We start from the raw sequence: 141,172 nt of genomic DNA, 5'->3' as shown, positions 1-141,172 counted from the left end.
CTTGCTGCTCCAGTGAGATGAAATGAGATAGTTCTTGTCATTTTCTGGTAAGTATGATAAACAGAATGCAAAGATGGACGCCAAGATTCCAACCCCTGGTGTACATACCCTGTGTAACCCCCTCTTCTTGAGTGTGGGTGACCACCTGTGAATATAATGGTATTTTACTCCTATGCATAGGTTAATAATCAGTTGACTATGAGTTAATTGAAAGGGAGATTATCCTGGGTGGACTTGGCCTAATCAAGTGAACTCTTAAAAGAGGAACTGGGGCCTTCCTGAAGGGAGATATGAAGCCTGAGATACCCTGTGGCCCTGAAGAAGCAAGCAGCCTTGCTGTGAACTGCCTGTGAGGGACGGACCTGTGGATATGGCAAGAACTTGAGTGTGGCATCTAGGAGCTGAGAATGGTCCCCAGCTGACAGTTGGCAAGAAATCAGGGACCTCAGACACACAGCTGCAAATGAATGAATTGTCTCCACCTGAGGGAGCTAGGAGACAGATTCTTCTCCAGTTGACCCTCCAGATAAGAATGCAGCCTAGCTGACACCTTGATTACAGCCTTATGAGACCCTGAATGGAAAGCCCAGCTGAGGCTATGCCAGAATTCCTGGCCCACAGAAACTGTGAGATAATCAATTTGTGTCAGTTTACACTGCTAAGTCTGTGGTAATTTACTGTGCAGCAATAAAAACTAACATACCCAGTACCGAACGCCAAGAGGTGAGGGGTGAAGGAAGTGGGTATTGTCTTTTCTTACCCCCCTAACAGCTAAGGCACAGGCTTGGCCAATCAGACGTGCCCACCTGGAACTTTGAATCTGGAGGACAGGATACAAAGACTCAGGTGCTGTAAGAGGTCAGCCCCAGAGAATGGCAGCAGTGGTGGCAGAGTCTGGCGCAGCTTTCAGACCAGAAGTGACTGTGGCATGACTTCGGTTGTACCACAAAGTCCCTTAAGTTCCGGACTGTTCTCCATGCTTTGGTGTTTATGTAAATTCTGTGAACTAGTCTTTATCCTTCTAATACATTTATTTCCACTGCAATAGCCAGAAATAGCTTCTGTTACTTGCCACCAAGTATGTGGATTATTATACATCATATATGTAAAAGTGCTTTGTAAACTTTGACAAATAATATAAGCATAACTACCATTTTAATTATTTCTCTGCTTTCACTTTCCTTCAGGCTTATATGTTTGACTTTTGCCTCTCTTTGAGCTATTATAATTCTTGGTGTCAATCTGCATGCTGATATTCCAATAAATAAATGTGCCTTTACTCCAAAAAAAATGGAAGTAATATGTAAGTCTGTGTGAAAATGAGACTATTAGCAAAAAAAAAAGAAAAAGAGTCAACATTTAGGAGCTCATAAGAGGGCCTGTTTTCTGGGAATTTGTAGGGCTTATTTCAGCTTAAGGACATGCTTCCAGTCACACTCAAGGGTCAGACGGAGCAATCTCTGCCTGCCTTAAACCATTTAGAAATCATGTGTCTGCTACTGTGAGGATCTCCAGGCAAGATGCTTCTTCCTTGACCGTTCTTCTGAATGGGTTTGAGTCTTGGAAGCATATGTTGCAATTGATTCAGATTCACATCTTCACCTGCAGTGAACCACAAATCTGTACATATCTTCACAGAGTTCCTATATCCCTGCCACTGAAAGGTGCAGATTGGGGAATAAATGCAATGGAAAAAATCATCTGTGAAAATAAATGATTGAAAAGCATGGCTTTAAAAAAACATTGCATTTATCAGAGCCACCTCAGGGGATAGGAGTTTGGGCAGCTAATTACATGCAATCCTTGCAGCTATGCTCTTAGATTTACACGTTAGGGTTTTGAGGCTATGAAAGTTTGAAAGCACCTGATGGCTGATCTATTTGTTTTGACTGTCTAAACCCAGGACCATTGGGTTAGTTCACATATGGCCACTGGGGCCCCAGGAACCCTTTATGCAAAAAGGCAGCCCTGTATTTTAAGGGAAAAGACTATAACCCTAACTTTCTCCACTTAAGACATTTGCATTTAGTCTCCAGCAAGGGGAAATGAGGTTTTTGCCTCTGAGCTGTGGTCAGAGAGCTCTGGTGAAGTACAAGGCCAGCTTGGGGTTGGAGGCAGTCAGAGAACAAGAGTTCTCTTTCGAGCACAGAGAACGTGGTAGGAGGAAGAGGAGTTGGGCTGTCGCGTGGAGCTTTGCTGAATAGCTTCCCCTGTAAAACAAGCAGAGGACTTCATTGAAGTTCCTAAATAGAGAAAAAGCTACCAACATGGCCTCAATAGAGAACGCTGGAAAAGTGAATAAACATAGCAACCTCGGGTAGCAGTTTACCTGTAGCACTTAGAACAGAAATGATGATTGTATCAGAAAGCCAGCAACCAAGTGATAATCAGTGGGGGGACCGAGTGCATTGGTGGTAAAAGCAGCAGCTGCAGGAAAAGCAAAGCAAGGGCAGGAGGCCTGCCCTCTGATGTTACTGGCATCAGACCCAAACTGAGGTGGGTGACAGGTTTAGAGGAGCAGTCTAGAGGTGGTCCCAGGCCTGGCCGTATCTGTCCTGGAGGAACCTGTTACCCTGAGGTGCCTTATGTTGACTCAACATTAATGGTACATCCCCCAGCATGGGAGAAGACGGGGGGTGGCCAGGGGACTTGGCAGTGTTTAGAGTCCCATGGCATCTGTGTGGTCGCTTTATTTTGCAGGCGTAGGCTTGGCTGCAAATCATGGTTGTGTGCCAATTGAGGCAGCGGAATCAACCTGGCAGTCCACCCCTCTGGTTGATATGAGGTCACAGGAGCTCTCTGCCTCTGTCCCTTTGGTTTGTGTTTATGAACATGGCCTGTGCTTTAGTGAGACCTCGTAGCTTTTAAATTTCCTATGAAAATGATGCTTCCAGTTAGGGATAATATAATTTCAGTATTTCAAGGCTCAGAAGTTAACAAACAGCTAAACAAAGTTTAAATTATATTCCTTGGTTTATATAAAAATGAATGTGTCTATATGTGAGGCACTTTATGTTTAGAAAAACTGATCACTGATTTATACACAGAGTTCACTTTATTCACATTAGTGGAAGATCAGAACTGCAGTCTTTAAATTAAAGGTCGTGAGAGAACAAAGGACACTGATGTTTGCGAATACTTGGATTATTGCTGGAACCTGATGTGATTGATAACAGGCACTTTTCTAACGGGTATTCTGATTGGTTGCTTTGGTCAAAGCTTTAGTATGGCTGAGAGAGGGAGAATCATGGAGCCTGATTAGGAGCCCTCCTACCTACCAGGGAGTGACGAGTTGGCCAGGAATGAAATTATGGACAAGAACCATGGTGTGAACAAGCCAAGGGGGGTCAGCAGCAACAGCTTTGTATTGAGCAGTTATTCAGTGCCAGCTACCGCACTGTGCTTCATGTATGTTACATCTTCTAATCATCATGATACGATGTAGGTATTATTATCCCCTTTTTGTAAGTTAACAGTAACATACCTAAGGACACGCAGTTGGTAAGTGGTCAAAAGATGATGATGACGACGACGACAACAATGAAGATGAGAATTTATCTGTTTATCATGCCTTTCTGTTTAGAGAATGAATTACTACTACTAAATAAATGACCTCATTGGATCCCTGTAGTACATAGGTGATGCAGTTTTATTATTATCATTTCAATTTTTGTGTAGAAAAACTTGGACTGAAACTGTTTTCAAAAGTAATACTTACTAACATAATAAGACAAAACTACTTCATATTCACTGCAGATCCACCAATTTTTAGCTGTGTGACGTTAAGCAAGTTACTTAACTTCTGTAAGCCTTGGTTCCTTGTACCTACTTTTTGGAGCACAAGGAATGAATGTGATGATTATTGTAAATTGTTTAGTATTGTTAGGGGTCAGTAAATATTAGTCTTTTAAAAATAGGTATCACTACAAGCTCAAAATTCCTTGGGCCTTTTTCATGGGATTTATTTTACAAAATTGTGAAAAGGAATTTTTTTTCTTTTTCCTTAATTTATTTTATTGAAGTATAGTTGATTTACAATGTTGTGTTAATTTCTACTGTGCAGCAAAGTGATACAGTTACAATAAGGTGTTCATATCCTTGAAACAGTACCGTGGTGTAACCAAGACAAGCTGGATTGAAGATATATTGTCTGCTTATTTTTTTGTGTGTTTTTAAATACTTTTTCCTCAATATGTTGACTCAAGAACTACATGGTTAATGCCTCTTGTGTGCCCTTTACCATGCAAGACATTGGAGATAAGCCAATGCACCAAACCTGGTCCTACTTTCAAAGAACTTACAGTTCAGTGGGGCAGCCATTTATGTGGATAATTACAATACGGTGTGGTGAGTGCATTTTGACCCAGAAGTTGCACTTCTAAGTATTTCCCTAAGAGAAAAGAGAACATATGTCCATAAGAGTACTGGTACGGGACTGTTCATAGCAAATTTATAATGGCTCAAACTGAAGTTCACCCAAATGTCTACAGTAGGAAAATGGATAAACAGATTATGATATATGCATACATACTAAAGGCAATAAAAAGAATGAAACACGGATGCAGAGACATGGATAACCTCAAAAACATCATGCCCATGCTGAGGGAAAGAAGCCAGATACAAAAGAATACATACTATCTGATATAATTTCTATGAAATTCTGTAGTAGACAAACACTATGGTGAAAGGAGTCAGAAACGTGGTTGCCTGGAGTTGGAGGTGGAGCACAGGTTGACTGGGAGGGGCACGAGGGAGCTTTCTGCAGTGAGGAAGATGTTTTGTATCTTGATTGGGGACAGGAGTTGTGGGATAACATTTGCAGGTGTATGCATTTGTCAGAAATCATCAAACTGAACACTTAAATGCATTTCACTGTATATAAATACTACCTTAATTAAAAAAAATTCTAAATACTTTGTTTTTTACTACTGTAAATAATATTTTTGAACATTTTATTTCTGAATTTTGCTATTATTAAATAGCAAGATAATTTATCAATATTTCTAATATTGATAAATTCATTAATTTGTTCTGGTAGTGGGTTTTTTATATAATTTTCTCTGGGTTCTACATATGGTAGATCTCCTTTAATCTTCCATTTCCCTTAACTACTGCCTTGTGTTTTCCAATTTTGTCTCTCCATGCTACAGTTGGGATAATTTCTTTTGATCTGTAGTCTGTTTCTCTCTAGCTTTGTCGATTCTGCTCTCAAACCCATCAATTGAGTTTTTAATTTATGTTTTTTTTTTTTTTTTTTTTTTTGCGGTATGCGGGCCTCTCACTGTTGTGGCCTCTCCCGTTGCGGAGCACAGGCTCCGGATGCGCAGGCTCAGCGGCCATGGCTCACGGGCCCAGCCGCTCCGCGGCATATGGGATCCTCCCGGACCGGGGCACGAACCCGTATCCCCTGCATCGGCAGGCGGACTCTCAACCACTGCGCCACCAGGGAGGCCCCTAATTTATGTTTTTGTATTTTGCATTTCTAGATGTTCTACTTGGTTCTTTTTCAAATCTGTTAGGTCATTTTTTCAAGTTCCTATTTACTGCAGATTTTACGTTTTTATTTTTTAAATATAGATATTTTATAACTTGCCTCTGATTATTCCAGGATCTGAAGTCTTTCAGGGTCTGTTTATACAGTTTTGTATTTTTCTTTTGCTGCTGTTTCTTTCTCATCATAACTTTTTTCCTTGTGACTTGGTTGCCATTGACTTCTCACTGCTCACTGTCCATGAGACATCGTTTTTGGTGATTCGTGTGACTTGGGTGAGGAGCCCTTCTCCAGACAGTCTTGCATTTGCCTCTCCAGACATTTAGGGGCACTACCTCTCTGTAACCAATTCAAACTAAAGCAATGGCATGAAGTTTTCTGAACCACTCCTGGGTTTTGAATTTATGCTATAAATTCTCAGAGGGCTCGTCACTGCGTAGAACTACACAAGGACAGATTTTGTGTGCGTGTGTGTGTGTGTGTGTGTGTGTGTGTGTGTGTCCCTTCTTTGCTCTATTAAGACATCTCTGTCTTTGGACTGTTGGGATTTTTTGGGAAATGGGGAGTGAGGGGTAGGTAGTTTTACTTCTGGTTTACCTTTCTCCTGTAGGTTATCCCTTTGGGATTCTAGGTTAACATAAGAGGTGGTGGCTAATATTAACTTTTCACCCTGGGTGGACCCTGAGCTTTGACTTGTCTCTCTTACTCTGTGAGCTCTTCAAAACAGTAACACAATTCCCCCAGCATATGTCCCCAGGGCAAAAGGTTTTGGTTGCTTTTCTTGCCTTTCTGGGTTCTTGGAGTCTCTTAGAACTTGGTCTGGTAATTCCTCATTATCTTGTCCTTCCTTTGATGCTTTTAAGGAGATTGGAAAATTATTTTATAAATTTTTAGGAAGGGCTTCCCTGGTGGCGCAGTGGTTGGGAGTCCACCTGCTGATGCAGGGGACACGGGTTCGTGCCCCGGTCCGGGAAGATCCCACATGCCGCGGAGCAGCTGGGCCCGTGAGCCATGGCCGTTGAGCCTGCACGTCCAAACGGGAGAGGCCGCAACAGTGAGAGGCCCGCGTACCACCAAAAAAAAAAAAAAAAAAAAAAAATTTTAGGAAAATTATCTGACACATTTTTAGCAGGAGGGTTGGTGCAAATGGCCCAGCTCTTTATTATTGGAAAAGGGGGAAAATGAAATTTGGAACGTTTTTTAATGGTCTCTTTTTCACCGTTTCTGAGTATAAAAGTATTCCCCTAAATTGGTAAATTTCATTATGTTTACATATGTCTACATAGTGAATTTTTAAAATTCTGCATGGCAAGAAAGAAAAGAAATAAAAAATAAATCACAAAGAAGACCAGTAATAAACATTCAACAAATGGAGAGACACATTTGAAACTCATATAAATAAGCTCAAACTCAAAGGAAAGAAAGGACTGGTTTTTAGAAATATATTTAGAGCTCTACATTATTATTGATTAAAGTATAATAAATTACTTCAAAACTTAACAGCTTAGAACAACAAACATTTATTATCTCTCAGTTCCTGAGGATCAGTGCTTCTCATGATGGGATTGCAGTCAAGCAAGCTATTGGCTGGGGCTACGGTCTCATCGAAAAGCTCAGCTTGGGCTAGAGGACCCACTTCTAAGGTCATTCATGTGACTCTTGGCAGGAAACCTCAGTTCCTTGCTGGCCACTTGCTGGAGGCCTAGGTTCCTCAGCACTGGCCTTCTCCATCAGCAGCTAGCTGAGATGGCAGCTTGTTTCCTTCAGAGTGAGGAACTCAAAAGAGGCACACCTCCAAGAGAGAAGTACAACATCTTTTACAAGCGAATCTTGAAAATGACATACCATCACTTCTGCCATATTGGTATTGGTTCACTCAGACCAACCCTGGTACAGCCTGAGCGGGGACTGCACAAGGATGTGAATATCAGGAGGTGGGGGTCATCTGGGGCTATCTTGGAGGCTGCCTGCTACAAGTGCCTACAGTTCAATAAGGGAAAAAAAACCCTCGAAACAGAAAAATGGAAAAGAGATATAAAGGTCTGTTCATAGAAATATATATAAATTATACATACTAAAATATCTTAAACATAAAAAGATGCTCATCCTCACTCAAAATAAGAATAATGTAAATTAAAACTATATTGAGATACTGTTTCTACCCATGAGATTGTATAACCCACTGTATTGTTGAGGATTTGGGGAAACAGGGTCTCATATCTTGTCAGTGAGTGTAGATATTGGTAAAACCTCTATGAAGAGTGATTTGGCAATAACTACCAATAGTAAAAAAAAAAAAAAAACACATTTCCTTTGATCCAACAATTCCACTTCCAGGAATTTATCCTAAATATATGCTGGCACATATGCAAAATGGTGTCTGTATGAAGATCTTTATTGCAGCATCCACTTATAATAGCAGAAGATTGGAAAACATCTGAATTTCCATCAATAGGGAACTGATTACATAAATTATGGTAGTATACATATAATAGAATTCTTTTAATCTGTTAAAAAAGAATGAGGCAGCCCTCTTTACACACATTTATGATCTTCTCCAACATGAACTGAAAGATGTGAAAACAAGGTGCAGAACAGGATGTCACTACTGTGAAAAATATATATATATGCTTGTACATGAATATAGTATCTCCAGAAGCATACACAAGAGATTGGAATTGTCGTTTGCTTTTGTAGAGGGGACCTGGGTGGCTAGGGAATTAAGGGTGTGAGAGAGACTTACTTTCTATGCATTCCTGTTGTACTTTTTGAATTTTATAATATGTGCATGCATTAACCACTCAAAAATCATTAAAATATTTTTTAAAGTATATTGTGATAACCTGAAATGATGGTGCCCTAAGCTAAACTGGTGTCAGTAGAAACAGAGAGAAGTAGAATTGGCAGGACATGGTGAGTAATTGGAGTGGTGAGTAGGAGGAGGAAGTGTCCAGAACGGTGCTCAGATTCCTGCTGCAGGCGCCCAAGAGGATAGAAAGGTAGAGAACCTCAGGGTATAACTCTTAGAAGAAAATGTATATATTTTATAAGACAATTAAGTTTTATAGAAAAGCCGCATTTTAAAAAACTAAAGCCTCTTGTCTTCTGTACTGTTCAATAAGCTTCTTGTAATTCGAGATTATATTTTAAATTTCCTTGTATCTCTTACAGTCCATAGTATGGTCTCTGACTTGTTATAGATGCCCAATAGATATTTGTTAGATAAATGTCTGAAAATTAATTTTTAAAAGTGTGTTTTATCTTTTCAGAAGGATTTATCTGCCCAGATATTTGCAGAGTGTGAGCCTCAAATAAATTGAAAATAAAATATCTCATCATCTCTTTATCCGAGGGTGAGGGATCACAGGTGGAGAAAAGGTGAAGTTCGTGCAGCAAGTTGCTCATGAGAACAATGCATAGGGCTTTCAAAACATAAGATAATTTGTTTTAATAGCTCTAAGAAAAGGGAAGAGTAAATTTAGCCAGCAGAGGGCTCTCATCACTCCATTTAATTGTAGGCCTAGAACTATTCATGAGATAGAGAAAAGTGCAGTTGAAGACCAGAAGAGGGTATATATCCTTTCCCACTCTATTAACTTTATACTACCATTGTAAGGACATCCTGCCAAGTCATCTTATTACAAGATGAGAGAATTGAAACTAGCAAACTTGCTTTAAATACTCTGTCTCCAAATGGCAAGGAGGGGCTCCTTGTCTTGTGTTAATTGAAAAATGAATTTCTCTCTAATGCCCTATAATAAGGCAAGGACCGCGTGGGAGGTATTCCCATATGTCGGGCAGAAAGAAGTGGGTAGTTAGCAGTGAGGCCTAATGTAAGCTACCTGAAGTGGTGATGTTTGCTGAAATTTTAGTGCTTTATGAAGACTTAGAGGGTTCTAAAACCTAGGATTGCTGGAGTCTATGGCATTTACAATTTTTCATTGCCTACTCTCATTTTTATATTGTTGGGTCACTTGTAATGGTCTCCTGTTTGTATTTTAAGTTAGGGAATGATTGGGCCCCTTCCGTGGATTTTGTGAAATCATGCAGACAATAAGTTAGATTTCCCATTAAAATCTTCTGACACCTGGTGCCCCCATTGGCTGCTTTGTGCTCTGTGATTTCACACTGAATCCACCAAGGTCACAAGTGACAACCTATAAATATATCCCTCCTTGGATTAATAGAGCCTTTGAGTTAAGAGAGCAGAGAAGGAAATGGATGTTTATTGAGTGCCACCCACTGGGCTGTGTTCTAGGTTCATTATTATAGTCCATCCCTAAAGTAACTCTAACACAAGGCAAGTATTGCTCCCCCAATTTATATAGGAGGAAACCCAGACCCGAAAGGTGGAATGAGTCAGCCAAGATGGTAAATGTTGAGGGCGAACTGAATTTTGCCTACCCGTGAAGCTCATCTTCTTTCTGACATTGCAGTAGCCCTCATAATATGAGCTTATACCTTGGGTTTTCTTTATCCTCTGGCTACCCAAGGATTCCTCTCCCCAGGCCATTCAGGGGTCTTTGGAAGGGTAGCTCATTGGTTGAGCAGTGTGTTCCATAGCGTCTGCAGTGTGTGCCGAGAGTGTGGTTTAATGGTGATTGCAGCAACATGACAAGGCCCCTCCACACAGGTGATAGGAAAGGGAGGGGTAGTGTCCCCCAGCCCTCCATCATCCGGAGTGCAGGGGGCAGTGATGAGACCCTTGCAGGTCTCTTGCAGTAACCGCCATGGTTTGGCCACGGCTATTCTTCTCATCCCAGGCACTAACGTTCTCTGACCATGGGATGGTCTGCAGGTAAACACAGGCAGGGTGGATGAGCCAACAGAATGATTGTACATATTGATCATTTGTGTTGAGCTTGTGTAAGAATGGGCTTTGCCCCCAGGAGGAAGGCAAGAGGACATATGTGTATGGATTTGTCCTGACCCCTTTACACCTTCTCACCCAGTTCACCTGATAAATAGTGTCCCATGAGCAGGATGGTAGTGTGAGGTTGGTTATAAAATCTGTAGCCATGGAGGGCAGTGGCCTTTAGCACCTCAGTCCAGAAGCCACACCCAAGACCGTGGCCTCGTGAGCATCGTTAGCACATGTGAAGATGTGCCAAAGACAAATCTCTGCAGTGCAGACCCAGCCTCTGGCAGCCTGGCCCCTAAAGCAGAGAATTTGGAAACACCAAGTCCCCTTATGGTCATGTGTGGAACAGTCTCAGAGTTTAATTTTCAAAGCAAAACTCATACTATTAGATTTTTTTCAGAAATCTGTTCCACTGAATGGGCTCATCTGAGGGAGGACAGGCTGTTGTTTCCTTGATGGGATGATGGATTTGGGGAGACTCTTGAATGAAGAGAGAGAGAGTTTGTCACACAGAAGCTGAGGGCTTGTTACAGGCCTGTGAGTCCCAGGGGCTGCAGGCAGGTGATGGGGAGAGGGGTGAGTGAGTGCGGGGCTGGCCGTGGAGCGGGGCCTGGGAAGGGTGGGGTGCAGACGGCGGGGGAGGAAGCGAGGCCAGGGCAGAGGAAAGGCAGAGGAGTGGATGAGGCTGGCCAGGATTCTCCAGAGAAGCAGAACCAAGAGGGCTGTGTGTGTGTGGAGGGAAGGAGGGAGGGAGAGCGAGAGGGAGAGGTTTCAGGGAGGTTGGTTCACGCTGTTGCGGAGGTTGGCGAGACCTAAATCTGCAGGGAGGGCCGGCGGGCTGGAGACCCAGGAGAGCCCGGGCGGCAGTCAAGCCCAAAGGCCGACTGCTGACAGAGTTCCCCACAGGAGCCGCGGCTGCGGCTGCGTTCTGCCCATCTGGAATTTGTCACCGCTAGGGAGCTGCGCTGAGATCGACGGATAGACGTGAGAAAGCCCAACCAGGACGCTCCGGAGAGGACTGTGAAGCATCCTCAGAGCCTGGCCCCTCACTCCACCTCAGGGTCACCTCTGATACCGCGTGCGAAGCGAGCAGACAGTCAATTATGCCACCAGGTCTGCCTAGCGCTAGGGTGGCGGGGTTTCAGAAGGCAGCTAAGGTAGAAGGCGGTGGCTCTCCCAGGCGACGTTTAAAGCAACTGCAACTTCTTATATTCAGTCAGACCTCAGCTGCTGCCATTTCCAAATAATATTTGATCACAATTCCCATATATCAGTGCTTCCAACTTTGGCTGCACATTGGAATGACCTAGAAGTGTTTTTAAAACTCCCAATGCCTAATCCATAGCCTAGAACAATTCAGAATTTCTCAAGGAGGGATCTGGGCATAAGTACTTTTATAAGCTCCCCGGGTGACTCCAGATATACAGGCAAGGCTGAATAGCTCTGCCATATACAGCTCCAGCAGCTTTGTTCTGCGGTTGACCCTGAGTAACACAGATTTGAACTGCACGGGTCCGTGTTTATACGGATGTTTTTCTGTAGTAAATACTACAGTACGACATGATCTGCTGTTAGCTGAATCTGTGGTTGTGGAATAGTGAATACAGAGGAACCTCGGATACAGAGTGCTGACTATAAGTGATATACAGATTTTCCACTGTGTGGAGTCGACGCCTCTAATCCCTGCATTGTTCAAGGGTCAGCTGCATTTCCTTCCCCACCTCCCCTATGTGAGGCTCCCCCAATGTCCATTTAACCCGTTTCCATGGCCATTCGAGCTGCTAGGGCTCTGGAAAGGGAGTTTTCCACAATAATGTGATTTTCTTGGGGCCTGCACTTTCTCACATTGTATCAGAGGGTTTAAAATGAAAATGTTGAACGTTTTGACCTTGAGGAGCCAGCAGGAAGGGTTGATCTTCTAGACATGATGAAGGAAACAGAAGCAAGATTTGGTAGAAGTTACATGGTATAAAGAAAAGAGGGCATCTGAACTGACCAGACTGGGCTTGGGCTCCATTTGTCTGGGGTAATTCTTCCTTGGGCACATTCATCAGCCTCACTGAGCCTGTTTCTTTATCCTTAACATTGGGATAATAATGTCTGCTTCTCAGATAAGGAGGGACTAGAGATAATGAATAAGTAAATGGCTATCCTGTAGTGGGGGTTCAATAGATGGTATAAACTGCTGGTGACTGCTTGACGTAAGACAGACAAGACAGAGGAATTAAAAGCCAAAATTTGATGTCCAGTGACCTCTGACCCTCAGTTCTCTCGTTTGTAAAATAGGGATAATGTGTTGGGTTGGATAGCATCCCCCCAGTATTAATGTCCACTTGGAACCTCAGGATGTGACCTTATTAGGAAATGGGGTCTTTGCAGGTGTGATCAGTGAAGGATCTCGAAATGGAATCATCCTAGATTTAGGATGGACCCTAAAACCAATAACTCATGTCTTTATACGAGAAAGGAGAGGGGAATTTGGACACAGATTCCAGATTTCCTCTAAGGTAAGAGACACAAAGACATACAAAGTAGAATGCCATATGAAGATGGAAGCAGGGGAGTGATGTGGCCACAGGTGAAGGATTATCAGAAGCCACCAGAAGGAAGGATTCTTCCCTGGAGCTTTCAGAGGGCACGTGGTGCTGCTGACACCTTCACTTAGGCTGTTAGCCTCTGGAACTGTGAGAGGATAAACTTCTGGGGTTTTCAATCCACCTGGTTTGTGGTCCTTTGTTATGGTAGCTCTAGGAAACCAATTCAGGTAGTAATATAGTACTTCTGGGTTATTGCAACTATAAATGAATTTATATTGTAAATATAATTAAATTTAGAAATGGTAAAATTTTAGCTAACTGTTCATTAGGATTATTTAGATATTGGATAAACAGCCTAGTGTGATGATATCTGTGCTAGGAGCCAAGGCCGCTGACACTTGGAGGGTCTTTCAAGGGTGACCGTTTGAGAGATGGAGTGAAATAACAAGTGTTGCACGTAGCAGGGGCCACGTGAGAGGCAGTAAGGCAATAAGTAAAAGTCAGATTGCCGCCTGCCCTGGGCTCGTCCACCCACCAATCAGGGGAAAAGGGCTCCCTGCCCTTTGATCTCAGGTGCACCAGCACAACCCCTTGTGACGCACACAAACACACGCACACTCAACTAGTTTAGACTTTGCTGGCTCTCATCCTTGGACACCCGCTCCTGGAGTTGTGATTTCAATCTCTGTCCCAATAAGCAGCCACAGAACAGAGATTCATGTGCACATGACATTTTCGTTAAACCCACTAGAATGTACGGCCAAGTCTCCCTTTATCATTGTTGATACAGTCACACAAGTAACCCCTGCAAATACTCCATGCCTAGGGTCTAATGTGGCTCCCAGGTGGGCCCGGGAGAGGTTCATCCATATGTTGGAAGAATATTTTGCAACAGGTCTTTTCTTTCTCTTGACGTGAAGCTTACCCAGAAATCCACTTCGCTGGGCGGGGAAGACTGACTGAATTGGCTGCAGATCTCTTGGCCTCTTCCTCTGAGTTGGGTGATATAAGGGCACTAAAAGGTCACGATGGCAGGAAGTCTAGCAGAGGAAAATATAGGCAGTGCCGATGCAATTTATTTTACAGTAAAAAGAATTTTATTTAACCCCATGACTTTAATAATTGGCAAAGTTGAGTCAATGCATGTACATAAAATGTCAACACGAGTGCATTTTAGAATTTAGTTAGAAAATTTTTCAAATGGAATAAAACGTGCCTAGATTGAGAGTTTTCAGAACCCTGTACCAGATTCCTGGCAAAGTAGAAGTCGTATAGCATTTGTTTTCCTAACTCTGCGTCATCTAACTTCATAATTTGAATCTTAATAAAATTAAGTGTTGAGTGAAAACAAATCCCAAAAGTATAACCAAATATATTGGCTCAGGCCAGACTTAAGCCTCAGCGGAAGGTTTTGTAAGCTCTTGTAGTGGAAGTGTTTTTTCTCTTCTTCCTGTCAGCATCTCAGAGGAGCTGAGTCTGGCAGAGCAGCTGCTAACAGAATGAGCTGGAAAAACAAGCCTTGGTTCTGCATTCCCAAAGGTGCTGCAGGATGAAAGGATACAAATCCCAAACCCTAATGCAAGTGGCCTGGGTGATGGCCACCATGTTCCTGTCCTCAGGCCATGACGTGCATATGGCCAGGGCCATACACGTAGTAGGCACTTTACCATTACTTGTTCAGTGAGTGAATGAATGCTACAGTACGGTGGAGTGCAGCGTTGATCAGCTTATTGGTTGCAACCCTATTGTTGTATTAAGAAATCAGTTTAAAGGACTTCCCTGGTGGCGCAGTGGTTAAGAATCCGCCTGCCAGCGCAGGGGACACGGGTTCGAGCCCTGGTCCGGGAAGATCCCACATGCCATGGAGCAGCTAAGCCCGTGCGCCACAACTACTGAAGCCCGTGCGCCTAGAGCCCACGCTCCGCAACAGAGAAGCCACCGCAACGGGAAGCCTGCGCACTGCAACGAAGAGTAGCCCCCGCTCACCGCAACTAGAGAAAGCCCGCATGCAGCCAAAAATAAATAAATAAAAATTAAAAAAAAGAAAGATATTGTGACCATTAAATTGATTTTCTTTTTTTGGCTGTGTTGGGTCTTCCTTGCTGCATGCGGGCTTTCTCTAGTTGCGGTGAGCGGGGGCTACTCTTCGTTGCAGTGCGCAGGCTTCCCGTTGCGGTGGCTTCTCTGTTGCGGAGCGTGGGCTCTAGGCGCACGGGCTTCAGTAGTTGTGGCGCACGGGCTCAGTAGGTACGGCTTGCAGGCTCTAGAGCGCAGGCTCAGTAGTTGTGGCGCACGGGCTTCGTTGCTCCACGGCATCTGGGATCTTCCCAGACTAGGGTTCGAACCCATATCCCCTGCGTTGGCAGGCAGATTCTTAACCACTGCGCCACCAGAGAAGTCCCACAATATCTTTCAAACAATAGGATAGAAAATAATAGGATAGAAAATAAAGTGGTCTATCACACGTGTTAAAAGTGTGTGTGTGTGTGTGTTTGTGTGTGTGTGTGTATGTATGTTTCTACTGAGCCATGATGTAAAATAAAATGTATTTCTGAAGGCATCAGAAGCTCTTCAGGACCAATGGAATCTATTTTTCTCTTTGCTGTCTCCTCCCTTCTTAGGTATGGTGACAACCCAACAGTAACTTCTCTCCCCAGCCATAAAGCAGGTTTAAATTCTTGTAGTGCCAGCTAGTTAGTCAAGACTGGAATCATAAAGTGTGGCATGTCACAGCTGCACCTCCTCTTTCCACTCCTTCAAAGGGATGCAGAATTTTGCTGACCCACCAGTGGCTAAGATCACTGTCTCTTCTATATTGCGGTACTCTAACCATAGATTAGCTCTCTTAGGGAGGGGTGAGAGTCAAGACACACATACCTAGCCATTTCTTGGCAGCCACGTGGTAAAACACTGTGAACTCGGTAAGGTTTGTCCTCCAAGTCTGCAGCTGACCCTTTCTATACTGTTCCTTTTCTCACAATATCCCCATTTTTATTCTTCCAAGCATGCTTCCTCCCATATTAAAACTTGCTTTTAAATAATCAAATAACAGGTATCATCTGTGAGGAAGGGGTTAGCAGGCACCTAAAGGAAAATAAATTCAGATCTAAACGAGATTTTAAAGATCAGTCTCCCTGATTTGGACCCTAGTGGCCTATAGGCTCTCCTTGGGGTAATCAGGGTCATTCTAATAGTCCAATCTGGAGTGTCACCTGCATGCAATCTTTATTCTGCAGGCTGTCCCTCATCTTTTTTTCTTTATCAAAATTTATTTGTCCTGTGTCCCATTCTATCAGTATGCTTTCCACTGCTGGATCACATGAAACTATAATTTGATTATCATTGTCAATAGGATCCTGGGATTTAAGATGGAGAGAGTATCTTAAATGAAACAGTGAGTCTCGTGCTGGGAATCTCAGCTTCTGGGAAAGGAGGAAGCTATTTGGTGATTACGCCTGTAAAATCAATAAGTTGTTAGTAATTCTCAAGTCAGTCTGTATGTATTTTCATTGCTTCCTAATGGTATGGAGTTAGGCCTTATTGGGGATGCAGACAACTACCTGGCCTCAAGGAGTTTGCAGTTAAGCGAGTGGAATGGGGAATCTTGGATGCCAAGCACTTGCATCCATCACTTTAAATAATATTATTTAATCGCAGTAGGGATTATCTTATGACCTTAAGGAACCAAGGCTGAGAAAAGTAAACTGTTTTCCCCAGGTTCTATATAATTAGTGAGTGGTGGAGTCAGGATTTAAATTCAGGTCTGGTCTGGTTCTGATGCCTATATTCTTTTCAGCATTCCACATTGTTATGGACACAGAAGCCAAGAGGGAGAGGTGAAGAGAGCAATAGAAGGCTGTGGGGGGCGGATGTGGCCTGTTATGGGAGTTGAGAGGAGGAAGAGCCCAATGCCCTGGACCAGTAAGAGAAAACTTCTTAGGAGAACTGGGAAGTGGCACTCAGATAGGGCCAGAAGCCATGCAGGACAACTTATTTGATAGTAGCTGGAAGAAGAGAGGTCTTTCCAGGTAGGATGACCAATAAAGGAAAGGCTTGGGAGTAGGAATAAGAATGTGCTGAAGGACAAAAGCGGGGGGAGGTCTGATTAAGGGAATGAAAATTATTCTTGTGGGCTGCCTTCTCTTTTACTGTATCTTAATTCAGTTGAGGGAGGGGGAGTCATCGCAGGAGATGGTTTCCCTCTAAGGGACAGGAGCTCAGGAAGCTCAGCCTTCCACACAGTCTTACCTGGAACCACTGCCTCTGAGAAGGATGTTCAGGGTCCCCAAGGAGAGGGGCCTTTCTCAAAAGTCCCTGATGATGCAAGTGGTGAGCTTCCAGGGAGCCAGGGCAAGGGAGCCAGGTGTTTCTTCCTTCCCTTTTCGGAATCCAGGCCAGTTTCAGTTTACATTACACAGCTTAATCCACAGAAACAGGAGCCAGAGGCTGGTTCTTTCTCTCTCTCTCTCTCTCTTTTTTTTTTTTTTTTTCTCTCCAAGACACAGAAACCTTTATTTTCTCCCTACACCACAAACCAGTGCTGTTAAATAATATTGGATAATTGCACCTGTCGTACTCCCCATATTGTGCTGAAGAAAAATAATTGCTGGTTTTCTGCTTTTCAGTTTAGCTGTGACTCCATCATTTGACTTGGAGCATGTCATTTTCTCCCATTTTAGACTGTGTACAGTCAAACTGTGTGAAAGGACTCATAGATAGCGGCCCTGGGTGTGTGAGTGGGCGCGGGCCTCATTCAGCAATGATTTCTAATTTATACAGCATTGAAAATCCACAGCTATAAATAAACAGTTCTGACTGGCTTTGCTGCCTACTCAAATGCTTTATTAAAAAAAAAATAAGGAACCACCAACTGCATGAGAATGAAAAATAATATCTGGATATGGATTCTGGTTGCTGACACTTGTGCCCTCGCAGGGGGTATGCCCAGACTTGGGATGGGTTCAGTGCTCATCCAGCAGCCTTCTGGGAGGCCCAGCCTCCCCACTCTTTCCTCACCCTGCCTCACACTCCCCATGTGCAGGCGCAGCGTGTTTGGGGATTACGATATACGAAACTGACTTCCTGTTATGACAAGTATTGCAAGCGAGTAGGTGCAGAGGGCCCAAAAATAGCTGGAGAAATGTATGGCCCATTTGCAGGGAGCATGGGGCTACTGTATTGTTTAGGCAAACAAGGTAAGTCTTCTCCCCAAACTCAACATTGGTGTCCCATGTGAAATAGCACAGACTATAAGCACAGGTATGGACCAGTCCATGAAGCAGTAGTGTAGCTCCTCCCCCTGCCTGTATGGGTGAGAGTTTCCACCAAGTTGGGGTCCCTAACCCCTTCTTTTGTGTAACCTTGCAGATGTACATACATTTTTGCTTTTAAAAATAAAGGCTTCCAGATGCTCAGTTCCTGCTTTGTTCTGTAATAAAGAGGAAGGAAGGTGGGCTTGGGAATCAACCATCTGTGTGACCTGGGATCGGTTTTTTCCCTTTCTCTGAACCCAGTGGTGTGCTGGAGAGAGTTTGTACAGGCTCACAAGGATTCAGTGGTTCTGCGTCTCTCTTCCCAGCTCTGCATTCAGTGACATGTTGGTAGCTTGAAAAAGGTCATGTTGGAGTGTTTACACCATGGCAATGGGCAAACTATACATCAGGGCCTTAAAGTTTTCTTTTTTCCAGAGAGTTGGATTTTAAATATTTACAGCACACCAACATCAGAAACTCAGTTTGCTCGTTTGTAAAATGAGGACATAATACATTTTCTACTTTTAAGACTTTTGTGAAGGTAAAACGAGGTCATGGAGGTGAGAGTGGCTCTAAATTACATGACACTGTACAAGTATTACTGCTGGTTTTCTCATCATTTGGTTTGTATTGTTGTTTTCTAACCACTAAGGGCCAAACACAACCTTATGTAGGCAGCTAATACTGTCTCCCTTTTAATGAATGTTTAGTCAGTGTTCATTATAGGTGTTTTGTTGCTTCTCCTTTCTTAAGCTACACCAGCACCAAGGAAGCACTGTGTGCTTACGTATACACTCAATGGGGAATGGTTCTGAGGTATTTCTGGTGTTGGAATAGGTATTGCACAGTGGCCAGTCATGCAGCAATCACAGTTTAATTTGGTCCTGGGGACAGTGAAACCACAGATAGAAATCTGCAGGCTCATCGCAGCCAAGAGCTTACTATGACTCCGAGAAGTATACCGGCCAAGTCATCTTTGGGGTGTGGAAAATTTGGGTGATCCCCTGCGGGCTTCACATTTGGAGAATTTCCACTGTGACAACTGCTTCTGGGCTCCTGCTGAGACAGGTGCTAGGAGCAGTCAAGAAGCAGCAGGTGTGGGAAAAGAGGTGGTGTTCCCAGCTTAATCCAAAAAGACTTGAGGCTCATATTTGTATAACTGTAGAGGAGTAGGTTTCAAGCAGTTTTCTTGGTGCCTGTCCTAGTCTTCCCATGGACTACCTGCCCTGTTGGGATAGTCTGCTCTCTTCTCTAAGCCTATCAGACTGCCCTTGGTGTCCATTTCAACCAGATTTCTCCTCTATAATGTTAGGTTGGGAAGCCCAAGTACAATTTACTCTGGTGCCCACACCCAACCCACATGGGCCTGTTGACCCATCGATGGACTTGAACATGTTCACCTACCACTAGTCATTTGTGTTCTTTACAAAATGTGTCTGTCAATAAAGACCCAGAAAAATCCTCTAGGAAAATCACAGCAGGGTTCATGAACGTGCCTCTTCATCACCTGACGGTCAGCTTTGTTAAACCGTAAGCTACCGCAACAAAGTGCTTTGTACTGAAAGCTGTCTCAGCGGTCCTCATAATCATATCACTTCCCATCCAGATTATTCCCCAAGTAAAATGTACATTTATTTGACAAATTAATCAATATACCAATGGAAGAGGTTTTGACAATATCACTGTGTTCAATGTTTACCTGCCCCAAATGCTTGCTCACAAGAGGGACAGATTTACCAATAGTTTTTATAACTTATTTTCTCATTACCCCAGTTAATTTCCTATTATACTAGGTAGACAGACAACTTCAGAAGCAGCCATCTCCCTACATTTCCATTTAGACTGAGAAAAAAATAGATGAGGAATCCATGAAAATAACTAGCTTATGAAAGTGCCTCTTTTTAGGAAAATTGGGATTATTAAAAAATGGCCCAGGACTTGGAGTTAGAAGATATGGGAGACAAAAGCTTTTATTTTGGTTCTGAGGCTAATTCTTTGGCCTCATGCAGGTAACTTCTCATCTAGGTCCTCAGCATCCTCCTCTGTAAAGTGAATAGTTTGGGTGATCCTAAGTTCCTTTCTCTCTCTAAACATTCTCTAACACCACATTTACATGAGTCTCTTTGGCTTTTGGCCAGATGTTGACCACAGACCATCCTCCACAGAGGTCAGACGGATGTAACAAATTCTGTGACAGCAGGAATTGTTTTGGGTGTGTCCAGTAAAAGTTTTAAAAAGACAAGAGTCCTCAAATTCAGCTACCGTCATAACTCTCTTATGAAATTTAAATATCATTCCCTGTCCTTTTTACCTTCCTATGTTGCTCCACCACCTCCCTGCACCAGGAAGAAAAAAAGATGAAAAAAACTCTCCTGTTTTCTTCTTCCTTAGTTCTTGGAAAATGGAGTCTAATCACTTCCTCTTCTTCCTTGGCTGCGTCGTGTCACCTGCACAAACAAGAACAGAAAGAGACCTTAGCCTTCAGGGTTTCCCTAATGGGTATTCTTCTGTGGGTGGACATTCACCCTGACTTGGGACAGTGGAAAGTTGAGGAAGCTTTTCCGAAGGCAAGCTGATGTATTTTAAAGAGTTCTGGAAAACAACCAGCACTGCCGCAAGGGCAAGAAGGGACATCTTGCTGTCCTACTTGGTGCCTGGCTCACAGCCACCCAGCTGACCAGCGGTGCAGTTCATATCGCGTGGCTCTGAATATGTCCTGTGAACCACTGATGGCTGTTGCTTTTGGCCATGTGTTTGTAGGCTGCACACAGTTCATCAACAAACTTTGAGACTTTGCAGATGGAGATGAAGAAACCGCATCAAATGAGAGAGGAAAGAGAAGAATGGATATTCACCTAACTAGGGGCCATTCTGTGACCTCTCACCAAATCAGTTTATTGACCTGGGTAGAAAAGTACTGGCATATTGATTTAGTTTTTAGTAAGTTTATTACTAATTGTAATAAGTAATAAGCTTATTACTAATTAGGAATTACTAATTACCAATCTAATTGTAACATTAGATTTCTAGAGTGACTTCCATTTGGCCAATGACGGGTACCTCCACAGTTAATGATCACAAATCTTTACATAAACTTTGAAGCTTTGAAAACTTCATTAACTCATTGTCCTTCCTGTCTGTTGCCAAATGCAGTCTTTTTTCAGCTCAGCCTCTTCTCATCCATTCTGGAAGTTACAGCCCTATTACTTCTGGCTCGGTATTACCATAGCAATCTCAGCTCCCAATGCCATGCTTTATGCTTCAGACCCTGCCCCCTCCATCAGTTATATCTTTAATAGTAAATTTTAAATATCTTATCATTTTATTTTCTGGAACTCCCTTTCTCAGAGGCTTTAGTGACTGATGACTTGAAGTCCTCCTGTGGCCCCCTCATCACACTGATTTTCTAGGGCAGACAGCTCCTAATCACACAGTCCTCATGGCCACACTTGAATTCATGTCTCTCAACATTTTCAGGCACAGTCTTCTCCTTTCTTCTACTCCTCATCAATCCATACTATATCCAGTCACTCCAGTGAAGCCTAGCTGATTTATCCAGCTTTACATGCTTCGTGTTCTTTTCATTTATGCTTCCACTTGTTTTTCATTTTTCCCCAGTTAGGTCTTCTCTACATTAGGTCTATAAGGACAAACACAGTATCTTCTCTTTTCTGAAGTATACACTTAGGGCCTTTAATGAATCCGTTTTCAGATAAATAACACATTAATTCTCCTGTGTTCAAGAGCTTGGTCAGTATAAACTTCTCAAAGTTGTTCCCTCTGTGGTCACTCTGAGGGCACCTAAAACTTTGTTTATCCATGTTGTTACCAACCCTCAACACTTCGAATCTAACTGTAATCAGAACCTCACTTCTTCAACCCAGGGTTCCAAGGATTGGAGATTCCTTCTCCAGTTAAGAAACACACCAGAACATGATGGCTTAGAAACAGCAGAAGCGGGAGCAGAAGTGGTGGTGGGAAGTTCCCCTGGGGGAGGAGAGCAGATGGCTTCTTCCAGTGAATCTGGGTCTCCCCTGTCCAACACCATGAAGCTAGATAGAGTGCCAAGAAAGTCCCACATGCGCCCCCGTGTGCTAGAGAAGGCACCATCCCCAGATGTGTCTCTGTGTGGAGCTCTAACGGTCATTTCATTCTGTAGAGACTTACACAGTGTGACTATCACAGAAATCACATTTTTCTTTTTGTTTCTAGCAGGTGGGGATGGTTCCTTAGTCCTAAATTCCTATGAGGCTGAGCAGTCTCTAGACTTCTTTGAGTCTTCAGAATTTATCTCTGACCGTGTTTCCACAGTGCATGGCTGGAGATAAGGGAAGTGTTGACTTCGTAATAGAGCGTATTATCTTACCCAGAGTTCACAAAATGGATTTCAAACTGGTTGAGAAATAATGTTCCTGTTACCACTCTTCTCCTCATTGAAGGGAGTCTTTCCCAGTGGAACACCTCCTAGTTGGTGGTTAGGGGGTTAGGTCCACCCTGGTTTCGTTTGTTTTAGTTTTTGTTTTACTGAAGTATATTTGATTTACAATGTTATATTAGTTTTAGGTATGCAACATAGTGATTTGGTATTTTTATAGATTATACTTCATTCAAAATTACTATGAAATATTGGTTATATTTCCTGTGCTGTACACTACATCCTTGTATCTTATTTATTTTATACATAGTAGTTTGTACCTCTTGATCTCCTTCCCCTATCTTTCTCCTCCCCCACCCCTTTCCCCACTGGTAACCACTAGTTTGTTTTGTGTATCTATGAGTCTTTTTCTGTTTTATTATATTCATCGATTTTATTTTTCAGATTCCACATATAAGTAAAAACATACAGTATTTGTCTTTCTTTGTCTGACTTACTTCACTAAGTGTAATACCCTCCAGGTCCATCCATGTTGCTGTAAATGGCAAAATTTCATTATTTTCTCTGGCTGAGTAATAGTCATATGTTGTCTTCTTTATCCATTCATCTGATGATGGACACTTAGGTTGCTTCCATATCTTGGGTATTGTAAATAGTGTTTCTATAAATTTGGGGGTGCATATATCTTTTCAAATTAGTGTTTTCCTTTTCTTTGGATGTATACCTAGGAGTGGAATTGCTGGGTCATATGGTAGTTCTATTTTTAATTTTTGAGGAACCAATTTACATTCCCACCAGTGTGTACTAGGGTTGCCTTTTCTCTCCATCCTTGCCAGCATTTATCATTATTTGTCTTTTTGACAATAATAGCTGTTCTAACAGGCGTGAGGTGATATCTCACTATGGTTTTGATTAGCATTTCCCTGATGATTAGTGATGCTGAGCATCTTTTCACGTGCTGGTTGGCCATCTGTATGACTTCTTTGGAAAAAAGTCTATTCAAGTCTTCTGCCCATATTTTAATTGGATTGTTTGTTTTCTTGATATTGAGTCGTATGAGCGCTTTAATATTTTGGATATTAACCTGTTATCAGACAGATCATTTGCAAATATCTTCTCTCATTCAGTAGGTTGTCCTTTCACGTTGTTGTTGGTTTCCTTCACTGTGCAAAAGCTTTCAAGTTTAATTTGATGTAGTCTTATTTATTTATTTTTGCTTTCGTTTCTCTTGCCTAAGGAGACAGATCCAAAAAAAATATTGCTAAGATTTATGTCAGGGAATGTACTGCCTGTGTTTTCTTCTAGGAATTTTATGGTTTCCGGTCTTACATTTAGGTCTTTAATCCATTTTGAATTTATTTTTCTGTATGGTGTGAGAAAATGTTCTAATTTCATTCTTTCACATATACCTGTCTAGTTTTCCCACCACCACTTACTGAAGAGACTGTCTTTTTACCGCTTTATATTTTTGCCTCCTTTGTTGTAGATTAATTGGCCATATGTGCATGGGCTTATTTCTAGGCTCTTTATTCTGTTCCATTGATCTGTGTGTCTGTTTTTGTGCCAGTATCATACTGTTGTGATGACTGAGCTTTGTAGTATAGTCTGAAGTCTGGGAACATGATGCGTCCAGATTTGTTCTTTTCTCTCAGCGAATACTTTGGCTCTTCAGGGACTTTTGTTCTTCCATACAAATTTTGGGAATTTTTGTTCTAGTTCTGTGAAAATGTCATGTGAGTGTTTCGATAGGGATTGTATTGAATCTGTAGATTGCTTTGGGCAGTATGGACATTTTAACAATATTAATCCATGAACACAGAATCTTTCCATTTAATAGTATCATCTCCAGTTTCTTTTATCAGTGCCTTATGTTTTTAGGGTATAAGTCTTTCACTTCACTGGGTGAGTTTATTCCTAGATATTTTATTGTTTCTGATGTGATTGTAAATGGGATGATTTCTTACTTTCTCTGTCCGATAGTTCATTATTAGTGTATAGAAAAGCAACAGATTTCGGTATTAATCTTGTATCCTGAAACTTTAGTGAATTCATTTATTTGTTCTAATAGGTTTTTTTGGTGGAGACTGTAGTGTTTTCTATATATAGTATCATGTCATCTGCAAATAGTAACAGTTTGACTTCTTCCATTCCAATTTGAATGCCTTTATGTTTTTATTTATTTATTTTTTTTTGCGGTACGCGGGCCTCTCACTGTTGTGGCCTCTCCCATTGCGGAGCACAGGCTCCGGACGCGCAGGATCGGCGGCCATGGCTCACGGGCCCAGCCGCTCCGTGGCATGTGGGATCTTCCCAGACTGGGGCATGAACCCGTGTCCCCTGCATCAGCAGGCGGACTCCCAACCACTGCGCCACCAGGGAAGCCCTGAATGCCTTTTAATTCTTTTTCTTGTCTGAGTGCTGTGGCTAGGACTTCCAATACTAGTTTAAATAGAAATGGTGAGAGTGGGCATCCTTGTCTTGATCCTGATTGTAGAGGAAAAACTTTGCTTTTCACTGTTGTATATGATGTTAGCTGTGGGCCTTTATTATGTTGAGGTATGTTCCCTCTGTACCAACTTTGAGAGTTTTCATTGTGAATGAGTATTGAATTTTGTCAGATGCTTTTTTTGCATCTATTGAGGTTATCATGTGATTTTTATCCTTCATTTTGTTAATGTGGTATATCACATTGATTGATTTGCAGATATTGAATCATTCTTGTGTCCCTGGAATAAATCCCACTTGATTATGGTGTATGATCCTTTGTATATGTTATTGAATTCAGTTTGCTAATATTTTGTTGAGAGTTTTTATGTCTATATTTATCAGGAATATTGGCCTGTAATTTTCTTTTTGTGTAGTGTCTTCGTCTAGTTTTGGTATCAGAGTAATGGTGGCCTCATAGAATGAATTTGGGAATGTTCCCTCCTCTTCAATTTTCTGGAATAGTTTGAGAAGGATAGGTATTAACTCTTGTTTATATGTTTGGTAGAATTCCCCTGTGAAGTTGTCCAGTCCTGGACTTCTGTTTGTTTTGGGAGTATTTTGACTACTGATTCAATTACAATACTAGTAATCGGTCTGTTCAGATGATCTATTTCCTCCTGATTTTGTCTTGGAAGGTTGTATGTTTCTAGGAATTTATCCATTTCTTCTACATTGTCCAGTTTGTTGGCATACAACTGTTTGTAGTGATTTCTTCTGGTTTTTTGTATCTCTGTGATATAGTTTGTTATTTCTCCTCTTTCGTTTCTTATTTTATTTGGGTCCTTTCTTTTTTTCTTGATGAGCCTTAGCTAAAAGCTTATAAATTTTGTTTGTCTTTTCAAAAAACCATCTTTTGCTTTTATCGATCTTTTCTATTTTTTAATCTCTATTTTATTTTCTCTCTGATCTTTATTATTTCCTTCCTTCTGCTGATTTTGGGCTTTTTGTTCTTTGTCTGATCCCTTCAGATGGTAGATTAGGTTGTTTGAGTTTTTTGTTTGTTTCTTTCTTGAGGTATGCCTGTATCACTGTTAACTTTCCTCTTAGGACTGCTTTTGCTGTGTCCCATAGATTTTGGAAAGTTGTGTTTTTATTTTCATTTGTCTCGAGGCATCTTCTGATTTCCTCTTCAATTTTTTTGTTGACCCCTTGGTTTTTCAGCAGCATGTTGTTTAGCCTCCATGTGTTTGTGTTTTTCTAAGTTCTTCCTATAATTGGTTTCTAGTTTCATACTGCTGTGGTCAGGAAGGATGCTTGATACAATTTCTATCCTCTTAAATTTTTTTGAGACTTGTTTTGTGACCTGGAATGTGATCTATCCTGGAGTATACTCTATGTGCACTTAAAAGGAATGTGTATTCTGCTTTTTTGGATGGAATGTCCTGTAGTTATAAGTCCAACTACTCTAGTGTGTCACTTAAGTCTACTGTTTCCTCATTGATTTGCTTTCTGGATGATCTGTCCATTGATGTATGTGGGGTGTTGAAGTCCCCTATTATTGTATTATTGTCAATTTCTCTTTTTATGTCTGTTAATGTTTGCTTTATAAATTTAGGTACTCCTATACTAGATGCATATATGTTTATGAACATTATAGCTTCTTCTTGTATTGATCCCTTTATCATTATGTAATGCTCTTCTTTGTCTTTTATTACAGACTTTGTTTTAAAGTCTACTTTGTCTGATATGAGCATTGCTACCCCAGCTTTCTGTTCATTTCCATTTGCATGCAATATCTTTTTCCATCCCCTAACTTACAGTCTGTGTGTCCTTAGCTCTGAAGGGAGTCTCCTGTAGGCAGCATGTTTTTTTATTCAGTCAGCCACCCTATGTCTTTTGATTGGAGCATTTAGTACATTTTTATTTAAAGTGATTGTTAATAGGTATGTACTTAATGTCATTTTGTTATTTGTTTTCTGATTGTTTTTGTAGTTCTTTTCTATCTCTTCTTCTTCTTATGGTCTCTTCCCTTGTGATTTGATGATTTTCTTTAATGTTACGTTTATGTTCCTTTCTAGTTTTTGTATATATATTGTAGTTGTTTGACTTGTGGTTATCATGCAGTTCATATATATGGCTCTATAACTATATTTATTTTTAACTGGTAGTCCTTTAAGTTCAAACACATTCTAAAAGGTCTACATTTCCCCCCCACCATGTTTTGTATTTTTGATGTAATATTTTACATCTTCATATCTGTCCCTTACCTGTTTATTGTAGTTACAGTTGATTTTACATTTTTGTCTTTTAACCTTCATATGAGCTTATTTCAGTGGTTGATCCACAGTCTTTACTAGTAGGATTTTTGTCTAGTCTTTACTATAGGATATTTGTCTTTACTAGTGGGATTTTCCCCTTCCTATAATTTATCTCTTGATATAGCCTTTTCATTTTCATTTAAAGACTCCTTAACACTTCCTGTAAGATTGGTTTAGTATTGATGAATGTTAGTTTTTGCTTGTCTGAGAAACTCTTTATCTCTCCTTCAGTTCTGAATGATAACCTTGCTGGGAGGAGTATCCCAGGTTGTAAATTTTTTCCTTTCAGCACTTTATCTATATCATGCCACTCCCTTCTAGCCTGCAAAGTTTCTGCTGCAAAATCAGTTGATAGCCTTATGGGGGTTCCCTTGTATGTGACTCTTTGTTTTTCTCTTGCCGCCTTTAGAATTCTCTTTTTATCTTTAACTTTTGCCATTTTAATTATGATTATGTCTTGGTGTGGGTCTCTTTGAGTTCATCTTGTTTGGAACTCTCTGTGCTTCTTGTACCTGGGTATCTGTTTCCTTCTTCAGGTTTGGGAAGTTTTGAGTCACAGTTTTATCAAATACATTTTCTACCCTTTTTTCTCTCTCTTCTCCTTTTGGGAACCCTATAAGTCAAATGTTAGTACGACTGATGTTGTCCCAGAGGTCCCTTAGGCCATTCTTATATTTTAAAATTTGTTTTCCTTTTTGCTGTTCTGATTGGTGACTTCCATTATTCTGTCTTTCAGATTGCTTATGCATTGTTCTATATCACCTCATCTCCTGTTCATGCCATCTAGTGTATTTTTAATTTCAGTTATTGTATTCTTCAACTCTGACTGATTCTTTCCTGTATTTTTTTTTTTTAATTTTTTTTTTTGCGGTAAGCGGGCCTCTCACTGTTGTGGCCTCTCCCGTTGCGGAGCACAGGCTCCGGATGCGCAGGCTCAGCAGCCATGGCTCATGGGCCCAGCCGCTCCGCGGCATATGGGATCCTCCCGGACCGGGGCACGAACCCGTATCCCCTGCATCGGCAGGCGGACTCCCAACCACTGCGCCACCAGGGAGGCCCATTTCCTGTATTTTCTAGTTCTCTGTTAAATTCTCATCGTGTTCATCTATTCTTTTCCCCAGTTCAGTTAATATTTTCATTACTATTTCTTTGTACTCTTTTTTTTTAAGATGTTGGGGGTAGGAGTTTATTAATTAATTTATTTATTTTTGCTGTGTTGGGTCTTCGTTTCTGTGCGAGGGCTTTCTCTAGTTGTGGCAAGTGGGGGCCACTCTTCATCACGGTGCGCGGGCCTCTCACTATTGTGACCGATCTTGTTGTGGAGCACAGGCTCCAGATGCGCAGGCTCAGTAGTTGTGGCTCATGGGCCTAGTTGCTCTGTGGCATGTGGGATCCTCCCAGACCAGGGCTCGAACCCGTGTCCCCTGCATTAGCAGGCAGATTCTCAACCACTGCGCCACCAGGGAAGCCCCCTTTGTACTCTTTGTCAGGCAAATCATTTATCTCTGTTTCATTAGCATTTTTTCAGGTATTTTTTTCTTGTTTCATTTTGTCTTCCCATTTTGTTTAACTTTCTTCGTCTGTGTGAAATCAGGTGAAAAAGTTGCCTGTCCTAGTCTTGATGTCATGTCCTCGTGTGGGACCATTCCTGTGCAGTCTGCGTGAGCCCAGTGGCTTTGGTGGGAGAGCTGGATTTGAGGTGAGCATGATCTGCATCTTCCCCCAGGGTGTGCTGGTAGCCACTGCCTTGGTGGGAGGTAGGCCTGGAGTTGGAGGGGGCTAGAGCCAGAGCCGGGTACAAGCCAGGGCTGCTGCTGTGCTTGATGACTGTCACTGCTCTGTTGGGGGTGGGGGTGAGGGCAGAGTGGCTGGAGCCGGAGCCCTGAGGGAGCTGGGTTTCTCTTGGGTATGATGGCAGTCTCCATCTTGGTTTGGGACAAGGTCAGGGCCTAAGGTCTTGGGGCCGCACTCCTGTGCTGGTTTTACTTTTTCCCCAGTGTGTGCCCTCAGTTAGAGGCTGGGTCAGGGCTGCAGGGGTTAGTGCCATGCCACTGAGCTGACCCCACCCCTCCTCCCCCAAGTGTGCACAGAGATCTGTGTTCCAGCGATGGCAGTCTCCATCCGGAGTGTGGGCAGATATTCGTGAGCTGGTAATGGTTGCCTCTACCCTGGTCAGAGGCAGGGTCAGGGTCCAAGCCAGCTCTGTTGCCTCCAAGTGTGCACATTCTCGTGGGCAGTGACAGCCTCTGCCTTAGCGGAGAGCAGTGCTGGAGCAAGAGGGGCTGCAGCAGGGGCCTGGTGCAGGCTGGGGGCACACTGGGACGGTCCCTAGGCATTTTTCAGTCAGTTGCCTCTTTGCTATCATCTGGAGTAAGCAGATCTGTGCGTGTGCTCTTCAAGAGTGGAGTCTCAGTTTCTTACAGCCCTTATTAGTAAATCCCACTGGTTTTCAAGCCAGCCAAGGGGGCTCGTCTTCCCCATGTCAGACCCAAGGGCTGAGGTGCCTAATACATGGCTCGCACCCCTCGTTCCCCAGGGAGGATCCCTTAACTTGTGATAGCCCCCTCCTCCTCTGTGTCCCCCACCAGTGGTGCGGGTGCTGACCAGATCGCTTCTTCTCCCTTCCTACTCAACTCCGTGTGGATCTTTCTTCACAGCCTTGGTTGTAGAATAGCTGTTCTGGTAGTCCCCAGGTCAATTTCAGCGAGAGAAGCTCTATACGCAGTTGTAGTTTTGATGTGTTCATGAGGGAAGGTGAGCCCAGTGTCGTCCTACTATGCCATTTTGATCTCCTCCCACCCTGGATTATTTTAGTCCTTTCTTTATCCTATGTTAGTACCAAGGAGTAGAGGTATTTTAGGCCAAACATTTCATGTTCGTCTCATGAAAGATTCAAACATTTTCTGCTGGCGTGGTAAGGGAAACCATTCCTGTAGTCAACATCACTATGGATACATATGTAATTATATACCTTATTATTCCAATAGTTGGAACACAGGATAAGTAAAAGCATACTATTAAAAAAAAAGATTTACACCTATGTATCTACCATCACAAAAGCTACTGCTAGACTTCGAACTGAAAATTTGAAGAACATTTGCCTGGTTTTAGAGGCTTGGCTTGGAAAAGGGTGAGAAGGCAGATTGTGGGGGGGACATGAGGTGTTAGAAGAATGAGATTTGAACATAGTGAGTACAAGTGAGTACAAGATTTGCATGTGGTTGAGTACAAGAGCATGAGTACGCGTCACAGTGCAGAAGTAGTAGGAGGAGCTGGAGTTGAGAGCTGGCTGGAGAAACCCTAGTGGGGAAAGAGGCTGAGGAAGAGGGAGAAGTGATAATCCCTCGTGGACTCTTTTGGAGCTTAGGGAGATGAAGTTAGGGCAAGAATGCAAAAAGGAGATGTATTTTTCTAATGGACTAAATGGTGCCCAGTGAGGCCATGCCTTATAAATACATGTGGAGTCAACTCACGATAAGATTTTTTTTAATGAAATTATTAGGGACAACATGCAAGATAGACAGACCTTATAATAAATTTCTTCATGGGTAAAACTAAGGAGGTAAACTAGATGCCCTCTGAGCAGCTTTCAACAATAAAATCTCCTTTAAATAAATCTAATCTGTAGGAAATAGTATTAAAGGAAGTTTTTTGTTTTATGTTTTTTTTTTTTTTTTTTTTTTTTTTTTTTGCAGTACACGGACCTCTCACTGTTGTGGCCTCTCCCATTGTGGGGCACAGGCTCTGGATGCGCAGGCTCTGTGGCCATGGCTCACAGGCCCAGCCGCTCCGCCGCATGTGGGATCTTCCCGGACCGGGGCACGAACCTGCGTCCCCTGAATCGGCAGGCGGACTCTCAACAACTGCGCCGCCAGGGAAGCCCTAAAGGAAGGTTTTAATATCATTCTGTCCAAGGCACTGTCACATGGTCACTTGGCCAGATTGGAATTTTCAGCTTATAAACCATCCTGGGTGAAAAGGATCTGTGGTCTTGGGCCCTGACAAAGGATACCCCTGGCATATATCCCTCAGTGAATGTAAGGAGAGGGGCCATGGGCCACAGGTAAGCTGACTGCCCCTCCAGCTACACCTACATATAAGAGGCCCTCCATTTTGTCCTGGAGGCACTTAGCCCCTTTCAGTGCCTGGTAGATCTTGTAGATTGGGTTTCTCTTCCTGATGGACTTGTGTCCTGGTGTTGGCATCCTTATGTCTTATCAAGAAGGAAAAAAAGAGAAAATTAAGTAGTTAAGTGGCAGAGAAGGAGGCCTATACTGGGACCCCCTGACAGCCCCTTTCCCCCATTCAGAGTGGAAATAATCTGTCTGGAGTATCCCTAGATGCTCAGACATGGTGAGACAAGTTTTCAGTGATCTACCAAAGACTGCTTCCCCCTGCCAGCTTCCATCATTGTTTGAAATCAGTGTTTCACCTAGCTCTGCCTGAAAAGTAGAAATTGACTCTTTCCTGGTGGGTATCTGGTCCCAGTAATTGACTCAGTGCTTGTCCACCCTTCTGTTCCATGACACGGAAAAGCTAGCACAGGTCAGGAAATGAGATGGTGACAAGTCAAGCAGGGTGGCCCTCTGGAACCTCTTGAGAGCTTATTGAAGGCCAGCAGGACCTTCCTGAGGGCTTGACAACAGTTGTCTCTCTGGCGCACAGGGTCAGCTCTCTGCATCCGTATACCCCTGGAGAATGTCACACACTTTACAAGTTTACATTTGATTCCTGGTGTCACTCCTTATTATTGCCCTTCTCAACCTCTTCTTCATTTTCACCCACTGACATGACACACAAGGAGGTAGAAAGTGGGTAGATGTGACCATCATTTCCAACACCCTTCTCAGCCAAGCAGCTGACTTGGGAGAACACCACATCAGACAAGGATGCTTGTAGACATAACTATTTAAACTGAAAGGAGTTCAGGGTCCTGTGGCACATAAGGGCCTTCCTCTCAGACCAGCAGTGTCCGTCTGTCTGGGGCACATGTTGGAAGGGCAGAATCCCAAGCTGTCCTCCAGATCTACTGAATGAGAATCTGCATTTTAACAAGATCCTAATTTTAACAAGATTTGCGGGCACATACAAGTTTGAGAAGTGCTGTTCTGTGACAGTGGTTCTTGACCCTGACTGCAAATTAAAATAACTGGGAAGCTTTTAAAAATACCAGTGCTGAGTCCCCATCTCCATAGATAGATTTAATTGGTCTGGGGTGGACCTGGGAGTTAGTATTCTTAAAGTTCCCCTAGTGATTTTGTAATGTGCAGTCAAGATCGAGCATTACTGCTAGAGAGATACTTGCTTATTACCTGGGTCTTGACTGATACTTCTTGATCACTTGGTTAGTTGGCTGGTGACTCCCAACCAGGCCACACTGTGGCTCAGAAATTTCAGAAGCAGAGATTCTAATCAGTTCTAATCTCAATCAGCCTAACCTATTTCACTCTGTAAGTTCTTCAGGAACTACACCATCTCTGTCAGTTTGCATTCAGTTAGGTGGTTGTTACTTTTAATCACCTTCGGCTGGGGAAACTGGTAATTTATGCGTGAAATTGAAGGGGATGATTGGAATATCCACAGAGAAAAGAAGGTTACTGATTTTTCCTTGGAAAGAATGTAATTAACAGCAGTAGTGACTAACCCTGTGTGCCAGACCCTATACTTGGCAGTTGACACTTCCCAAGTCATTTATGATCCTCCAGAATCCCACGAGGAGGGTACTAATATTGTCTCCATGCTGACCCTATACTTGGCAGTTGACACTTCCCAAGTCATTTATGATCCTCCAGAATCCCACGAGGAGGGTACTAATATTGTCTCCATGCTGTGCAAGAGAAAACTAGAACACGAAGACATTGAGTGCCTTGCCCAGTGAAACAGGTCTATAAGTGGTAAGCCCAAGGTAGGAACCCAGGCAATCAGGCACAGAACTTTTCTCCAAACCACGGCCGCCCACTGCATCACTAAAGCACTCCTTTGAATTTCTGCTCTCATCCAAGGAAGCTCAGGCTGTGGGAAAAGGTGAGAAAGTAGAATTAGCCCTGAATTTGGACAGAGTAGGTGGCCACTTACATGTTTCCATAGATCCAGAACAGAGGGTTTAGAGAGGGACTCAGAGATAGAGGGACCATACAATGTGTTGTCCAAGCCTAGACAATGTAAAATTCTATTCACACTGGCACAGCAGGCATTAACCAGGACTGTCCTAGGCAAACTGAGATGTGCAGTTGCCTTTCTTATAGGTCGTCTCATCCGCGAGGAGTTGAAATGCATTAATACAGGATACATGGTTGGTTTGTGGCCAGGTGAAGGACATATCCTAGTTTTCTTGATTCCTTTTCCGATGCTCTTCTCCTGTTTTGTATTGCCTGCCCTAATTTTCATCTCTTTTTCAACAACTCTCTAACCAGTGTACCATATCATACCCTCCTATGCTCCTAAACTCCCTGTCCAACACTTTAATCTCCAACCAGTAGAGTCACTCCTTGACCACTGTCTCCAGAACAACTGCGCAAAGTCCCATTTAATGCCTAGAGAGAAGAGACCTTGAATATTCTCTATTTGTGTTGATTGATCCATTTAATATTGGGGAAGCTAATGGAAATGGGATTCAAAGATGGATAAGACATACTTCTACCCCTTAAGAAACTCAGGGTCTAGTGTAAAAACAAATCTTGGGGCAGACCAGGGGAGGCTTCCTAGAAGAGGTGAGTTGAAATGAATGAGTGGGTGTGAGACAGGCAAAGACTGGGGGAAGTGAGAGAGCCCATGGAGGTGAGAAACATCAATGTGTAGGGAAAACAAATGGTTCCGTGCTGCTGGGGAACAAGTTTAGAAGAAGGAGGGTTAAGAGTCAAGGCAGGGACTGGGTCACAGTGTGCCATGCCAAGGGCTTGGATTTTCATCTGATGAGGGAAGACTTACAGTGCTTTCAGCGGAATAGGACACGGGAAAATGTGTTCACATATGTAGCTGTGTTTGGTTTTAGGTGATTTAAGTGTTCACTGCCACTGGAATTTTAAATGATCTAATTTCTCTTTATAATTTCTTAGTTAACCATCTATAATTAAGATCAGTTCAGAATTTAACACACTTATGATCCTATTCTGATGCTATATAGAACTTTTTACCCATTCTATTCTTAAGGAGTTAAAAATCTAGAGAGAAGAGAGAGACACATAGCCACTGACGCTAGTGTCCGTCGTTCACATGAACATTCACATATGCATGATGCAAATGAGGGTCCACATGTTGATGCCAGCCTGTTTGCTCATTGGGATTCAACTGTAGTGGAAAATTGGATATAGCACTTAAACAATGAAGCTTATTAAAAAGAGCTTTGTGTTGAAAATAGTATTGATTTAAAAAGTTATTGTTCTCTAAGCACTGAGTAATCACTTTTTTTCTCTGCACATTTTCTGCCAAAAAAATGGATTAGTGTCTTGCTTTATTTCTTTTTTTTTTTTTTAATATAGACTTGGGGACGGCATCAACAATTTACCCAGAACTTCAAGGAGCCAAAACTAGTTAGAATTAGATGTCAGCACATCTGAAATGTCAACACATTTTTTTCTGGATAATTTCCTGTGATTTGAAATCCTGATTTTTTGAGTCATTTTTAGTATTACATTTTTTAAGTGTTTGCTTTCAAGGAGGATATTGCCTCTGAGGCTTTCTCAACCAGTTAAATTCTCCAAGAGCAGAAAATATGTGAAAAAGCCAAGTTGCATGCTTATTTCTCCAGGGTCTCAGTCTCCTCTCAGAAATACAGACTCTTGTACTGAACCTTCTGAAACTGTCATTTTTTTTGCATACACAGGCTTATGTTTTCACACCAGTTCATAGATTGGGCGGAAGATGCCACTTCTATTTTAATAGAACAGAATGGCATGTGGGTGTGTGATGTGGGGGACTGTGTGTGACTCTTGCCTTCCTTATATACAAAATCAGAGTGGAGTTCCTGCACTCCTCCTTGGATAGGTAAAAAAATCCTGGCTATTTTTCAACCTGACTTTTTGGTGGTTACTTTTCCGACAGAAAATATTCTGGGGGTAAGGGCAGTAGGGGAAGCAGGGAGAGAATAAAATCTTCCTCTTTGAAATCAACTAAGTTAAGATTGCTTTTTTTCTTTGAAGAAGCAACGTGGTTCTGCCTACCTATAATTAGAAAGCTTAGCTTACTGGCATATTCACATTGCCTGAAACCCCAAGTGAGAATTTCAGTCTCAAGTACAGGGTGTGATTCTACCTGGTGAACACTTTACTAAAGGTTGAGAAGCAACCTCATGAGAGAGGGATGGGAACACATCAGGGAAGGCACTGCTGAGGGTGGAAGAGCTGAGAGGGTCATCTGGATCCATTTCTTTCAAAGAGGAATTCTTGGCATTTAATAACTTGTGAACCTCAAGTCCTCACTTAAGGGAGGGAGAGAACTTGAGCCCATTTTTTCATGCAGGGGTTGGTGATACCCATGCTCTCTGGGTCCTAAGCTCTCTAAACAAGATGATTTTTAGCCTTAAAGCTAAATGAGGTGTTGTTTGGAGGAGGAGGGGAGATAATTTGATGGGGTCCTTTGAGAAAGTACGAACTTCCCCCAGGCTTTTCCTTTGCCCGCTTTGGACAAAGGCATCAAACATCACTGCCTTCTGCTTTACTGGTTTCTCCTTCTGTTTCCAGGAGGAGTCCAGAGAGCATAACGAAGAAGTGTTTCTGTAGGTAAGAGAGAAATGAACTGACCCCATTTCCAGTGGTTGAGCTTCTCTCCAAATAGGTAGATGCCGACGCTAAAGATGTAGCTGAGAGAGAAGAAGGCTGCTAGACCCGCTGGGCTGAGTTTGGCAAACACGGGATACACCCATGTACCCGTCTCAGAGTAGATCCATAGTACCCTGCAGAAAATGACAAATCACAATGATTAGGACAGCAGGGGAAAAAAGCCATAGTCTCTTCAAGATCACTGGGGTTCTGGAGTCCAGGCAGAGGAAAAGAAGCCACAGGGGACATTTAACAGCCGAGGTGTTTCCCGAACCTGCAGAAGTGAGTATTTTCTGGATAAATAGACTGATTCATTGAGACATTCTGTTTCAGGCGCTGGGCTTGGCTATTTTACCTAATCCATTAAAATTCAATGATGGTAAAAGAATATGGGAAAACACTGAACACATCATTAACCAAACAAAATGTATAAGAACATGAATTATTTCTTTCCCTGAAAGATATGACCTGCTGAGACATTGAACTTGCTAAGATGGTGCCCATTTGCTCACTCTCAGCCAGACAAGTGGGGTTTGCTTTTCTGTGCCTAAGAGTTAAGTATAGCTTTCCATTAGCTCTCCAAGCCTGTTGGGGTAGGAGAGGCAGAGATTGAGCATTATTACTATAATAGAGTAGACCTGGGGTTTAATTGTAGGCCTAGATTTCAGCTCGTGGAAATAGCCACGGATAGAGTATTAAGTAGGAATAGATGGATCTACAGGAGGCTCAGATCTTGCTCATGTGAGGGTAGAATATAAATCATTTCTGTCAGCCAAGAGAAGGAAAAGAAATGCTAGGAGAGGAGCCACGATGTCTAAGTGAAGCCTAAAAATGCAGTTTGCTGGAAACAAACTGCACCGGAAGATGCCAAAGTCTGAAATAACTTTTAAAATTAAATATGGGGAAGATGATGTATCAGCTACAGTTTATAATCAGTTAAGAGTACGGAATATGGAACCAGGCTTCTGTGATTCGAATCCTAGGTGTGCTACCTCCTAGGTGTGTTACCTTCACTAACTTATTCAACTCTTCTCTCCCCCTACCCTCATGTATAAAGTAGGGGTACAAACAGCATATAGCTTATAAGGCTATTGTAAAGATTAAGGGAGTTAATTTAGCACATGTAAATTACATAGAACAGTGCCTGGCAGATTGTAATCATTTTATAAGAGTTTAAAAGCTTCTATCCTCTGAGGGAATACACAGTGGGTGTCGCCTCAGCAATCTTTCTTTGAGGCTATTCATCTCTTGTAAAAATTAGGATAGCCTAGGTTATGCTTCAGAAACAACGTTCATATTTGGATATCCCAGGTTGTCAAAGGAGTTCAGATGGAAGAATGAAATTCTGTGCTTAATTAAACTTTCAGAACCCAAGTGCAATCTTGGTTGTTTCAAATACTTTAAGTTTGTCAAATGCTTTGTTGGAAGAGAGGGGCTAACATCAGGGCCAGGACTAGGGTGAGGCAAGGGAGGCACCTATGGCATAAAATTTAAGAAGTCATCTCTATGCATCAAAGGACACAGTCAACAGAATAAAAAGGCAACTTATAGAATGGGAAAAATATTTTCAAATCATGCATCTGATATGGGATTATTATCCAGAATATATATAGAACTCCTAGAACTCAACAACAAAAAATAAACAATCCAATTAAAAATGGACACAGGACTTGAAGAGACATTTCTATGAAGAAGATATACAAATGGCCAACAAACACATGAAAAGATACTCAGTGTCACTAATCATTAGGGAAATGTGAATCAAAACTATAAAGAGATACCACTTCACACCTATTAGGGTATCTTCTATCAAAAAACCCCCAGAGAATATAAAGTGTTGAAGAGTGTGTGGAGAAATTGGAACCCCTGTGCACTGTTGGTAGGAATGTAAGATGGTGTCACTGCTGTGTAAAATAGTATAGCAGTTCCTCAAAAAATTAAACCTAGAATTACCATATGATCCAGCAATTCCATTTCTGGGTACATACTTCAGAGAATTAAAAGCAAAGACTCAAAGAGATATTTGTACTCTCATGTTCATAGCAGCATTATTCACAGTAGTTAAAATATGGGAGCAACCCAAGTGTCCATTTAAGGACAAACAGATAAATAAAATGTAGTACAGTTATATACACACAATGGAATATTATGCAACCTTTAAAAGGAAGGAAATCCTGGGACTTCCCTGGTGGCACAGTGGTTAAGAATCGCCTGCCAATGCAGGGGACATGGGTTCGAGCCCTGGTCCAGGAAGATCCCACATGTCACGGAGCAACTAAGCCCATGCACCACAACTACTGAGCCTGTGCTCTAGGACCTGCGTGCTACAACTCCTGAGCCCACATGCTGCAACTACTGAAGCCTGTGCACCTAGAGTCCGTGCTCAGCAGAAAAGAAGCCAGCACACCTCAATGAAGAGTAGCCCCCGCTCGCCGCACCTAGAGAAAGCCCATGCACAGCAACGAAGACCCAACGCAGCCAAAAATAAATTTGAAAAAAAAAAAAAAAAAAAAGGAAGGAAATCCTGACATATGCTATAACTTGAATGAAACTTGAGGATATTATGTTAGGTAAAATAAGCCAGTCACAAAAGGACAAATACTGTATGATTTCACTTATATAAAGTACTTAGAGTCATCAGATTCATAGAGACAAAGTAGAATGGAGCTGGGGGGAAGGGGGAAATGGGGAGTTTGGGAAGAAAAACATTCTGGAGGAGGATAGTGGTGATGGCTGCAAGCAATGTTAATGTCCTTAATGCCACTAAACTGTATACTTAAAACTTGTAAATTGTGTGTTATGTGTTTTTTTTTTTTTTTTTTTTTTTTTTTTTTTTTTTTTTCTTTTTGCGGTATGCGGGCCTCTCACTGTTGTGGCCTCTCCCGTTGCGGAGCACAGGCTCCGGATGCGCAGGCCCAGCGGCCATGGCTCACGGGCCCAGCCGCTCCGCGGCATATGGGATCCTCCCAGACCGGGGCACGAACCCGTATCCCCTGCATCGGCAGGCGGACTCTCAACCACTGCGCCACCAGGGAGGCCCTGTTATGTGTATTTTACCACAATAAAAAAGAAAATTTAAGGAGGCATCAGTCTCAGGGTTCTGCATGTGTAGTATTGTCCCTTGGGCCCTAGGCCTGGCCCTGCTGGCGTCACTCTGCTGCCCCAGGCTTGTCTAGATGCTACTCTCATGTACTCAAAACTGCACTGGATTGAAAACAAGTAATAATTGCTCTCATTGTTACTAATATTAGAATTCTGTGAGATGTGCATCCATGGATGCATTTTAGAAGGATATCCACAGCACTTCTTTCCTGCATGGCTGTCTCTCATGACAGGCCGGAGGAAGTATAAGGGACAGAAAGTAAATATCCTCAAGTAGCTAAGGCCAGGAGTTTTGGGTCAGCGAGGAGATCTAAATACACTCCAAACGGGTTGCATTAATTGGTTCACTTTGTTTTCTCTATATATTTGAAATTAGGGCTTCCTAGTTTCCATGCACATTTACATAAGATAGTCTACAAATAAGGACACTCCTCTAGAAGCCTGGGAAGTTTCTGTTTATTTACTTCATTTTTGTTCCCTCCAGCGTAAGGTGTGTAAAGGAAAGTTCCTGAAGTAAGCTAATGAAGTCTGCACTTTCACAGAGAAGGTGCAAAGAAAGTTCTAGGTGTGTTCCTGACAGTGGGAAAATTAATGCAAATACGATTAGAGCGTGAGGCATGATTGCCGTCATTTAATGAAGGGTAGTCAGCAGAGAGGCCGAGTGCGAGTGCGGAGATAGCCATGGTCAGGTGTTATCACCTCTTTATGGCTTCTGGAATATATGTTAAAAGGGGAGAGAGAGGGAGAGGGAAGGGGAGAAGGGGGGGGGGAGGGAGAGAGGCAAAGGCACTCAGCACGTGTGCAGCCGAATTGTCCTTGTCCTCCATCTCAGCCAATGTCAGCTCTTCCCTAGCTGCCACATATGACCCCATGGAATCATATTTAAACATTTCTGCCGTGCACTCATTTCATGATCTCAGTCCAGGCTCCTTCATGTCCTATAGGTTTCTATAGTTGTCTGCTCACTGGGCTTTCTTGCTCACATCAACCCACTTTGCACAATGCAGTAACCCAATAATCTCTCTAAAAGAAAAACATCGTTCATGGTGCGGGATCCCCTGCTTCCAGTGGATCCACGTTGCTTTAGGAAAATACCCAAGCTCCTTCCCCTGGCCTACCTGGCCCTGCCCTGCCCACCCATCCACCCATCCACCCTCAGATCTGCAGTCCAACCCTTTCTGTTTCTTGAGTGAGCCCAGCTCTACAGCTTCTGGTCTTCACCCATGCAACTGTCTCTACTTGGAACACCTCTGCCTTTACCCTTCCTAGGACACACTTCCTGCTCTGTCCCTTGCTGAATCTTACTCATGCTTTGAATTTCAGCTTACAAGTTAATTTCTCCAGAAAACAATTCCTGACCATTCTTCCCACAACCCACATTTGGTTAGGTTGTTATGTGCTTCCCCTACCATGAGTTTACCCTTGTTGCATATTTGACTGTCTTTCTCCAGAACTCCTGGAAGCTCTGTAAGGACTGGGATTTTATCTATTATGTGCATCTGTTTCCTAAGTGCTAGAAACATGGCAGGTTCTTTAGTTTTAAATAAATGGCTCTTTGGGTGGCACTGCCAGCACCTATGGTTCCTTTTAAGTGCCGTTAGCTGTGGCTTCTATAGACAGGTCTCAGCTGCCTGACCTGCCAAGAACACTGCAGCCTCTGAAAGCTGGAACGTGTAACCAGTAGCCTTCCAAATTGTAGTTAATTGGATGCTCACATTAATGGAATCACCATCTTCCCAATCCACCAGCTGAAAATTCTGAGAATTTTCCTTGATGTTCCCTTTTCGTTTGCCCACTACACACCAATGAATCCATCAAACCTATTCTGTTACACCAACAATGCGTCTCAGGTATGTCCCTCATTCCTAATTGTACAGCTATATCCCTCTCCAGGTTCTTCTTGTTTCTAACTTGTGTAACAGGCATTTTGGGTAGCTGAGATTTGGGCAGGAAGGATGAAGAGTGTAGATAAGCATTTCCATTCTTAGCTCTCCACCTCCACCCCTCTTCAGTTTGCATGCTGGCTGGCCTGGACCCCAGATGCTGATTGTAGGGGAAGTTGTGTGACATCTTCCTATTTATTTTCATATATTAATTTACAGGAGGGCTAGGGAGTCCTTCTGTGGAAAATGAGGCTGGGATTCTGATCCCCACTAAGATTTTTAGGTTGTAAAACAATGGTACCATCTAGATGGTCCCAGACTAAGGTCATATTTCAGGAAAGAGTAACAGTGGATCTGGGAGTGAATTCACATAGTGCGCTAGCAGTAGTAGGAGAGGATTGTTGGTACCGCGTATAACAAGGTGGCTGGTCCTGGAACTCAGCTTAGTCTGCCCCTCTGGCAGTTTCTAATGGCTTCTGGGCGTAAGCTGTCTATATGTGTAAGTGTGCATGTGTAAATGGGTGCACGAATTTAGAGGGTTATTACACTTGGGGTGTCCAGGCAGCTTTGCTCTGGGGCCTCACCTGAGCGAGCATAGAGTAGAAGAAAGGAATCATCTCTCTTGCCCCATAGGAACTGCTATTGAGAGGTGACTTTAAACCTATCTTTTCCCAGGCTGGGTTACAGCTGTATATCTGTATGATGCTTGCACTTGGCATGCAATACCTTACACACTAGCAGAGACAAATACAGCATCAGCTGATTTCTGGTCTACCAAAGAGCAAGGCGGTGGTGCACTGCAGGCCAGCTGGGGCTGTTGCAATAGCCAGTAGCATTGTTCTACTTGCACCAACATAGGAGACCGATGGGCAGTGGCATTGTTGGCAGTGACAGCAGTGGGGGAGGCGTGCTGACCTTAAAGCAAGCCCCGTGGAGGTGCTGGACCCAGGAGGCTGGGTGTTGTGGCTTTACAGTCTGTGTGGGAGAGTGAGTCTCAGAACTGTGTACTACATGGGCATGTGTGAGCACTCACGGGATTATTAGACTATTTTAGAGACGGAGGTCATGGAGGACTGGACCACCTGCAGAAGGGTGTTCCAAGCATCCAGACATGGGATGACACTGGAACTGTGAAATATCCGTGGATGAAGAATAAACCATTGTGATTGAACTAGATGACTTAAGAGTATTCCGGCTAACCTTTATTCGTATATTGCTTTATTCTGTTTTGCTTCCCATGTCTTGCCACTTCAATCCATTTTAAGCACTATTGTCAAGATAGTCATTTTAAAGCATAATTCTCTGGCCATGTTACTAAGAATTCTTCTCACTCCTCCCTCCATGGCAAACAAACAACAGCAACAAACACATCTCACATTGTCTGTACCATGTCCAGCCTCCTCCAGCCTGCCGCCTGCAAGACTCCGTGAGTGGGCAGTTTCAGGGTGATTTCCTGTTAGTCTCTTTCACTAGTAGGTCCAGCTAAAGTGAATTGCTAGCCATGGCTTTAATGTGATGTGTGCCCTCTTGGCTTTGCGATTGTGCAGTGTTCGCTTTCTCCCAGTTTTTTCTGCTCCAATGCAGCCAGTCCTTCAGGGCCCAGATCCAATGACATCTTCCATGAAGTCCTTCCCACGCTGCCCAGTCAGATGTAACTGCTTCCTCCTTGTGTTCCCTTTAGCACCTCATATTTGTTATGACATTTTATCACTTTCCATCTTGTGTTCTTATAATTTGTGTGCATGGCTCATCTCCACTTAGGAGGTACAAACCCCCTAGGGGCTGGGGCTTGGCCTTATATAACTTTGCTTTTCCCAGCAGGACCAGCCCTGTGTTAGGGGAAATATTTGTTCAATAAAAGATGAGTAAGAGCCAGCAGTAGGAACGTTTCTATTTTCCTGCTCCTTAGGAAGAGCTAGGTGATGTGTTTTGGGGTGAGAGAGAAGGGGGGAGTAAGTGAGCTGCCATATATATAGATGACTAATGCTTTCCAAAGGAAATGAAAGATTTACAGTTATTACTACTTTGCAAAGCTTTACTTTCCCACTTAGGGGCCAGCCCTCCAATTTTGCAATCTGAAAAATAACAAAAAGCAAGTGCCACATATGAGGCAGTCCCCATGGTCTTGGTGGATATTTTTAGGTCATTGTAACATGGTTTCAGCAGTGAAATACTTCTCCAGCTCAGGGTTATTGCCATTTTTTGGACTCATGTTTGTTTCTCACGCTCCCTCTGGCCCGGGACCGTATTCTTTACCTCATTCCTGCTATGCTGTTCCCCTATTTGAGCATCCAAACTGGCACGCCTAACAGCTGACCTATAGCCGCTTCCCTAAAATATCTCCATGGACATCCACAGTTTGTGGAACTTGTTGCTGACCATCCGTGGCCATGAAGGTGCATGTGCCCCCAGAGTATTGTGTAAGGGTGGAGGCAGCTGGCAGCAAGGAGTCTGAGCTCCCCTAATTAGGCAACGGACAGGGAGCAAAGCTCCAATCAATAGGGCAGCATAAAATGCCTGCGTACAGGTGTTATTTGCTTCACTCCAGCAAAAATGAGGCCTACTGGACAGAATGCTGATTCTGTACTTCATTCATGTTAAGAAAGTCCACATCCCAAACCACTTCAGCTCCCTGCCAGGGTCTATCCAGTCACATTCCTGCTAGTGATAGGTCTCCAGCCCTTCCCTTCATTTGCCCCATTACATCACTTTAACATACAATCAGCACGGAGCTGGAAGGAGCAACATCGTGAAAGCTTTTAGACTGTAGAGATGATGGTAAGCTTTTGCGTTCTCACCCCTTCAGCATTTAGCAGAGTGTGTTTTACACAAACAGGGAGCTGAACAAATACCTGACCATCTGAATACACTGAAAAGAGAACTGGATTTGGAAACAGAAGTCCTTGATTTAAGTCTCAGCTTTCATTTTCCCCAGCCACACGACCTTGGACATGTCACTTAGCCCACTGGGGCTTCAGGTCTCCAAAGCTGGATGATCTCTGAGTCGCCTTCCACCACCCACCCTCTCTGATTCTCTTTGCAGATTGATTGATATTGTCGTCTGTGGGCCAGCATCAACTCTCTTGAGTTACCACAAATGCCACCAACTGATCTCCCTGTCTGATTCCCCTTTAATTTCCATACTTCAGCCAGCATCATCTTCCTAATCATCTTTCTTACATAAGCCATGTTATTTCACTTCTCTGCTTATAACTTTTGCATAGAAAAGCCCTCTTTTTTTTTTTTTTTTTTTTTTTTTGCGGTACACGGGCCTCTCGCTGTGGTGGCCTCTCCCATTGCGGAGCACAGGCTCCGTACGCGCAGGCTCAGCGGCCATGGCTCACGGGCCCAGCCGCTCCGCGGCATGTGGGATCTTCCCAGACCGGGGCACGAACCCGTATCCCCTGCATCCGCAGGCGGACTCTCAACCACTGCGCCACCAGGGAAGCCCAAGCCCTCATTTTAAAAGTCCAGATTCACTAACTTCTCCCTGTCCTACAGTTCAGCCATGCCCTCAGCTCCTCCAGCCTTTCACAGATGCTATTCCCTCTGCCTGAAGGTCTTTTCCATATCTCTTTTGACTTATTTCTACTTATTCTCTGCATTTCAGCTCAGACACCACTTCCTTTAAGAAGCCAGTCCTCCGCATCCCCCAGCACCCTGTGCTTATCCCTGTTAGAGTCTCACCACCCTGTCTTCCCACTGTTTCTGTACTGTCCTTTTTCCCAGGCAGTCCCCAAAGGCAGCACCGTGTCTTGTACATCTCTGTATCCTCATACCTTAGCACAGTGCCTGGCACTGAGGAATAATTGACTGGACGCGTGATGTGTTCACTCCTGACCGTCTTGCTGCACCTCCTTTCTCCAGCACCCCAGTTCCCTGCATTGTCAGAGCTCATGCCCAGGCACCAATGAGCCAGACCCTCTCGACCACTACTTTTCGTCCTTATGGGCACCACAATTTTCCCCAAATACCAGTCACCTTAGGTGCTCTATTACCTTCTTGGTTTCTGAGGAGGAAAAGAGCAAGGGTAGATATGAGGATTGATGATCAACTCCAAGTCCTTAGGTAGAAGAAAATTAATAGACCGAAAGTGCTATCTCATATATGAACTCTGAAAGTTATATTTGGCAAGAAAGAATAAATCAGATTAAAGTCCACCAAAAAAACAGAGTATGGAAATGCATGCGCATAATCAACCAGCTACCACCCTGCTTCTCCTCAACACATACAAGAGAAAAAAATATATCTTTGTGTATATCTTACCTGACCCCAGGTCCTAGATATTCTGTCTTTAGGGATTTATTCCTTTGGGTTAAGCCAGACTTGGAATATACATGGCGCATGTCCCACCACAATCCATTCACATGCTATAGGCAGATATTGCTAAATGATAGCACAACTCTTTTGGTAGGGCCTTAGAATCCTTCTCAACACAGTGCTCCAGACCTCAGCTACCAGTAGGTCCCCAATTTATGCCTTATTCTCTAAAAGTGTCCTTTGTTAAAATGCAAAGGCCCCAGGCTAGTGAACAGTGTAAATCAATTGAGTCTTGGGGTGGATTTACTGAACAAGTGCTTTCTTTTAAGACAGGTGAAACATGAAAGACTGTAGGCACTCGGGGAAACAAGGGTGCAGAAGGGTGGGAGGAACATACCTTGCGAAAGGGAAGGAAAGGCTAGGGAGGAACCATCACCTGAGTTCTGGGCACAAAGGTCACTGGCTCTAAGACAAAGGCTGCTGAAGCACATGAAGCAGGCACTGCTGGAGGCCAGTCCTTTGGAATGTGTTCTTTTCCTGGCTTCTGTCTCCGACAGAGCACTGCCCTGAGTGAAACCACCCCTCACGTAGGGATTGGGGGATTATCCGGATTGGCAGATGTGCAAAGCTTATGTGAGGCTAGGCTAGAGTAGGAACATCAGGATTCGCTTCCAATCTGCAGGTATTATGCTTGGCATGCCCCTCCCAGTAGAGCAAGAGCATGGCTGTGGGTGAGAAGGCTGTAGGATAGAAAGGGGGGCTTTCCAGTTGCTAGGTGGAAGGCCAAGCACTTTCCCTTGATTACAGACATTGGGCAGAATTTCTGAGAATTAGTGTCACCAGGTGGTTGAATGATGAAATCCAGGCCAGCTACTTAAGTTATCTCTCATGCCTCCAGTTAGTCTGTTCTGCAGGCCCCTGGGCAATTGCCCAAATGCCCTTTCAGTGCTCCAGTGCCAGATGTTGATGCAGCTAAGCCCATAATAATACAGGCAACAGGAATGGACCAAACCTTGCCTGCTCAACCTGTCAAGCGCCCTTTTAGATGGAATATATTTAGATGCCTTAGATCATTCAGCCATTCAAACATTTTAATTACAAATGAAACCAAAGATTAATGTTTTCCTAGGGAAAGTAACATGTGTAGCTTTACAACGATTAATTCTTCATGAGAGGGAGGGGGAACTCATGACTTGCTGTGTGTGCACACATACCTGTGTATTCTTGGGCATTTGATGTTTCCATGAGTATCAAAAGGAAACACTAAGATTCCTTTTTTCCTGAAATTTAAAGATGGTAAAACCCCTGTTAACCCAAGATAAAGGCACTCTATATTATAGAGCAGTGCACTTCTTCTGGAATATTCCTCAGACTCTGGAATGACAAGTCTAAGTTGATTTTCTCTCTGCAACTCTTACCTGCTGACATAAGCAAGGCTAGCAGCAGCCAACAAGGCGAGTCCTTTCTTCTTCGGTGGATAGCAGTGTGGCCTGAGGATGACTTCAGCCAGAGAGAAGGGCAATATGGACGTGTGCTGCAGGAGAAAAGACGACAAATCATCCACCCAAGGTGCCCCGGCTGTCTCCAGCACCCCTAATTCTCTCTTCCCCTCCAGTCTACCTTCTTACACAAATACCAGATGAAACTTTCCAGAACTTGGCTTGGATCGTGCTCCTTGGATGCCAAGGACCTATAGCATGTCCCTACTGCCTACCATACTGATCCAGACTCCTTTGTCTGGCTACCAAGGCTCTTTATAATATGCTCTCACGCCCTTCTAACACACACACACACACACACACACACGCACACGCACGCACACACTCCTTCACAGAACAAGGCTGTCTCCTTCGTTCTTTGCACTTGGCGTGTTTGCTCCCCCTTCACACTTCTGTTCCTGCTTCAGCTGTGTGGAGTGTGTCTTTTCTCCCTGTATTCATACCGTCCATGGTGTTCACAGCCAGAACCATCTTCCATGATACTGTCTCTGTATTTTCCTCTTGCTAATTCCTCTCACTCAGTTCTGCTGCATTTATATCCTGTGCCATGTAGTCTAACACTTACGGTGCGTATTGGGAAGCTCGGTGCGGGGAGAGGCCGAGAACACATTTAGCAGTGCACTTGGCACCGTGGAGCTGTCCTGTCGACAGGTGGTGGTGCTGTAGGGGGTGGGAGAGTCTCCCTCTGAAACCTCTGTGTTCTCCCCGCCTCCTTCCCTGCTTCACCTCCTTCTTTATAACCATCTGTTTTCTCACGTCTTTCAAACTCTTAACACTAGATTTTTTCAAATGACATAATCAAGGAATAGTGGTGTTTTCGGGTGCGAAGACTACTGAGTCCCACTCCTCTCTTGGTTATGGGAACTGATCCGGGAGAGGTGACTTGAGTCTCTTTGCAAATGTCCTTTCGTTTCTTAAACACATTTATTAAGTTCCTCTGCCGCACTCTGTGCTTGTGGGTAACATGTCACAGTGTTAGTATTTTATACTATCTACATTTACATCTTTCCTCTTTCATCCCTGCTCCCCAGTTTCCTCAGCTCTTGGAAGTCTCTTGCATCCATAGCTTCTACTTTCAAGCTCCCTCCCAGGCCCATTCTTGAGCCCCAAGACAGCACCTCAATTACAATAGGGGCTGGGGCTTAGGAATGTCACAGTGCCCATGTCACCATGCTCCCATGCCCAGCTGTGCTGCTGGAACCCTGGGTACTGACTCTGGCTGGCCTTTGCTGTCAGTCCTACCAGTCTTGCGCTCAGAGGCACCCACAGGAGGTGGTAGCTTCTTCTTGCTCTACCTGTGCTAGCTGGGGTCCAGTCAGGAGATCAGAACCCTCTGATGACAAGAAATGTGACAGGTTTTAATGGAGCAGGGGTGGGATGAGGAAGCACAGGTCTTAAATATAGGGCAGTCCTGGGCAGAGGGAGCCTGCAGTTCAGTGGCACAGAGCAGTCAGGCTACTTGAAGGCCCTGGGCGCCCACATTTTAGTAGCAAAGCTTGGAGGAAGAGCATGGTGGACAAACCACAGCTTTTTTTTTTTTTGCGGTACGCGGGCCTCTCACTGTCGTGGCCTCTCCCGTTGCGGAGCACAGGCTCCGGACGCGCAGGCTCAGCGGCCGTGGCTCACGGGCCCAGCCGCTCCGCGGCGTGTCGGATCTTCCCGGACCGGGGCCCGAACCCGTGTCCCCTGCATTGGCAGGTGGACTCTCAAGCACTGCGCCACCAGGGAAGCCCCAAACCACAGCTTTTATAGACTTTCTACAAGGTTGGTCCTGCGTACACTGACTGGTTGGCCACACAGTAGGAAGACTTCCAGGCCCACTGTCATATCCTGCATCTTTCTTTGGTCTAATTTTAGGGACCGAAATCTACAGTTTCTCTGCCTCTCCCTCCAGTAATGGAGCATGGTGTTTAAGGGCACGTTCTTTCGAATCTGACCCCGGACTAGTGACTCAATCTGTCTGAACTTCAGCTTCCTCGGTTATAAAACGTGACAGTAAATAGTACGCATGTCCTAGAGGTACTGCTCTGAGGCCTGGGATTAGTGCACGTCAAGGGCTTAGTGCTTAGCCCAGGAGAGCGTCCAGTGAGCATTAGCTGTGATGATCACTATTATCCTTGTGACTGTCACCCTTCCTCTCATTGGTGGCCCAGTGTGGAGCGGGGTGAGGCAAGCATCTGGGGTGTCCACAGCACCAGGTGAGTGGATGCACCCTTGCCTGTGGCCTGCAAGCGGCTGGAGTGTGGTTACAGGGCCATCCCCGTGGCCGTCCCGTGGGTCCCTCTCCAGCCCACAGCTGGTGCCTGCGCTCCCAGTGATGGCCACCTCAGCCCTAGCAGTACTCTGTGATGGACACTGATGCTCCTTTAATCCAGAGGCCACTTCAGGAGGCCAGAGATGGGGCTGTCTGCCCAGTACAGTTGCCCGCCTTTCTGCCCACCGTCGCTCTATCAGGAAGGTCCGACTTGTGTCAGGAACCACCAACAGTCCCATTATACTGGCCATTGACCTGACAGACTCTATTATCCCTGCTCACAGCAGCTTCCATTCTCTACATTAATGATCATTTGGAACAGAATTCCTGTGGAATAGTGTAGCGTGTTTGCATTAGGAGCAAATGAGTTCACAGTGATTAATGCTTTTATAACAAATAACTCAGGAATGCATGACTGGTCACCTCTTCTAGGAGCCTGCCCTTTGCAAGTGACATTCAGTTGGATTTCCAAATGAATTCTCCCTGATGGCTTCTGGGAAGTTTCCTTCAGTGATGTCATCCGTGATGGGCCATATACTATGGCTTAATACCAGCTAAAAGGTCTCGAAAAGAATCACATTGTTTTGGCCAGGGCTGGGGGTATGAATGGGGAAAGGAGGAAGATTGTATTCTGTGAGCTTTCTAAATATTGAGCTACTGTGAAGAGCCAAGCATGACACAGTAAACCTCCTGGTATTTCGAACCTACTGGTATTTCACCTCACGTGGATATAAATTATATAACCTTTGTCAGGCAGCACATATTTTTCAAAAGAGGAGAAAAAATTTAGTAAGAGAAAAATCAAATATGCTTCCTGCTTCCAAAAAATCTAATAATTAGGCTGGGATTGACACAAATTAGAATGCTGCCAAAAATTACTGAAAACAGTGACTCATTCTGTATTTCAGTTAACAGTTTTTCAGTTTCCCTTATAAACAGTGAAGCTGACAAAAATTAATTATCTCAGAGGGGGTAAAATATTTCCTTCCAAAGTAAACAAAACATCATGGGCTGAAACAATAGTATGTGTAAACAGAGGGGATGGAAGGAAGCTATCTTTCCTTGTTAACTGAGCCATCATTTTGGTAGATTTTTCTTTAAATACCTCATTCCAAACGCATTGGTTAAAAGGAAGAGTGGTGTCCTTTTTTCATCCTTTTCTACTAAATTACACCTTCCCTCCTGTCCTTTGTGTGATGCCTACTTGCATCGGAATATCTTGGAGACAGAACTATAAGCATGAAAGATTGATCTAAGTGTTAGTATCATAGTTGCCCTGTAGATTCCTTGGTTGCAAAACAGCCTTGTAGATAAGTACTACCACTTACCAGCCCGTAGAGAATTCCTATAAGGTTATATGAGTGGCGACATGGAAAGTAATGAGCACTTATTTTTACTAGCCTCATACCAGTAGATAAGTAGCTGCTCTAAAACAGCTTCCCTGTGTCTGAGGCTCAGATTAAAATGAGATGCATTTGCCTGACTCTTGAGAAAGAGGCAAGCCTCAATCACTCAGATAACCCATGGAGCCGGCAGTCTTCCATCCTTGTTGTGCAGCCTCCAGAGACTGACTCCAGAAGGCGAGGACGGCCACACTCTTATCTCTAAGATTCTTGGAGGTCCAAGAGCACTTAATAGTCTTCAGTGAAAGAAATTCAGAGAGCCTACACATTGTAAAAATCAGACGATAACACTTTAAAATAAGTTCTCTGCCTCTCTCCTCAGTTTCATTTCCTTATTGCACCAGCTCTTATGTTGAGTGGACCAACATAAATACGTCAGCTTTTGCCTTCTCAGGCTGGTCATTGAAAGGCTTTCTTCTTCATGTGCTGTTCCTAATCATGAGCTTATGTAGTGTTGCCCACTTCACATCTGCTTCAGTCTTCTCCTTCCTTCCTCTGTTCAGGCAACGCTTGGACCTGAGAATTCATTCCTTACACTGGCTCTTCCCAAACTGAGTTTCTTTCTCTCAAGTCTCTAAGATAATGTCTTTGGTTCGTTTATGGTGCTACTGGATAGATATTTTAAAATGAAGTTTTAGTGCACGGACAAGATTTTACTTCTGGGTACATTAAGGAGGATATTTTTGCTTACTGTATATTAAATATATCATTTTTAAAATTTATTTAAAAACGAAAGCCTTCACAAAACCTCCTTGGGGCAAACACATGGTCAAAACATCAATTAAAACTTAAACATAGGGCCTCCCTGGTGGCGCAGTGGTTGAGAGTCCGCCTGCCGATGCAGGGGATACGGGTTCGTGCCCCGGTCTGGGAGGATCCCATATGCCACGGAGCGGCTGGGCCCGTGAGCCGTGGCCGCTGGGCCTGCGCATCCGGAGCCTGTGCTCCGCAACGGGAGAGGCCACAACAGTGAGAGGCCCACATACCGCAAAAAAAAAAGAAAAAAAAAAAAAACTTAAACATAAATACACAACAGACATGAAAATGGAGGCAAAACAAACCTTAATAGAACACCATTGTACCCAGGCTTGTTATTACAATGGAGGATCATGTTCCTTAAGCTTGAAAACTACACACAGTAAAAACATGCAGTAATAGCTGTTCTGTAAATCCTAGTGAGGCAATCTCTGGTTTTGATAATATCCATTTACCAGCTAAAAAACTTTACCTCACTCCTCACCAACATCCCCCACTGCAGTTTCTGCCTCTAACTCTTATAGTTTGGGACAGTGGTGATGGTCTTTCTGGGAATATTTTGTATCCAAAAGCAGAGACCATCTGTATTCTCTATGGCCCCCACTATGTTACTAAAGGTGCAGTTTTGCTTTAAGTCAATCCAATATATAGTAATCTGGATATGTAGACACAGGTTGTATTGCTTACATATCTAGGGGACTTTTTTTTTCACTCTTCCACCTGCACTACCTGCAGGAATCTTTTCCACCTCAGATACTGGAGTTTAGAAGATAACTGTAAAACGTGTAAAAACTTCCTTTTCTACTTTCTAGGAACTTAAGTGCACAGACTAAGCATCACTGTAATTAAAGAGTCAGCGCCTGGGGATGAGGGATTGGGAGGATAAGCCACCCAGAGAAAGAGCTGAAGGCTTCTCTTTGATCTCCAGTCTACCTAGGTGGGCTGACACAGCCCAGTCAGGTAAAAATTCAGAGAACAGAAGTTAAAAACCAATAGTTTTATTTATTGCAGAAGAGTAGTAATGTTTGCAACTTACTCTCATATGCACCACAAAGAAGATGAGTTGTTGGATGGATAGATGCGTAGATTTGTGATAAAGCAAATACAGTGAACTATTAATAGCAGAACCTAAGTGGCGGGTAATACAGGTGTTCACTGTAAACTTCTTTGAACTGTGCCTTATGTTTGAAAATGTTCATAATAAAATGTTGGGAGAAATATGAATAGTCTTACTGACCCGGAAAGAGAAACGAATGCTCCACTGGGCTGAGGAAGAAAAGCATGCCATTATTTATGAACTTGTATGTGAAATGAACAGGTGGTTAGATGATAACTTTCTGAATCTCTGAACTTTCTATGTGATTTTTTTTTTACTTGCTACACTGTTTTCCTTTGGGTTAATATGTAGGTTAGCCAACATTTCAAAGCAGCATTCTTCTAGGAAGCTAGTCGGCTTTGACAGTGTCCAGCCTGGTGAAGAAGTGATTTAGGTTCTATTCAGTTAAGGGTAAGACAAAAGAAAGATCTGGGCTCTTGAGAGCCTGCAGTCAGGATATATCTGCCTCTTCCCATCCTCCTCTGTGTCCCTGCCTCTGCAAAGCACCAAACCCCTTCCTCTAATTTAACTCTGTCCAGCAATAATAACACCCTAGACACCAGCTGTAATCAGTGACTCATTTCTTTCCTTCTCGATCCAAACTTGATTCACTTTTCTCCTCAGATGCCTCCCACAGGTGTCTATTCTTTTATCTTCCCCAGCATCACCTCCCTAGCTTTCTTCTCTTTTGGTCCATACTCAACATTGCAATTAGACCAACCTTCTTCAAACAAGTTTCATGTTACTACTCCCCCCAAAACCTTCTGTGGCTCCGTGTTGCCTCAGTCCGCTGTCTACTCCTCTAATCTTAGCTCTCTCCCGTTTTCCACAGTATCTCCACAGGCTCCATCCCTTCCACTCAATCCAGTCTCCTCACTATTCCTGTCTTTCATTCTGTTTCCTTCCCTAGGATTCCTCCCTCTTTTCATACACCTAACTCTTTTCTTTAGTTCTTCTCTCCCAGTCAGACCCACACACTTTTGAGATGCCTTCCAACCAAAAGCACACACATTAACGTGAGGAGATGTAAAAGAACATCAGGACCCAGGAGAACACTGAAACAGAAACATGCCAACCAGAGGCTTGCTGGGTTGCTGCTGTCGAGATTTAAATTTAGCAATTTCTTTCCAGACAGCCAAAGTGAAAAGAGAGAGAAGGAATGTATACAGTTCCTGTTTTTTTTTTAAGAGGAAATTAAATGTTTCCACTAGTAAGTAGGCCTCAAAGAAATTTTCACTGTTGCATCTCAGGGAAACTCAGGGAACACTCAGTAATAGTAGGCAGTGCTCTCACCAGTGTCCCCATAGCAAAACATTTCAGACATCTAAGTTCCATAAAATGATAATATCTGATAAAATTTGAAGGCAAAATAATAAAACATATTTTGAAGGGGATTCTGCCAGTAAGGAGATAACATTGTATGATTATGTCAGCTTCTGATGATCAGAGCAGTAGGGGGACTCCAGAAATAACATTTCCCCCCACGAGAGTTTTTGTTTGTTTTTACTCTAATTGTGCATCATAAAACAGCCAGTATTTTATTCTGTGTTTAGAGCCTAGAGTGTAGGTATTATACACTGTTGGTGACACGGAGGTATAAAAGCTTGCAGGAATTCAGAGAGTCAGTGGCAGTGTTGACACCCTTTCACTGCAGATCAGAAGCCTCACCAAGAAAACCATCCAGCCTCTAGGAACTGAGCACCCAGCACTTTCTGCCACCTCTGGGGCCCGTGTCACATGCATGTCACACCCGTGTCACATCCTGCCTTTGCATTAGATGCTGACTCTCCCCTGTCCTTCCTGCAGCTCTTTTGGTTTGCATTAGACTCTTCTGTGCTTAATTACATTCAGTTTTCACTTTTACACTGTCAATTTCGTGTACTTTTTCTTCTGTTCTCCATTAGATTATAAACAATTTGAGGTCAAAGCTTTCACCTCCTATTTTTTCAGGACTCCCCTCCACCCTCTGATTAATAAGTACTTTTCCACCGATCTTCTTCATTCAAACCTATGTGTTACAAAGTATTGTAGAATTAAGCCCTTAATATGGCCTGCAAAGCCCCTGGTGATCTGGTTCCCTGTCCCATCTTCATTTCCATGCCCCGCTCCGCATCCTGTGGCCTTCACCCAGCCCTCACCCCCTGATTACACTGCCTCCACCCACAGTTCCCTTTCTCACCACTGGTACATTACACACGCTTATGTCTCCCCTTCCTCAGCCCCCTCCACCTTCTTCTCACCTTACAGGGCTCAAGGTAGATATCCCCGCCTCCAGGGCAGAATCTGGATCTCCGGCAGGCGGCCTTCCTTGGCACGGCTGGATCTCCCTGTGCTCATCCCCATCCCAGCATCACATTATTGTGTTCACCCAGCACCAGCCGAACCTTCCAGAGATGGAAGCAGCTCGAGGCTATAGGGCTGTCACCATTTCATCTCCAGTGCAGAACGGTGCTTCACCTCTCTGGCCACTTCCTGTCTGTGGCATTAATGAATGAATCAGTGAAACAGTGGAGTGGGGCAAAAGAGGAAGAAGAGTTCCTCTGCATAGCCTGGGAAGATAATCAGTGTCCCAGAGTGAGAAGACGACAGCTGCAGGCCAGACTCACCTGGCTTGGCAGCCACATGTCGAGCTGTGCCCGTGGTTAGCAGGGCCACAGAGTCAATCCCACTTCAGGCTAGTCACCTATACCCTTTGTCATGGCTGTAGATGGCACCCCAAATCCTGAAAATGGGTGTTGTGGGTCACGGGGAAACCTGTGAGGAAATGTGACTCCTGGGAACAATCTCTGGGTGCCAACATCACAGAAACTAAACTATAGACTCAATAAAGGGGTGTCACCATCCCTGCAGCCCTGCAGGAGTTGGCAGCCCTGGAAGAAGTCAGGAAATTTTTATCCAGCAAAGGCTGTTCTTTGGGACCCACTGGCCTGTGGCCCTCCATCCTGAGATTGGGCCAGGTGTAAACAAACTCCCCAGGTTTTGTTCGGCATCTCCTTTGTACCCCCTCCTCTATATCAATCTGTAATCCACGCTTCCTCCGTGCTTCTGTGCCTGGCTCCACAGAGCACACATGGAGACTTGTTTTTAAGACATAGACAGATGGGCAGATCTCTAGAAAGCTGCTCCGAGTTGGAGAAAGGAGACTGTTCTTTTCAAGAAAGAGAAAGTTTCAGAAGCACAGGAATCTGCTCTTGCTTTAGAGCCACCACCTCTCAGGGCACCTTCCGCTCCTCTCAGCTATCTCGTCTCCATGCCAGTAAAGGACTCAATTGGTTTCCCTGGGAGATAAAACAGTGAATCAGGAAAATACCCTGTAAGCACAAGCACCAGGGCAGAGTTCCAGATTCTCCATGTGACGGATCCCATGATGGACCAGTTTTCCACACTTTCTCCTTCCTGCCTCTGGCTTTCCCTTGCTGACCCATCAGGGTATTCCTAGAAGGACTCACCAGCTGTTCTGCAAGAATGGCAGTTGCTCACTGGTGATTTTCCCAGATGTGTGTACTTGGTTGATGTAGGGTTTGTCTGCATGAGGGGCACATGAGCTCACTGTGGGGTTTCGGTGGGGGGGGGGTCTTCCCAGTAGAGGAAGGAGATGGATGGGAGTGGCACCTTGAGGTAAAAGAAGAGTTTGCTTGACAAATGCCCTCATTTGCTATCCATCAAATATCTCATGAAAAGCAGTTATGTTTCAGCACTCCAGGCAATTAAAAGGTCCATAAGATATGGTCTTGGAACTCAAAAAAATATTAATGAATTTCAACTTACATTTACTGTAACCCTACAGGTTTCACACTATGCCTGGACTAGTTCTAAAGCATTATGTAGTGGAGGCTCTGAAAGTGTTAGACAGCAGTAGGCAGCTCTGGGTTGAGCCCTTGAAGTCCACAACCAAAGAGAACAAGTTCTCATTTACTGCAAAGACCTGCTTCTCCTTCACGCACTTCGTAAAAATCCCTCACACCTAAGAGACTCAAGGGTTTCTCCTCCTCAGCTTTTGTGGCATCCCAAACTGTGTCTTAATATCTCCTAGGCAGTCACTAAGCTGTGTTTTGTTCTTTCAAAATAAAAGTCGATTTTAATTCTCTTTTATTAAAAGCAGGTAGCTATCATCACAGACTACTTGTTCAATTATGAACAATTATTTTTCTTGCTGAGAATCAAAAAGCAAAACAAAATGAAAACAACAGGGGCATCTGTAGGATATCAAAGAAGAAGTCCTGTAAGGTAGTAGATATACAAGTTTGGTGCTCAGAAGAGAAATCTAGCTGGAGAGAGAGAGGTGGGAGCAGAGTGTAGAATTTATTTTCATGTTAGTAGATGAGATGGCCCAAAGGGAGTGTGTGAGTGAGCAGAATAATAAAGGATCTAGAAGTAAACACTGTGAAAGGCAGGGTTTCTCAGTCTCTGAACGATTGATGTTGAAGAATAGATCATTCTTTGTTGTGGAGGGCTGCCTCTGCCTTGTAGGACGTGTGGCATCATCCTTGGCTTCTACTCACTAGAAGCCAGGAGCACCTACCCACCCACAGTTGTGACAATCAAAACTGTCTCCAGATATTGCCATGCGTTCCCTGGAGAGCAAAAGCAATCCCGGTTGAAAATCCCTGATTTAAGTGATGGACAAAAAAAGAACATCTTGCAAAGGTAGTTGACAAGGAGTGTCAGAGAGTCTGGAGGAAAAGGAAGAGAATATTTTGAGAAAAAGATGTGGTGAATTTGTGTCAAAGATCAAGGAAAGGTATTAAGACATGAGCACCAGCACCCCTGGTTTTAGGGACGAGAATGTGTGGTGAGCAGAGAGGAGCTTGCTCCTCGTGTCCCCGATTGCTCCTTCTTCCTTCTAGGCTGACTCCCATCTTCCTTGTCCAGTCTCCTGCATCTTTGGGTTTCAACCTCCTGTTCATAGTATTTTTAGACCTGGACCTTGGAGCCCCTGGGCTCTGGGAGGAGGTTAATACAGAGATGTCTCCAGGGCTGCCATTGCCTTCCATTCTGCAAACCCCAAGAGTGGATGGACATCTAGACAAGTTTTTAAGTGTAAAATTTGGGAACTACATGTGGCACAAGTTGATTACAAGTCCACTTGCTCAGAGCCCTCTACATTCCTGGGAATGCAAGCCTGTGGCATTGAAATTCTCCCATTGCCAGGAAATTTGGCTTACTTCCTTATTGTGGTCCTCTTAGGAAAAATAAAACAGAATTTCTCAAAAGGTCACAAAATTCCGTCTCACCAGAGAATAGTAAAAATGTGGCTTTTATGAGTTCCTAGATGTGTTTGGAGAGAGATGTCAAAAACACACGAGCTTTTATTCCCAAGCAGTTTGTACTAGGAGAGCTCTCCAGAATACCCCTCTGAAATGATCGTGCATTTTTTGGTTTCCAAACTCAGGGGGGAAAAGCACAAAGGTTTTTGTTTTGTTTTAGTTTGGTTTTTATAACTTTCAGATCTGAATTTTCACTGGTAAAATCTGTTCTGATTAAGGGAAGTGAAATGCTGAAATCTCCCCTGGCTTTATGAGGGGTTTTTTTTGTTTTTTTGTTTGTTTGTTTGTTTTCCAATTCTGCCCTCAACATAAGACTCCTGATTACTACTGAACTCTTAAAACATTAGGTTCTGGCTTTGTGGAAGAGGGGCTACAAGAAGTTGCTTCTGCAGGTGGCCCGGCTTTAGGAAGACCAGTGTAAATGCCACGAAGCCACACATTCTTGACTGCTTTTTACTACTGAAATCCATGGATCTACATTAGTTCCTGGTTCATAATTTTCAGAAGGACTGGAGAGGAGCAGAGATTAGAATGACTCTCAATTATAGCAGCTTGGAAATCCTGAACAGAAGCCAGTCTAACAAGGTAGAAAGGTTTGCTTTTACCAGTTGTCCTAGGGTTCTGACTGTTGGGGTTTTTTGTTGTTGTTGTTTGTTTGTTTGTTTTCTTTCTATGAGTGTGTGTATGTATGTTTCTTTGTGTGGTTTTTTTTCTGTTTAGTTTCGCTTTTACCATTTGGCTCGGGGTTCTATCTGTTCATTTTCTTTTTTACTTCCTTTTTTTCCTTCCTTTTCTTCCAAGCCTTGTGACTGGCAGGGTCTTGGTGCTCTGGCCAGCTGTCAGGCCTGAGCCTCCGAGGTGGGAGAGCTGAGTCCAGGACACTGTACCACCAGAGACCTTCTGGCCCCATGTAATATCAGTCGGTGAGAGCTTGCTCAGAGATCTCTGTCTCAGTGCTAAGACTCAGCTCCACCCAATGGCCAGCAAGCTCCAGCACTGGACACCCCATGCCAAACAACTAGCAAGACAGGAACACAGCCCCACCTACTAGCAGAGAGGCTGCCTAAAGTCATACTAAGTTCACAGACACCCCAAAACACACCACTGGATGTGGTCCAGGCCCATCAGAAGGACAAGATCCAGCCCCACCCACCAGAACACAGACACAAGTCCACTCCACCAGGAAAGCCTACACAGCCACTGAACCAACCTAACCCACTGGAGGCAAACACCAAAAACAACAGGAACTACAAACCTGCAGCCTGTGAAAAGGAGACCCCAAATACAGTAAGTTAAGCAAAATGAGAAGACAGAGAAATACACAGCAGATGAAGGAGCAAGGTAAAAATCCACCAGACCAAACAAATTAAGAGGAAATAGGCAGTCTACCTGAAAAAGAATTCAGAGTAATGATAGTAAAGATGATCCAAAATCTTGGAAATAGAACGGAGAAAATGCAAGAAACGTTTAACAAGGACCTAGAAGAACTAAAGAGCAAACAAACAGTGACGAACAACACAATAAATGAAATTAAAAATTCTCTAGAAGGAATCAATAGCAGAATAACTGAGGCAGAAGAATGGATAAGTGACCTGGAAGATAAAATAGTGGAAATAACTGCCGTAGAGCAGAATAAAGGAAAAAGAATGAAAAGAATTGAAGACAGTCTCAGAGACCTCTGGGACAACATTAAATGCACCAACATTCAAATAATAGGGGTCCCAGAAGAAGAAGAGAAAAAGAAAGGGACTGAGAAAATATTTGAAGAGATAATAGTTGAAAACTTCCCTAACACGGGAAAGGAAATAGTCAAGTCCAGGAAGCACAGAGAGTCCCATACAGGATAAATCCAAGGAGAAACACATGAAGACACATATTAATCAAACTATCAAAAATTAAATACAAAGAAAAAATATTAAGAGCAGTAAGGGAAAAGCAACAAATAACATGCAAGGGAATGCCCATAAGGTTAATAGCTGATCTTTCAGCAAAAACTCTGCAAGCCAGAAGGGAGTGGCAGGACATATCTTTCAGAGCCACTGCTAGCCCACCAACAAAAATGGGGGAAATTGGCCTTCCACACACTTTCACAGAGATAAAAAGAGGCTGTTTTTGCAACCAATTCTTCTCCTCTTTCTTCTGACCACTTTTCTTTCATCTGGTTTTTTCTGTGGTCGTGTCTTCATTCCTTTTCTTAAATTCAGCCTCTGCCACCCTTCTTCCTTGATTTGATGGTTTTTTGAACTCTCTTTGGCTACATGAATACTCAGTTCCCTAATTAACATCTGAGAATGGTGGTAACAGAGGAAAGCGTAAGCCTGGAAATGGTTTTTCCAGAACCACTTTTGAGCCACAGTCCAGTCCAAATCAGAATAGACATCATCCCTCCTTTAACAAAATATATGTAATTACTGTGACTCTGTGCATCTCTTTGAACATAAATCAGTCACTAATATAGCATATGTCTCAATACAACAACGAAAAGCCCCATAGATATTTCAAGGTACCAATAATCTCTCTAGAATTTTCCTCACTTGTAACTTCCTGTACAAAAGAACACCTCGAAGTTTCAAACGTATCATGTCATCCACAGATTGTAAAGGCAGGGCTGCTAAAGCCTTTCTCTCTGCCTCCAATGCCCTTTGGTCCCAGCACACCTCACGCTAGCCCTGAGGAGGAACTCTGGGGCCAGTCTAGGGTACAGAGAAGCTAGCAGAGCAAGAGGAAAAGACTTCATTCTTCCGTGCAGCCATCTTCATTAGGTGCCTACCCCATGCCAGGTGCTGTGTGAGGCGCTGGGGATTAAACAGTAAACAAATATGGGCCCTGCCCTTGTGGACCTTACAGTCTAATCAGCAAGATTTTCTATAAACAAGTAAACAGCCACATAGATACCAGTCACAATATGGGCTATAAAGGAAACAAACAGGAATCTACTCATTGGAAGGAAAGTGGAGGCACATACTTTACATAAGGCAGTCAGGGAAGGTCATTCTGAGGAGCTCATTTTTAAGCTGGGACCTAAATGTAAGAGCAACGCCAGGGAAGAGCAAATGGAGAACCTTCCAGGCAAAGGGGACAGCATATGCAGAGGTCCTGGTGTGGGAAGGAGCTCTCATAGTTACAGAAACAAAGCAGAGGCCAGAAGAGCTGTAACATAGCGTAATGGGGAGACAGGCTCCACCGGAGTCTGGAGCATTAAGCAGGGGCCAGGTTCATCAGGCCTGTAGGCCGTGGGAAGGGGTTCCCTAAGTGTAGTTTCCACTACACTTATTCTAAGTGGAGTGGAAAGCCACTGCAGAGCATTAGGAAGGGGGACACTGTGTCCTGTGAATCGTGCTGCTGTATGGAAAAGGTTGAGAATGGAAGCAGGGAGACCAGTTTGGAGGTGTTGTACGGTTTAGATGAGAAGTGAAGGTGGACACCAGGGCGCTGGCAGTGAACAGAAAGCGAACAGATTTGCTACATATTTTGGAGGTAGTATCGACGACATCAGTTCATAGATGGGATATGAGGGTGGTGGGGTGGAGGGAGGTGGGAAGGTCAGTGCTGGTTTCTGTCTTGAGCAGTTGGGAGGATGGTGGCTCCATTTTCTGAGATGGAGGTGCCCAGGACAGGTTTGGCAGTGAGTATAACAGGTCCACTTCTGGACACGTTGATTCAGAGACGTCTGTGGCACGCCTGTAGGTGTGCCTGTAACAGCGATGTCAGGTAGGCAGTTGAGAAACAAATCTGGAACTCAAAGGCTATCTGAGCTATAGACTCAGCACATGGATAGAATTAAACCCATGGGGATGGATGTGAGTAGTTACTGGGAAAAGAGTACTGGCAAAGAGAGTCCAGGACAAGCCTTAAAGAGGGCATCACTTAGAGGGCAGGTAGAGGACACAGCCAGAGACTGAGGTAGGAGGAAAACTAGTCAGTCTGCTCTCAATAGAACCAAAAAAGCACAGTTTCAGGGAGCGAGAAGTGTAGTGTGCTGAATGCTGCTGAGAGTAAGATGGGGGCGGAAACAGGAGCCCTGGGTTTGGCAGTTTGGGATAGTTGGTGGCTAGAATAAGAGGAGTGAGCAGAATGTATAGATAATTCCGTATGGGTCTGGGGCAGTGCTCTTGGACTTTGTTCTGTTGGGAAAGGCATACCTGCTTGTTTTGCGTGTGGCTCAAATAGCACTATCTGCCCTGAAGGAAACTCCTAATCAGCCAACCCCACAACCACCAGAATAGAATAGAACAGAAGAACAGAAGGGTTTGGGAAATTGGGGAAAAGAAAAGCAGTGCCTGTGTTGGCAAAGTCTCCATTTCAGGGCATTGCTGAGCTGGGGAGAGCTGAGAACTTGGTTTCCACTTAGATCTCTCAGTGGGGAAAATCCCGGGTAACAAATAGAGCTTGCATTTCACCCCTCCCCTCACTAGTAGGTCCAGGTTGTTCTGTAGATTTGTGTGCAGAACTCCCATGTTGACATTAACAGGAAAGTACATCAGGCAATCCTGAGACATTAAAACCCAACCCTGAAACTTTAATTATATACAAACGAATACACAGCATGCACCACAGTATAAAAAATATACAAACCTTGTGCTTAATTTTTACATTGCCTAGCATGGAAGGCAGGCAATTTGATCACCTCCAGAGATCACTTTATGATCAAGAGCCTTTTCTTTTTTTTTTTTTTTTTGCGGTACGCGGCCTCTCACTGTTGGGGCCTCTCCTGTTGCAGAGCACAGGCTCCGGATGCACAGGCTCAGCGGCCATGGCTCACGGGCCCAGCCGCTCCGCGGCATGTGGGATCTTCCCGGACCAGGGCACGAACCCGTGTCCCCTGCATCGGCAGGTGGACTCTCAACCACTGCGCCACCAGGGAAGCCCAAGAGCCTTTTCTTAATTGCCAGAGAACTCTACGGGCCTTCTGTCCAGGGACAGCTGCCGGGATTAGATAGGAGAACACTCCACCAAATTCATCTATAATCACAATTTAGTATTTTTAAATAGTGGCCTGTGGAATAAGCCTTCGGGAACAGGGCTCTTGTCCCTACTAAAGGGATGAACAAAAAGGAAGATTTAATTATTAATTCCCTTTTCTTTTGCCTCCCCCTTTAAAGTGAGTACTTCAGAAGCTTAGCATTTTACTCTCAAATATGTTCTGACCATTCCCATCCTGCACCCCAACCCCCATATCACCTACATTATTAACTGGAACAGCTCAATTAGGGGTTGGTTGCATAATTTAGAAATCTGTGCCTGCAGGAACAGTAGAAATGATTCTCGGGGGAAGGTAACTTAATCCTGCAGGAAAGGCCTTTCTCCACAACCTTAGAACAGTCTCTGACCATGGATTCGAACTCTCATCAGTTTATTTTTTTTTCTGTTCATTTTTTCCTTTTCTACTGATACGTAAGTCATACACTCCATTTGTACGTGGCTATTCTAGACATTAAAACGTGTATTTAATGTGGTAACGGCTAATATAAGTCATTATTTCTAGCCCCTCCCCACCAGCAATCCAGGGGGGCTTAGCATGCCTTAATTCTAATCAGCCCTCTCTCAACTTACATTCTGTTTGCATCCAGGATTTTAATTCATTCGTTTTTAAAGTCACCATAAATTGAACACATTGCTTGCCATTGTTGTTGGTATCTCGTACCTCCCTTCTGAGATCATTTTCCTTCTTCCTGAAGTATGACCTTTAGCATTTTCCATTACTGAGGGTCTGTGGGTGATAACATCTGTTTTAGTGTGTCTGAAAATGTCTTTACTTTGTCCCTGTTTCAGAAGATACTTTCGGAGAGTAAATAGGTTGGCTCTTTTTTTCTTCAATACTTTGAAGCTGTTATTCCACTTCTTCTGGCTTCTTTGGTGGTATTGAGAAATCAGCTATCAGTGTAATAGTGGTTACTTTTTGGGAAATCCATTTTATTAATCTGGCTGGTTCTAGGATCTTTTTGTCTAAGGTGTCTGTGATGTCATACAAGTGACTAGATGTCTGCCCTGTGTCCTGTGTGTCTTTTTTTTTTTTTTGGCACTTCTTGACTCTGAGGATTAATTTTTCATAAATTCCAAGAAATAATCAGTGATTCTCTCTTCAGATATTGCCTGCATCTCACTCTCTTTCTTAGCTCCTCTTCTGTTTTATTTTAACTTTGGGGAATTTCCATTATTTTCTTGTCCGCAAGTCAAATGTTTACAAATATTTTAAAAATATTTTTTTCAGCATTTGAGGTGTCTTGTGATGTTTGTATGTTTGTTTGTTTCAGGCTACTGTTGCTCTCTATGGCCAGAAATGGACGGCACTTGGGACCTTGTTTCCTTTGGATGGATAACTCTCCTCCTGTTAAGGGTTGTGGGCATGATTTGGAAGGATGCAGGAATTTATGGTCATTATCAGTCAGGATCCCATCAGGAACAGGGAAGCCCATTGAGGGATTCCAGGGATGAAGGTTTTAGAGGCTTAGGCAGTTATTGGAAAGGTCAAAGCAGTAAAAGGGGAACTTCTACTACAAGGGGATGGTTTGAGGGCGCTGGCTCAGAAGCTGTGGTACATCTCAGAAGTCTCTGGGAACTGCCCCCTCGCTGCCTGTAGTATAAAGCCTGTGATTCCTGGGTGCTTGTCCAGCAGTTGATGCTAACCTCGTGTCTGCACATCTGTTCTCAACTGCCACTAGAGAAAAAGGCGTCCTCACTTTCACGTCTCATGAGAGTGCCTGTCACTGGCTGACTCTCACCTGGAACCATATGGAGAAAGGGATTCTAGGACCTTGTGTGTGATTCCAGGCTTATCCCTTGCTATGCAGAGGAGAATGGAGAAGGGGTGACGGTGATTCCAAGTTGACAACAATTTGACATAGGTTGTTTTGGATCACGGATAGCACTTTATGTTGCACACATATTATTTTATTTGCTCCTAATAGCATCACTGAGAAATAAGAACAGTAAACACACCTATTTCAAGGAACCAATACCCAGTGTAGGTCTCTTAGCTTTTCCAAAAATCACACAGCAAGAGAATGGCAGAAATGGGACCAGAGTTGAGGTTTTCTGGTACTTGTCAATTCTTTTCATGAAATCAAAAATTAACTTGTAGAAAACATCTGAGATCAATTATTTTTGCAACTGAGACACAGGGCTAAGACATTTTGCTTCCACTCATCCCAAACTAACTCTTAGGGATCAAGCTGCAGCACTTTTCTTCCTAATAATTTATCCCTTCCAACTTTTTAGTGCGAGAAGAACCTTAACAGATATGAAAGGACTTTTGTGAAGATAGAATATGATTCACCAGATGGTCCATTTCCTGATGACCTGTACCTGGAGATGTCTTGGACTGTCTGCACCATGCTCTAAAAGTCACCACCTCAAAAGATACCACTAAGATTGTGTCATTCCCTTTGGCTATGCAGCTTAATATTCCAGTTGTCAAATATCATTCAGCAAATATTTCTTAAGCACCTTTTTTGCTAGGCTTACAATTTCTGTGATCATCATGATATTTTAATGCCACTAATTCTGACATTATTAGGTTAGCAGAGTATTTTAAAATATGTCAGGAAAAGCATGCATATTAATTAAAATGTTCCCACATGTAAGCCTTACACTAAAGTCCCTGGGTTGATTGGAGACAAAAGACTTTTATTAAATACTATTTGATAGGTTAAGTATTTTAGTGTCTCTGCCAATCATTGCTACAAAAGAATATTTATCGTCAAGCATGAATTGGGTAAAAAGGGAAATATCACTATATTATTGTCTGTTAGTCATATGTACTAAGACAATAGCAAGAACAGCATTTTCAAGCAATGGCCGTGCCCTCTTGCCCCTGATCAGCAAGTTTGTTTCTAACATCAGGTTTTTATTGTTTCTCAGCATTCAGAATGAGATAGCTGATTCTTTGAGTGAATACATGGAGTGTGCACCAACATGCCTATAGATTTTTGTATTAATGGAGATGCTCTTTAAATGGCATCTGGGCCCTTTTATCAGACCACTGTTAAAAGACTGCAAGTATACACTCAGTGTAAAATCACTGAGCATAAAAGCAGGATCTCCACTCTGAGCAAACCTTTTGCTCACACTCTCAGAGACTCTGGCAGTTGCCCCTGTCTCACATGGCTCAACATGCATGAACTCCCTAGAGAAAGAGCTCATTCTTGTTCCCATGTTCTCACTCTTCTTTAGCTTTGCTCTAATTATAAACTTTTAGAGAAAATAAATGAGTCTAGTGAATACATGGCGGTGATAGAAAAAGGATGAAGCTGATAAGTAAGTAAGGCTGGTGGTAGGTTGGAAGAGTTGTTGAGATTTAGGAAGCCGTTGGGAACGCAGGTACCTGTATATGAATGAATGTGCCCATTGGATTGAGAGGAATAAAGGGCAGGGCTGAGAATCCAAAACTCAGGACATAAGCATGTGAGAGCTAGGAATCCACGTGGTGAGTGTGTAACATGTGGGCAAGTGGAATAAAGCAGACTAGATAACGCCCTGCAGAAACCATCTACTGGCTGATAATCCAAGGACCTGGAGGTGAGAGTAAGATTAGAGGACTTGGAAAAGCTCAATTCCCAATTAGGCACAAGTGGTTGCTCTGTAGGCAGAGAAGATAAAGAGACCAGGGAAAAAGATGTGGAGGCTGGTTGAGAGCCTGTCAGCAGCTCCCTGTTCAAGGATGGGACTCTGCAGCTGTCAGAGTGTCTGCCTGTGGGGTTATGAAGTAACTAGAAGCATGAAGGGGCTTTTCTGTGCTGGCTCCCTGGTCAGGAAGGGGATGTCCATTCAAATCTGTGGAGAAGGCACTCACACCCTCCACCAGGCTGCTCGTAGGCATTTTCACTTCTGCTCTGAGATCATGGGACTTTTGCCCTCTCCTACCCACTTAGATTTTCTTTCTTTTGGTATTTCAGAGAGGTTTAGGATCTTCTGTTGTGAATCTCTCCACCTTGGTTATTCTCCAGCATAAAGTCATTCTTCCTGTTGGTAGTATTACCTGTGGTTGCCATGGAAGTGGGGACTAATTACATCACACAGGAGGGGAGACCTGCTAGCGAACCCTCAAGGACACCAAATGATTTCAGTTATTCAGATTCCCAGTAACTTCTTAGAAGGCATGTATAGGTTTTGATCATTAAAAACCTTTGACTTTGATTTTGAAATTGGGATGTATTTTCTACTGGTATTCTTTTATTTCAAAAGCAGCCCATTGATAGAGCATCACTGGATAATGGAATTGTAAAAGCAAGCTACTTTTCAGCACACACTGGAAATTCTCAGAACTGGGATTTTTTTAAAAAAAGATACACTTCCACCATTCTGGTTTCTGCTCTCAAGAGATGAAGAAAGCAGGCACTGTGATTGCTTGGTTCTAGTTATATAAGACCTTAAGTGGACTAGTAATCCTTCGGCAGTTCATTATCAGAATCTCCTGTGTTTACCTTAAGACTTCCTGAGGGGCAAGATGGCTTTATTGTCCTTACCCAGCTAACTCTGCTTCCTAATCCCAGCTTAGCTTCTGATTTCACTGCTGAGCTTTAAGCATTCATTTAACCCAGTGCCACTGGACAGTCTAACCTACCTTAGATTAGGAAGCGAATGGAATGAATAAAGTGTTTTAAAACAAGAGGGCAACTTTTTATAACACTGTAGTGATTAAACCTGAAAAAAAATCCAAGTAAATATCAGGGTTTGATAAATGATTCTATCTTCATTCTTGCTCAGAGATTTAGAACAATGCTCTGAGGAAGGACCTTTCCTGTGGTACGCCATCGGCTTACCTAGTGCAGCTCTTCCCTCTCTAGAGTCACGTGACAAGTTATTTCCCAGCACCATTTTCTGCTCATTGTTGGCAGTCATAGTTTCTCTTTCTAATGTGGACTTGGTCTAGCGTAGAAAATGGCCAGAGAAGATTTTAGAATGTAATGGTACAACAGATTTGAAGGAGGAAGAGACCGTGAATCAAAGAAGGCAGACAGACTGTAGATGGAAGAGGGAAGGAAACGGATTCTCCTCTAGAGCTTCCAGAAGGAATGCTGCTCTGCTGACACCTTGATTTTATCCCGTAAGACCCATTTTGAACTTCTGACGTCTACAACTGTAAGATAATTTGTATTGCTTTAAGCCATTTAAGTTTGCGTTAATTTGTCACAGTAGCAGCAGGAAACTAATACATACAGCACTACCAAGGCTCTCCCCTCTCCCCAATCAAACTGCTCTTGTTGGGCTTCCCTGGTGGCGCAGTGGTTGAGAGTCCACCTGCCGATGCAGGGGGACACGGGTTTGTGCCCCGGTCTGGGAGGATCCCACATGCCGCGGAGCGGCTGGGCCTGTGAGCCATGGCCGCTGGGCCTGCGCGTCCGGAGCCTGTGCTCCGCGGCGGGAGAGGCCACAGCAGTGAGAGGCCCGCGTACAGCAAAACAAACAAACAAACAAAAAAAACTGCTCTTGTACAAGTCACCAGAGAGTTCATTACTGCAAATCCAGTGATCATCTTACAGTGTTGTTCTTACTTGACCTCTCAGCAGCTTTTGACGTAGAAGACTTCCTCTTGAAACATTTTTATACTTGACTTCCAGGGGACTAAACTGCACTGGATTTCCTCCTAACTCACTGGCATCTCCTTTTCAGTCTCCTTTGTTGAATTCTCCTGTTTTTCCTCCCAAGTACTGAAAGTTGGAATGTTCTAAGGCTTAGCTCTGGGATATCTTCTCTAACCATACTTACTCCCTAGGTGATCTTATTTAACTTTAAAAACAATCTTTATAACGAAGACAGCCAAATTTACGTCACCAGTCCAGAAATCTCCCCTAGGCTTACACGTCCAGCTGCCTATTCTGCATCTAAAAGTTTGTTGTCTTAATTGGCATCTCAAACATGTCCAGACAAAACAATTTCCTTCTCCACAATCCTTGCACCTCCCCTACCATCTCTATCCATACCTCCCCTGTGTCTTAAGCTAATAATCTTATCTCCCCTTTTTTTCTTGCCAGATATTCAGTAAATCCTGATGGCTCTACATTCCAGATCTATACTGAGCACAAGCCCAGCGTGTCTGCGGACTTAGACCAAGCCTCCAAAGGATCTCACTTACCACCCTGTGAGTAACATGGGCCGGGACGCTGCTGTATCAGCAGAACATACTCTGGCTGTTGTCTTATATGGGAACAGAAGTAGATGGGAGGTGGAGTTCCCATAGGAACCCTGACCAGCACCCTCTTCCTCTTCAGACATGGACTTTCTGGGGAATAATACTGGAGGGGCGGGGGGCTGTTTTTAACTGTGGCAAATGTTCTGCCAGAGTTCCTTCAGAACACAGCCTCTACTTACAGCAAGTTAAAAGGCTGGGTGGGAGTATGTATATAGATAAAACTATAATTTAAGCTTCTTGAGGTTAGGAATCATATCTCAAATTTCTCTTGTCACCCCATGAATAATTCTTGATTTTGTATTTTTTATTTGAACTCAGCATTAGAACTCATCCGGGGGCCCAGTTTTCAAGTATATGTTCAGTTATGTCAGGAGATTTTAACCTGCAGTCCATAAATGGAATTTTGAGGATCTATGAACCTTCTAAGATTGTACACAAAATTTTATGGTTATTTGTGCTTTCCTTGGGAGAGTGTTCGTAGATTTCCTCAGATTCACAAAGCGTTCTGTTTCCTAAAGGCTGAAAACCACTGAGCTATCCAGAGATATCTAGACTGTGGGTCCTCTCTGCCCAGAAGCAATGGGGTAAAGAACCAAGGAGGCATGGGCGAGGGGTTTGTAATGTTGAGGACAAAGGGCGGCCATTTGATGCGGATGTCCCCACAGGTGACCTTCTTTACTCATTAGGACTCACCTACCTCTACCTAGCCGCCCGACAGTTTCACACCAAGCTTACGGATGGGAAAGAAAAATCTGAGACTGGGCCTGAATTTAGTGATGGACAACATCTGGCCTACTGTGAGTGAGGAAGAAACTGGAAGGTTTAGAGTTTCACTCCCTTGACATTTTGACTCCCCAGCAAGCCCCCAGAGATGGCTAAAAGGCCTTCCAGGTTGTCCAGTCATGACCCACATGCCTGTCACAGCCAGGCTGGGACACAAGGGGCACAGCATCCCTCCTGTCTATGTCATTCACTTGGCAATAATAACATACCACTGCATGACACCATCTATGTCAATGGCTTGTATTAGCATTAACTGTTATTTTTATTATTTCAACTTTGTGTGTGTATACTAGGCTCAACCAGATTTAAGGGTGCCAGAAGTCAAAACCCTTGTCAAATATCCATCTTGATGTTACCCTTATAGCTGGTACTTAATAATTATTTTTTTCAAGTGAATAAATGACAACACATTAAATAACTAGGTAGCTGGATTTGGTATTTGCTCCAATTTAAAGAGCCAAGATAAGGCCTGTCTCTTAAGAGCAGATTGTTTTGAAATCTCTATTAATATAAATGAAGCCTTTCCAGTTCTAAAACTCTGTGATCATGGATTGAGTGAGAGTCTTACATGATACTAACTATTTATGCAGTCCTTGGTAGTTTACAAGGTGCTTGTACGCACATGCTCAATAATCGGGTACTGATTTCAAATGTAGAGGGCCTCTGAGGGAGTTCTCTGATCTTTTCCCTCTCCTTTAGGGAAACCTGAATGGTTTAGGTTGATTTCCGGAGAAATAAGTTCCCCAGCTCCCTTCAGGTTAGGATCTGAGCATTTCCTCAGTTACTGAGTCCTCTTCCTGCTGTTTGAATCTATCTGTTCTGGTTCTATCTTTAGTAGTCATTTAGATAATGCCTGAGGAGTTAATGTTTTCCTGGCAAAACCTGGAGGAGTACTTTGCTATTCTTTCCCTTCTTTCTTGAAGACTGGAGAACAGCTTAGCAATAAAACAGTCCGGTTGATCTACTTTAAATAAGGCAGCCTGCCCATGGTTGATGCAAATATTACACTGATGTTACTGTTTGGTTTGAATATATAACAAGGATAGAAAAACGTCCATTAGAGATGATAGTCAGCTTTGAATGATCTACTGCAATGGCAAGTTTAGAATGAGCTAGAAGGGTTGGGTTGGGAGGAGCCCAAAGACTTGATGAATCATGAACGTTTTAGAACTACACTGTGCCAAAGGGGAGAGTGGTATTTCTTAATCTGACAAATTCTACTCATAAAACCCAGGGCAGCAACGCAAATGGCAACAGGGAGCATATTCCAAAGCTAAGGCTGGAATAGTAGACATAAAGACTGTTGTGAAATGAAAGAACCTTCAGGAAAGTACGACCCTGGCTTTGTACAGCAATAGTTCTTATATTGTGGAAGAAAAAAAGGAGCAATACAGGAAATGATTCATTTTAAAATCAGGCCCAGCCCTACATGGAAGCAACTAGTACCAGTGACCTCCCATCCTCACTTGGGCTGCCACAGTGGTGGTTTCTCGGTATCTACTCATTTGAGTTGTCATGGAAGGACACTGTTAAAATGCAGAAAGTGTCAACAAATTAACCCAGTAACAGCCATTTCCATATTCTTGTATACTAGTATTTAAAAAGTTAGCAGAGAGCATTCCTTGAGGTAATAGACGAGGAGTATTTGATAGTGAGGACAGAATATGTCCAGAGTAAGGGACACAGTTTGGGGGAGAGGGATGAGATGCAGCCACGAGCACACTGGCTTTGGAGCAGACACCATAAGGTAGCGTGGACGTTTGGGGATGACCCCATTAGGAGCACCCAGTGCTGGTTTTGCTGATGCCAACATTTTCACTAGAAATGGCTCTGTTGGGAGTTTCTCCAATTAAATGAACAGAATCACAGAAGAGTCTGTGTCTGACCCAAGGCAGGTTGCCTCTTCTTTTCTCTTTTTCACTGTCATTCCACCTTTTTGGACCCTAGCCCCTTCTTTCTAAGGGATTCAGGTTACTTGATTGACCAAAAGGCAAAGAGCAGGGTCAAAAGAAACCCCCAGGTTGTGAAGGCACACGAATATTTTATGTTCTCTGTTGTATATTATCTGCCTTGCCAATTAATTGATGGATATGACATACATTATCAAGCTATCTGCTTCCAAAATTAACAAAAATCCATACGTCTGTTTAGCAAGGTCACAAATGCTGGGCATCAATATCACACCTATTTGGAAGAAATCTAACCTTACTGCCATGTGGAAAATGGTACCCCAAAGAGGTAGGAAGCTTGTAATAGTTGTAGGAAAACTACTAGCTGAGCTAACAAAACCTTGAAAAGGTATTTGATACATGTGTTTGGCTCCAAATAAAAGACACCTTCAATACTCTGCCTTTTTATTTTAGTAACATCCAGGTCAGTCAGTTGTCCCAAATCGCTTCATTTTCTTAAGTAGAGTTTTGGCTTATTAGCGTACAGATGGGGGTTTTGGATTTTTTAAAGTGAGAATTCTCACTTTGCTTTGTTAATCAAGCAAAGTGACATCCTTTTTGATTGCCTGGTGAATTATGAAACTAGACTGAACCACAAGTTTTGCACTTACTATAGTACAAGGCAAGGAAGAGTGAATTATGAGCTCAGTGGCCCCAGGCAAATCACTTAACCTTTCTGAGTTTTTATTTTTTTAATTTGTAAAAATTCAGGATTGTAATTGTTATCTAAAGAAAGTTGTATGAATTAAATGGGCTCCTATTTGAGGAACATACTTAATATAGTCTAAGTGCCATAAAAAGCCACAATATTCCCTGTGTAGGGGTTTCAGATTAATGTTAATGGGAAACTGGGAAGATGAGGAGGTGATCTGACAAAAAGAAGCTGGTAGGACGGGTCTCTGAGCGGCGGGGCTTATTAAATATATAGTTTTTGGTCCTGAACTCTAAATGAGATTGGAACTTGTATACCTTAGTTGATGAATTAGTATCTCACTGAGCACATATTTAAAGTGAAAGTATGTTTTTCTGAGGGGTGGAGGGCAGGGCACATGGTGGACTGAGCTGCTTTTCCAAATTGGTAATCATGTGAGTTTTAAGACAGTGGAAAAGTTGGAGGTAGAAGAAAGTCTGTGAACCTGAGGAGCCTTGATATGCTACTCCCTTGTGACTTCCCCCTGGTTTTTAAATGTCATTTGCTTCACAGACTCTCAGACCTCCTTCTGAACGCCTGACTAATGTGGAAATACATTTGTAAATATTGAGAAACAGAGCAAGTACTTTGAATGATTACTCTGTGCATGTGGTGCCGATGACTCAGAACTCCTCCTTCATCCAAGACCTGGACAGTCCTGCTCCAGCTCTGCTTGTCCAGGCCACTGTTACTGGTATTCAGATACAGTGCCCTGCATAACTCAGAACAGGTTCTGGTTACTCTTCAGCCCCTCAGAAATAAATACATGAACAAAAGCCCAAATGGGAAACAGAAATATGTAAATCATTTGTGATAAATAGTCCTGATCGAGTGTTAGCTAAGAAGCTGCTTCTGAGCCATGAGTTATTCTTTGGACATTTGGGTGGATTTGTTTGAGGTATAATTGACACGTATAGCATATTAGTTTCAGGTGTATAACATAATGATTTGATATGTGTATGTATTGGGAAATGTTCACCACCACAAGTCTAGTTAACATCCAGGGTGGATTATTTTTAAAGCTTGCTTGATTCCATTCCTAGATAGGAATTCATTACATGTTATTTGCTGAAGTTACTTCTCTTTCAGGACTGCAGAATCCAAGAATTTGCTTGCCCTTATGGTTTCATGTCTTTTCAATAACTTCATAAGCAACTTGGCAAAGAGTCTTGCCTGGACATCCCATCTGCTCTCCGTATCTCCAGTTACAGCACCACTTTTTGTTCATTTCGTATTCTCAAAGTGTTCTTTAAATAAATAGTGATGGGATGAAGAGGGAGGAGTGACTGGGATTTTGGGGGTTGAGGAGAAGTTTGGAAACATAAATAAGGCACTTGGAGTTCTCAGAACAGAGGCTATTGCCGTTCTGTAGTCACTAAATTTTCCTTTTACTCACCATTGCATGATTCAGCCACACTGGAAAGATACCATCGAGGGCCTTAGGGTAAACGAGTTCTCGATCGTAGAGAAAGAGGATCCAGAATGACAAAAATACAAACTGGAAAATAGAACACAAAAATAGTATCATTAGGTTTATTTTCAATGAGTGCTTCCTAAGATAACCAAGGAAACATAGCAAAATAAAAATAGATACCAGTTTTAAAGATACATTCCTATATATACATCATGAAATACTAAATGAAGGAAAAAATTATTTATTGTAGAATTACGATACCCAGTCTCTGGGGATTTCAGAGAGTTAGGGATCAATTATTTGTCATTGTGGCAGGCAGAGAGGATGTAGATAAATAGGATCCGCAGACCATTTCATTTTAACCAATGACTTCTCTCTTCTCTGAGCTTTGCCAGGAGTGCTGAGAGCAGCCACATGGAATGGCCTGAGTCTTCCACTTGCTTTGCCCACTCTCTAAATAGGCATGGCAAAGGGAAGCAGGAAGGCTGTGGCGAGGAGAGGTGACAAGCTCCCAGGGTAATTCACAAGCTAGTGAACGGACAGTTGGATCTCTTTATTGCCCAGGACTTTGGATTGATCCCCATCCTCCTGTACCCCTTGGCTATCTTTTCAAAGTGTCTGTCTTCCGTGCTACAAAATCAATGGAGAGATGGAAAAAAATAACTATTAATCTTCCGATGATCTTCTTAAATTCCAAAGGCTCAATTTCTACGACTTAAAAAATGAATAAACTCCATTGATACAAAAAAACTTAGCCTTTAGAAGATTTTTAGGGGTGGAGGAGGAGGTGTCCTGCAAAGTAAAACTGGAATGCCAGTTCTCGCTCCATTATCTGAGAGCTCATTGTTAGTGTTTGGAGAGTTTCATTTTGGATTTAAGTTTGAGGTCTCAATACTGTAGGAAGCGGAATGATGACGGGTAGAAAGAGGTCATCATTTCTAATTATGGGCCCTGCCGGGCATCCCGTGTGCCTGGTCTCAGTTTGTTTCCATTCTAACTAATGAATGAAAACATGAGCAACATTGTAGAAATGTGGACAGTATCAACAACAAGCTGACTGTCCCTTGCATATATATGTCTTGCTTCTTCCCAACGTCCATTCATTCAACAAAATGCATGAGTCACCCAGCATGTGTCCCACACCAGGTATTTCAAACATCCTGTCTCTCTCTCCTCAAAGTGTCAACTTTGAAAGTTTTCATACCTTATTTTTAATGGTTTCCACTTGCAGAAGTAACAAATGCTTATTGCAGTAAGTGAAACAAGATGTATGAAAGGGAAATTAGTCATCTCCCTCCTCAGCACCCTCCATTCCCATCACCCTGATGGAACCAAGGTTATCACAGTTGTATTTTGGTTAAGAAAGGTCCTTCAGACTTCCCTGTTAGACAGTAATAAGGATCTTGTATCAAATGTTCACAAAGGTACAAAAGCTAATGATAAATCTTGTCAGTTAATGTGCCTTATTTCCCGAAGACACTGGGCAGTGCTATGCAGTCCTCAGGCCATTTATGCAAATGCAGTTGCCCTGGATTACAATAATGGGCTCCTTGCTGCCCAGGAGAAGTGTCAGTCCATATGACATGTGTATTATATTACCTGCACATCTTTGTAACTTACTGCAGATATCGGAAAAGCCAGTGTGGTGAAAAGCAGGTCTCTGAAGGCAGTTATGAACTTAATGTCTTTTTTCCCTTTAGCTCTTTTCAGCACATCTTCCAGACAGGCCACCCCGTAGAAAATGGCCTGCAAGAACTAAATTCATTACAACAAATGAGGACCTTTTCATTTCCTTTAATTAATACATTCTTCACTGACATGAAGCGCCATCCCTCTGGGAGCAGTGTTGATTTGAGAAGGAGGGGCTGCTGGCTGTTTTGGTTGGGAGCCAATTCGAAGGTTGGTCTCGCAACTTGCTGGGCCCTGACCTTGATCACTAAAACCGATTGTGTAAAGTTGTTTAGGGGATAATAATGTGTACAGTATTTAGCGTAATGGACTTGAGCTAAAATGGAAACAGAATAGAGTCAGCTTAAAAGGAGAATGTAATGAGGTAGATACCTTGGCTGCACAGAGGTGGGAAAAACCAAATAAACAGCACAAGGGCACAGCACCAGACACAATGGTAGATATACTCTGGCCTCTTCCTAGGAAGAAAAAAATTTTAAATGCCTAGTGTTGCGATCTCATTAGAGAAGCCAGAATCAGGGTCACGAGCACCAGGAAGGAGCTCTGTGCTCTCCTGAGGGAGACCCACAAAATGGCATCTTGCCTTTTTGAGGGAGAAGCCAGAGGAGAAGGCCTCTGAAGACCTTACAGAGACAGTCTGTGTGAGGGAGTGATTTAAATCCACAGGGCTATACAGCAAACCGTGGGCTCGGGTGCATCTCTAGGTACCTGAGGGCCTTGAAGGTAAAAAAGAAGCAGGGCCTTTTTCAAGGACATAAGATCACAATCAGAACAGACTTTGTCCATTCTTACAGTTTTCCACAAACCCACGGCTTCTAATTTAAGGGTCACAATAGTACAGAGTTGGAGTTGGTTTTGAGTTATTGCTTCAGAATCAGTCCTGTTCCTTGAAAGCTCTGATTGGTACAAAAGGAACAGCCTGGACTCTGCTCTGAGTCTGAGTCAGACAAGTTCTGGAACCTGGGCATCTGGACTAATGATCAACCAAGTCGGCTTTTGGAGAACAAGCTCTGAGCTCTGAACCCTAGGAAACCTCTAGCAGAGTTGGCCTCCTGCCACGCCTCAGGCTGAAGGGTGGGTAGGAGAGGACACACAGGTGGATTAGGCCAGCGATGTCCCCACGGGGGTCCTCAAATCAGCAGTACCAGCATCACCCCAAAGCTTGTTAGAAATGCAGGACCTCAGCCCCACCCCAGACTATGGAATCAGAATCTCTGGGAATGGAGCCCAGGAATTTGTTTTTCAATCAACTCCCAGGTGCTCTGTGTATATGCTAAAGTTCTAGAACCACTGGATTAGACATAAATTTATCACTTAAAAATCTTACTACTCAAAACTATAATAGCTGACTTTTTTTTTGTAATAGCTGGCTTTTATTGATTTCTTGTTATGTGCTGGGCACTGATCTAAGTTTTTAATTTCTTATAACAACCTTATGAGGTAAGTCCTATTATTCCTTCCCCGCTTCCCATTTTACAGATGAGGAAACTGAGGCACAGACAGATTAAATAAACTTGTGTAAAGTCTAATGGTTGATAAATATCAAGGCCAGGATTTGAAACCCAAAGCCTGCTTCTTGAGCCAGACTTTTAAAAAACCACACACACACCATGTGATGTGTCAGGTTTCTAAGAATAAGGATAAAGCACTGTGGGAGTTCAGAAAAAGAGACCATTATCTCCAGGTGGGAGAATTAAAAATGACTTCAAAAAATACCGATGCCTGATTCTCACTCCCAAAGATTCTAATTTAATGAGTCTGGGGGTGCAGCCTAGGCTTCAGGATCTTAAAACATTCTACCAGGTGATTGTAATCAGGGCAGCCAAGGTTGAGAACCACTTGCCTAGAGGAACTTCCATTTGGAAATGCAGACCTGCTAGTCTCCAGGGAGGCGGGGCTGCGGAGATGAGCCCGCATGGTGGGATGAGGTTTCTAAAGAGAGGACAAAGGGAAGAGGAGAGAAGTGGGAAGCACATGTCGAGGAAATGCCCTCCTCTAAGAGACAGAAGGGCTAAGGGGGAAGCCAAGTAGCAAAGAGCGATCAGATGGTAGAGAATCAGGAATGTGCAAGAACCCCATGGCCCTGAGGGAGGAGGAAGCTTCAAGCCAGAAGGGGCCATTCCAGGGAGGGGGGGCTACAGTTTTAAATGCCATGAAGAGGCTGCCACCCCAATACTCGTCATTTACTTTAGCCGTTGAGCCCTGAGCGCTGCAGAATGGAGTGCAGTCTTTGCACTGGATGCTAGGAGAAGTCTCCTTCTCTCCCATTCTCCCCCAGCAGCTCCCAGCTCACCCCTGAGGCCATAGCAGGCAGCTGCTGGAGTTAGGAAGGGCAGACGAGGGGCCTGGGCCCCGGTGAGGAGGCCTGCACCATTCTATCAACACGGCAATTAATCCACACGGCAATTAATCTCCCACGGAGCGCTGAATGCCTGCCAGGTTTTCCCTCCTTGGGGAGAGGCCGCCTCCACCCAGCATGTGAAGTCCATGTGACCACTTGCCTTAGCGAGAGCTTCCTAGCATCAGCATGAGTCAAGCTCGTCCTGACTTTCTCTTGCCTTTCCCAGTCGCAGAATGTGGAAATTGGACTGGGGAAAGAACACATTACTCAGAGCCTCCGTGGCTCCTCCTTCACCGATAAAAATGTGCTCCACGCCACAAACCTGCCCATCACTTCTCCCCCTCTACCCTCAGCTCACACGTTATTGCACAGGCATATGTCACTTTGGAGAGGCGCCAGCTGTGTGCGTGAGGCAGCCTTGTCTCCATTGATTCTTAATCCACGTTGACGTGCCATCATCTGTATCAACAAGGAATATTTATGAGCCCCTACATAGGAGCCCGGGGGGGAGGCTCTAGGGTGTTGCCAAAAGAAATAAATAGGCAAGAAGTAGGGCATAGAGGATCCACACAGCCGAGCCGGAGAGCCAGGAGAGGGAGGTGGCATCGGCTGACTCAATGGGGAGGCTTCCTGCAGGGCCTCAAGGACAGGTTTGCATCAGCTCACAGAACCAGACCCTGGTCTGCTCATTCTCTACGGACAGTACACTAGAATGTTTATAAGACATTCACAGAAGGAACAGTCAAGGGGGAAAATGGCAGCTGTTAGGGACTGAGTTGTATCCCCCCCAAAATTCATATTTGAAGTTATAACCCTCAGTACCTCAGGAAATGGCTGTATTTGGAGACAGGATCTTTAAAGAGGGGATTAAGTTAAAATGAGGACAGTAGGGTGGGCCCTGATCCAGTAGGACTGGTGTCCTTATACGAAGAGGAGATTAGGACCCAGACCCACACAGAGGGTAGACCACGTGAAGACACAGGGAGAAGGCAGCCATCCACAAGCCAAGGAGAGAGGCTTGTAGAAACCAACCCTGCCAACAACACCTTGATCTTGGACTGCTGGCCTCTAGAACTCTGAGGAAGTTTCTGTTGTGTAAGGTCCCCAGTCTGTGGTACGTTTTTATGGCAGCCCTCGCAAACTAATACAGTAGCATTCAAAGAAGATAGCAACAACTGGCCTTCTTTTATGACTCTTACAGCAAAATTAGTGTTGTTTACATTTCTCACCTCTTTGGGCTGCTCAGAAAAGCGGAGTTAATGGTATCTTCTTGGTCAGAGTTTACTTCAGAGTTGCCGCTGTCTGATTTAATTTTTTTCTACCAGTTCTTCCTTAATTCCGTTTGTTCTTCTGTGCCTTCTTCTGAAATACTGCTGATCTAAGTTTGTTAGCTGTCTTCCATTTTTGTTGCTAGCTGACAAACTTACCACCTGGGAGAGCTTAATTTACATTTTTGTTATAACTAGTGCAGTTTGAGAAACCATAGCTAAAGGATGTTTCGTTTTTACATTCATATGTCTTCACAAAATTCACAAAAATCTTGAAAACACAGAAGCTTAACCTTTCTAAGTCGTCAAGTTTATTTTCCTTGCTTTAAGCCAGAACCCTCTTAAACTATCCCAGGAAATGAGAATTTCTTCATTTAAAAATAATTCCAGAGAGGGAGATTCCACAAGTTTCCTGAGCAAGACATTACAACTCTGACTGAATGAGTCAAGTAATCCAACACCCAGCTCAGCTCTCTGGGCCTGACTCAGGCCGGGACTTTCTCAGGTCTCGCCTTCAGAATGATGCAACACTTGCAGAGGAGATTAATTCAGAATACAACAGCAAATGGGGACTCATTGTGATGAGCGTTTTGTATAACTGTGGTGGTAAGGGCGGTGGTATTTGCGACAGGTAGAGGAAGTCTTTGTCAAATATATCTGTATTATATGTAATATTCTATTTCAGACATTATTCATGTGCATTGAGCTTATGAAACAGATGAAAGAATGAGATCAAGAACATGGGAGAAGAAATGATATGAAGAACACAAGAAAGAAAAGAGAAGGAACTAAGAACCTTGAGGGACAGGTTGGAAGGAAGATTTGTAAGAATGCTTGGCCAGTGTTATGTAGCTGATAACAGCTGGCTTCAGTGTAGCAGTAGGATGGCCGTGAGGTGGGCTGTCTTACAGGTGGGATGGGGTTCTCTAGAAAGTGGCTCTTACCAGTTAAGAGTTATGTTCTGATCATTTATTGATGCAGCCAACATTCACAGAATGTCTCTTAGGTGCCAGAAGTTAGGCATAATACATACCGGGGCAGGTTCTATGTTAATATGTCTTTGTTAGGTAGAAGAGCAGGCGGCAGAAGAGGAGGAACCTTTTCGGTCCATTTACCATTTTACGTTTTGTAGGCCAGGTTCCTTGGGAAACAGAATCTGAGATGCTGAGATCTGCCTGAAGAGCGTTGGTGGAGGAGTGATCTCAGAACATCCATGAGGGGGAGGGAGGGAGGGAGGGAGAAGGACCGAGCAGCCGGAAAACCGGAAGGACAGTACAGTTGCGTGGAATCAGCTAATCCCTGAAGGAGCACTGGAGTTGAGCTGCCCCTCCAGAGTTGTCCCGGAGCCCAGCCTTTGTAGCCCAGGTCAACCAGTCTCTGCACGCAGCAACCTCAGGGAGGTCTTAAGCCTTGGTCCAGGTAGCTTCCTTCTGCTGAGGACAGTTGTGGGATGAGAGCTCAGCTGTGAGTCATCAGCAGCCAACACCCCTTCTCCCAGGAGCTGGGGAATGAGTACCTTGATGCTGAGGAGGTAGGGGAATCTGTGTGCCACACCACAGATCCACTACATATGAGGCACAGAGAAGTTAGGTAACTCACTCAAGAGCACACAGCAGGTGAGTGGCACCCAGGCAGTCTGGCTCCAGAAGCTAGGCCTTCCATCACTCATCTTTATACTGTGCACAAAGAACCTACCACAATGCTGTCACGGTTACTCAGTAAACCACAGCTGTTTTATTTTGGGTGCCGGTGGTGACTCTTCCCTTCTCTCAGCCCTCATTCTTTCAACTATCTGAGAGGTAAAAGCAGTGATCTTAAGCATTTTTGTGGAATAGACAGTTAAGTGTATTTCTGAGTCTGTTGAACTTAAGAGTTCCACAGATGAGTATATTAACCCGGTGATGGAAATTAAAGGTTGGCCCCAAGTATCGCACTGGGTTCTATATACTATAAATGGATCCCTGTCTTCTCACTGTTCCTGGGCTACCTTGGAGTTTGAACGGTGGAACGTCCCCAAGGATCTCTCAGGGATCTCTCTTCCCCTGGCCCTGCTTTGCCATCCCTGAGGACCTATGTAATGAAGTGGCTCTTGTCATCCTGAGAGCTTGACGATAATGAGGTCAGAGCTGCCTGCGGCTTGGGCAACTTTATACGAAGAAGGGAGGGAAATGTCGTGCCTCTGTTGGTGAAGTGGGGGGAGGGAAACAGGGAGGGGCCCACCCAGAATCTCCCCTGGAGATCCCAGTTATGAGGCACCACCTCTAACCATGTTTCAGAAGGAAGTTTATTTTTAAAAAGAGGAAAACCCAGCAAACTCTTATGAATTCTGCAAGCCAATTTCAACTGTAGCTGAAAAATCCCTCTCTCCCCTCTCCCCAGCTTGCATTCCCTGGGGTCAGGGACAGTCCCTGAGTGGAAGTGGAGTGGATGGAGAGGAGGGAACACAACACTGTGGAAGACCCAGGCACTGGCAGCCTGAGCCAACGTGAGCACCCGGAGGATGTCCACAACACTGCCTTGTCTCCATGCCCAGCTCCTGGGGGCTACCCCATTCAGCAGGATTCGCTGCCCTCTGCCTGAGCTTGCAGACTCTACCTCTGGGGCTTCCCCAGTGCCTGAGGGCATCCACCCAGGCAACTGTTATATAGGGAAAGCATTGACTCCACAGTGGTTGTCCTCTAGCTGGGAAGCTGAAGTACGAAGCCTGTGGAGGGAAGTACTTGAACCGTGAGGCAGTTGGGTGGCCCTTGCCTGAATCCATGACCCACCACCCATGGTGCTCGGTGAGGGGACCGATGTCCCAGAAAATTACCCTCCCCTCTGCACCATCCCTTCTGTACTCAGAGACGAGATGGCTAGAAGCTCACCAGCACTCTCCTGTCTCCTCATTCCGTTGTCCACTGCTTACACCATTCTGAGTGCTTCCCTCATGTCCTTTGTCCCTCTGTGGTTATGCACTATTTGACAGATTTGGAAATAGAAGACAAAGAAATACCCAGACCAGGGTCAGTAGGAGGTGGAACTGAGGAACCGTCCCAGAGAGTTCATGATCCTAGAGCTCCTACTTATAACCACTAAGCTATACTGCCTCCCCTCCCCACAGGGAATTGGCTGCCTCTTCCCTGGGGTCAGTTTACTCCCTCATTAGACAGAGACTCACATCTCTTCTCTTCTTCCTTTGCTCTCCTTAGGCACTAGGCAGGAATTGGTCACCATGCCTCAGTGGCACCCCCCCAACTCACCTCATGCCCCAGGCATCAATCCTTTGAAGCCCCTGGGGTAGCTTCAGGAGGAAATGGGGCCCACTTAGAATGCTGACTTGCATGAAGTTGGACTTTGTTCTTAGGGGCCATGACGGATATTCATTCAGCCAACTAGAAATGAAAGCTGTTTAAAGGGGTGGGATGTAAATTTCCTGGAAAGCAGGATGGGGTACTGACTTCAATATGTTTACATAAAATAAATTTAAGAGTGTTATAGCAAGTTATGAGACCTCTGTGACTTTATAAACGCAACCATTAACTAATTATTCGTTAGTTAACCCTAATTAATCATTAGGAAGCACAACCGTTAATCAGCCCACAAGACCTCAAGAGCTAGAAATTTTAAGGCGCAGTATTTCAGGTGATGTCACATATTTGAAGTCTGACCTTAAATTGATCCTCTAAAACACATTCAACCCATCTTCACCAGTTGGACAACGTTGCATTAAGTCACAATTTCAGGATGACACCTAACAGCAGAAAGGAAACAGCCATAGGGAAGCCCCTCTCTGCCCATTTCAAGGGCCAGAAGATGTCAGAAGAGACTATACTGCTCAGGAATACAGAAAAGTGAGGTCAAGTCCAGACAACATACCAAGTCACCCAGCTTTCGTTATGGGGATAATCTGCGCCAGCCACTGTAGCAAATACAACGTAGAATCATAGAACATTAGGGCTGGCAAAGACTTAGGAGACAAAACTCCTGTTTTGGAGCCATTTACAATTTGATTGAAATGTTGAGAATCACATGTGGGTGGAAATGAGAAAACAATATTATACATAAGTAAGCAAAGACTGAGAAGCTGTAAAAATTCAGGGAAAGGAAAAAACGAATTTGGGCTAGAGTTGGTCAGCAGAGATTTTAAGGAGAATATGGGATTTCAGGTGGTCTGTGAAAGCAGCAAGGTGGTGTAGAAGCAGGTAGGCCTTTCATTCAAGGATAGTGCGAATATGGATAGAACAGTGACAGCAAAAGCCTAGGGACCAACACTGGAGAAGACACAGGCCTTCCTGGAGGAGAGACCAACCTTCCTAGGGAGGCGAGCGCCCGACAGCTAAGTAGGCAGGTGAGCTCTTAAATCAGGAGTTTAGGTTGGTCCTGTATGGTAGGAGGGAGCCCCTGTGGTTTCTTGAGTAGCTGACCACACTTCTCAAGCAGGCTTATGATGTTTGAAGCAAAACAAAACCAAAAACAGTTCTTTGGGAAGTTTAATCTGAAATCTGAGTGATGGATGGACTGATAATGGGAGGACAGTGAAGAGGTGATCTGGTCATCTAGGTACCAATTAATAAACACCTACAATGAGAGGGGCAGTAAGATTGGGGAAGAAGGGATGAACCTATTAAGAGGGAAGACATAGGATTTGGTGGCCGATTAGTCAGGGAATTAACACTAGGAAATAAGTGTCCTGGACAGATGAGTGTCTTTTTCCATTCTTGGAAATATGATGACTCTGGGACATGTAACCGAGCTATAATTAAGAAGCCAGGGAGCTGGGTTTTGGGAGTAGGTGGTGAATCTGCTCTTAGCCATGCTTAGTGTGAGGGAGGACAACCATACTAGAATTTGGATTTGATTAGATCATCAATCCTGGCTGACACTGCTCTCTTTACCTTGACTATTCTTAATGTGAAGCCAATACATACATAAAGCTGAGACTTTCACTGTATTATTCTAATTCCACAAAATCATTTTTTGTTATTGTTTTCTATTTACTTGTTTTCTCATAAAATTCTATGATTGAAACAAGCCGTCACCTTGGTATTTTTCAAGCACAGTAGAACTGTATTCAGGGCTCAAATCTCAAAATCAAAAGCCAGCAAGTTACCAGAGAGGAGGAAGCTGAACTTCCAGGCTTCTTTGATTTGAACCTTCTGAATTTCTTCTCCTTAGCATTACAGAGAGTCATCTTTTTTTTCTTTTTCTTTTCTTTTTTTTTTTTTTTTACCATGCATTACCTCTGCCTAGGATTATGATGCCAAAGAATTGGAATATTTTGTCTAGTTTCTGAAATCAGATGCTTATATGGTATCCTACATTCAGGTTAAAAATCTCAAAACTTTAATTAGCATCCCCAAAGGCTACAGCATGTTTAGCTTTTAACTCTAAAAATAATTTTACATATTTCCAAAACATTTTTTAAAAACCTATTTTTCTCCCATTCATTCACACTTCATCACTTCATTCATCAGATTGTGGTCAGCTGGGCTAGGGAGACAAGAAAGGATCAAGTGATGTGATTGGTTTGTAAATAGTTGAAAATGTGTATTTGCCATTTGGTTGGGTGATTTGTCCTTTAAGTTGGAGCCTGAGCCTATAAAAAATTGAAGTGGGATCTGAACATGGCAAAATGTATTTGCTTTTCTTAGATAAATCTGTTAGTCTGTGTGTGCTGTAAAATGGCATTATCCCTCCACTGGAAATTGCACTTCCCACGCAACATACACCACTCTGCCTTCCCTCACAGACTTCCCCAAGCAAAGTTCAAAATTCCTCCTGCATATGTAGTCAGTCCCATGGTGAAACCATTAGTTTAGTTTCCCATTTGGGCTCATCAGAGAAGAACTTCAAGACAAGATTCTTTTCAAAAGAGCATTTAACAGTTAGCACAAAAGGTAGCTATGGATAACTCCCAAATGGGGTTTCTCAGAGCAAATTGTCAAGTAAAAGAGAATGCCAAAACTCAACAAACAGTGAAGAAGAAAGACAAATATTGGAATTTTGTACTTGATAAAATCAAAAAGTGTTATGTATAGAGGCACTGATATTACAGACAAATAGCTTGCTTCCTGATACAGCCAAATGGACTTACCAGATTAAGGAATGTTAAGTACTTCCATTGTCCACCATTTAGAAAGACTTTGGATTTCTGCCGATCCTCTCCTTGTTGTGAGATATAAAAATTGAGGAAAATATACCAGCTCAAAACAAAAAAGTGGTATATGCACGTAGAAGTCCTCGTCATGGCTAGCTGTGACCAGGGAACTGTAACAGTCTCAAAGTAGCGTCCCTCTGGCGTAATTCCGCAGGTCACAGCGGAAGTCCTATGGCAGGCCAGGCCGTAGAAGGAGAACTGTGTAACACTCCCCTCTGGGATTGAGAGTTCCAACATGGCTGAATTTTGCTTCTCTCATAGGCTCCTTTCCTGATAAACGTGGGAGACAGGATTATTGCTGATTTTCAGATGCCTTCATTTAGATAATAGCAGGCAATCCACATATTTGCATATGTTTCAGTATTTAGGCTTTGAAGAGGGCAGGGAGCAATGTAAGAAGTGCACTTTGCACTATTTGACTGGGTCGGGGCATGATTAAATGACCTTATCATTAAGTACCAGAGAACTCTAACGAAATACCTACTGTCATGGTCGTATTTTCTTTTCTTTGGGGCAGAATAAGGAAGTTGCCATAATATATCTTGAGAGAATGAGAGGCAGGTTGACCGACCAGGAGGGAGAGATTGTGGGCGTGTTTATCACATGGAGGGAAGTAAATATTTAGAAAGGGGAAGGGTGTTGTAATCTTGCTCCTAAGGTCCCTGAGGCCCTATAAAATCTGAAACAACCTTTGATCCTCTAGGGAGCAGCCCCAGCATTTTAGTTAGTTGTTTCCCCCCCACTCCCTGCAGTTTTTTATCTATATCCTAGAGAACCAAGAGTTACTGACAGCTGTCCCAGACACTCCATTTAAACAGGCATTTCTGTTCCCTTGGAGGGAAGAAGCATAGCAAGAGGTCTGTGGCCAAAGAATCAGGAAGAGGTGTGTGGTCACTACCCCAACATACCTGAGCTCAGACATTGCGGAGAGAGAATGAGGGTCTCTGCATTGCCTTGGAAAGGACAAGAGTATGCTTAGGCTGGGCAAAGTCTTCAGAACCGGACCCTGCCTCAGGCTCGACAGAAGGGACCTGAGAGAGGGCTGGAAGTGTCATACCTTGTGACATCACCAGCTTGTTTCCCTGGGCAACTGACTCAGAGGGTTTTGAGCAAATCCCCAAGGGAAATGCTCCTGATGCAGTTACGTAAAGTCTGTAGGTGGTGCTGTTCCTTGATTTAATCAGGGCTTACAAGTACTGGGAGAAAGAACTGCAGGCTACACATGGAGTACAAAACAAAAACAAACGTACCTCCTGAGTCACTGGAACCCAAACATGAGGAACTGTAAACGGGGGTAGAGCACGCCTGAGCCGACAATATAGGGTCTGCATTGTAACCATCCCCAAAGGAGAGGGTGGCCTGGGAAATGAGAGACGGAAAATGCTGTACACAGCTCCATGGCCTAAGTTAAAATGGTAACTAACAAGAGCGACTAATACTTTTACAGTACTTACTACGAGGCAGGCACTGTTCCAGATGCTTTGCGCATATTAACTCAGTTAACACTCTAAACACTACTACGAAGTAAGTACTACTGTAATCCTCCTTTTCAGATGAGGAAATTGAAGCCCAAGCTGGATGCCTTCAAAAGCTAGTAAGAGGCAGGCAGAGCTGCAGGCTGCACTCTAACCAGTGTGCCTGACCACAAAGAAACACACCCTCAGACTCCCTTTGCAATATTTCTCCACTCCTGCTGAGCCCCTTTTATTCCTCTACCTCTCCCATCAGAAAATTCTCTCAGGAAAGGATCAGATTATGTTTTAAAACTTGGTGCACATATGAGGTACTGTGCTATGTCTCCCAGGGTGTTTTCATGGTAAGCATCATTATAGATTTAGAGATTTTTATCCCTTTATACAAAATCTCAAGCATAGGTCTGCAGATGGGTGAAGAATTGAGGAAATACTGGGAAAGGAGAGGAGACAAAGACCTAAATCTCCCTGGTGCTTCCCAGGGACCTGGCCCAGCTCTTTGTCCATCTCACACTACATACTCACCATAGCGATTTTGCTGACTCTCATGATTTCTACCCCTGCTTTCTAGTCTATGACCAAAACTGTTATACCTCTAATCCCAGCCCTGTCCCCATCTCCATCAAGCTTCAGACATATCTTTGACTGCTTGTGGGACATTTCCTCAATTAGTTAGAGGCACCTCAAACTCAAGATGTTTAAAATGAATTCACTACCTTGCCCCAAACCTGACTATTCACCTCTATTCTCCGTATGTGAGTATGGCCCTGTCTTCTAACTGGGAGTCTTCCTTGTTTCCTCTCTCTCCCTGACTCCTCAAGTCCAACTAACCACCAGATCCTGCCAAGTTCATCTCCCAAATCAAGCTCAATTCAGTCCTCTTCTTTCCATTCCTTCTACAACTGACCTAGTCCAGGTCTTCTTCATCTCTTTCCAGTACTTTAGTAACTGTCTTCTACCGGGTTTTCCTAATTCTAGTCTTATCCCCCAACTCCGTTCTTCACAAGGTCAGGGAGGGATTCTACCTAAAATGCCAGTCTTACCACATCTCTCCCCCGCTTAAGTCCCTTTACTGCATCAGTATCATTAACAGAATAGCATCCAAGTGCCATAACTTGATGAACTGGCCACTCTCAGCTAGCTTTGATAGTCTTTCCTGCCTTATTCCTGTCTCATAGTTGATGGTCGTCCTACAGCACCAGATTGGCAGAGTTTTCCAATCACAACTGGCTATGTCATATCCTAGTGCCTTTACTCTTATTATTTCCTCTGCCTGATGGCCTCCTTGTGGCATGTCTTTCACTGGTTATTTCATAACCATGTTCAAAAATGCAGCTCAGCAGTTTCCTTCTCTAGAAACCCTTACCTGAACCTCTCCTCAGCCAGGCCATATTAAATAGCCACTTCTAGTCTCCCTTAATACCCTGTGCATCTCTGCAAATTGCGTGGTGATTAGCGTCTTTGTCCATTCAGGGTGCTATAACAAAAATGCCATAGATTGAGTAGCTTGTAAACAACAGAAACTTATTTGTCACAGTTTTGGAGGCTGGGAAGTCCAGGATCAAGTTGCTGGTATATTCTGTCTACCAGCAGGTGAGAGCCTGCTTCCTAGACAGTCATCTTCTTGCTATGTCCTCACATGTGGGAAGGGGCCAGAGATCTCCCTGGGACCTCTTTTGTAATGACACTAATCCCATCATGAGAGCTCCAGCCTCATGACCTAATCACCTTCCCTCCTCCTGATATCAATACTTTGGGGATTAAGATTTCAATTCATGAATTTTGGAGAAACACAGTCTGTAGCAATTAGGATTTTATCTTTTTTATGTGCCATTATCTCCCATTATATCCCAAACACACAGAGGTGGTATGTTTGGATCCCTAGAGCTTAGCATATTGCTAGGCACACAGTAAGAACTTAATAAATATCTGTTGAATAAATGAATGTGTAGAAACCAGGTGTGGTTGTCTATTGAGCCTTACTATAAATAGCTGCCTCATTCCTTAAAAACCTACGACATTCAGAATGTTCAGCTGCTGGGTTCTGGGGAGGAGGTGGAATACTAAAATGAGTAAGACATAGGCTGATCCCCGTAGGAACTCACAGTCAAGTGGCAGAGACAGATATGTAAACAAAAAATTACAGCACGATGTGATAAGTACTGTAATAGAGGCATGTATAACATACTAATGGAGCCTAAATTATCCTGCAAATTATTCTGTCATTCTAAATATGCAGAAGATGGAGTTAAAGATGAATGCATTGAGTAAATCATAGGAGACTCTAGATGTCATGTAGGAGAAGGTAAGAATTAATGTAATCTCACCAGCACAGATAACAGTTTTGTCTGATGGAGATTGTAACCCATTCCTTCTTAGGCCAGTCGCAGAATGGTGAGGTACAAAGAGCAGGGGCTCAAACCCAGGCTTGAGTCTGCTGCATGACCTTGAGCTGGTCAGACATCAGCCTCATTGGGATGTTAGTTCATTCCCTCAAGTGTGAAATGGGGCTCAGGGAATCTGGAACAGTGATTGTCTCACTTCCTAAAGCCAGGACATCTACTGGGCTAAAGGAGTAATTGATGTGGCCTAGCCTCTGAAGAGATTGGCGCAAAGTCCCAAGCCCACACTGATACACACCCAGTCCGGCACAGACCGTAGAGCCAACCACAGTGGAAGGTGTTGGAAGACCCTTCACAGTGATGACTGCAGGTAGCACAGTGGAGAGAAGGAATTAAGGATGGTGGAGCCCAGAATTCTTGAGGTTATGGTGAAAAGGTTGAGGGAGTGTGGTTTCATTCAGGCACAGGGGAGACACACCTCCCGATGATGGTGCTAACCGGTAAATCCCCATCATTTTAAGCTTCAAGACAAGCCGTGTTGGTGAGACTTACCTGTAGTCCACTTACCCTCTTAACCTACAGAGAACCTTGTCGAGACGGCTCCTTCCCTTTAAAGTTGACGTATACCTCCCCGGCCCTTACAGGCTCCCTTAGCTTCACCCACCCTTTGGTAAATAGTCCCATTATTAAATTCCCAGCTGGGTGGGGCTGCCTTTTTCTGCTGGAACTCTAACTGATGGAGCCAGTCAGACTGTGTGCTCCTCCAGGAGTATCTGACACAATTCTGGGCCCTCAGCACTGTTTATGGTAGCAGGTAAATTCTAGATGCTAATGAAGCTTTGTTTGCATGGATCAGTTCTGGGATCGTGGTCTTCTTACTCTCTACCTGGGGCGGGGGGAGGTTCTCTGACCGTTGGGTTTCCTGATTCTTACCACTCCCATAACCCAGTGCTGTTTGTACTTCCCTAGAAGCCTTGCTGCCTCTGAACCAGTATCACCCCCACTGTCTTCTACAGGCCCTCTCCCCAGTAAAAGGTGCCTACCTTTTATTCTGGAAATAGTTAAATGTATGAGATGCCCAGTTGAAGTCAACATTTAGGGAGACCAGGATCTTCCTTCCAGTGGACTTTGCAGCCCTAGGATGCTTTGTCCATTGGCTGTACATGTGGCCGAAAACTGAGTTAGAATGAAGCGTTTCACCCATCGGGTTATTTATACCACATCGAACAGCACTTGATTTTCCCAGAGGTCACTGGGACTGCCCTGCTTTTCAAAAACTAGAACATTTATTAAAGGCTCCCATCTGAAGTCTGTTTGGTGAGACCATGTGTGGGTTTCCAGCCACCAAACCAAGCCAGCTCAGAAAGGCATTGGAACCTGTTTTTTTCAGTCTATGAAAACTTTCCTGGCCCATCACTTTGCCTGTTGCATTGGGAAACCTGATTCAGATCTGCCTTACTCTTTGATCTCCAGTTCTGCTTTTGCACTGGAATGCAAATGTCTGTGTTAACCTTCTCAGACTCACTTAGAGCAGCAGAGTTCTCTGTTGGTAGGTTGTTTGTTTGTTTTTTGCGGTACGTGGGCCTCTCACTGCCGTGGCCTCTCCCGCTGCGGAGCACAGGCCCAGCGGCCATGGCCCACAGGCCCAGCCACTCCACGGCATGTGGGATCCTCCCGGACCGGGGCAAGAACCCATGTCCCCTGCATCGGCAGGCGGACTCCCAACCACTGCGCCACCAGGGAAGCCCTGTTGGGAGTTTTGATGGTGCATTTTCAGTTGGGAGGCCAAAGAACTCTTCCTGTTTACAAGCATGAAATTGACTCACATTGTCTTAAAAGTTTAGAGCAGGAAAGAACAGTTTGAGGTCAGTTAATTCAACCTCTTCATCTTTCAGATGAGAAAATTAAAGCTCAGAGAGGTTAAAGGACTTGCCCCAAATCACACAGCTGTTAATGGGGGAGCAATGACCAGAGCACAAGTGTCTTAACAATCAGGCCAGTGAGATTTCACTGTTTCTTGAATTGCTTTGTTTTGTACCCAAGCTCTGAAATTTTCAGGTGAATTTCTCTTGCTTGAATTAGTTTGTGTGTCCACTTGATTATGTGAGGTCTGATGAAGATATTAAATAGAAACTGTCTACCTAGAAATGACTTTTTTTAGATGCCATGTCAGATTTCATGTTTTGCAAAATTGTGTTAATGAGAACTACATGAGTTTTCTCATGAAAGAACTCAGATATTTCAGATAGAATTTTATATGCTGAACTAATCAGCAAAGTTAAAAAACATATTCAGTGCTGACCAATCAGCAATTCCAGTTTCAACCTTTTAAAACTCTCATGTAAATGCCTGTTTTCTTGAGAAATTCACCACAAGAAGATCAGCAGTTAAGCTCTGGTTATCTTGTTTTAGTAGTCTGTATAGTACCATGTGTGAATCATGTATATTCATATACCTAAATTGCACTTTGCTGATTTTCTATCTAATAATTATGTCATTTGCTGAAAGAGCAGTATTGAAGTCCCTAACAATAATTATGGATTAGTCTATTTCTCCTTTCAGCTCTATCAGTTTTTGCTTTATGTGTTTGAGACTCTATTATTTGGTACATGTATCTTTAGGATCGCTATGTCTTCCTGGTGATTAATCCTTTTCACATTATGTAATGTCTCTCATTGTCTCTAGTAAGTTTCTTTGCTCATATAAAGTCTACCTTATCTGATAGTAATATTATTATTTCTTCTTTTTTAAATTGATGCTTACATGGTACATATTTTTAATCTTTTTACTGTCAATCTACTTATTTTGTTGAAATTAAAGCAAGTTTCCTGTAAACAGCATAGATGAGTTGTGAGGTTTTTCTTAACCCACTGTGCCAATCTCTGCCTTTTAATAGTTGTGTTTAGACACTTACATTTAAGGTAGTTGTTGGTATGTTAGGACTTAAGTCTTCCATTTAGTTATTTGCTTTCTCCTTGTTTCCTCTGTTTTTTTTTTTAACACCTCTGTTCCTCCTTTCTTGCCTCCCATGTATTAATTAAACACTTAGGATTCCATCTTGATTTAATTATAGTATCTTTGAGTGTATCTCTTTGTATAGTTTTCTTAACACTTGCTCTGGGTATGACAATATACATATGTGACTTATTACAGCCTACTGGCATTACAGTTTACCACTTGGACTCCTTACTTCCATTTTAGTCCCTTTACTTTTCCCATTTTTAAATATCATAGTCTTGGAAATCAAATAGTGTTGCAATTTTTGTTCTACTTATTAAATGATTTATAAAACTCATGAGAAGAGTTAGTGTATTGTATATACCATATTTCTGCTCTTTATATTTGTTCTTTCATCCTTTCTGATGCTTCCAAGTTTCATCCTTTTGTCATTGTCTTCCAGTTTGAATTAAGTCATCCTTCAGGATCCTTGGGGGATTGGTTCCAAGACCTCTTGCAGATACCAAAATCCAAAGATGCTCAAGTCCCTTATATAAAATGGTGTAGTATTTGCCTATAACCTAGGTACATCCTGCTGTATATTTTAAATCTCTAGATTACTTACAATACCTAAAACAATGTAAATGCTATGTACAGGCAGACCTCGGAGATATTGCAGGTTCAGTTTCAGGCCACCACAATAAAGCAAATATCATAATAAAGTGAGTCACTTGCGATTTTTTGGTTTTCCAGTGCATATAAAAGTTATATTTACATGATTCTATAGTTTATTTAGTGTACAATAGCGTTATTTCTAAAAGAATGTACATAACTTAGTTAAAAAATGTTATTGCTAAAAAATGCTAACCATCATCTGAACCTTCGGTGAGTTGTAGAAACATCAAAGATAACTTATCACAGGACACCAAACAAATATAATAATGAAAAAGTTTGAAATATTGTGAGAATTATCAAAATGTAACGCAGAGACACGCAGTGAGCAAGTGCTGTTGGAAAAATGGCACTGATAGACTTGCTTGATGCAGGGTTGCCACAAACCTTCAATTTGTAAAAAAGTGCAATGTCTGCGAAGTGCAATGAAGCAAAGTGCAATAAAGTGAGGTATGCCTGTGAATAGTTGTAAATACAGTATAAATGTTATGTAAATAGTTGCTGTGTGGCAAATTCAAGTTTTGCTTTTTGGAACTTTCTGGAATTTTTTCTTGGAATATCTTTGATCTGCAGTTGGTTGAATCTGTGGATGTGGAGATATGGAGGGCTGACTGTATTTCCTTTAGCCATTTTTTAAGGGTGATTCTGCTAGTAACAAAATTCTTTAAGTTTTCCTTCATCTCAGAATGTCTTTATTTCCCTTTCATTCCTGAAGAATAGCTTTGTAAGATATAGAATTCCCTGTTGACAGTTCTCTTCTTTCAGCACTTGAAAAATACTGTGCAACTTCCTTCTGGCCTCCATGGTTTCAGATAAGAAATAATGCTTTTATTTGAATTTGTGCTCCCTTACGGTTCATGTGTCATTTCTCTCTGGTTGCTTTGAAGACTATCTTTAGTTTTCAGAAGTTTATTTATGATGTGTTGTGGCTTGAATTTCTTTGGGCTTATCATACTTGGAGATTGTGCAGTTTCTTAAATCTGTAGATTTACACCTTTCACCAAATTTGAGAAATTTTCAGCCATTTTTTAAAATATTCTTTCCGTCTAACTCTTTTTCTGCTCCCCTTCTGGAGCTCCTGTGGTATGAAGTTTGGATCCTTTGGAACTGTCTCACAGCTCCCGGAGGCTCTTCTAATTCAGTTTGCTTGTTTTCAGTCTATTTTCTCTCTGGTTTTCAATGTGAGTAAATTGCTCCAGAAGTTCATTGATTCTATCTTCTGTTATCTCCACTCTGCTACTGAGCCCATTCAGTGAGGGTTTTTGTTTTTGTTTTTGTCTGTTTTTCTGTTACTGTTATCTTTCAGTTCTATAATTCCAGTTGAGTTTTTTTACAGCTTCTATTTTTGTGTGGGTATTTTCCGTTTTTCATTTGTTTCAAGAGAATTTTGAATTGTTCATTAAAGCATTTTTATAATAACTGCTTTACAGTCTTTGTCAGATAATTCCAATATATGATTCATCTTTGTGTTGGTGGCAGTTGATTGTCCTTTTTTCTTCAGGCTGTGCTTTTTCTGGTTCTTGGTATGGCTGGGATTTTCAGTTGTATCCTAGAGATTTTGATTATTATCTTAAGAGTCTCTGAGTCCTATTTAAATCTTTTAGCAATCAGTCAACCTGTTTAGGGTTAGCACACGGGTCCTGGCCTGACTTTTGTAGGCTATGGTTCCAATGACAATTTAATGTCCTGAGCCTTTGTGATGCTACTTTGATTTGCTTTGTTTATTTGGTATCACTGGGGGTCCCAGTATTACAACCAGAAATATCTATGGACATTACCAAAAGTCCCTGGGGAGAAAATCACCCCCAAGTGAGGACCATTACTCTATAGAAACCAGAAGAGTTCAGTGTGCTCCATATAGAACAGGCCATGATCCTGTAGGGAGATGGGAATATGTTCTCCCCTAAAGCTTTGTGGAAGCACTTTAGGATCCCAATCTGTGTTTACGTGCGCTGACTCCTTCAGCTTGGGATGAGGGAAGGCTTTATTTGCCTCTTACTACATCCCAAATTTGTACTCAGGGAGGATATTGATAATGGCTCCTATAATGGAACAGAATTTGACTTCCTGTATAACCCAGCTCAGAAGTTAATCTAGCCCTTGACAAACAAGTGGTCTTTATTAAGGAATTACATCTATCAAGTTTCAAGGTGAAATACTCTTACCCTTACATACATTGCATGCATGTTTATATATTCTACTTTAAGACATCTGCCAAAGATCATTATCAAATACATCCTTTTTTTCATGTTAGTTGGTTTTCTTCTTATTTCTGCATTGCTGAGATGACATCACATGACCTTTTGAAAGTTTTTGCTTTTCTGCCTGGAAACATAGGGCAGTGTTTCATAAAAGCAAGGAAAAGGTTGCTGTGCTTTAAAAAAAAAAAAAATCCCCTTAACACAAAAAGTAAACCAAAAAACACACATACTGCCAGATTGTTTATTGCAGAGTTGACTCATTTGGTCAAAAGGAGTTGTTTTGCCTAATCATTTACTTGACTGCCCTCTGAATAGAAATGCCATCCTCAACGTGTATGAAAATGAAATGAAACCTCACAGAACACTTGTTTACAAAATGGCTGAAGTTTAAGGTCAAATCTGTTAGCCTCCTTGGCATTTTCTTCCTGCCAAGCACGTCTGAATCACTACATACTAATTATTCATCTAGCATTGCTTCACATTATCTGGTTGGTTGAGGTGCCGTTTCCACCATTCTCCTCCAGAAGGTTCATAGCATTTGGGGCCACTCAAAGTGATTCCAGTTTTTGTTGGTGCCTAAAATAAATCACATGCCAATACAGAATAAACTCAGCATCTCTCTCTTACCTTCAAAAACAATAGATCTCTTTGAAACCTGGCCTCTCAGCATAAGAATGTTTTATAGATTGTAAGCTCCTGGGGACAGAAGTACAGCTGCTGCTCAGCTGGTTCGAGGGAATGTCTCCTCCTGAGCCTCCACTCAAGTACCAGCCCTTTGCATTCTTGTCTTCAAAGATGTCAGAACTTTTTCCATGATTATTCTGCCTTTTCCCCTTCTCTGTCCCCCTTCCAAAATTCAGAGGGAGTAATGTTGAAATGATTCGGAAAAGGCCTACGTAGGGAGTAGATGAAGCATAATAGTTGTCTTCAAGATTGTCCTCGGGCTTCCCTGGTGGCGCAGTGGTTGAGAGTCCGCCTGCCGATGCAGGGGACACGGGTTTGTGCCCCGGTCCGGGAAGATCCCACGTGCCATGGAGTGGCTGGGCCCGTGAGCCATGGCCGCTGAGCCTGCGCGTCCGGAGCCTGTGCTCCACAGCGGGAGAGGCCACAGCAGTGAGAGGCCCGCGTACCGCAAAAAAAAAAGATTGTCCTCAAACCATGAGGCCTCTTTGCCAATGAACTTACTTGAAGTGCTGAGGTGCTGACTTTTTTGTGTTCTTGGAAACAATGATTGTTTCACTGCAGGCCTAATGACACCCTCCCCTACCGCTGTAATACGATAGAACAGTTTTTACGAAGTTATTGGCTCTTTAGTGGTGTTAGTATAAGCATCCCTGGTTCCATAAATCTGTCTGTAGCTTTCAAGGTGAGCACTGGTTCAGAAGCTAAGAGAGAATACACTGGGCCTAGAAGCCACTGGGCAGAGTGCCACGTAGGAAAATCCAGTGCTCAGTCCTGGCACTGCCATTTTTCTACCATCAGTGACGTCATTATGGGGATACTAAGAGGGGATGACTAAGGAAATGTTTGCGAGATGCTGGATGATTTGAGTGGTCCTCAGGTTGCTTTCTGTTTGGTGAGGCTGCTGGTCTGCAGCTAAATGTTGGCTTCCAAAGAAGCAAGGACTCCGAAGTGCAGTGAGGCAAAGCCTTGTCACTTAGTGGCCAAGACTGTGGGCTCCAAAGTCAGCATGCCCTGCTTCAAATCCTAGTTTCACTTCTTTCTACCTGTGTGACAGTGAGCAAGTTAATGAAACTCTGAGTCTCGGTTTCTTCAACTGTAAAATGGGGATAATAATAGTGCCCAACTCATAGCATGACCGTGCAAGTTGAATGAGACAGTACATGTGAAGTGCTAAGGATAGAACTTGTAAGGTAGTAAGTAGTCAATAAGTGTTAGGTTTGATGATAGGAATTAACTCACAGCCTGTCTGTCCTCACAGCCACCACCTGATCAGGATGCCCATCTGGCCGACACCACTAGAAAGAATAGTCAGTCACAGGAACAACTTTTGCAGTGTGTCTTCGGTGAATGGCATGTTGAGGTGCTAAATCTATCCATAGGTTCTTCGCTGCAAAAAGCCTGAATTCTTTCCAGAAAACATTGGATGGGAACAATTTTCTCACATATTTCAGAGTTCTCTTAAGGTCAACATTAGCTTTTAAACTGAAGAAAAGCTGTTACTCTTGACCTGGGGCTTTCCATTAAGGCTGCAACTCAGAATTTCCCCATGCCCCCTGCTTAGTTTCTTAGAAATTGAAAAGACCAACTGAAATAGACCTAAAGTCCAAGGTTTGTGGATTATCATCACCTCTTTCTTTGTGTGTGAGTGTGTGTGTGCGTGTGTGTGTGTGTGTACATAGTGGGGGCAGGTTCATGTAGGCAAGGGTGGGTAAGAAGAAAAGTAAACACTCAGTGTTGAGTTGGTGTCCTTGTTTTAATCAAGGGGGATGCTCAGTGATGATTAGAAGTGTCTTCTGGTAGCAGAGAGAAATATGGAAAAATTCGAGTGTGTTCAACTGTTTACCAAATTTTGAAGCCTCAGGAAGCTGATTTTGAATTCATAACCCAAACGTTGTCGAGTTAAAGTATTTTGTTCTGAAGAAATCAGACAGCAGGAGTGACTGTTTCTCAGTGATGGAGATAAATGTGCATGGCGCTAATGGACCACACAGAGGCCCAAGGATCCTGGGAGTTCTCTGTGTTCGAGAAGTAGAGACACAGCCTTCAGTACCTCAGAGATCATAGAACGAGAAGAAAAGGGGGAAGAAGGTGCTTGGCCCTCCAGTTTCTCTGCCCTTCCACTTCCATCCCCAGCTCAGCAGGGAGACAACAGGACGCTGAGTTCTGGATCATTCCCCAATCCCACAGAAGGAGGAGTCCCTGTACCCGTGCCTAGAGCTCCTAAGAAGGTGCTCTATGAGCCCCCTCAGTGAGCCCCGATTGGACAGACCAGAGCAGAATGTTTCAGCTTCCCATCCTGGATGGATGCTGTGGACTGTTGGTGTCCTCTCAAAATTCACATGTTGAAACCCTAATCCCCCATTTGATGGTATTTGGAGATGGGAGCCTTTGGGGGGTAATTAGGTCATGAGGATGGAGCCCTCAAGATGGGATTACTGTTCTTATAAGAATATACAGGAGAGTTTGCTTCCTCTCTCTGCTCTCTGCCTTGTGAAGATACAATGAGAAGACAGCCATCTACAAGCCAGAGAATGGGCTCTCACCAGACCGTGGATCTGCTGGCACCTTGATCTTGGACTTCCAGCCTCCAGACCGTGAGGAATAAATATCTGTGTTTAAGCCACCCAGTCTATGGTATTTTTGTTATAACAGCCTGAAATGTCTAAGACAGTAGGTATACCCACTCCATCTTCCCTCCATTTCTTTAGGTGGGGAGAGACACGTTTACAATGTGAGACCAAAATGGTGGTACATCTATCTGGCTGAGCCTGGGTGAAGGTTAGAACATCTATAGACTGAGCCTGGGTGAAGGTTAGAACTGAGAGCCCTTTCAACTGCCTGAGAAAAGGAACAAGATAAGGAAATGGAACTTGTCCTTTGAAGTGCTAAAACTATAGTTATTAGATATTGGCCATTTAAAATTATTATAACATTTAAATTTAACAAATTTCATTAATTTCTTAAAGATGTCATCCACGTAAATAATAATGTGCTAATGTTGATTAAGCACCACAGTGGCCCAAGCATGTACAAACCACTTTACACAAATTCTCTCATTTTTTTTCTTTCCCACAACCCTCTAAAGCAAGTTCTGTTGTGCCATTTTACCATTGAGGAAGCCACATCTGAGGGTATGAGTGGTTAAATAACTTACCCAAGGACACAATAATAAACAACAGAACTTGGGACTTGAAGCCATTTCTGTCTGACTCAGAAACCAGTTATCATATGGGGATTCTGCATACTTTCTTTGAAACTATTCCATGAATCTAAAGTCATTCCAAAATAAAAAAGGCTATTTAAAAAATAAAATCCATTATCTAAATTGCTTTACTAGGCTACTTTTTCAAGCAGCTGTGAGAGGTTTGCTTTGTTTATCTGCTGAATTTCCTGGAAATTTTGAAAAATAGTGTGTTATATTTTCACCTGGGGATCCTTCCAGCATCTGTATTCCTCAATTATTCTTCTTGTATTTCTTCACGTAAAGCACTCAGAGTAGAGCTTGCCACCTGGAAAGCTCCGAGTAAATGTTAGCTGTCATCATCATCATCACTATCTTCACAAATAACCGTTTGTTACATTATACTTTAAAAATCAGTGAACATTATTAATCTCCCCTACTGGACTGTGAATGGCTCGCGAGTAGGGACCTATTGAGTAGGTGCTCAATAACTTCTATAAAACAAATAAATCCCTGTGCTCACAATTAGGTCTTTCAGCAATGCATCTTCAAACCGACAGCAATTTGTTCCTGTTTCTGTTTCTAATTCTCCTTTGCCCTGGGGGAACAGGGGTGTTGCCAAAGTGCTGTCCTCTGCGTGACTCCTGGCCACTTTGTAAGAGGAGAAGCCCCGTTGCTCCATCCACCTGATGCTTGGGGTAGGGATGTGACCGACTTAAAGGCACCCATTCCTAAGGTGGTTTTCCTACGCATGTCCTCTCCAGTTCTAACTCAGCTAGGTCCGGCTATCCTCTCTGCTATCCTCTCTGCTGCGCACCAAGGGAAAATCCACAAATGGGAACAAAATTAGTGTGACCCTCATGCGTCATGGACACAATTTAAAAGGAGTCAACTTGTCTTTTCTTGCTGTCATGTTAAATGTTTCTTAATGCCATATTCCCATTTTCACTAAATGCGAACAACTGTTTATAAATCCCTGGGAGCTGGGAAGATTGAGGGCATGGTTCCAGAAGCCTGATGCATCAGGAAATGTGAACTCGGAAAAACAAAAAGTTTTCACTGAGGCTTTGATGAGCCAGCATACTCTGTGTGTTCACTGAGATGGCAGGCCCCATCACATGAGTTTGCTCAACCATCTGGTGCCACTTGACCAGGGTACTGTTTTAAAAGATGTTAGTCCTAGGTACTTGCTGGAAAAACCCTCTAGCTCAGCACTATCCAACAGAACTTTCTGCAATGATGGAGATTTTTACATCTACGCTGGCCAGTAAGGTAGCCAGAAGCCACATGTAGTTATTAAGCCCTTGAAAGATAGCTAGTGCAACTGAGGAACTGTTTTGTCTATTTTAACTTATTGAGATTTAACTCACCCCATGTGGCTAGTGGCTACCATATTGGGTAGTGCAGTTCTGGGTGAAGAGGACTGAGGGGCTTCCTGGGATGCAGGACGTTCAGTGTTAAAACAAGACAATCCCAGGCAAACTAGGATAGCCGGTCACTCTAAAGCAGATTCCTTTGTAAAACATGTTTGGCATATTTGGAAGTGAGAATTAGACGTGTGCTAGTTAGACGTAGAGTGAAAGGGAGAGAAACGCAGAGGCGAGATGAAGAACTGAGTTTTCCCTCCCAAGCAGAACACCTAGAAAGTATTCTTTCAAATGAATGAATTGATGTGATCACAGAGTTGATTATTAAAACTGAGGTAGTCTAGGTAAAACTGCAATAAAGATACGAATGTGGAAAACACCAACAAGACACTTATCATCAGACTACCTGAAGAAACCACCAGTAACCTGCTTGACCATATTTTGAATCCCACTCAGGTGCGAAAACAGAAGGTAATTACTGAGTTCACTGAAAAATCATAACTGCCTTGATTTCCTCATCCCAGACAAGGATGTGGTTACAAACCCTTAGAAGTTTCTTCTTGGATATGCTTCTCCTGGGAAAGGCTTCTCTACCCCCACATCTCATCTACCTGCCAACCAGAGAGCCAGAAGCTCTCCTTGAGTGGATTCCTCTGGAGTAAGCATTGTCCTCTATGAAAATACAGATCTCTTCTAAGAGGGGGCACATGGGACCATATATTAGTATCCTGTTGTATTTTTAAAGTTTATCAGATTCATCTCAACTATCAAGACCCTGAAGGAATGAAATAAAGCAGTGGTTCCCAAACACTTTTGATTATGTCTCCTTAGCAGCAAAAATTTTGAGCTCTGTCCCCAATATATGTATATTTATTGGTAACTACTGTCTATCCATACATTTTAATAAAGGATTTTTTTTATATTTTGAAGTAGAAGCCCACTTTTTATTTTATTTTGCTTTGCTTTACTGTTCTCATGTGTCTAGTTCAACTGATCTAAATCAGCATCCATATTAAAATGTATATGTAATTTCAGTCATATTGGTTACCTGAATCATGATGACTTTAGAAGTAATGATGGCTTGGGTGTCTTTGTGTCATTAAAGAGAGTTAAAAATTACCTATTTCAGCATTCTAGCATTTATTACTTAGACTTTTATTTCTCTTATTTTGATCCTTAACATTTAAACCTTTCTTGTGCATTTCTTTTTCTTGTAATGCGTTGGGCCATTGGAAGGTGGTGGTGAAGTCTAGAGCTACAGTTGCTGAGATAAATATAAGAATGAAGTCAAGGCCTTGGGTCTGGTTCCTTTACGAACCAATTTCCTTGCCATCTTGCTGTCAGTGGTTACTAAACTTTATTGTGCATAGGCGTTAGCTGGGGATCTTGTTTTTTAAAAAAATAAAAGAGAATTCCTGATTCCGACCCAAGAGATTCTGTTTCAGTAGGTCTGGGGAAGAATCAGTGTTTGGAATAGGGCCCCCTCCATGCAGGCAGCCCACAGCTGGACGGTACTGATATCTATAGAAGTACTGGAGGAGACAGTGGGAATGGACGATCACCAGGGCACCCTCAGGAGTGAGTAAAACAGTCTCGACTTTATTACACGGTGGCAACTGCTCAGACGCATGATCTTTTTCACAGAATTGCTAGGAATGGGGAAATGGGCGGGGGAGTGGATGTGGGTGTAGCTGTGTGCAGATGTAACACCGGGTTCTGTCTGTGAAGCTAAACACTTAGAATTGGGTTTCTTTCCCTCTCTCAAGAAGCAAGCTTGTTTTGAATGGATCCATTTTCAATACACTAAATCCTTTAGAAATCACTTAGTCTTACACCTCCAAATAATTATTTGTAAATTCATGCATCATTAACAACTCTGCCATTCCCCACCCCCTCAAAAAACAATTGTTTAAATTGGTCATCTTGATTTATGGTTCACAATGAGACCTAGGTCAGGTGTGGATCTTGGTCCCAAAGTAAACTTATTACTGGGGCACCAAAAGAACACAAGCATCATATGACATCCAACTATACACTTTCTTGATTGCCACAGATAAGTTATGTAATCGGGAGGGCAGAGGCAGTTGAATAATTTACTTCTTAGAAACCTCTTAAGCCCCAGAAAATAGACCCTAAATAGGTGAGCCTGCTCCTGGGATCCTAAGCGTATACAGACCTGTCTGTAGCCAGCATGAACACAGGGCGTGGTTCTGAAGGTAGGATTCTAGATATGCTCACTGATTAAGAGAATGGTAGTTATTGCTGAAATAGAAATAAAACATCATTTCAGATTCAGGCTCTTCATAAAGCCTTATTGCAATGTTCAGTATTCACCTTCACCTTCACCATTTTCTTTTCTTTGTTTTGAGGCATGCATGACCTTGAAAAATCATTGAGCGTAATTAGTCAGAAAATTGAACTTTTTCTTTGCTTATAGGAATTAATTTGGCAAGCCATGGTTAATTTAGCAAGAATGTTTGCACTAACTATATTCTGTGTATCTAACCCTCTGTATACGATTGTGCCCTGTGCTCACTTTGAAATGCTGCCTACAGTTTATGTTTTGAAGGTTCAGAGTTGCAGGAGGGCTTTAGGGAGACCCTTTTGGTGTGAGAAAGGAGGGTTTCTTGTTTCTTACTTCACATAAGGCATATCCTCAAGCATAATTCTGTTATTTGCTGCTCATTGAAATCATGTCAGTCCTGAGAGAAAAGTATTCTGGAAATCATTCTAAATCAAATTCTGATCCAGGATCCCTGAGATTTGCTAGTTTAGTTCAAAAGGAAGATCCAACAGCAAAGGCACCCCTAGCCATCAAGGGTACTCCGGGATATAGAGGGTTTACCTGAATTTAGCGCCTCATCTTGCTGCCTTCCCTCCAGAGCTGCCTTGCTCCCCGATGAGATCCCGTCCCTGCTCTCTTGTATACCTTCAGGACGTTTCTCAGTGTTTCCTGAGCACTTGTCAATTTCACCCCTTGTAAACGGAGAGGCTAAAGAACTGTGATGGGGTAGAGCAGACCGCATTAGGCTCCACGGAACGGCACAGCTCAGTGGCCAGTAGTGTGTGGGGATGCCCTTTTCTTCCCCTCTGCCACTCCCATCCGGAAGCTTGGCCACCAAAAGGTCTCCCTCGCTGGTAGGTGGTAATTTATTTTGCTGATTGAAAAATAAAAGGGCTTCCTTGGTGGCGCAGTGCTTGAGAGTCCGCCTGCTGATGCAGGGGACGCGGAGTTGTGCCCCAGTCCGGGAAGATCCCACATGCCACGGAGCGGCTGGGCCCGTGAGCCATGGCCGCTGAGCCTGCGCGTCTGGAGCCTGTGCTCCTCAACGGGAGAGGCCACAACAGTGAGAGGCCCGTGTACCGCAAAAAATAATAATAATAAAAAAATAAAAAATAAAAGAACCTCACCACAGCGCATATAGATATCTGAGGCATTGGGAAATAACACTGGCTAGACAGTCCTAAACTCCTCTTAGTTTTATTCTTTCTCAGGGTATAGGGAAAACTTTTTCTGATTGTAAAGAAGAGAATAAATTACAGCTGGACCCCTAGGCTCTGAAAGAAAGAAGGATGAAGGAAAGGGGTATTTTCTCAACTTCCAGGCATCCAGTGTTCCAGAGATGGTTCACTGAGTGTTCAGATGGCTGGTGCCTGGGCCCCCCCGCCCCGCTGCTGCTTATCTGGGTAGGTGAGTTGGGTGTTGCCCAGAAAGGGTGTGCACACCTAAACAGCAAGAGGCAGGACAGACCTGGGCTTGCTCTTGTCTGTGTCTCACTGGATTCGTGTGGTCTAGATCTTCCAGAGACGGGCCACTGAGCAGCTGAGTCTGCAATGCCAGGTGTACTTTGCCAGGGGCCTTCCGGCAGCAAAAGTGCCATATTGGTAGGCTAACCTACTAGTGACTTTAGTCGTTTAAAGTTTAGGAAAGTTTTGGCTAGATTAGAGGAGAGGGGGTAGTACTTGAGGAAGGCACTGGGGAGGATGTGGAGGTGAGGAAGGCCTTCCAGTGTTTTGGAAGACACATCTTGCTGACATCCTGCTGACACCATTTACCCTATAGGAGTATGATAATTAATACCCACTATCAGTTGGGTAACTTTTAAGAACAGAAGGAGACAAGATGCCCTGCATAGTGTTTAAGTGGAGAAAACTAAAAGTGGAGGATGAAAGGGCATTCTGCTCTTAGATCTCAGTTTAACTCGTGGGCAGGAAGGTTCCTCATCACCCCTCCTCACCCCTCCATTATCTTTGACCAAAGCAGTAAATGGCATTAAACCTCTCCGTGTGATTTCACACTAGAACTGTAATTGAGCAGGCCTCTGGCAACACTTCACTGGCACGGAGAATAAATGGTCAGAAACCCAAGTTGCAGTTGTGAGAAGCTGCCCAAATCCATATCCCTGTCCACCCGCTGCAAGGCCCCTTACCCTCTCTGCAACTCTTCATCCTCACACAGTGGTGAAGCTCAAATGCCAACTCTAATGTGCGTGTAGCTCACCTCAGGCTGCCCGAGTTTCCTAAGAACGAAAGGCAGGGAGCTCGAGACCAAGCCCAGCTTCCTGCACACAGGATTTCCGGCCCAGAGCTCTGCCTGCCGCTGGCCGCCTCTTCCCCTAAGATCAGAAATGCTGTGTGGGAAAGGCAGTCCCCTCGCCTCCTTACCTGGCCACACAGCCACCTGTCCATCCAAGCCAGCTGTCAGTCTGGGAAGATAGGCACCTGCAAGCTGTTTTTCTTAAGATGTGGCCTCACCTTGTGTGATTTCCACAGGATGGCTCTGTTCCTGAACACGGTCCTCATGCTAAGTTGCAAAATAAAAAACAAGAAAGGTGGCTCTGGTTTGGCTGCTTGGCTGTGAGAATGCCCTCAAAGGTAGGCAGGCAGCATACCTGACTGATGAATGGTGACAGCTGTGGCTGCCAGGCAGTGTGGGTGCACTCGCCAGCAAGAGCCACCTTTTTTTTTTTTTTTTTTTGGTGAGTGGCAGTTCAGAGGCAACTCCCTCCGGAGCTGGCATCACCCACCTGAAGTAGGAAAGTACCGGAATGGGGCGATGAGGGAGAGTGTGTGCGTCTTTGGGGGTGGGTGTGTGCGAGTGCAACACAAAAGGTTTCTATCAGTGAAGCCAAGGAGTGGTTTTCCTTTTTTTTTGAAATTGCTTCATTGAGGTATAAGCGATTTACAGAGAACTGCACATATCTAATGTGTACAAATTGATGAGTTCAGACACGTGCAAAGTCTTATGATACCATCACTGTAATCAAGGTAATAGGCATTTCCAACACCTCCCAACTTTTCCTTGTATCCCTTAGGCTTTTTTTTTAATTGTTTTTTTTTTTTTGTGGTAAGAACATTTAACACGAGATCTGTACTCTTAACAAAATGTTAAACGCACAACACTATATTGTTAACTATAGGCAAGTACAGCAGATCTCTAGAGCTTATTAATTTAACATAACTGAAACTTTATACCTATTGAACAACAACTCCCCATTTAGAACTGATTTTCCTTTAACTAAACCTCTGTTTTACAAGAAGCTGCAAGAGCTTTGGATTTTCCTCCCATGAAGCAGCATGATTTAGCAGTGGTTTTCAAACATTTTTTTTAAAGCACCGGAAGCCTCTTTTTTTTCAAAGTTCTACCCCTGAGCCCCAAGTTATAAAAGAGATCAAAGCAGAGCCGCTCCGGTTGGAGTGGGTGCTGGCCCCAGAGACCCAAACCCTCCACTGATCCTCCTCTCTATGTCCAGGAAGGCCCCAGAGGCACCCACATGGAGGCCCTAAAGCTCCCCAGAACAAAATTTAACAAACCTGTCGGTGAGCAGGAAGGGGTCTGGCAGACCTGGCTTTGGAGTCTGACTCTGTTGTTTGTGAGCACTGAGACCTTTGGTCATTCATTAATACCTCTGCACCTCAGTTTCCTCATCTGTAAAATGGGAGTAATAACACTTATGTTGCAGGGTAGCTACAAGGATGGGAGAAAGTGCAGTTAAGGCACCCGGCACCCTGTCTGGCACATGGAGTCTTTACACAACATACTGTTGCTCTAGTTATTTCAGGGAGACGTTGGAGGCCTCCTACTGGAGGCCAGGAGCGTAAAAAAGTGACAGCATGGAGACTTTCCTTAGCTCAGAACTGTTGTGACCGTTACTGTCTTATTTGGTACTCCTTGTTTAAAAGCATCTGAGTGCTTTGTTTGGTATCTTCTCTTTAAAAACAGGACAGTGAAGAGGGTACATAAGCAACCCATTAAATGGGAGAAAATTACTTGTAAATCACATATCTGATGAGTCTAATATTTAGAATATATTTTTTAAAAACTCCTACAGGGCTTCCCTGGTGGCGCAGTGGTTGAGGGTCCGCCTGCCGATGCAGGGGACACGGGTTCGTGCCCCGGTCCGGGAGGATCCCACATGCCACAGAGCGGCTGGGCCCGTGAGCCATGGCCACTGAGCCTGCGCGTCCGGAGCCTGTGCTCCTCAACGGGAGAGGCCACGGCAGTGAGAGGCCCGCGTACCGCAAAAAATAATAAAAATAATAAATAAATAAATAATAAATAGGGCTTCCCTGGTGGCTCAGTGGTTGAGAGTCCGTCTGCCGATGCAGGAGACGCGGGTTTGTGCCCCGGTCCGGGAGGGTCCCGCGTGCCGCGGGGCGGCTGGGCCCGTGAGCCATGGCCTCTGAGCCTGCGCGTCTGGAGCCTGTGCTCTGCAATGGAAGAGGCCACGGCAGTGAGAGGCCCGCGTACCGAAAAACAAACAAACAAATAAACAAACAACTACAACTCAACAACAACAACAAAATTTTTTAAATAGGCAAAGGACTTGAACAGTTATTTGTATATCTCCAAAGAAGATATACAAATGGCCATCACGTGCTTGAAAACATGCTCAACATCCTTAGTCATTAGGGAAATGCAAATCAAAACCATAATGAGATACCATTTCACATTCACAAGGATGGCAATAATAAAACAGAAAATAACAAGTGTTGTGAGAATGTGGAGAAATTGGAAACTTCCTATATTGCTGGTAGGAATGTAAAATGGTACAGTATCTATAGAAAATAGTTTAGTAGTCCCTTAAAAAGTTAAATATAGAATTGTCATATGGACCTAGCAATTCCACTTGTAGGCGTATACTCAAAGGAATTGAAAACAAATGTTCAAACAAAAAGTTGTACACAAATGTTCATAGCAGCATTATTCACGGTACGCAAAAGGTGGAAGCAACCCAAGCGTCCATCAACTGATGGGTGGATAAACCAAATGGGCTTTATCCATACAACGGAATATTAGTGATCCATAAAAGGAATAAAGTACATGCCAAAACATGGATGAACCTTGAAAACATTATGCAAAGTGAAAGAAGCCAGACACAAAAGGCCAGATATGTGTAATTCTATTTATATGAAACATAGGAAGAGGCAAATCTATAGAAATAGAATTCAGATTAGTGAATGCCAGGGGTGGGGGAGGTAGGAATGAGGGAGTTATTGCCAGCGGGTACAAGTTTCCTTTCGTGGTGATGAAAAAGTTCTGAAACCAGATGGTGGTGATGGTTGAGCAGCATTATGAATGTAGTTGATGCCACTGAATTGTACACTTCAAAATGATTAAAATATAAGTTTTCTGTTATGTGTATTTTACCACAATAAAAAAAATAGGAAAAGTGTTCATCCAGCCAAAATACAGCCTGTGCATTTTTAAAGTGATTTTGAAGGCTTGGTTTTCCTTTTTTCTTTGACCTTCTAGCATAGACATAGCAAAACACAGCCCTAAAATGCCAGGACATTTGTGCTAAAGAAGGCTCATTCTTTTCAGGGGCTCATCTCCCCCCAGAGGGCCAAGGAGAACTGTACTGGAGAATATGAGTGCCCATTCCTCCCTCGAAAGACAACTTGAAAGGGAAACTTTCCAGAATCTCAGCCAAGAGCCTGATTGGGGCATGACCAAGCACCCCAGCTTGTTTGCTTGGACACAGCTAGCCTCGGCTTAGTGGGAGCTGCCACAGTTCAGGTCTGGCCTTGTCACGTTGCCCTATTAAGCTCAGAATCCCTTCCCCGGGCTCCTTCCCTAGGAAGGGGACCTATCAGGAACTGTAGTCTCAGGGACATTCTTTGGGATTTCAAATGAGATCCAGCCCTAGGGCAGGTTTTGGAATCCTGTGGACTGTGTTTGGCCCAGATACCTCCCCTTTGGCCACTTTTGCTGTTGCTATTTATTTATTTATTTATTTATCTATCTATCTATCTATCTATCTATTTATTTATTTATTTTGCAGTACACTGGCCTCTCACTGCTGTGGCCTCTCCCTTGCGGAGCACAGGCTCCAGATGCACAGGCTCAGCACCCATGGCTCATGGGCCCAGCCGCTCTGCGGCATGTGGGATCCTCCCAGACCGGGGCATGAACCCACGTCCCCTGCATCAGCAGGCAGACTCTCAACCACTGCACCACCAGGGAAGCCCTGTTGCTATTATTTTTAATTGGTGGGCAGTCATTGTACCCCTTTGCATGGCTTTCATCTGGAGAATCTTAAAGCTCTTTACCTCCAGTCCATTCTATCACAACCCTTTTAGCAATGATCATTCTTTTGCATTCCAAACTATAAAAACAAAATTCTTGGTGAGCAAACAAACTCCCTTCAGCCAAGTAAAGGACACTCTTTGGGGAGGGAAGCTCCTGCCCACTCACCTGGGATGACCTTAACTCACATCTGCCCATTACACACAAATGCTGGTCCTGTTCTTAGCCAATCTCTTGGATCCCAAGCTCTTTAAGAGAGAGTTGGATTTGAATTTGTTCTTTTGTCTTTTTTTTTTTTTTGGAGTGTAATTGCTTTACAATGTTGTGTTAGTTTCTGCTGTACAATGAAGCAAATCAGCTATATGTATATCTATATCCCCTCTCTTGGACCTCCCTCCCACCCCACCCCGCATCCCACCCACCTAGGTCATCACAGAGCACTGAGCTGATCTTCCTGTTCTTTATAGCATGTTCCCACTAGCTGTCTATTTTATACATGGTAGTGTATATATGTCAGTCCTAATCTCTCAATTCGTCCCACCCTCTCCTTCCCCCCATGTCCACATGTCGGTTCTCTACATCTGTACCTTTATTGCTGCCCTGCAAATAGGTTCACCTGTACCATTTTTCTACATTCCACATATATGCGTTAATATACAATATATATTTTTTTCTCTTTCTGGCTTACTTCGCTCTCTGTGACAGACTCTAGGTACATCCACATGTCTACAGATGACCCAATTTCATTCCTTTTTATGCCTGAGTGATATTCCACTGTATATATGTACCACACCTTCTTTATCCATTCATCATATACAGGATATATGCCCAGTAGTGGGATTCCTGGGTCATATGGTAGTTCTATTTTTAGTTTCTAAGGAACCTCCGTACTGTTCTCCACAGAGACTGTATCAACTTACATTCCCACCAACAGTGCAAGAGGGTTCCATTTTCTCCACACACTCTCCAGCATCTATTGTTTGTAAATTTTTTGATGATGGCCATTCTGACTGGAGTGAGGTGATACCTCGCTGTAGTTTTGATTTGCATTTCTCTAATAATTAGTGATGTTGAGCATCCTTTCATGTGCCCCTTGGCCATCTGTATGTCCTCCTTGGAGAGATGTCTATTTAGGTCTTCTGCCCATTTTTTGGTTGGGTTGTTTGTTTTTTTGATATTGAGCTCCATGAGCTGTTTGTATATTTTGGAAATTAATCCTTTGGCTGTTGCTTTGTTTGCAAATATTTTCTCCCATTTTGTGGGTTGTCTCTTCGTCTTGTGTATGGTTTCCTTTGCTGTGCAAAAGCCTTTAAGTTTAATTAGGTCGCATTTGTTTATTTTTTTATTTTCATTACCTTAGGAGGTGGATTGAAAAAAATCTTGCTGTGGTTTATGTCAACAAGTGTTTTTCCTATGTTTTCCTCTAAGAGTTTTATATTGTCCAGTCTTACATGTAGGTCTTTAATCCATTTGGAGTTTATTTTTGTGTATGGTGTTATGGAGTGTTCTAATTTCATTCTTTTACATATAGCTGTCCAGTTTTCCCAGCACCACTTATTAAAGAGGCTGTCTTTTCTCTATTTTATATTCTTGCCTCCTTTGTGATTAATTAGGTGGCCATATATGTGTGTGTAATCTCTGGGCTTTCTATCCTGTACCATTGATCTATATTTCTCTTTTTGTGCCAGTACCATACTGTCTTGATTACTGTAGCTTTGTTTGAAGTTGGGGAGCCTGATTCCTCCAGCTCCGTTTTTCTTTCTCAAGATTGCTTTGGCTATTCAGAGTCTTTTGTGTTTCCATACAAATTGTAAAATTTTTTGTTCTAATTCTGTGAAGAATGCCATTGGTAGTTTGATAGGGATTGCATTGAATCTGTGGATTGCTTTGGGTAGTATAGTCATTTTCATAATATTGATTCTTCCAATCCAAGAACATGGTATATCTCTCCATCTGTTTATGTCATCTTTGATTTCTTTCATCAGTGTTTTATAGTTTTCTGAGTACAGGTCTTTTGCCTCCTTAGGTAGGTTTATTCCTAGGTATTTTGTTCTTTTTATTGAGATGGTAGCTGGGATTGTTTCCTTAATTTCTCTTTCTGATCTTGCTTTGTTAGTGTATAGGAATGCAAGAGATTTCTGTGCATTAATTTTGTATCCTGTAACTTTAACAAATTCATTGATTAGCTCTAGTAGTTTTCTGGTGGCATCTTTAGGATTTTCTATGTATAGTATCATGTCATCTGCAAACAGTGACAGTTTTACTTCTTCTTTTCCAGTTTGGATTCCTTTTTCTTTTGTATTTCTTTTTCTTCTCTGATTGCTGTGGCTAGGACTTCCAAAACTCTGTTGAATAAGAGTGGCAAGAGTGGACATCCTTGTCTTGTTCCTGATCTTAGTGGAAATGCTTTCAGTTTTTCACCATTAAGAATGATGTTCGCTGTGAGTTTGTCATATATGGCCTTTATTATGTTGAGGTAGGTTCCCTCTATGCTCACTTTCTGGAGAGTTTTGATCTTAATGGGTGTTGAATTTTGTCAAAAGCTTTTTCTGCATCTATTGAGATGATCATATGGTTTGTATTCTTCAATTTGTCAATATGGTGTATCACATTGATTGATTTGCGTATATTGAAGAATCCTTGCATTCCTGGGACAAATCCCACTTGATCATGGTGTATGATCCTTTTAATGTGTTGTTGGATTCTGTTTGCTAGTATTTTGTTGAGGATTTTCGGATTATGTTCATCAGTGATATTGGTCTGTAATTTTATTTTTTTAGTGATATCTTTGTCAAATTTATTTTGTCTGGTTTTGGTATCAGGGTGTTGGTGGCCTTGTAGAATGAATTTGGGAGTGTTCCTTCCTCTGTAATTTTTTGGAAGAGTTTGAGAAGGATAGGTGTTAGCTCTTCTCTAAATGTTTGATAGAATTCACCTGTGAAGCCATCTGGTCCTGGACTTTTGTTTGTTGGAAGATTTTTAATTACAGTTTCAATTTCATTACTTGTGATAGGTCTGTTTATATTTTCTAATTCTTCCTGGTTCAGTCTTGGAAAATTGTACCTTTCCAAGAATTTGTCTATTTCTTCCAGGTTGTTCATTTTATTGGCATATAGTTGTTTGTAGTAGTCTCTTATAATCCTTTGTATTTTGGTGGTGTCAGTTGTAATTTCTCCTTTTTCATTTCTAATTTTATTGATTTGCATCCTCTCCCTTTTTCTCTTGATGAGTCTGGCTAAAGGTTTATCAATTTTGTTCATCTTCTCAAGGAACCAACTTTTCGTTTCATTGATCTTTGCTATTGTTTTCTTCATTTCTATTTCATTTATTTCTGCTCTGATCTTTATGATTTCTTTCCTTCTACTGACTTGTTCTTTTGTCTTTAGCTAATTCCTGCTTTATCATTTAACAGACTAAATTTAGTTCAACACTCCATCTTTATAGTACACGTTTCCAGTGTGCTGTCAGAAGCAGCAGTAACTATGAGTGGGAGGCATTGGAGAGGGATGGGTGTGGGGCATGGGGGCGTGGGGAGTGCAGGTACATAAGGTCCAGTAAGTCAGAGGGGAAGCTACCATATTAGCAGAGTTGCTTCTGACATTCTTAGGTTGCCCTCAGACACATAACGAACCCAAGTACCACAGAAGTCCTCTGATTCAGCTGAAAGGAGGTACAGAGCTGCCTGCAATGAAATAACTCATCAGTTCCTTCCTTCCTACAGCCATTCAGCAGTAGATGTATTGGCACAATGCACAGTACGTGTTAACCACTCCAAGAAAAGAAAGAGCCACTCACTCTGCTTAGCTGTCAGAACTCATTTTCAGCCATGTTATTATATGGTAAAGAGGAAAAAGGAAATCCAAGGAAACTGTGCTTAAGGCCAGTGCCTAATCAGGGTTTTTCCCCTTCCTCTGTTTCATACAAAAGCTGCCTAGAATCACTGCTGTGAGCCATTAGGTTCCTCTCTTCAAGTGTTAATTAAATGTGATATTTTAAAATATACACTCCTCTCTCCAGGTAGAGCACACTGAGCCTTTTGTGAATTGTTCAATGCCCATTGGTCCCCCTTGCAGCTCTACCTCATTGCCCTTTGTACCTTCTGTTCCCCTGTTGAGCCACAACTCCAGCAGCAATAAGTATAGGGCAATTATTTCTGCCAGAAGTGTTCCCCCTTTCAGTGCCTGAAAGGAGCTTGCCTTATTTTGGTTGTGTGTATGTGTGTGCTTGAAAGAAAGGCACATTATAATAGCAGGTCTCTTTGTCTTCCCTCTTTTAATACCCACTGGTTCTCCAAGATGTCATGGGCAAACACAACACCATTTGCTTTTTGTTCCCCTTGTAAATATTTTCCACTTGAGCCCTATTTCTTACTTATAACCACTGAGTGTCTTGCTCTGGAAAGCAACTGTTCCAAAGTAGTAGACTGAATGAATGCAGTCTGTGTGGTTTTGATTTAGCAATATTTACTATGTTTTTGGTTTGAAATGCCTCAGAGTCTGAAGCAGCTTATAGTCCCTTGGGCCTCTGAAGGCAACTCAAATGGTAGGTATGTGTGTGTAAGATGGGAGCTGGGGGCAGATGGGGAGACCTGGGAAATCCAATTAATCAGTCGTGTCTGTTCCAATCATGAAATTATCCATTCACTAGCAATTGCTGAATGCCTATTATGTGTTTGCTGTTCCCACACAAGTTAGGATGCCCAAGGGTGACCATTCAATCCAGGTAGGAAGCTTGTGCTAGACACTCCATGTCAGGAAGTTCAAGGGACCAAATCTCATCATTGTCATAAATCTATGTAAGATGTAAACTCTACCCAGAAATCCGGAGACGTGGAGCCTTTCCCTATCTTGGAAGAATGCTTACCATAAGACACTTACATAATTACGTACTTTTTTATTTTAAAAAATGAATAGATTTTATATTATGCCAACAGCAAATCATATTATTGTCTCTTACTCTGATAAAAATGTCCAGATTACTTTACAGAGTGCCAGCTGTACTCTTGCCAGAGTATATTTTAACAAGGTGCTTGGAAATGTTCTTTTTGTCCAGGTTCAGATCATGCAACAAAGCTTCTGATCCTACACCATGTTGTTAATGGCAAGGAGCCAGGCAACTGGGAGTCACATGTCTGTATAACGTCTTCAAGGTTCTGCCTTCTCCCTCTGAACCCGCATATAGCCTCCAGTTTTAATTTGATCATGCTACTAGACTTGTTGCTCCGGAAGAGTGGTCTGTACCTCACCCTAGATCAGTTTCCACCAACCATTCCTTTTTAAAGCATTGTAGCAAGACAAGCAGTGATTCCTTAAGTGATTCAAGGGTTTGTCAAACTCAGAAGTATGTGACTAGGTACACTTTTGGGAGCTCCATCCTAATGGGATTCTCATTTCAACCATACATCTAAGTATGCAAGTGCTAGAGGGCAAGGACTGGCCCTTTTCTTCCTATGCAACCCACTATACTTAGTCTAGTGCTAGCGGTGGGGCGTGCACACCACGTATTGCTATAGGGTAATACACTTGCAGTGCTCCATTAGTTGGCAGTACCAACTGATAATTTCAATCAGGTAGTGAAAATGAACCCTGACCTTTCTTCACCCCATACACTGATTAGGAATGTGTTGGATCCATTGAGTAGGAAAGTACCTCTATAACACATGTGAGGGCTATCAAAATCTCAGGCATCCCACCCTCTATTTTCTTAAAGTGATATCATAATCTTTATCCTGCTGTTGTTGTTTTGTTTTGTTTTCAAATGCTATTGTCCTTATAATCATCTTTCCTGCTGTTTTAAACAGTCCATGTCATGCAAGAGGACTTTTAAAATGGCCTGTGGTAGATCATGTTTTCAAGGTGTCTCCAGCAATATCTCTCATTCTACAGCTCTCTTGCACTGTAATCTTGCTACTCTCCCATAAAGAGGTGGAGCTTATTTCCCTCTCTACCCTCTTTGGATCTAGGCTGTGGCAGTGACCTCTTTTGACTAACATGATGTTTCATAATTACACTGTGTACCTCCAAGGCAAGGTCTTAACTTTTACTTGCCTTTACTTCTGGGAAGGCTCCTTGTTAGAATCTAACAACCATACTGTTGGGAAGCCCAAGCAGACACGTGGACAAACCCATATGGAAGAGAACTGAAGCTCCCAGATAATAGCCCAGCTGAGCTCCCAGGCAGCCACCAGCACCAACTAGCATCCGTGTGACTGAAGCCAGTTTGAATCTTCTAGCTGTCCCAACACCCTACCCAACATCATGAAAAGGAGAACTATTCCAATTGTGAGAAATAAAAAAATTACCTTGAGCAGAAACACTAATTAATAGAATTCCTGGAATTGGAGGACAGGTGATGGCAGGGGCGTGGGGTGCCTTTTGCATAATTGGACTTTCCCAATCTCTGAAATCATGCCGTTTGGTTTCCTGACTACTTTTTTGGGAAAGTGGGAAGGATAGAAGGTGAAAAGACTCCAGAAACATTTTTATTTGGATTATGACACCCTAAAGGCAGGCCCTAAGTGGCCTGTTCAGCCCTCTCTTGTAGGGGATGCTCAGTGAGCAGGAGAATGAAGTCAGAGGCAGCTTTCGTCCTTGTTCCCGTGGGAGTCCTTACAGCCCTCTCCCCCAAACCCTTTCCCATTCCCTACAGCTACCAGTTAACTTTTGTTCAAGCAAAAATCACTGTTGCTTATCTGTGAATATCTCCAACAGTATTCAAGCTAAATGGGTTTTCTTAAAAGTGACATCAACTAGGACTCCATATTAGCAGGAGTGATGAGCCGTTTTTCAATAGGGAAAAAAGATTCAAAAGATTCACATGAAAACAGGCTTCCCATCCCCCCCCCCATCACAAGCAGAGGCATTGAGCAGAGGTCCATCTGCCCTGTAGAGGGTGAGATTCTGTTTTACTAGACTTGGAAGAGCTGGAGGGATTTAAATTTGGGGATTAACTACAGATGAATAATACAAAATTAGCATGAGCTTGCCGTAATGTTCCTCCTAGGGACACATCCCTCTCATTTGGTTTCTCTGCGTTTGGAGCTTCAGCTGAGCTTCCCCTTGGCTGGAGATAGTTATTTTGTACAGCAGTACTTCTTACACTTTACTGTGCATACAGACTTCCTGCGATCTAGGTAGAATGCAGATTCAGCAGTTCTGGGGAGTGCCTAAGACTCTGCATTTCTAGCAAGCTCCCAGGTGATGCTGATGCTGCTGGTCCACAGAATATGCTTTGAAGGATGTGGTGAATTTATTCCATTGTCATCGAGCCATGAGACATGGGTTCAATCCAAGTTCTACCTGACTTTGTGCAAGTTACTTTGTTTTTTTAATTAATTTATTTTATTTATTTATTTTTGGCTGCATTGGGTCTTCCTTGCTGCACATGCGCTTCCTTTAGTTGCAGTGAGCAGGGGCTACTCTTCGTTGCGGTGCGCAGGCTTCTCATTACAGTGACTTCTTTCGTTGCAGAGCACAGGCTCTAGGCACGGAGGCTTCAGTAGTTGTGGCACGCAGGCTCAGTAGTTGTGGCTCGCGGGCGCCAGAGTGCAGGTTCAGCAGCTGTGGTGCACGGGCCGAGCTGCTCCGTGGCATGTGGGATCTTCCCGGACCAGGGCTTGAACTCATGACCCCTGCACTGGCAGGCGGACTCTCAACCACTGCGCCACCAGGGAAGCCCGCAAGTTACTTTCAATCTCGCTAAAATTCTGACTTTTCGTCTGTAAAATGACAAGTAATAATATCTGCCCCAAAGCATTGTTTTAAGAGTTCAGTGAGGTAACCAGTATAGCACTTTATAAGTCTGAATTGGCTGGTGATCTTGAGGCTTGCTTGGTTTCTCCACCAAGTGTGTGTTGGATAACTGTGGGCTTTTCACAGCAGAACCAAGAAGAGGAAGGTGGAGGGAGCCCCGCTTTTCAGTGACTGACAATCCTTGTGGCTGCTCCCTTGGGTCTGAGTGGAAGGGTAAGCAAAAGTGAAAACTGATCACGGTGACATCACCAAGGGCCGGTTGAGACCTCAGCCCTTTGAAGGATGCAACAGCTAGCTGTGTCCCCTCTGCATTTCTGAAGGGATGACAAGAATACATATTTCCCTTTTGGTTCTTTTTCTTATTAAAGGGAAAGGATGGAAAATAGAAAATATTTCTTTTACTGAGATATTAGAATCAATGAATTTATTGGACAGTTGGAGCAATTCTCTCCTAGGATTAAAAGTGATAGATAACTCATGTCGAAGTCTTTTGAAATCTCTGACGCTCATACAGTTCTAAGGTTTTCTTATTGTAGAAGGTCATTGTTGCAAAAGACCTACGCCACGTGCCGATCATGTTGAATTGGTAAAAGTCTTATAATTCATCCAGATAAAAGTGGTTTGCCTGGGTCTTGGCTGATTAAGCTGAATTATAGCTAAGTGTGAGTGCTGGGATTGGGGAGAAACTGCTTAGATAAAGGTCAAACAAAAATCACATTCCCTTGAACAATCATTAAATTTCTAAAGGAAATTCATATCAAGCCCCTTACGATATTTGTAAGATTTCTCCAAATTCTTTTTTACTTTGGTTTTCTGCCAGAAATGGGTGCAGATGCATCAGCTACCTCGCAAGGCAAACCTGTTCTCACAAGTTTTATCGCACCACTTGGCAGAGAAAAAGGCTTGGGTAGAGGCTGAGAACTTTCACATAGATCCAGAAGGCTTGGGAATTCAGCCACTTGACTTCCCGCCCACCACTAAAAAGAAACGGGCAAACTCTGAGACCAGGATCTAAGATTCCCCTCATCAGAAAAGGAGAAAACTCTCCAACTTTCTCTTTGAGGCAAATTCCGTAGATTGTTACAAAGATAGGCCATTTCAGAGCTTTTCAGGGTAGTGAGGGAGCTCAAAGTTGCCATGGTTCTCTTGCTTTCTATTCCCTCACCCCTCTCCTCCCAACTTCCATTGGCCCAGGGCAAGTTCCCTCAGGAGACTGTAACCCCAGGAAAAGGTGCTAGAAGGGATGAGGGGTAGGGCAGAAAGGGGGATAGGAAGAGTGATTATTTTTAGGGGGGCCATTCTGCGTATTTGGGAGTCCATGAGACATAAGGGATGGACCCACTTTAATTAAAGAGTAAACAGTGAAGACCACGGGATATGTAACTGCAAATCTATTGAGAATCTCTTCACATTACTCACAAGTTAGTAATTTCCCCAAGAGTGGGAGTTTCTTTAGGATATTTGTGATTTATTTTTAAGCCTTTTAGAGTGTTAGAATAACACACACAGTTTCTCTTTTACTATTTTCATGGTATTAAAAGGTTTCAAACCCAGGCATTTCAGAGCATTTTAGATGGACTACAATGATGTAGTCAAATTAGTTAGAAACACACAGGGACCTCTCAAACTCATTACAGGGCTTATTTGAAACGTGTAAATTTTCATATATATATATATATGTATCCCTCGTGATCTTCCTGACGCTTAGAAATTTGAAGTGGTAGCGTGTCCACTGTGTATAACCCACAGCAGCTCAGTCTATCATCATTTCTTAGGCTAAGTCACTTTTCATAATTGGTGCTGTGGAATATTTAAGTCAAGGGCATTTTCTGAGAACCTATTAGGTAGCTACCACTGCAGTAGGGACTTGGAGGAAACTGTGTCATCAGAAGATGTGACCCTTCCTGCTTGATAGAAGAGACTTCTGAAAATTTCAAAGGAGGAGGAAAACCAGTCACGTATTTGGATCTCAACCAAATCTGCCCATGTGCCCAGGTTACTCAAAGGGAAAATAAACAACTGAACTTGCTTACTATTTGTTGATTTCACAGATAATTTTATTCTAGTACCATTAGGCCTAATGGACATACAAAGATGAGTGCACTGTGCTTAAGTGAATCTGATTCAATGAAACCCAGTAAAGCATGGCACATAGTAAAAGTATAATAAATGTTAGCTTTTATTATATCATCATCCTCCTTATCATCATTCTTTCTGTCATTAAGGACCTCTAAACCTTGTAGGGCAAATGACATGCACATATTTATAATAAAAGGCACAGAGTATACAGATTATTTACTATATTGTTGGTACAGATAAAATTCTGTAGGAATCCAGGGAAAGAAAAAAAAATTCAAAGTGGAGGTAAAGATTTTTTTTTTTTTTTTTTTTTTTTTTTTTTTTGCGGTACGCGGGCCTCTCACTGTTGTGGCCTCTCCCGTTGCGGAGCACAGACTCCAGACACGCAGGCTCAGCGGCCATGGCTCACGGGCCCAGCTGCTCCGCGGCATGTGGGATCTTCCCAGACCGGGGCACGAATTCGTGTCCCCGGCATCGGCAGGTGGACTCTCAACCACTGCGCCACCAGGGAAGCCCCTGGAGGTAAAGATTTTAAAACATATAATAATAGCAGAACACAATACCCTCATCACCTCAATATTATATGTCTGAGGAGGCCAGCAAGTAAGATTTTTGTGAGAAGACATGGTAATGTGGCTTTCAGCACGAGAACCTCAAGTGTTCCTGATTTCCTTAAATAATATATTGTGGTTCTGTGCACCATTAATTGATTCCAATCCTTTTAAGGTCTCTATATGTTTTTAATCACATGATCACTAAATGAGGGCTTTTCCAAGCCTGCTGTTTGTCGAGTGTCTTTAGATGGTAGAATTATAGCTTTTGGTCAGTAATTCTGTGGTCACTCAATTTTTATCTTTGTGATTTCATAAACTTTGTATATGTTATTATCCTTTTTGTAGTCTGAATGAAGAATTGTAATATGTCAACTGGTTTTCTTCAAACAGTGCATCCAATCTCTTTACTCTTCGAAAATGCTTTCCCACAGGTCTCTGTAGCTCTCAGTTATTCTTCTTAAGGTTTGACAACAGAATGACGCACAGAATTCCTCAGGTAGATGTATCCTGGTTAGGTTCAAGAATGTGATGCTGTTTTAATCCTATTGTTAAAAACAATCCCATGTTAGCACAGGCTAGGGGACCAGCTTCAGGTTGACGGGAAACTGCATGTGTCATTGATCACGGAACACTGTTTGTTATCTAGGTTACAAAAAGAAATACTGTTGAGTTATAAATTGGTGATAGCTTCTTATAAAGTTGCCTAAAAAGAAGTTGACATCATATGATTAATCTTCTCTCACACGTCCTTTTTATATCTTGTGTTTAGGAATGTGTCAATCGAATTATTTATTGAGCATGATGTATGTACTCCGCATTGTGCTTGGCCCTCCAGGGGTTACCAAAGAGGTACATGGTGGGTCCTCTGTCCTTCCGAAGTTTTAGATCTACCTGAAACACTATGAAACCTAAGAGGAGAGCACAGGACCCAATATAATCTATAATAAATCTTCTGCAGTACGCTTTAGGCAGAAAGAGCTTTTAAGAGTCCAGAGAGTAGAGAGGAATGTCAACCAGAGTAGTTAGGTTGGGGGCATGTCTGGGGGCCTGAGAAGAGCTCTTTTGGTCTGCGTTATCGGGAAGAAATGACCTCTTGTCGTAGCTCCCAGGACTCAAGAGCCTTTAGGAACAAAAACCATAAGTGGGCTCCTCGTCTAATGAAGAACATCCTGTGTGTTCTCACATGTGTCCAAAGGAGGCAGCTGTAGAGTGGGGCCTGTGAGCGCTTTTATGCACTTTACATTATCCTTGAGCAGAATCAAATGATCAGTTGCCGTTCCCTGAGGAAAATGTCTGAGTTACCTTGTCAGGGAAGATGAAAGTTTGCTGTCATCCTCCTACTTTCCACAAAGGAGAGGGGAATATTTCTCAGCTGAGAGGGAGCATGTCTGGTTGTATCCTCAACATTGCTGGACTTTAAAAAAAACAACAACATCATTTCTGCCCCCTTTTAGGACTGTGCCTTGGTGGAATGGTGTGCAGTCACCAGTTTCATATAATCATCAACTGTGTGTTTTCTCTTAAATTAGCCTGCACAGCAAGGCAAATTAGTCAGAACAACAAAGCCAGGGTGACAGTGGGTCAGGCTGATGCAAAAGCTAGCATCTCAGATTTAAACCTCTTAGTCTCTTGGGGAGGATGATCTCCTGGGGACCTCCTGGTCACCGACCTACCACACCAGGTTACTGGTACCAGCAGAGGATGGTTTTGTGGCTGAAAAGATATAACCTGTACAATGAGCATTCATGGACAGTTTCTCCTTTGCTTGCAGTGGCAGACACAGGGCCCTGGAACTGTCTGTAACCAGCATGAACACCCAGGCAAAGAAGCTTGGATCAAAGCCTGGTGGCCGAGCAGACACCTCCAGCCACTCACTCTGTAAGCTCATTCGTCCGACTACCAGTTGCTGAAACACCTATGGTGTGCCGGCTACCTCTCTAGGAACCACCTGTGCAAAGACAAAGCCTCACTTCTGAGCTCTCTGTACGTCTGGGGAGCCATAGACATGGAAACACCTAATCGAAATGTACTATGGGAAGAGAGTTATAAACAAGGTGTCGTTGATCTCGGTAGAAGGCGCAAATCACTCTAAATGAGGTGTCATGGTCAAGACAACTTTTGAGCTGCTGTGACTTGAAGGGTAGGTTGGGGTTCTGGTGGAAAAATGGAGGAGGGCCTGGAGTATTTAAGGAATTGCAAACAGTCCCATATGGATGGAGTGTAGAGTCTGGAGGGTTGCGTTGTGGAGCTGGTTGTAAGTGATGGAAAGGAAGCTGGAAAGATGGGCTGAAGACAGACTCCCAAAGGGGCCTTAGATGTTATGCCACACTTTGGAGTCAAGTGGAGGATCTCTGGAGGTTTGTCATTGGGAGAACAACATGGTGACTAGGTGTCTGTTTTAGACATTTTACCTCGCTTGTGGCTAGAGATTAGCAGGAAGTGACACTGAGGCTGGAAGAGAGTTATTAGGCTTTTAATAACTCTCTCATCCTGGAGGGTGTGTGAGGGAGAGCGTATGCTCCGGGTTTAAAGAACCAGTCTCATCAGCAAGAGAAAGACTACCAGCCAATTCTTACAACCACCATAGAAGTAGATTCTCTGCGGTTCTTCCCATTTATGCAGCCAGTCAGTCAGGCACTCCCACATTTACTCATCAGATCTTTATTGAGAAATTGCTATGTGATAGACACTGGAGATACAGTAGACATAGTTCTACCCTCTTGGAGTTTAAACTGTAGTGGAAATGACAATTAAATCAGTAGTTATAATTGGGTTTAATTCACCTGGACCCCAGTTAAATACGGCATCTGAAGATCCACAGTTGACGGCATGCTAAAATAATGCCCTTCAAATCTCCTCTAAACTGACCAACCTGTAACCCCTAATGATTCGTTGAATGGAGGAATAAATAAATGAATGAATGCAAAGAGGAGATGTCAGCCCCTCCGCGTTGCCTGCCCCCCTGGACCTTTTCTGGCTGTGGGGCTCCCATCCCCATGCGTTAGTCCACAGGCAAAGAGAGTTTTACATAGTGGGAGGTGTTTGGACACCGAAATCAGGAAAACCTACTTAGGTACCTGGTTCTACATCTGCTTATCTGGGGGAAGAAGAGCAAGTTCCTTAACCTGCCTTTGTCTCAGTTTCCTTATCTTGAAAATAGGGATGATACGGTCTACCTTGTAAGGATAATGTAAAAGTATTAAAAAGATTTAAATCTAGGGCTTCCCTGGTGGCACAGTGGTTAAAAATCCGCCTGCCAGGGCTTCCCTGGTGGCGCAGTGGTTGAGAGTCCGCCTGCCGATACAGGGGACACGGGTTCATGCCCCGGTCCAGGAAGATCCCACATGCCGCGGAGCGGCTGGACCCGTGAGCTATGGCCACTGAGCCTGCGCGTCCGGAGCCTGTGCTCCACAACGGGAGAGGCCCCAACAGTGAGAGGCCTGCGTACCACACACACAAAAAAAAAATCCGCCTGCCAGTGCAGGGGACGCGGGTTGGAGCCCTGGTCCAGGAAGATCCCACATGCCACAGAGCAAATAAGCCCTTGCACCATGACTACTGAGCCTGCGCTTCAGAGCCTGTGAGCCACAGCTACTGAGCCCGAGTGCCACAACTGCTGAAGCCCATGCGCCTAGAGCCTGTGCTCTGCAACAAGAGAAGCCACCGTAATGAGAAGCCTGCACACCGCAAGGAAGAGTAGCCACCGCTCACCACAACTATAGAAAGCCCGCACGCAGCAGCGAAGACCCAACGCAGCCAAAGATAAATAAATAAAATAATAAATAAATTTATTTTAAAAAAAGATTTAAGTCTAGAAGATTAAATAAAATTATATATTTCAGTGCCAGGCACAAAGGAACACAGTTAAGGGGTAAGTGTTATGATTCTTGGGTCCCCCTGTGACCTTTCTATGTACAGAGAACTTGAAAGTGCTTCAGAGCACACTCCTGATCATGCCACTCTTCTGCTGAAATCCTCAGAAGACTCCCTGTTACTTTTTTTCTTGGTATAACATTTAAGGCCCTCTGTGATTGAGTCACAGTCTCTCTTTCCAATCTTATTTGCCTTTGCCAATCTGGCATCACTTCCACCCTCCTAGGGCCTCTGCATTGCAGAGAAGCCAGGGATTACATTTCCTCAAATCCTTATTCTGTATTGCTCCAGGTTAGAATTTGCCAATGTGAGTTATTTGCACAAGATTTGGAAGAGAGCAGGAGAGGCCATTATTTTGTGGAGGCAGTTACAGTCTGACTGGTGGTAATTTGGTTGGTAATTTGGTTTCCATGATCAAACATGGACCTGTTACAGACCCTTCTTTTGTTTTCAACCCCTGGCAAAACTGTCTGGCTTAAAGATAACTCACTCAATCGATGAGAACAGCACACTTGCTGTGACATGTGCTACCTCCAGAATCCAGAGATTCCCATCAGCCCTTGTGCCTCTCAGTGGTAGGAGGCACAAGATGATGCAACTTCAGCTGCATCTCGAGGGAATACCTCAACCTCCCCGAGCCCACCGAGCCCTTAGAAACTTCACCATAGGTTTGGGTTTCTGCTCTCTTCCACAAGAGGAGCATATCCCAGGTAGGAGCTGCTCCTTCAGCCTGGTTCCCAGAAGAAGAAGACACCTGAAGAAGGGCCAAACACAGCTACAGACACCGGGCAGATCTGTGAGCAAGGCAAAACTTGTGGTGGTTCTAAACTTCTGAAATGTGGGGTTTATTTGTTATCATAGCGAAACCTAACTGATAAATCTTTTTTTTTTTTTTTGCGGTACGCGGACCTCTCACTGTTGTGGCCTCTCCCATTGCGGAGCACAGGCTCCGGACACGCAGGCCCAGTGGCCATGGCTCACGGGCCCAGCCGCTCCGCGGCACGTGGGATCCTCCCGGACCGGGGCACGAACCCATGTCCCCTGCGTCGGCAGGCGAAATCTCAACCACTGCGCCACCAGGGAAGCCCTAACTGATCAACCTTTTATAAACCTTTTATCTCAGCCAGATGTATCTTGTAACTTTGCGTATGCCCCATTCTTTCCCATTGCCGTTTCTTTTTTCTTTTTTTTTTTAATCTTTATTGGATTATAATTGCTCTACAATGGTGTGTTAGTTTCTGCTTTATAACAAAGTGAATCAGTTATACATACATTGCTGTTTCTTGACTGGCAAATTACAATGGTTTTTTTCATTCTCTTGTCCCTAATTCCAGCCTTCAATTCAGAAGTCTTTTTTTTATTAATACCCAGATAAAAATAAGCTCTCCAGGTTTAACACCCAAAACACTTTAGTTACATCACTTTTATGGTTCAGCACTTTCTGTCTTGCACTTTATGATTTGTTTACATGCCTGCTGTAGCTCTTCTGGTTTATTTCTCAATATCTGCTCCTTCTGAAATGGTTAGTCTAAACCAAACATTGTAGTCCCATTCTTTCATTAGTGATAGTTTTAACCATGGTCTTAGAACCAAATCCTGGCTAATGGGAAAAAAAATAGTGGAAAGCTCTGGTGGATTTCTAGGAAAAGTTTCCTTGCTCCCCCATTTTTTTTTTAAAAGAGGGGCTGAAGAAAGAGGCAGAGGCCGTCCTTCCCGCATCGCATCCGCTCTTTCTCTTCTTCGCTAACAATGTGAGGGTTAAGCAAACAAGAGAGGAACACCAAGCTGAAACAAGCACAGGGAAGGAGTGTCCTGCATAGCCTGAGGCCATGTGCCACTGCCCCGGAGACTGTCAGTCTGCGTCAGTGCAGGCCTTCTCCACGGCACCCAGTGTATGCCTCACCCAAGGCAGACACTCGAATAATTTAGTACACGAATAAATAGAAAGAGAGCCTTTCAGGTTACTTATGTTTGGGATATAAGATCATTGGATAAACCATAAGACAGTGATGATTACTGCAGCCTGGAAAGTTGGTAGAGAAGCTGCTTAATCAAGGTTCTCATGTACATTTGTTAAAAAGCAAAAGAACAAACAAACAGAAACTTGAAGGAAATAAAAATCACTGAAAAGAAGAAAAAATAAGGAAACAACTTTCTGGAACAGAAATCTCTCTGAGGCCTTTGTAAACCAGACAAGAGATTTGTACAGATTGTCATCTGTACAGGAAGTCTAGATTTAATTCTGCCCATAGGATTCCAGTACGTGCGGCCAAACTAAATAAGGATGTGAACCAGAATTCACTAGTGTTACTGACCAAAGGCCACATTTTAAATATAGTAATTTATTATATGAAATAAAATTGACAGATTTATTTTCAGTATTCATATATCTCTGTGTAGTAGTTTCATGTCAAGTCTTTTAAAGAACATAGTGTGGCATCTAATCACCACGATTTAGAGCAGCCATTTTCAAACTTGCTGCAGAGGGTTGTACATAACGATCTGATTGCTATCTGCAAGCTGTGTTGACCATTTCTGTACTGAACAAAATAATGGGTGACACATCTTAGGGACCTTGCTAGGACTGTGAGTTCATGACCTTGAGGCTCCAAAATAGGGATGGTCTTTTTGAAGACCTGAGAAAATTGTTTTAACTCCTCTGAATTGCTCAACTTCTTAGCATGGGGTAATTAAAGCTCCCAGTAAATGAACACTTTCAGCAAGGTGAGTGAGGTTTTCTAGAGTTTTCGTTTCATCTGTAGAAACAGTAGATGTTGGTGTCAGTGCTACATGGATAGGGGCCATTGAGCTTTCAATTCTTAGAAGAAAAAGGAAAATTACAAAATCTATTATATAGTTATTAATTCCTGACGTCCTTCACACTCGAAGAAAAGAAAAACCCAGTTTTCCCGGATCTGTGATCCTCTTTCCTCCCCACCTTAAGTCCTAAATGCATAGATATTCCTGGGGAGAATGACAAAATCAGGGACTAATATGGTTACTGGTAAATTAAAAACAGAAGTTCTCATTTAAGTAATAGAGGCGGGAAAATCTGTCCTATACCTGTGTTTTTCCTCTGCAACACTGAAAAAAAATTGCTTCATTCAAGTGAAATGGCATGTCTAATATGACAGACCACTGAAAAATCAATATTCAGTTTCAAAAGTACAGTTATTTATCCTATCATGCACAAGGCATGATTCTCAGGTATTGACATGCTCAGCCTGTAGAGGTGGTGCGATCTCGGTGCAGTGAGGGAGTGTAGTGCAGGAGTAGAAAATCTATGTAAGGGTTCTGATTTCGGTATCAACTCAGAAGAAAATGTAAAAATAAAATCATTCTTTATCCCATGAGTCAGTTTACTTCTTTGGAAAATGAACACCTTATATTACAAAAATCTTAGTTGACAAAAGCAGGCCAGATGTTCTCTTTCAGGCTTTCCTTTATTAAAAAATTGATTAACTTTTGACTAGTCAATTCCAATCTTACAAGAAATATGTTCTCAGTACATGGTTGTTGAATCACATTTTTATAAAAACACAAGTGTGCGTTTATGGGTGGAAGGTTTCCTTCAAAAACTAGATTCTGAACAATTGGCTTTGTTTGACTTTCTGGGGCAGGTGCTGAGCAGCAGTCCAAGCAGTAACCTTGACAGGAACCTCTGTGTGGGGAGAGGACTGGAATGGAAGAGGAGGAGGCAGGCTGGGGTCTGAGCTAATTCAAGGTTAGTAACTAACAGAATAAATGGAAAGCAGAATGGAGAGCATGTTCTGTCTTTTTCATTTACCTTGTCTTCTATTAAAAGATATGAAATCAGGGCTTCCCTGGTGGCGCAGTGGTTGAGAGTCCACCTGCCGATGCAGGGGACACGGGTTCGTGCCCCGGTCCGGGAAGATCCCACACGCCGTGGAGCGGCTGGGCCTGTGAGCCATGGCCGCTGAGCCTGTGCGTCCGGAGCCTGTGCTCTGCAACGGGAGAGGCCACAAGAGTGAGAGGCCCGCGTACCGCCAAAAAAAAAAAAAAAAAAAGAGATGAAATCAGCACTTAATGAGATAGTGATAATGTTTTAAATGTTGATGACCAAAGATTAATCGTATACCAATTGTAAGTTGCCTGAATTATGATTTGTTGTCGTTGTTTGACTTATTTAACCAAGTAATGTTATGGATGTTCAGGTAGTTGACTAGAAACTCTAAAAAAGACAATTTTTCAAATTTTCTTTGGAGTTTTATTTCTGTTCACTCATTTATATAAAATATTGAGTAGGAAGCCAAAAATAGACGTGGGATGTGATGTGGCTGTGGAAAGTACCTCTCAGGTCTTGGCTGTAGGTGGCATAATGGACGGATAGCCCCAGCTACTGTGCTTGGAAGTACACTATCACTTTGGCACCACGGACATGCTTCCCATGGGCTGCTCCCCGCCAGTGACTGAGTGAGGCAGGGTTATACGTCAGGCCCTTTCCTGGAAGACAAGGGCTCTTCTGATGGGCATTCCTGGCCCAGTAAATTTGCCAATACTTTCTTAAAACTGCACTGCAGTCTAAGATGCTTCTTCTCAATCATCCTTCCTTCCTTCTCTTCTCCAAGGTCTGATGGTTGTTCCAACCTCTGCTGCGTCTTTCCCTATCTTTCTCCCAAAGGCGTTTCCCTTTGGGAAATCTCATCTTGAGGTCTCTCGTTGGAGGGTTCAGATTAACACAGAGTAGAGGAAGAAAACTAGTCATTTGTTGGCTGATATCTACTTACCCAACAGCATTCTTTTTTTAATCCATTCATTTGATATTTATTGGTTGTCTAGCATGTGCCAGGTACCATGGTAGCACTTAATGACAACAGAAACAACAATTTGAGGTCTACAGAGATTTCAGAGACCTTAAAAGGCCAAGTGTTGACTGCACATCCAATCTTATCATTGAGACACCAGAGACGTTGTTGTGGTTTGTTTGGGAAACAGGCAGCAGATTACCTAGAGAGGGCAGTTGGACAGGTAGGCAGGCCATGAGGGTTATATTTTCCTTGGCCTTGTCCTCCCTGCAGTTTGATCCACAAACTCAACTTTTCAGTGCCCCAGAGTTGGTTAAGCTCTTAAGCACTGACTCACATTAAGCAAACAAATATTGGGTCACCAGTGACCTCCATACTGCTGACTCTAGTGCTCAGATCTCAGTCCTCGTCTTACTGAACTATCCATAGCATTTGGCAAACATTCTCTGCTCTGGAAACTATGACATCACCTGGCTTCCAGGCACCATAATTTTCTGCGTTTCCTCTTACCTCTCTGGCCACGGATTCTTTGTCTCTTTTGCTTGTTCTTCCTCATGCATTTGACCTCTTATCGTTGTTGTGCTCCAGAGCTCAACCCTTGGACTTTTTTTTCTGTCCACACCCCTCAGCAGTTTCATACAGCCTCTTGTTTCTTTTAATATTGTCTATATAACAATGACTCCAAAATTTATGTGTCCAGCCCACACCTCTATGCACATTCCAGAATCGTGTTCAAAAGCCTACTTGACATCTCTATTTAGATGTCTAATTAGCATCTCAAACTTAATATGTCCTAAACAGAATTCCTATCCTCCCACCCTAGTTTGCTTATTCCATAATCTGCCCATCTCTGGTAATGGCAATTCCATCCTTCCAGCTACTCAGGCCAAAAGTCCTGGAGTTATTCCTTAACTTCTTTCTTTTGTAGCCTACACTCAATTCAAGAGCATTTTCTTTCAGCTCAACTTTTAAAATATTTCCCACGTGCAAACTCTTATTACTACCTCAACAATACTGCCACCTTGGACTGAGCCACCTTCATTGCTCTCCCTTCTTGCACCCTTGCATCCATACAGCTTTGTAATCTATTCTCATCACAGCAGCCCAGTGATCATGTTAAAAATCCAAGTGTTATGAACTAAATTGTGTCCCCTCAAAATTTATGTGTGGATACCCTAATCCTCAGTGCCTCAGAAAATGTCTGTACTTGGGGATAGGGTCTGTAGAGGTAATTCAGTTAAAACGTAGTCGTGAGGGTGGGCCCTAATCCAGTATGACTGGTGTCCTTCTAAGAAGACAAGATTAGGACACAGACAACACCCAGACCGAGGGATGACGACTTGAGGACACAGCAAGAAGGCAGCCATCTTCGAGCCAAGGGGAGAGGTCTCAGGAGAAGACCACCCAGCTGGCACCTTGATTTTGGACTTCGAACCGCCACAATTATAAGAAAATAAGTTTCTGTTGTTTAAGCCATCCAGTATGTGATATTTTGTTTTGGCAGCCCTAGCAAACTTTTATGAGATGATAAAATTCCTCTTCTTAAAACCCTCCAGTTGCTTTCCATCCTCCTGAGAGTTCATACAGGCGTCTACAAGGTCCACAATCTGATCCCCAGATCCCAGGTAGGGGGTGAATGGTGGAATGAACTCAGTCACCAGAAGCCTGAAACCTCCCACACCTTCTCCCAAGAGCTGGTTGTTCTCTCCAATGCCAATAGCACCACTGACCTGTATCCTTTCCCCTAGACAGCAGTATAAAAGCACACTCAGTTTTTACCCTTCTAAAGTCTCATTTTGTATTTTCACTTAGGGTATTTTCCTTTGGATATGTCTACATTATTGATTAGCCTTTAGGGCCACGTAAACCTTGGATAAGTTATTTAAACTATGTGAGTCTTAATTTCCTCAAATATACATGGGGACTAAATTGGGAATAATAATAATAACTATTTTATAAAGTCTTTCTTATTCAGTCAGAAAAAGTGTATTGAATACCTGGTAGGTGGCAGGCACTATACTATGAAGATAAAAACATATAAAATCTATAAAGCATGACACTCATAACTTGGCTTATATACGTTGCTTGGTAAATGATATTATTTTTGATTTATCACTATTTTATTATTGTTGCTGTTATCACCATATTCTAACTCTGCTCTTTAAGAGATATTTTGTCTCTTTAATGTGGCTTTTGCATAGATAATCTCATACATTATTTGCTAATTTTAAAGTTTAACCCTCAAAATCCTGAAACCCCACATTTCCCCAGTTTATCGTCCTGTCTCTCCTTTTCATCTTCACAGTCAAATTACTTTGTTTTTCACATTCAAATTGCTTAACGGAGTTGACTCTGCTCCCTGTCTCTCTTTACTCATCTCCTGCTTCTTTCCCAACATGCTCCAATCCAGGTTTTAAGTTCCATCTCTCCCCAAAGCAACTTTGTCATCGGTAATCTAAGACCCTTGCTGCTTGTCTTAGTCTCCTAGGGCTGCCATAACAAAATAGCTAAGCGGTTTAAACAACCCAAATTTATTTTCTGGAGGCTGGAAGTCTGAGGTCAAGGTTCTAACAAGCTTGTTTTCTCCCGAGGCCTCTCTCCTTGGCTTGGTGATGGCCACCTTCTCCCCGAGTCCTCACATGGTCTTTATTCTATGTACCTGCATCCCTGGACTCTCTCCCTCTTCTTATAAGGACACCAGGCATTTGGGATGAGGTCCCACCCTTATGACCTCATTTAATCTTAAATACCTCTTTAAAGACCCGATCTCCAAAAACAGTTACATAGGGCAGTAGGGCTTCAACATTTCAATTTGGAGGGGTATAGCTCAGTCCATAATATGCTAAGTAATTTTTTCCTTTTGCTTATTTTACTTGAACTTACATGAGAATTCAAGAGTATTGTCCACACTTACCTTCTTTTTTTTTTTTTTTTAGAACAATTGCCATTTATTTTTATTTTATTTATTTATTTATTTTACGATACGCGGGCCTCTCACTGTTGTGGCCTCTCCCGTTGCGGAGCTTAGGCTCCGGATGCGCAGGCTCAGCGGCCATGGCTCACGAGACCAGCCGCTCCGCAGCATGTGGGATCTTCCCGGACCAGGGCACAAACCCCTGTCCCCTGCGTCGGCAGGCAGACTCTCAACCACTGCGCCACCAGGGAAGCCCACACTTACCTTCTTGAAACCCTTTCTTCTCTGGGTTTCTGGAACCCCACATGCTCCTGATTTTTCCCCTACTCCTCTGACCACTTCTTGGAGACCCATTTTCAAGCTTATCTTTAACTCTCCAACAATTAAATGTTGGAGTTCCTTAAGACTTTGACCTTGATTCCTTCCTTTCTCACTCTGTACTCTCTTTCTTCATGAGTTCATCCACCCAAAGGACTTCATCCCACTAATATACAGGAAACTCTTCAGTTTTTTATCAGAAGTGTTGACTTGCCTTTTCCATGCATTTGCCACTGTCTGAAATATAACAGACCTTGAGAAAAACTGTTAGTGCTATTTTTGCTATTTTTTTTGGTGCTACTTTTTTTCTTGTTTAGAATGTTTGTTGTGTTGAAACACATTTACCCCGTAAAATCACCTGTCATTCCGCTGTACCACCACCCCCATAGGAGGGAATTTCCAGGGTAATCTCAGATTAACTTGTGTGGCCCTTTATAGAGCTGACCCCCATGTGTAGCTCCTCTTGACATCAAGGTGGTGGGGGGAAGGGGGGAATTCCAAGCTGCAGAGTGCATGAAAATAATTTTTTAAAGTTAACTGATAACCATCTCTGTTGCAAGCATTCTGTGGCTCTGTCATTTTATGATTAAAGACTGTGATGTTATTACCACATACTGCCAGTGTGAAAGGGGGATTTTTTTAGTCTGAGCTGAGTTATTAATTTGCTGGGCTATGGTGAACAGTTTCAAGATATTACAGCTCTCCAAATTTTAGATGTAGTTAGATAGTTCCTGAGATAATACATTACTAATTACAAATGGAAGGGATAAAATCAAATCATTCGCAAAGAACACATCCTTTGAGCATCTGTACTAGGTGTCAAGCGTTGTGCTTATAAGTGGGGGAGAGAGGCAGGGATAACAGAAGACGGGAAGTTCCCAGCACAAGCTCATGGACCTCAACAGTGAGGTGATTGTGTCTGGGCCGCCTGTTCATTCTACTCAGAATCACTCCATGTGCATCTTGGGCACACACACACACACACACACACACATTCTTAGCTTGCCAGCCTCAGTATAGACCCTGCTTATGTTTGCCTGAAGGCAGCCTAATTCCACTTTGGACTTAGATACGCAATTCTGACCGTTCAAGCTTCTTTCACCAGGAACTGTTTAATTACACACAGTTCATGTTTGTCCTGAGGTAGTTTAGCCTAGGTGATAATTGTATCAAAACCTGCAACTGAATTTTGCTCAAAGGCATCAAACTTATCAAGTGTCATATAATTAACATTTCTGTACTTATATTCTTTCAAAGAATCTAACCCAAAATAGTTCCAGTAGATATTGATTGACTGTTTCTTGGATTTTTGGTTTCTCTCTCTGCCTAACAAGTTTGATTTTATTTAAGAAAAAAAAAATAAGAAAAAAAACACTTAAAAATCTTCCTTTCTTTAGGATATGCGGAGTTCCCTGTGTCAACTCTGTCCACTATGAGTGACGTAACCTCACTCAACCTTATCTAAAACTTGAGGATGAATGGGATTTCCACAGAAGTGCCCAAACTAGTGGGGCACGCACGGGGGGACCATTAGGAATAATGAAGAAACAGATATGTGAGGTAACCTAGCTGTGAAGAAAAAATAAAAGGGACAGCTGCACCCTATTTCAAGTGGACTTCAGTGGGTTTCAGTAAAATGGAGATGAACTGTGCTGGAACGACTTCTTCCTCCCATGCCTGCTCCCTTTCCCTTGAATGCCTCTGTGTTTTTCCTATATATGGGGCTCTCACCGAAGTCAGAAGGAACTCAGGGAAGTGAAGACTTCCAAGAAAGAGGAAATGCGAGGGGGATGAAGAAAGAACTCCTGATTTCAGCTGAGCTCACCCAGATGGTAAAAAGGAAAAAAAAAGGGACAATTTTAACCTTAGAAAGCAGTATAGTAGTAAGAAAAGTCAACTTGAGCTCCACGTCAATTTCCTCGTTGATGGCTAAATAAATGTTAAATTACTTTGTAAATATTTTTAAATGAGTGGTTTTGGAGTGGGAGTGGTGAAGAAAGAAAGGGAAAAAAAGTTAACTAGCACACATAAAAGACCCAGCTCACACAGCCGATGGCCAACTTTTACAGCTGCAGTTTTATAAACTCCTGGAAGAGTTGGGCGAGGGACAGGTTTATGATGTTACCATGGCAGTGCTACAGTTTTTTGACACAATATTGTGACACTGAAGCAGATGTACGATGGGGAGGTAGGCATATAGTGGTTGGGACAAGTATGAAGGAATTTAAGACCCTCACTAAATATTTCAGTGGAGAGTGTCTCACCGAAATGTCACTGGATTTAATTAGCTGTAGAGTGAAAGGTGAAGGGTTAATCCAAGGTCAGTGTCGGGGAAAATGAAGCTCGTGACACACGCAGCTATGATATTTGCTGAATACATACTCTAGGCGATTAGAACAGTAAATTAGCACAGTGTGGGAAAGAATAGGCAATAGTTTCTTTAAGTCAATCTGATGTGACGGTGTTCAATTATTTTATTTCCCTATGCGTTTCTCTGAGGTTCTTTCTGTCAGTGCAGTCACTGCTTCTGAAGTGTGGAAAGTGACTGCCAAGTGAATAAGAAGTGTTCTCTGATTTTTAAAGTGAGAAACAATTTGACTGAACTAAATTAGACAATTGAATTTTGTTTAATAGTGTTTGATGTCTGTATTTGCCTGTTTACACTACAAAAAAAAATTTTTTCCCCTTATTCACTGGGGAAAAAAAAATCTGTTGTGCTGACATTATTTTCCTTCCCACAGAATCCACAACAAACTTGTTTGAGTAGAACAGACTGTGTAACTCTGTGTAGAATAAGGGAAGATCTCTCAGGCGTACAGAGCACCTCCAGCATTCATTAACTGATTCAACAGATATTCCTTGAACATCGGGCCAGGCACTGTGCAAGGCACCGTGTTCCCACTAAACAACAGGACAGAAGTGTTCTTGTCTTCATAGAGCTCGATGGGTTGGGACCCAGAACAGTGACTTCTCTTCAGAGCAGAGCTCTCAGGTAGGCAAAGGGTAGTCTTAATCTACTAACCATAGGAATGATTAAGTGGTTAGTCACCTTTGCAACAAAAAGTTACTGAGACACTGATTCGCCAAAGATCACAAGCTATTCTAGTGTGTATAGACATATTGAATAGTTCTCTGATTTCTGTTGTCTGACTTAATCACTAGATAGATGCTTCATAGTATTTCTCATATAAATTCCTCATATATACTTTTATATACTATTAAAGACATATTTGAACTTAAAAATTTTTTCTGGATTCGCACCAATAGTATAACTTTAATACACAGCTAAAAATGACTATTTACTCTGGCTTGAGTGATGTGAATGAGGAAATAGCCCCTGTTCACCACTATTCACCCTATTCACCACTAGTAAAAGAGGAAAATCAACTGGCTTTTACAAAGTCATAAAATAGTAAACTCCCAAGAGGGTCCTGAAAAAGGTTAAGATAAAAGAAGATGTGAGCCGACATTTAACCATGTTACCACATTAGGCATAGACATCAATCCAAGCCAAAGTACACTGCAGCGTCAGCCAAGGAACGCTAGCTTTAGCAGAAAGCACTGGACAATTCTAAGCGCACAGATATCTGTGGAAGATTTTAGAAGGTGCTCCATTCAGCGACAGGCTTAGAGGGAATGGCCAAAGATTAAGCATAAGCCTGGGTGAATACTGCAGCCTCCACCAGCCGCCCTTCCAGGGCTGACCTTGCAGCTTAAGGACCTGACAGCTGGGAACTTTAGCAGCTGCGGAAATAAGATATTAGAGTTTCTTTACTCCTAACCCCAACAGCTCATGCAAGTCATCCGGTTGAAATCTGTTTACTGAGAGCCTGTCTGCAGCAGACATTGTACTGGGTGCTAAAGTACAGTCCTGGACAAGAAGACACTGTCCTTTTGTAGTTCAGTAGAATCGGTGGTGTGAGAATGTGAGTTGGTGATCTGGATATTTCAGTAAACTGACTTTTTAATTGCATTGAGTTGAGTACCCCTTGCTCTGGTCCTGCTGGTGATCCCTGTCGTCCAGGTAGACACAAGGACAAGGACCTCTACTCCGTGAAGGTCAGGTGTGGCTGCCACAAAGGGGAAAGTATCTTGGAAGTCTCTGCCTCTTAAGAGTTCTGCAGGTGGCAGGAGGTCACGGAGGGCTGTGGTCAGGGTCCCCAGCGCCTCCTCTGTGCTTGGAGGGTCTGCACTACCCTCATAGTAGCTACTCAGAACTGTTAAGTTGGTGCAGCCAAACTGGCAATTGACACTCTACCTCCCTTAAGTGCTAAAAGCCCAGCACTCCATGGGGACCATCCTGTTCTGTAACTGGCGTGTAGAAGCTCATTAACATATGTGTCTGTGTCTAGAAGAGACATTGGAAGAACAAAAACAAGGAATATGGTACTCACGGTCTAATGACAAATTTTCATGGGATTCTCAGTTGATTGCCTCATAAACGCTCAAACTAAACTGACGCTAATTGCTCCTATTCATGGATTTTCATCTTCTGCTCAAGGAATAGATGCACTTAATTTGAACTAATTGAAAGCAAAACGACATCAAAAATTCTGCCTAAAAATAATGACTATCACTGTTAAATACTACTTAAAACCAGTTTTGGAAATTAGTTGTTTGCTCCTAGAAAGGAAGGATGTAGGACCCCAGTTCAGAAGTATACATGTTTCTATGCTGTCAGGAGTCAATGGCACAGTTAATCTGTTTCACTGACCCTTGGTTAACCAGACAATTATCAGAAAATCCTCCCTTGCACTTTGTGAATAGGAAAAACACTTCCATGACCATAATTCTCTTCTTATATAAAGTCAAGTAGAATGGTAGTATGAATATGCTTAGTATCTTTTAAAGCTGTAAATGTATGTTCAGCATAAAAGAAAAGCAACTTAAAAAAAAGGCTGAACCTGAAACTCCAAAGCCATTAAGATCTTCCTGAAATCTATGGAAGAAGGAAGCCAAGGTGAGGTTGAATTTGTATTTCCTATTGGGAAATCAAATAGCAAGCAACGGTTCCCACTAAGGTCTGCTATGCTTGTTGATAATCACTTAGATTTCCTGTGAGCTAAATTCTCCATGACTGCTTCAACAAACATTTGTTGAGTACCTTCTTAAGGACAAGACTCTGTACTAGGATAATTTAAAGATGATACGAATCTTATTGAAGATTTGATATATAGTGATTAAATCTTATTCACAGAAGTGGGGTATAAATGGTACCTGAGCTTAAGTGTAAAGGCATTTCTGTGTTTTGGTTTTCTTATCTGCAAATGTCCATATTGGGAGAAACATGCCAGCCAAAGCCCCCAACTTGTTGTACACTGACACATTTTTTTCTTTTTCTGAAAAGGGTTCTAGCAACAAAGTTTTCCAACTCCGAGAGTTAAACAATATAGAGGGCATTATGCTAAGTGAAATAAATCAGACTGAGAAAGACAAATACCATATGATCTCACTTATATGTGGAATCTAAAAAACAAACAAACAAACAAACAAACAGAACTCAGATACAGGGAACAAAGTGGTGGCTGCCAGAGGCAGGTGGTGTGAGATGGGACGGGTGAAATGGTTGGAGGTGGTCAGAGGTACCAATTTCCAGTTATAAAATAAATTAAGTCATGGGGATGCAGTGTACAGCATGGTGACTCAGTTATTAATACTATATTGTGTAGTTGAAAGTTACTAAAATAGTAGATCTTAAAAGTTCTCATCACAAGGAAAAAATCTGTGTGTGTGGTGATGGATGCTAATTGGACTTACTTTGGTGATCGTTTTGGAATACATACAAATTTCCAATCATTATGTTATATACCTGAAACTAATATAATGTTATATTTCAGTTATATCTCAAAAAAAAAGAGATAAATAAAAGATACTTGAGCCTCCTGAAAGAACCTTATTTCGCTGACTTGTTAGGGCAAGTCATTAGGGGCAGCAGTTGAAGCTCTCACTTGGATATGGGTGTTTGTGTTGCTGTTTTAATGCTAGTCTTAAGGGTGGATTCATTCATGTCATGGTTTTGAATGACTTGAGTTTTCTCTAGTACTGGGCAGGTGAGCCTACCTACAAATGGCCATGGCATAGAAAACCCATGCATACATATACACACCTAACATATGGGTGTATAATGCACATCCAGGTTCAGATTCTTCCAGTATGCATGATAGGGAGGCCTTTGGGGAGGAAGGCAATGCTGAGCTCATCTCGGTAGTAAGAAAGCCATTGGTCGGTGGACCAAGAGTCAGATACAATCAAGGAGGAGCGGACGCAGCTTCAGGAGGCTGGAGGCTGGGAACTTTGGTGGAGCTTCAGATACCAAGATTAGGATTTTTGAGGCTAAAATGAATGGTAATGAGGAGCTATTGGAAGATTTTTGAAATGTGGTGGGTTTAATCATCTAATAGAGTTATATAAATGGCCTCGATGGTCACAGTGATTATTCTTGTGCAGTTGCTGTTCTTCTGACCCTCCAACAGCAGAAAGTCCTTTGAAGACAATAGCCAGCTTGTGAGTGGCAAGGGCTAATGGGAAGAAAGTGATGGTGACCACCAAGCAGCCTCTGTCATTTTCTTTGGCTCTGGAGAGTATGGTCACCTGAGGCATTTCCAAAATCAAGGTCTCTTAGAATGATGTGACAAGATGGGCTCAGTGTTAGAACATTGGTGTGCAAGTTATTTATGGCAGAGTCCCAGCTGCTGCCAGAATCCCCCTTCCTAAAATAACCAACAGGTGGGTGACCTGGCCTTTGGAAACACTGTGTCAGAGCATGCATGGGATACATTACTGCTTGCTTTCTCTTCTTGCTTAGATAGCACCACATTTTTCTACTTGTAAATCCACCTTAATTTTGGAATTCAGATATCACAAAAACTGCTAGTGTAGTGTCATTCACTAGGTATTTAAGAAATGTCCACATCCCAATTAGTTAAAAACTCCTGAAAGTAAGTGTGTTTTGGGGGCGGAGGTTGAAACTGTCTTTATTCTATTTGGATCAGTATGATCATCCATTTATCTTCTTCTTGTTGTAGTTTATTGACTTTTTTTCTATAATGTATGTACCAAGTATTTGCTGCTTCATCTTCTTAAGAGAATGCAAACCATGGCCACATTTTCTCTTTCTCAGAAAATGAGGGTGACTTTCCAGAAATCATTTTAATTAAAATCTGTGCCCCTTGTACATGGAAAAGATAGGTGGAGCAGCATTCGTTTTCCATCTTGTGGGTGGACCATTCACTGTTAGAGGAGGCACCTGGTGCTGTAGCTCAGGCAGCAGGCTGGTCACTTTCCATGCCTGTCTTTCAGCATGCCCTATTAAGAGCAGGGAAACATTAACAGGGCTGGGCCAGGCCCCAACTCAACCAAAGGCATTACCAGCTGAGCACAGGGGACTGTCTCTGGCCTTCATGACTCCACTGATGGCTCTGACATTTGTTCCACAGAGATGGCATCCAAATCTTAAGAGATGCCTGAAAACACAAAAAAATAACATATGGTGAGGAAACAACTTTCCTAACTGGTTCTTCAGCACTCTTGCTTTGTGTTGAACTTGGATGCATTTGGTTGAAAGCAGGGACACTGTTAGGCCAAAAAAAAAAGCCAGACAGTAAAAGAAATGGGATTTCCAGAGACCAAGAACAGAGGCCATCCAGCAAGGGAGGCACCCACAGAGTGAGTGCTAAGTGACCTGAAGACGTGGTGGTAAATGTCAGGATGAGTAAGGAAATCCTCCTTCCTCTCCAGAAGTGAGGAACCAGAGCAGACTGCAAGAGAGACTGGGGTCGCTTTGGAATATGTACAGTTTAAAGACAAATGGTGCAATCTGGGGTGGGTAACAAGGTGATGGAGACAGAGAGCCCCAGAGCCTGGGAATCAGAGAATCTGAAATCTGGTCTTGGCCTGCTTCCAACCAGCTGAGGGTTCTTGGCCAAAACATTTTATCCTACCTGAGCCTCAATTTCCTCATCTCTGGAGTGTAGGCATTGGATCAAATGACATCTAAAGTGCCTTTCCTTTTTTATAATGATAGGCCTGAGAGAAGTTGTCATTTTGATTTGGTTCTATTGGGATCATGTTTCTTAAAGCTAGATAACAAGGAAAGTTTGCATGACAAAGTGTGGTTTTCTGTTTTAGAATTATTATTTCCTTTAATGTTTTGCATTACCCACCCCTTGGCTAGGTTCATTAAATTTGCCATGTGCAATGAACCTAGGCATTCGGATCCTGATATGATAAGACATCTGACAGGAAGAGCTTGGCTGTGTTAAGCTTCCCAGGTTGGTTATCAGCCTATTCTTCAGTGCCTGTGGGACAGCAACAGAGAACCCATATTCACTTGAGCAAGGCCCTTACATCAGATTTCCCAAGCAAGTTACAAGTACAGCAGTGATCAGTGGCCAAAAAATAAATTTACTGGAAAAAAATAGGTAGGCAATGAACTTCACCCTTTGGAAATATTCAGGGAAAACGGCACTTTGGACTTTAGACTTGAAAGGGTTAACTGAGGTATTGGACAAATACTTTGATGTAAAAGTATAAAACTGATAAAGACCACAGAAGTCACCTATTCTGCCCTTGTTTTTTTGCGGAGGAGGAAGCTGAGGCTCAGAAAAGCTGAGTGAATTCTCCAGAGACACATAATTGGTCAAGCAGAACTGAGACTCCACTTAGGGCATTTGACTCCCAGTCCAATACTTTTTCTTGTTTCCCAGTTAGTTTCTTCTGGACAAAACCAGCCCTATTTATAGATGAATACATCACTCTCCTAGGTAGTAGGCATCCAACCTACACACTGCCCCCAGAGTCTCCCACAGCAGCCTGTCCTGAGACCTAGAAGCTTCCCACAGCATCGCAGGCTGCCCTGGCAAAGCCTGCATCACACGGATGGACCATCTCTATCTGGACGTCTGTTTCCAAGTCAGCTTAATGGGGGCCCGGACCATGCTCCTCTCGTTCTCAGTCCCATTTCCGATTTTAGCACATTACCTGGCCACATAGTCAACACTCAATAAATATTTGTTGAATCAATGATCAAAAGCTTGAAGAACACCATAATGAATGAATGAATAGGAACCCAAGATCTCTGTCATTAGAGTCACTGTTATGGATTAAGACACTGTTCCATGTTAAGATGCAAAAAGAGGCCCAGGTGAGAATGACATGTGAAACCATTATCGCGACATCTCAAATTGCTTTGAAGAATCATGAGAAAAACAAAGCTTTAAAGGGCAACAGGGACAAGTGGGGGCTGATGAGTGGGAGATACTGCTGCATCTGTGTGTGGCGGGGCAGAGGGGAGTGAGCGGCTCTCACTAGGAGGCCTTCCAGAAGTGACACCCAAGATAATGCCTCATTGCTTCCCACTTGGCCTAAGGCTGGCACTACTTGTAGTCATTCCAGCATCCAGAATGGGTTTCTTCATCACAGATTGCAGTCTTACAGACACAAAAGTATTATGGCTGTTCACCCTTCTTAACTGTATATTAATTAAAATTTTCCAGAGAATCATTACTTTTTTTACCTTATTTAATTTCTTTGCACTTTGGAGAGCCCCAGGGCAGGTGATATTATCTGCATTACTGTTGGGAAAACAGAAGCAGGGGAATGGGTCTTCGGCCTCGCAACCCTGTGCTCTGACCGCTAGGGCAAACTGTGTTTTTCTTCCATTTGTTAAGACCGATGCTGAATTTTTAAAAATATTTTATTTTTCCTAGGCAAATGCTTTCAGGGAAATGGTCTCAATTTTCATTAATGAGGGCATTGACTCCAACGCTCTTGCAAAGCCAGCTTGCAGCCTAAACTATCGCTCCATTACATATAACTGTCAACCTGGCTGACAGGGTCCCTCCTGGAATTCCCCAGAGAGGCTGAAAAAAAAGAGGAAAGGAGGGAGAGCCACACAATAATTCTTGAAATAATTCAATTATGACAGCGCGGCTCCTGATGCCTACACAGTTTATATCTTCTACCTGAAATGAAACATTATATCATTATAAAGGAGATAAAAGGCAAAAGAGTAATATTAGAATAATAATGATAAATTTGTTGCTGCTATTTCGTTATACTTCTGCAAGTTATATTTCTTGCTCTTTGTTTGCACTGACCTAGATTTGTAGAACTGCCATTATTTTATATAAACAAGCTCGTTATTCTTAAATATTGGGTCTAACGATTGCTGCATCACCATCAACGCCCTCTTTCCCTCGAAATCATTCAGCAGATGAAAGATGTTATAAAAGGTTAGAAGATGGATAGTACTGGAAACAGCTTTTCCTCGAAAACTTTTTTTTTTTTCAAGATCAAAATCAGAACCCATCCTTTTAAGGAATAGACCTGAATTTAATTTCCTTTCCTTTGTTCTTAGTTTTAATTTCCCCTCAAACTACAGTTGATCTTCTGATGCTCTTCTTTCCCATTTAATGCCATAATTGGCACTTCTGTCATCTCTTTCATCTGGGAAATCACAAGCCTATTTGAAACTTTCTCTGCTGGACTTCACAGAGGTGCTCTAACAGGTAAATCCTTTGATGACCTTCTTTTCAAAATGTATAGCAAGAGCAGACTTTGCAGTCATAGACGTCACTTCTGGAGTCTAG

General features: G+C 43.0%; 1 protein-coding gene across 4 annotated transcripts; it reads right to left on the bottom strand.

Annotated features, from left to right (window-relative positions):
- Positions 1 to 19,726: 19,726 nt before the first annotated feature.
- ADTRP (androgen dependent TFPI regulating protein) lies at positions 19,727 to 85,918 on the bottom strand (the record flags this gene model as incomplete). Of its 4 annotated transcripts, XM_081246631.1 has the most annotated exons (7): positions 85,851 to 85,918; positions 84,880 to 85,212; positions 75,126 to 75,260; positions 73,488 to 73,589; positions 46,681 to 46,796; positions 36,000 to 36,151; positions 19,727 to 20,588 (listed from the first exon to the last, which is right to left on the bottom strand). In XM_081246631.1, the coding sequence occupies exons 2-7, from the start codon at positions 85,177 to 85,179 to the stop codon at positions 20,554 to 20,556; spliced, it is 840 nt and encodes a 279-aa protein (XP_081102757.1). In that variant the 5' UTR covers positions 85,180 to 85,212; positions 85,851 to 85,918. The 4 variants fall into 4 exon arrangements, with proteins under 4 accessions (XP_081102757.1, XP_081102758.1, XP_081102755.1 ...); XM_081246632.1 differs by lacking the exon at positions 75,126 to 75,260; XM_081246629.1 differs by lacking the exon at positions 19,727 to 20,588 and having other exon boundaries at positions 35,914 to 36,151.
- Between the last annotated feature and the right edge of the window lie 55,254 nt (positions 85,919 to 141,172).

The sequence above is a fragment of the Mesoplodon bidens genome (genome assembly GCF_964165515.1).
Source record: "Mesoplodon bidens genome assembly, chromosome: 10".
Lineage (NCBI taxonomy): Eukaryota > Metazoa > Chordata > Mammalia > Artiodactyla > Ziphiidae > Mesoplodon > Mesoplodon bidens.
This window is presented reverse-complemented; position numbering and strand designations above follow the sequence as displayed.